This window comes from Haemaphysalis longicornis, unplaced genomic scaffold (assembly GCF_048455015.1).
Source record: "Haemaphysalis longicornis isolate Haplotype H1 unplaced genomic scaffold, Haemaphysalis longicornis Haplotype H1 scaffold_9, whole genome shotgun sequence".
NCBI lineage: Eukaryota > Metazoa > Arthropoda > Arachnida > Ixodida > Ixodidae > Haemaphysalis > Haemaphysalis longicornis.
The window spans coordinates 8,132,534-8,275,561 of NW_027526460.1; the positions used below are offsets into that span (position 1 = coordinate 8,132,534).

Below are 143,028 nucleotides of genomic sequence, written 5' to 3' on the forward strand. Positions count from 1 at the left end.
GTATTTTACAGAACAACACAACTGCACTGTGCTCAAAGGAAGGGCACTGTCCACACAAATAAATATTGCACATATTAAGGCATCAGCTTATTTTAACAAGCAAACAATGGTATAGCAGGCAACGCCTGGGAGCTGAGAGACTACAATTGCGGAACCAATCAGGTTAAATGGGTAGTATCAATCATTGATTTCGCTATTGTTGCACAGACCAAAGAATAAGCAGAATGCAAGAGCAAAAATTACTGAAGCACTGAAATCAATGTCAGCAGTAAGCTCCCATCTCAGCTTCAGCAGCAACAGGTCGCAAAAGCAAAAGTTGCATAAAAAAACAGCCCGACAGCAAAATATGCAACCTTTTATTCACTCAAAACACGAACACAGGAAGAGAACGCATGAAATGTATTTCAGGAATGCTGTCCTTGCCTAGAAACAAAAAAAAATGTGATGGAGCACTGACCAGTCTGAATGGGCCGAAGTACCCTGCCTTCGGGGCCCCCACACACAAACAGAGAACGTTTGATTAGGCTAATGGTGATCACATCAAGTCAGCGCCTTGCAACAGCTGTTTCCCTCAGTGCCTGCTGAAGAAACGGGCAGCGAACAAAGTGCTTGGCATCAGGGATCCACGCCTCCCCGGTCAATGGTGATGAATCCTTCCTCCACTAGCGGCGCATAGACGAGCTCCAGCGACGAGGTCATCAGGTCAATTTCGACAGGCGACGAGCCCTCGATCTGCAGCAAGGGAAAAAGGAGAAACAACCTCATGAGCATAGGGTTTCATACCAATATACACTTGAGGGAAATCTGGCACTGCAGTCGCATGCTGTTGTGGGGGCCACCATAGCAGCGAGCTACGTTCCTTGCCTACTTGGACTTGGGTGCCGCGAAATTCGTGTCCCTCCTTGGCTGTTGTTTCGCCGCTCGCCTTTTTGGGGGCGAGCCAAGGCATACCAGCAGAGTGAAAGTGTTTTCGCCTCCATTGCTGCACACAGGTCGTCTGGCCTCGTGTTTCCGGGAGAGCGGAAGGAGGGGCTGCCACGGCCCATGGAAGCCTCACCCACTCGATTCTGGGAAGACGTGTGGCCCGAAGGACTGTGCGCTCGGTGCAGCACGGTCACCTCCTCCTTGGGCTTGTAACAGCCACTCCCGGTTTTCTTTGCCTTCAATGTACTCTATGCCGGTCTGTAGTCAGCTGTGACCCCAATGGGGTTTCAACCGAGATGTGTTGCACGCAGCAAACGTGCTATGACCCGCGAGTATATTTCCTGTCTAATACCAGTGTCACCCGTATACGAAAAATGCCATTAAGTGTTTATTTGAGGCCTTAAAATACCAAATGACATTTGGGTAGGCCGTGTTACACGCGAAAACGCAAAGGCATTCAATGTGTTAGGCAGGATGGTGGTAATGGCCAGAAAGAGAAATTTACTCATATTTCAGAAGTTGTTTAACGTAGAGAATGTCTGCAATGGTTCATCTTTAAAATTAATCCTGTACAAAACGCTCGTCCGTTCCAAATTAGGAAACGCATGCGCCACATGGGATCCTCACCAAACCACGCTCACCCTCGCTCTTGAATCGGTCCAAAACTGTGCCGCTCGTAACATATCATCCTATTCACACCTTAGGAGTGTCTCATCCATGAAAAATACGCTTAATCTGACCAGCCTTTCTCACCGTCGCAAATGCTCTCGTTTGTTCCACAAAATTTATCGTCACAACCCAACCTTAAAGGATCCACAGACACGTCCCCCATTACGTTTCAGTTCGAATTGACCGTTTCAGCAAAATTGGTGTACCATATTGTCGTACTGATATATATAACGAATCATTTGTCCCAAAAACCAGCGTAGAATGGAACCACCTCCCTCCCACCATCGCTGCCATCGTTGATGCCACTCTCTTTAAAGGAGCCATGAAGAGAAAATACAACTTCGTTTAATTTGAAAGAACCAGGATACAGTATCTCACTCAGCTCCATTGCAGCCCCAAAAGATGTTTTTTTAACGAAAAAAAAAGCAAGAAGTATTTAATAACTTTCAAATTTTGCGCCACAGTGACGTGTTATGAGCGAGATTGACGTCATACGGGCCAACAATAAAACATAATTTTCAGTCCGTTAACTGCACGTTAGCATTCAAGTGATGCGGTAAAATGGAACTAGAGACCCCATTACAGACGTCCAGTCATGTGTCGTTGCGACAGGTCAGTTAGGGGGGCGCCAATTGCACAAACAAGGTTCCGTGACGTCATAGAAAAGTTGCGGGAAATTGGCTAGGGGGTCGCCACGGCTTCACACGTTTTCATTAATATCTTCGTTATTTTTTCGAAGATTGCGATGATATTGGTATCATTGTTATCGGGACTAAGCAGTCTTTCTAATAAACCCAACTTGTATTTTCTCTTCATGGCTCCTTTAAAGCAGCCATTCATAATACTCCTTGTTGAATCGCACTTTTGTGACTTGTTCTTGATTTCTGTTTGTGTGCTGTTTTTGTAAAACAACAGCACCTTGTGAGAACTGCAGAAGTCCGCCATCTTCCCTATCTCTCTCAGCTCGGCGTTTAGGCGAGAGGGGGAGGTCCCTCTCTCCCCGTGGCCCGCGCATTTTCCCCGCTGCGGGAAAATGACGGCGGGAGAATGACGGCTGCCGAACCCCTCACGCGACAGGTTTTGCCCGCAAGTTCCAGGCAGCCTGGTCTGGGGCCGACGACAAAGGATGCCAGCCATTTGGATGCCAGCCATCATCGGGAGCAGCCGCAAGTACGTCTCGCTCCTTTTTGGCCTTACTTTGTCCGCCCTCGCGCCTGTTTCTCCCGTCTTGGCTAAGGTGGTCTTGGCGGGGGAGAGCGACGCACCCGACATCCCTTATTGCAGCGGTTCCTTGCTGTTCGCTGCCGCTATGCCAAGTTGGCGATCCGTGGCGGTGTTCAGCAGAGCTAGCCTTGCGGCCGAATCTCGAGGATTGAGCTAGGCCGCCGTAAGAACCCTGGTCCCCACAACCTTATGTATGCATCTTATCACTCCTTTCTGTTATGCCCTATGGGCCTTGAAAGTATTTTCAATAAATAAATGGTTAAAAATGTTTTTTTGTGAAAGAAAACATTATGAGAAATAGTGTTTTCCAAAGTATGGTGCGAGCCGTTTCTAAAAGTGGCTTCAGCAGCTGCCATCGCCTGCCAGTGGTAGCCAAATCCGAAAAATTCAAAACGACGAATAACACGGCTTTATGCCTTTTTCTGTTGTTTTAACGAACTTCATCTTCTTCAGAACTTTGCCACGAAGAGGGCACAAAAAAATCGTCTTTTTTTGAAGTTCAGCTTTGTTTCCGTGTCAACACTCTGGTGCTGAAAGTTAATTGGTTTCATTAGGTGCTCATCACGTTCGAGAGTAGACAGATTTAAGGTGTTTGTGAAGGCAAATGAGTTGAGCAGAACTCCTTAAACCAAAAATGACATTAGAGCGAATGGCATTAGATTTTTGCGAGTAGCAGCAAATGAATGGCATTAAAACCTAAGAAATTAAGCATTTAATGTCATTTTTTGTGTACGTGTGGCATGGGTATGAGCTGTGAGAGTAAATGTGTTTCTTCATGTAACGGGCATCCCGTGTCACGACTCATTCCTCGCGCCAATGGCTGACTGGGCGTGGCCCCAGCGCCGGTTATCGAGTCCGGATCACATCTTCACATCCGCACGCAGAGAGGCAGCTGTTTGTCCCCCCTCCCATGGCTGCTGGCATAGTTCCTCATTAAGCTTCCCCCCATTCCATCGGCCACTAAACCAACCTCGAACTCGTGACACTTGGCTAGCCACACGGCTTCTTTTTGCTCTTGAAGCCAAAACCAACGAGTGCAACATTCTTTTCTTGTTCACTCAGCATGAACCTCATAAATAATCCTTGACAAATGAATCTTTTTGGAACTCCATTTTTATGATATTTTCACAGACTTAAATAATCTGTTACAATAAAAATGTTGCTTTTTATAAGGCTGCAGGCAACTTTCCAGCCTGTTCATGAGCCATGCCAAGGGAAAGTCGAACGTGCCTCCCCGGTACATGATGGAACGCTCGCCGACGCTCGGCTTGCCTAGACGGTGGCGCCTCCCTCTTCCCTCTAGTACATGTTGGTATGGAAGTCTGTGCTCACGAGGGCACTTACTGCGTTGGGTCGACATAACTACTAGAGCACTGCACGGGCCGGAATTTCTAGGCCCGGCCCGACCCGGCCCGGTAGAGACACGGCCCGGGCCCGGGCCCAGCCCGGGCCCGACAAGTTTTTAAAACGGGAGCCCGAGCCCGGCCCGAGCCCGACAAATTTTTAAAATGTGAGCCCGAGCCCGGCCCGAGCCCGACAAAAATTTCAAATATCAGCCCGAGCCCGACCCGAGTCCGGTAGAATTTAAATGAAATAAGTCCGTGCCCGCCAGACTTTCTAAGTATCAGCCCGAGTCCAAAAGGCTATAAACATGAGCCCGAAAACGTTTGCTGTTTTTAACCTAAAAGCGTAAGCAAAAGCGACTGCATAAAGCAATGAATGGGAAATACTGTGATCACAATAATATAATTAGGATTTTGTTAGTGTTGACTCAACAGACTAAGTTTACGTACATTTACTGCTGGAATATTTGACAGCATTTTGCTTTTACTATCTGTTGCTAAAGGAACTCGGATATTGCGCCACGGGTTCAATTCGGGTCCATACACGAACGCGCCTGAAATTTGAGCAGATGCATCGTGTCCGCTTTCATGACTTCATTTCTGTCTTTCCCTTCAGTGATGAAGGCAGCATTATTTTGTCTGCGTTTGTTTTCTTCTCTGCCTTGAATCATGGTTTTAAAACTTTTTATCGGAAACATTGGCTCTGCTTCAAAAATTGGTCCCCGAAACTATGCACGGTTGTGACTACCGCCCATACGAAAAAATGTGGGCGTCCGGCGTTCCTACTTTTGGCAAAAGAATGGGGATGTGCGGACCTTGAAGGCAGCAGCTGATGGCAACAAATCTTGTCTGCCTTGCCTCGGCATTTTTGGGTGACAGCTTGCTTTCCGAAGTGCAGGAACCGCTTCAGTAAGGTTTGGTTTCGTCCTCCACGGACCCATAGCATCCCGACGACGCTGCGGCCGCGCATGTGCGCTGTGACTGACCCATTTATTTTGTTCGATGACGACTTCGGGCCAGCCCACCACCACCGGGGGGGTTCCGGCAACCGTTCGAGACAAAGCGACGACGCGGGCCACACGACCCTTCGTGGAACTTCTGTGAGGCGGACCCCGGCGGAATCTTTACGACTCCCAGCCTCAGGGGATGTGTTTGTGCTGTTTTGTGACTGACTACTTCTCCCCGCGTCTCCTCTCTCGTGCCTATTCCACTAACCCCCATCCTGTACACAGCAGTGTATTCGACATGTGCACTCAAAATAAAGAGCTGTACTCCCATTCTTCAGTCTCCCGCTTCTTGTGGAGGCCCAGGCGCTTGGAATGCAGGGCCACTCGTCGTGGCCGAGGAGCCGCTTGCTACCACGGAGGTGGTAACAGTAGACAGTGCGAAGTCTATGTCGCCTTTGTTCTGTTTGTTTTACTTCAAAAAGCAGAAATAAAAGACAGTCATGTTGTATTGTGTGTCCGGTGCGCCCTTGTCTGGCCTGCTCTACCCGCCGCGGTGGCTCAGTGGCTAAGGCGTTGCGCTGCTGAGCACGAGGTCGCGGGTTCGATTCCCGGCCGCGGCAGCCGCTTTTCTGATGGAGGCGAAAAGCAAAAATGCCCGTGTGTACGAGATTTCGGCGCACGATAAAGATTCCCAGGTGGTCAAAATTAATCCTGAGCCCTCCACTACGGCGCGCCTCATCGCCTGCGTTGCGTCGGCGCGTTAAACCCTACAATCAATCAATCTGGCCTGCTCTCTCCCACTATGCTGATAAGGCCCAGACTGTTTGTTTTATAATTGATGTGAAGGCTTTCTGAGCGGAATCGTCTATTTATCATGTTTTTTAACGGCGCCATAGTGACATTGCACTTCGCTTTTTTTTCTTTTCACTTAACCTCAAATATCAATGGGAAAACGTCTTGCTATCAACAATTTAGAATTTGCTCGGGCCGGCTCAGGCCGGCAAGGCTCGAAACATTTTTCGTTCAAGCCCGAGCCCGGCCCGGGCCCGAGAAAATGTGTGCTACCCGGCCCGCGGGCCGGGCCCGGCTCGGATTTTCGGGCCAGCCTGGGCCCGTGCAGTGCACTAATAACTACACCAACACCGGCATTAAACGGCAGGAAGTGCACGACTAAGCTGCAGGACAACGAGTAGCACAAGCCAAACAGCGGCTCCGAAGGTTGGAGTGCTTAGGCTGACAGTGCAGAAACTCCACCATCCTGCTCCCGCTCAAGGAGTCACGCCCAGATGCCCCCTGAAGGCATAAACTTCGCTTTGGGCAGAAAAGCAGCAGCCCCACCCACAGAGCTAGACTGGCGTCTTCTACAGGAGTGGCGCTTTCTTGTGTACCAAGTGCCTGCTCAATACCATGGGCAAAGTAATTAGTAGAAATTTCGTTCTCCATTACTTGACTAAGCGCAATGTTATCGTGCAGCACTGCTTTTTTTTATGAAGACTGAGAGGTTGTGCTACAAGATCAATTGTGCAGGCAATAATGCGGGCTATTTGTTTGTTTTTCCCTGTGGGTACAACACTGGGGCACAGCCTGCTTGCAGGCACAAGGACTTACCTCGTTAAATGGAAGGGAGGGAGATGGTTTCCAATAAGGAAAAGATAGGGAAGTTAATGGCGCTTATATCTCGCAGTGTTCACAAATCATTTCCCTCCAAGCAGGGCTTTTAACGGGGCCATGCAGACAAAACACAAGTTTGGTTCATTCGAAGATTTCCTCATTAGAATCATACTGACACCACTTTTAACGCACACTTCACTCACTATAAAACACAAACTATTTCAAATAAAACCCACTTGAGCTTGCGTAGCACAAGTTGTGCGACTTCAGTTGCCACACTGACCTTGATCTCAGCCAGGAAGTCGGTGTTGTCCTTCTCAAAGAGGATCTGCGACAGCCTCAATGTGGCCTCCGATGGGTCCTTCTTGACCAGGACCCCGTAGAAGTGGCACTTGTGGGCTTGCACTGGGACAGCCCGCAGCTTTTCGGGCAGCACACGCAAACTGCAAAAACAAGGGTGGGGGCACCTTCTTGTACAACTGATGAAATTGGTGCTTTGGAGACAACAACCCCCCGCTTAATTCCAGTGCCAGCCGGTTCACCACATTCGTCGCATATGTTATTCGCATACACGGAACAGCGCACGCCTGGACAGGGGACTGGCCAAACCCTAATGGACCACTAACAATATAAATAGCATCCAGCAATTGGCAATTTCCTTCAATAATAATTTCAGCTGGTATTAAAATTTCCACCCCCCCCCTTCCCCCCTTCTCTGATGTCGTCCATTTTTTTTTTCATAAACGCATACAGAACTCAGAATAAAACTCGGCCATTGGTGATGAGCCCAGTGCAGTATGCATTAGGGCCACACAACCTTGCAACTACTATGGTCTCCATTACGACAAACATGCTACAAGAGGTGGCAGCAGGCTTGACTCTCCCGGAGCAGTTCAGGGAACAGGCATAATGCTGTTTTGAAGCAGCCCTGGAGCACCAAAGGCGAGTTTTGGAGCAATGCAAGACTGTTTGGGAGCAGACTTCTAGAGTGAAACATTTTTTATTTTGTTTCTTGTAAATACAAACAAAAATTCAAATGGCCAATTAACGTTTGTGTTATTACACCACCATCATGGACACAAGAAACCTGAGATGATAAGAGAGGCAAAATTGTCCCCTTTGCACAGAAGCTTAAAAGTTTACCTTTAATCTACATGTAAAAAAATACTAATAAAAATTGAAGGAAAATGAAACTACGAGGAAACCAGGGATAATTTGAACTAAACCAGACTACACGTCAGAAAAATTAAAAATAACACCTCATGTTCACAAAACACGAGAGAAAATATCCCAGAGTATAATCGGTTTATAACCAAGTAATGCACGACTGTACCTACGCAAAGAATACCGCGCAACTACGTCGTGTCGTATTTATCCAAATAATGAAGGTACCAGTGTTTATCAACATTTTGAGAGCTAATAGATTAACAGAAGCTCCTTTCTCACTTGTGCTAAGGCGGTAGCTTTTATCCCATTCTGTTCCACGTGGCAGAGTGGCATCTAAACTTTGGAACGGGAAGGGCACTTGCGATTAGACAATGGTGAGGGTCCGCTTGAACGGTAAAACAATTGGATATTTTGCTTTGGCAATAAGTGGGGAGATTGGAATGGCTGCTGGTGACAACACATTGATGACAGCACAGCATGGAGAAGCTGCATTCAGGGGCAAAGTCTACGCATTGCACGCACCCCAAAGTTTGCTCCCAGGTCCTACGAAACCACACCGACACTTGGATACCAAGAAATTGTGGCGAGTGAATGACAGTGTTAGTCCTTTAGGGAGTCCGCCGAAGTGCGCCACGTCGTGAATGACAGCTCCATGAATGAGTCTATCCTGCTCCCTGGGCAAAGCGCCGGGCATTGGACATCATCTCGATATTGCCTCACGTTTTGTGGCCCCGCCTGGGAGCAGTTTTGGCGCAAAACTGCCTTTTGAAGCAGGATGGCGCAGGAAAAGTGGATTGGCGCAGCATGGCGCAAATGAAACAGCACTGCCGCCTTTGGCCATGCAACTACAGTGGAACCCTGCTAATATGTCCCCCGGTCTTACGACGACCCGCTTCTTACGACAGATCACCGCGGTACCGGCGAACTTCCCACGGAAACAATGCATTAAAAACCCTGATTATACAACGCTGCAGTACCTGTGGTCCGCTTCATACGAAAGACCCTGGCGGGGATAAACCTGGGTTTTTCCCATTTACTACAACACTTCACCGCCTCATCCCGACTTCTTTACTCTTAACCCCCCATTGACGCTGCGTGATGTGCAAACATCCGCAGGCGGGCCAGACCAATTGCTGAACAGACGGGCGGGTGTTAAAGGGACACTGAAGTGATATGTAAACATTGCGGGATTACTAGCGCAATAGTAGTCCGGAGTCCCCAGGCCATGTTTTGACCACTCTGGCGCGTTTACGCGATTTTATTTAGTAGAAAAATTAATTCGAAAATGCTGTCCTCCTCTCTTTACGCTCGCCCATTTTCTGTGGCGTTTTCGTGTGACGTCGGGAGGAGCCGAGCTCGCAATTGGCTGCGCTACTGCACGGCTCCCCGGCCTTCAGACAGAGTCAGTCGGCCCAGCGTTTCGTCCGCCAGCCGCCGACGGGTCGTCGCAATTCGTTCGCTCAGTTGAAACCAAGCCAGGACACGTTTGTGAATGGAAGAATGTGCCTTTCTTTACTTTGTTTGTTTGTACACTGTATCTAGCTCCAAGTCAAGGTCGCTTCACACAAGCGCTGCACAGCACACAGGCAACGCTTCACTGACTGGTACGCCAGTATGAAAATATAAGGCCTCTTGAAGGCGGGATAAGAGTCAGCGAAGTCAATATAGGTACTAAGGAAATAAAATCAACTGATATTTTACCGTACAGTGTAAAACTAGGGTGTGGGAAGCACTTTTTTGCGCTGGGCGAACAAGGACAGCGGCCAGCAGCACGACTACGCATCTGCGAACGCTTTTCCGTCTAAGAAATGCAATTGCTAGACGTGAGATATTGTGGAAACTTGGGGGATCCTTACTGCACGAGCGCAAAACAACAAATAGCCACCTAAGCTGCTTGGAATGCTAAAACTAAATAAAAGTGTAAAGTGGTTACACATTATATATCTTATATTTCCAAGGTCGGCAGAGCTCCCCTGTGGCCGAGTCGTTTGGAGCGCTAGGTTTGTCATTCCAAGTATTTTGCAAGTCACAAGTTCGAATCCCCGCGGGTACGTGGTTTTTTTTTTTTTAAGTTAACTTTTTCGTTTTCCGCCGATGTTTTGTATACTGAGTTCACCTTTTTTTGGGCCACAACGTTTATTGCTCCATGAACTAGTTGACAGAACGCGTGCAGGCTGGCACTGGCGCGCTAGCGAGTTCTCGTTGGCGTGCTGTTGCCATAAGCACCGACTGCTTGCGGGCAGTGGGCACAGGCCAGAATCAACAGACCCTTGGCCTGGTGCGAACACGCTTTTTACGATACAGGCATGAGTGAGGCAAGCTCCAAATATGGGGGAAAAGCGCATGGCATTTGAGTGTCTGCGGGGACGCGGAGGGCGTTAATGCGCTGCGTAGGCCTTGGCTAGTGAATGCTACGATTCCAAGCCATCCTGAGAGGCTTATCTTATGCATTTTACAGCCGACAACATTGCAGAAGCGTGGTATGATGATTACTGAGATATTGAGAATGCCCATCCAACAACACCATCGGTTGTGTTTTACAGAACCGAAACCGAACCGAAACTTGTTTGATTGCTAACTTTGGGTATCGTCCAATCACGGTGCCCCCTCCTCCCAACGTCACAGCCTTAGTTGGTGCGGCCGCCGCAAACCACGCATGGTAGTTTTTATTCTTTCGCGCTTTGTAAAATAATTAGCGATTTGTCAACCGGATAAACGATGAAAAGTGGGCTAATTTGAGCCAGTCTACGCAGTGCAAGCAAAAACGAGAGCTTGACAAATTCACTTCAGTGTCCCTTTAAAGGAGCCACGAAGAGAAAATGCAACTTCGTGTAATTTGAAAGAACTAGGATTCAGTATCTCACTCAGCTCCATTACAGCCCCAAAAGATGTTTTTTTAACGAAAAAAAAAAAAAAAAGCAAGAAGTATTTAAAAACTTTCAAATTTTGCGCCAGAATGACGTCATACGAGCCAACAATAAAACATAATTTTCAGCGCGTTAACTGCACGTTAGCACTCAAGTGATGCGGTAAAATGGAACTAGAGGCCCCATTACACACGTCCAGTCATGTGTCGTCGCGACAGGTCAGTTAGGTGGCCGCCAATCGCACAAACAAGGTTCCGTGACGTCATAGAAAAGTTGAGGGAAATTGGCTAGGGGGTCGCGATTGCTTCACACGTTTTCTTTAATATCTCCGTTATTTGTTAGAAGATTTCGATGATATTAGTATCACTGTTATCGGGACTAAGCAGACTTTCTAATAAACCCAACTTGTATTTTGTCTTCATAGCTCCTTTAACCTTTGACTGCCCCAGGTGGCGGCAGAACACCAACGCACCAACCGTGAGAAGTCAAAGTCCAGGTGGCTGGCGGAACGCGAATTTGAAGCTTTCGTCGAGTGGACAAACGCGAAAACACATACGATGCAACCCCACGGCGATGGCCGAACACCCGCTCTCCTCACCCGCTAAATCGACGTTTCTCCCTTTCACGGCGTTCTCTCTCCCCTCTCTCTGCTCTTTGCTCATCAGTGTCTTTCAAAGCTGCATCATCGATCCGCTCCTTTCTTAGCCGCCTTTTCTCTATCACTGCCTTTTACTCTCGTCCGTTTTGCTTGGCCTTGGCAGTTTCACGCTCTCGCCATTACCCTTCTCAATTTTCTCAACCACATCGACCTTGCCGCGCGCGTGCGAGGCACAGGGCTGGCGGGCTAGCACAGATGCTATGGAGGGGAGGGTGGCCCAAAATAGCCGCTTTATTTTTAGAAACTTCAGATTTCAGTAAGGGGTTTGCAAATTGAGCGAGAATGTACTGGATATACACTCAAACCTCGTTATAACGAGGTTGAAAGGGACTCGTTAGTACTTCGTTATACCCATTATTTCGTTATATCAATTATAACAGTTTACCGCAGTGTATGCCCAGTTAGGTGCACAACGATAAGCATGCAAAGAAGGAAACCGCATTGCGGCCTTTTGTACCGTTCCGTGACCACGCATGCGACGGAAATCAAGCAGAACAGAAATATTTTGCTTTCTCAGTGCACACACTTCTTATTTTATTGTCCCCTAGACATAGCTGGTAAAAAGCATGCGATGCTCCTTCGTTTCAGACATCGCAAGTAAAAGACTTCCTTTTCAGCAGTGGCCACCGCGCTGATGCCGCTTTTGCCGTTGCTATGGGCACCGAAGAAATGACATAGGAAGTCAACCATATCGAGTTCCTAGACGACGTTGGCACGTTGAATGTGTGTGCATGGGAGACCATGGCGTCTTCATCATCACTTGCGCAGCTTTGTCCGGTGACATCAGCGACAATAGCATCATCGCTTGGCAGTGAGGTCGGCGTGGAAATTTTAAAACAGCCACGGTGAACGAGTGCCGAACTCCACAAAATACTTCACGCACAGTGGTCGGGGCTTTTTTTTTGCTGGAGGGATATTAATATTAGTTCATTATATCCATTTACAGGTCAATTTTACTTTGTTACAACGAGGTTTCAAATGCATGGTTCTCTATGAAGACTTCAAGGGGAATTTCATTGACTTCGTTAGATTCATTATTTCGTTATGTCCTGTCCCGTTACGTTATAACGAGCTTTGAATGAAGTCGTTTAAATAAGTTCCTAGCCCACCTGTCACACGAGACTGTCTACTAGGCCTGCATTTACCCTACCCTGGTCATACGACACCCCAGTCATAACGACGCTTTTGCGCGGACCCTTGAAAGTCGTCTTACTTTGTCATACAGGATCCACCCACACATTACTGCATGTAGCACGCACGCACAATTGCACACACTGCAGGCACAAAACTTTGGTGGGAAGGTGGGCAGCTCAGCAATGCCATCACTTGCGCAAGAAAAAAAGGAGAAGAGAAAAGGAAAGCCACGAAGAAGCCAGGTGAAGCCGTACCTGGACTTGGCCAGGTTCTCGCTGTTGCCGTAGTCCACGTAGAAGACGGTCACCTTCTTCTTGCTCTTGTGCTCAGTTATCAGGCCCCGGTACCAGAGCTGGTCGTAGCTGTACTTGCCAATGCACGGGGTGCCTGCAGCCAGGGGGAACGGCACCACTGGTCACCCCGCCTCAGAAGGCCCACTTCTGCACGCACACGCATTGTACATCGCAGAGTGAGAGAAACAGCAGGCTGCTCAGCGAGCCACAGAATTTCTTCTACCGCTCAGCTGCGTTGTAATCTTTCCATGGCTGGATTGAATCTGCACCAATACAGGTACACAAGCAGACGAAAAACTTCTGGCAGTGAAGCGGTATTGCTCCATGCAAATGAATAAAAAAAATGGAAGGGGGGGGGGGGGGGGGGGGGGAATGAACTACTGAGTGATGTGATTGGGTTGAATCATTTTGGAGCAACTTTCGAAACAGCCAGAACGAGCATTAAGATATGAGAAATATTGCTAGAAGGGGAGCAAAACAACCGAGAGGAGCCCCAAAAGCAGCATCCTGGGCACACAGAAATTTTTAAGCAAGTAAAATGCCTTGGGTGCAGATGAGTTTCTGTCACACAAGTGTCTTTTAGGAGTGACTATGAAATGACTCAAGACAAGCACCGAAAGGGTTCGTACGAGTGCGTACATGCATTCACTGCATGAGCCAACAGATCATGAAAGAATTTGAACTTTTATTTAAAAAATGACTATCGGGGTAGCATTCCAATTGGTAGGCTACAGAACAATTCATAAAACCATAATGAACAGAACACAGTGACATGCGACAGAATGTACTTTCGAAGCGCTCGAGACTGCCAGCTGGCTCAGACAGAGATGTTTAGGCTTACTACCCCGGCAAATATTGCATGGGCGCTTTCACTAGCGGCGCGGATGATGGTATATAGTACCGTTTTCGCCCCGATTATAAGCTCCTTTAACGCACAAGCAACTTCGTGTGTGCCTTGAGCAGCATTTTGGAGAGCTGTTAGATGCAGTCGCTCGAGATCCCTACACCACTTCGCAGCCGATGCCGCCACCATGTTGCCGCCACCGGCCGTGCCGCGTGCAGCATGCGGGTGTTCGCGGCAGCATCAGTGCGCGCGTTTTTGCGAGCAGAAAACACTCCAAGATTTCCTGAGCCCGCCACATCGAGAAAGCCCGGCAAAACGAAGCTTCGGCGCACGATTGGCGCAGATTGCTTGAAATCAGAGTCCCTGCAGCAGGATTTACCTCTCGGCGCAGTTAGGCGCAATTGGTGCAGCTATCACATCACTGACTGCCCCACTTGCCTTCTACATGGAACAGAAGTGCAATGCGCGGGTAAACAGCAGATTCTGCCACCTTGTGCTGGCCGTCACGTGAAAACAAGGGCAACGCACAGGGAGAAACAACACAGTGAAGCAATGGTGCCAACGTATGCTGCATGCAGGAAAGGAAGAAGGAACGTCCAGAAGCCGCTCCCCCTGGCTGCATGCAGGAGCAGTGCGAGCAGTGCAGGAGCAGTTTGCAAGCTGATCCCGCCGCCGCATGGGAAATCCCAATGCAAGGCCAGCTTTCCACTGCCTTAAAAGTCAGACCTACCTTGCGTGAACTCTGCTTCTGCTCCCTGCGACCACACTTTTTTCAATGCATGCTCTCAGAGCAACTTCACGGCGTTCAGAAAGTGTTCGATACAAACGGGTTCAACGCAGTTGGGTCGACCCCTGGCGGTGGCCACTCACCTACAGCGGCGTCCTGCAGGGGCGGGCACTGGTTGGCCACCTCTTGCAGCTCCTCGGTCATGGCGAAGAACTCGTCCAGGCGCCTGTTGGCAGCCTCCTCCTCCTGGGTGGAAGGCTCGGCATACTTGCAACGCTGCACAAAGGCCACGTCGGCTGTCTCCAGGTTGGTCACCAGCACGGGAAACACGCCCCGCTCGGGCAGGGGCACCTCCCGGTATGGGTCCGGGACCACGCCCGCTTGCTCCCGGGGCTCCTGGCGGCGAGGGCAGTGCAGTATGGTTTTTTTTATCGCCACACACAGTGCAATGTCCGCACGGATGCACTGTCGGGAGCAAAAGTCTGGATTCCACGTAGGTAGCCACCACGAGGAATAGCTGTGCCAGCACTCTTACAAAGGCCAACAGCACTAAAATCTTCGACTTCTCCAAAACCCTAATCCCACAAAACGTGCCTAAAAGGGCTGCAACATACAAAATATGACCGCTGAAATGTGCTCATGAATGGCGCAAACGAACAGCAAAAATCAGTGATTTTGAAAGTGAAATTGAGAAAAGCACACCCATTACAGCCCGGTCAAAGTGATGGTGCAGCCAGTGTGCGAGTGGCTGTCTGGCCAGAGAAAACCTGTGTGCAAGCTTTTCGCACACGCGGGAGCCATAGAAGAATCCCACCCAGCAGTTCTCTTGGCTGGCTGGCAGACCAAACACCTGGCTGGCCGGAGTGTCCCTCCCATTTCATGGCTGTTGGTGCAATCTGCTGGCAGTTGCAGCATTGTGTGCTACGAAGCTATTTTACACAGTTTTACCTTAGGGGGCTACCAGTCATGTGCCAGTTGGTCTCATGGCCCATACTGTACATTCAAAGTAAATTTGGCCGAGGTGAAATTTCAGCGCACTTGGCCTTTAAAAAAGAGCCTGCTGCAGAGACACTGGCTGTGACACTATGTTCTGGCACAAGTCGATGTGCTCTTGGTAAACATAAAAATCAAATGGTGCCGCTTTGGCTCTCATATGACACGCATTTTTGAAGCCATTCCAGTGAGCGGAAGAATTTGTGGTCACTGCAGCACAAGTTGCTATCTGCGGGCGCATTAACGTTCGGCCATCTTTTCATTTTTTTGCTTTTTCTGGCACGAACTCACCGAGGCGCATAAAGCCAGCCAAATGGAGCAACTCAAGCTTACCCCGACCAGCCGCGCTACCTTGTACTGCCTCGGTTACGAGCCAGGCGTGGGAGCTCAAAACCAAAAACGACGCATCCCCCATGCCTTGAGGGAATACATCATGGTTGAAAACGTCCCACGCAATATGCACCCGGTTCACCACAAGGGGCGAAGGGAAGCCAGGATCAAGGCCTTGCGAAAAGCCTACAGCAAGGACAGCTCAACAAGATACGTTGACGCTGCGAGGTACCCGGCACGAACCAAGTGGGCGTACCGTTTTATACGATTGTAAGTCGACTCGAATGTAGGTCGACCCCCAAAAATTGCATCTTTCAAAAAAAAAAAAAAAAAAAAAAAAAAAGAGGAGGCGAGTGCTGCCTAGAAAATTGTATCACAAAGAGAACATAAGCACCCCGAATAACCATGCGCTGTGGGTTGAGCGGGAAGAACACATTTGCTGCGAGATGACAGCCATCGAAGCAACCGGCAGCGGCCACTGCCGCGCGATACCAAAACAAACAACATGGCAGCTGACGGAAGCAGCAGTGCGCACGATTTACTTCTGAGCGACTAACCTCCCACCACTGCGTTCGGAAGTGTACTGAACAACGTGATACGATTTGGGCTACGTTAGCGCGGCGCATTGAATCAAGGGATTCACTAATACTCATTTTGTTTGTTAGAGACGAATAAAACGCTTCTTGACGCGTTTTTGCACGCGATTCGTGCGCATAGGCGTTGCGCGGGCGACATTTTCACGTCCGCGTCGATGATTCCGCATGCGGCAGCTTCTACTGATTTTAAGTTCTACCACGGGGCAGCGGGAAGAGCCTGACGACTTGCCCCAATGCCGGCTGGAGCGGCCGGAGATGTTTAGGCTTATCACGGTGGCGGATATTTGATTGGCGCTTTCCCTCGCGGCGCGGATAATGCTTTATATTGTCGTTTTCGACCACATTATCAGATCCCTTACTGCACAAACGTCTTCATTTGTGCCTTCAGTGATATCTTACGGAGCGGTTAGAAGTGGTCGCTGGAGCTACGCGCACCTCTTCGCGGCTGGTGACGCCGCCATGTTGCCACCGCCGTCGTAGCTCACAGCATGCGCGTGGTATTTGCGGCAGCATCAGCGTGGCGCATTTTCGCGAGCAGAAAACGCCTCATGCGGGGAACGAGGGTGCAAAGCTGTCCCCACCTCGTAACACCCCTGATTTCTCGTTTCTCTTGCCGTTACTAGCGGTAGACAGTTCGATTTCGATTCTAAGTCGACCCCCCGACATTGGATTGTCAAATTTGAAAGAAAGGGTCGACCTACAATCGTGTAAATACGGTACGCGGTTAGTGTGACAAGCAGTAAAGGAGCTGAGTTGTGCTCAGCAACGGTCAACACAAATGACACCGACTCTGCGGAAGAGACAGCTGTCGTGCTTGCCACCACCACAGTACCAGATACCCAAGGCCGGGTGACCGTCATCACCGACTCGCAAGCGGCCTGCCGTAATTTTCAAAAGGGCCGTATCTCAGCGATGGCACTTGATGTACTACATAAGGCTTCAAAAGCACGGAAAACTCCACTGGACATTTATGTCATTTGGACACCAGGTCACGAGTCCTTAGAAGGTAATGAAGCGGCAGATACCGCAGCCCGAGGCCACTCACACCGGGCTTCAACCCTCATAGGCACTCACCACTCTGCCGACAACCACCCGTCCATCCCCAAGCGCAGCAGAGACATATTAGAGCACTACAGGCTATCAAGAAGACGATACCCGCCACCCCACCCGAAGCTAACCAAAGAAGAAGCCACACAATTCCGGAGACTGCAGACAAATTCATTTCCGCACGCCACACAGCTGTCCAAAATACACCCCACACTCTTCAGCTATGACTGCAGCTTCTGCTCTGGGACGCCCAACACCCGTAACACATGGTGTGGGGATGTAAAGGCGTCACCGAACTACCTGAAGTCATCGCACCGACACAGGAGCAGTGGGAGGTCCTGCTGAGTAGCGATGTCCTGGAAAACCAGCGTGGACTGGTGACCAGGGCCATTCGAGCTGCAGCTGGCCATGGCATCCCGGACTAGGGACGCCACCCACCATGGATGACCGACAACCATCCCGTGCTCCTTTCTTCCCGTTCAATGGGAGCAATAAACGTTTTCTCCTCCTCCTCCTTATTATTGCTGCCCTTCACAAATAGTAGCAATCTGTGACTCAAGCACCGCTGAACCCAGCGATAGGGCCAAGGAGGCACAAAAAACACGTGGAACTGCCCATTTCCACCAGAAACAGAATTGTACTTTCATTCTCCCCTTACGACAAGCTTGAAGTTCTCACCATCAAATCGTCCTCACTCTCTCACCTTGCACGCTTTCTTACATGCGCCCATGGCACACGGCTGTTGGTGTGCGTGTGGACGAAATATGCAATTTGTTTTGTTGTTTTAAAAATTAGGGATGTACATTAGGCATTCACAAATCACGCAAGGATGCAAGTTACACGGTGATTATGGCAGTTAAGGGGGGACACTGGTCTTAAAACGATTTCTTTTAATTTTCAAGCAACCTTAGTGAAACTTGTCAGTCTTGCTGCTTTTCTCCCACTGATTTCAGATATGCCATTATTTTCTCAGTAGGTCAATTAGTTCCCAAGATAATTAGCACTAATTAGCCATTTTTAGTCAAGCAATAGACAAAACAGTGTTGGTCATAAAACTGTAATCTTTATATTTTCCAATACTATGAACCCTGGTGAGTGCAATAATCGAAGCAGTTTTTTGATGCATCGCTTGGAACTAATTTTACAGCTCGTTAAACTTTGGTGTTTGAAATGGGCACTCAAAATGGCTCCTTGCCACTGGTGCTACCAAAGTTTAATGAGCTGTAAAATTAGTTCCAAGCGATGCATCAAAAAACTGCTTCGATTATTGCACTCACCAGGGTTCATAGTATTGGAAAATATAAAGATTACAGTTTTATGACCAACACTGTTTTGTCTATTGCTTGACTAAAAATGGCTAATTAGTGCTAATTATCTTGGGAACTAATTGACCTACTGAGAAAATAATGGCATATCTGAAATCAGTGGGAGAAAAGCAGCAAGACTGACAAGTTCTACAAAGTTCACTAGAAAATTAAAAGAGGCTGTTTTAAGACCAGTGTCCCCCCTTAAACAAGTTCCTAGCCCACCCGTAGAGCAAGATTCCAATGGGAATTCCCGAGAAGGCCACGCAATTGGGCTTCCACTGCATTTCGCCAACACTCACTTCCCGGTGGTTCTCCTGCTGCTGTTGCTGCACTGGTGGTGCCTCAGGAAGCCTGTAGGCCAGGCCCATCTCAAGCAAAACGTCGTGCACTGCCACGCCGTCCGGCAAGAAGAGGTGCACTTGTGCTCGCGTGGTCTCAGTCGGTGGCTCCTGGAACAGCAAGACAACGCTCGGATGGCTGGAGGAGTGGCCAGGTCCGCAACCAAGGGCCCCACAGTGCTATGTAGTCAGGGCACCAATCGCCGAGACTAAGTTCTGTGCCCCAAAAGTGCCCTAAGGCATGCTCTTCTTGCTTGTAGGGACTACGTAGGTCCCCGTGGCTTCCGTATGGCGACGCTAGAATTAGCCGCCTGGTGTCACCAACAAGGAAGCCACGAGTACATGCACCCCCGTGCACGTGTAGCGCGCACTCCCCCTTCGGCGATCGCGGCGTGCGGAATGCCGGCCCCCTAGCAGCTGGCTCCTTCACCGGCACCCTCCTCCCCCTCTGGAGACCCTCCTCTCCCAACCGAGGTGCCGTCGGAATGTGGAGCTGCTCTGCTTAGGTCTTTTCGGTGGAGGCCCGGAACCGCGTGGGTCAGACGAGGGAACGGGTGTTCCTCGACCCCCAAGATGAGGCGAGTCCCCCACTAGGGGACGGGCCGAGTCATCGGCCACGGATGGCCTATCGAGCTCGTGGAGACTTCATCTCCAGCCCAAGCTCGGGACAGCCGGTCCTGTGCATATTCCATATTTTGACCGAGCAATAAGGAGTGGTTTGACAACATATACCTCTAGAACTTACATATGCAACAAGTTCATGACAACTCGAGAGTGTGTGATAGAGAGCGGCACTTTTTTTTTTTTTTTTTACAGATGTGCAACAATGGACCCTGTAACTCCGACAAAGCAAGTAAATTTTAAAAAATCACTGTTTAACCAACCAACCCCAAACAGAACAAAGGAGGGGTGGGAGTGGCCATCTTCAGCATTCAGTGCCTCAAGCTCAGGCTGAGAGATATTTGCACAGCAACTAGTAGATTATATAATACATATTGTTGGGAACATGTCTTGTTTATCTTTTGCTATCAGTGCCTGGCCACACCTGGCCATCTTATCCTTTTTGAGCTGAGCACAGGTTTGCACTTTTTGTGCCGGACGGCAAGCTTGAGAGAGAGAGACAGTTTCAGCTTGCCAAAACTAGCCTAGACTTTCCTTTCATCGACCATGTTTTCAGCCTAATTTGATGGTTCCGGAAATAGTTGGCAGTCAGCGCGACCACGAGCGGCGCTGTAAAGCGCTTCTCTGGGGCATCGGCTACTTGCACAGACTGGCTCTCGCTACAGTCTGCACACAAGTGTCCCATGCTTTGCACTTGCTTCACGATGACATGGTCTTGCGAGTGTTTAAGAAGTCCTGCACAAGCAATTCCCTGGATTGCACCGAGGACTTGCTGTGTGGGCGACAGCCAGCCAGAAGCAGTCGTCCGACGATATTTCAGACAGCCTTAACGAGTCATCTGAGATGAAACAAGTTAGAGTCCGATGTGCACCTAATTATTATATATATATATATAGAAATAAGAATTGGCAGTCAAGACAACCTCGGAAAGCAAAGGGGAGGATGTAGTACGTCAAGATAAAGAATTTGGAAAATAAGAAAGTGGAGAAAAAATGCCCGCCAGGTGGGATCCGAACCCACGACCTCCAGAATACCGGTCTGGTGCGATAACCACTACGCTACCGGCGGGGCTACCTTAGCCTCCACTTTCTGGGGTATTTATGTTCACGTGTTTTTTTTTTTTGTTTCCTGCGTTTGGGGGTCGTGGGTTCGGATCCCACCTGGCGGGCATTTTTTCTCCACTTTCTTATTTTCCAAATTCTTTATCTTGACGTACTACATCCTCCCCTTTGCTTTCCGAGGTTGTCTTGACTGCCAATTCTTATTTCTGTCTTATTTCAACGAGCCCCTCATTTCCTATTCTGATTATATATATATATATATATATATATATATATATATATATATATATATATATATATATATATATATATATATTTTTTTTTTTTTTTTTGCATTTTTCGGCTACAAGGTAAGGGGCTCGACCTATATTCCGGATCGACCGATATTCCGCATTATATGGTAGTTTTGGTTCCGAATAGCCTACTGTTTGTATAGGCACCTGCTGGATTTATACCAGTCTTCTAACCAGTATGGAAGTTTATTGAGCGAAGTGTTAGCAATTGAGATACCAATAACGTGGTTGGTACAAGCTCGGAGGCTGTGCTCATCATATACAGGGCACGGCGCCATAATCGCTTCATCCCGAAAGCAAACGTGGTTTCTACCTCGTATGATATTTGTAGGTGTAAACCAAATCAGAGACTGAGGAACAACACAGCCATTTCTCATTACTGCTCTTCTGTCATAAAAGGTCAGTACGGAGATAAGCGTCTGTTTCCATCACCTTTGCAGGTGTGTCAACATAACATGCTTCCTCAGCGTGGTCGTTTTTATTTTATTTTAAAGCGATCTTATTCGACACACACCCAAACGCACACGCTCATGCACACCGCTCTACGTATCGCGTATAGTAATTATTCCGAACGCTCTTTCGCAATACCGTATTTACTCGCGTAATCCTCGCACCCCTAATGTGAGCCACCAAAACTTGTATTTTTTGGTTCCTCGCATAATCCTCGCACCCCCAACTTTGCAGCGGCGAAAGTTGCCTGCCCACGAAACCCACATATGGTGCACGCGATCAAGGCGCTCTCCAACGCGTGCCCTCCCCCGCCGCCTCTCCGTTCGGCGGAGAGCGCTGTGTATCCAAGGCCATCCAGGTGCCCTAACAACCTGCATGGCTACTCCTTAACAGGCGCCCTAACACGCTACTCGCACTGTCCTTGAGCCGGTTTCGCGTGCGCGCAACTAGACGGTGTTCGCGCAGCCCGCTGTCGTGTCGTCGTGTCGCCGTCGTGGTCCCGTTGTTGAGCGGCAGCAGTCAGTGAGTCACTCGCGTCAGTGGTGGATAGCTCGCTGCCATTTTGAGAACTTTTTGATCTCGTGGTTTTGTGCTTGGTGCCGCTTCGCCATGGGGAAGAACGTCAGCTACACTGCCGCTTTCAAATTGAAAGCGATAGAGTACGCGATCCAACACGGCAAGCGTGCCGCAGGCAGGCACTTCGGTGTCACTGACTTCAACGTGCATTACTGGAGTAGGGCACACACATGACGACGACGAGATAGGGCCCGCACCAGAAAGCAAAGGCGGCAATTTCATGATCGCTGATCGACGAGAGACTGTTTACGTTGTAAATAATAAAATAAAAAGATATAGCTACTGTTGGCAACACTGAGCTTACATATACAAAAAACGACCGCTACATTTAGCGGGGTTGGCAGAAGGCAAATTGGCAACACTGTGCACCGGATTTTTTTCCCCCGCATAATTCTCGCACCCCTAACTTTGCATTGACTTTTCCGAAAAAAAAAAAAAGTGCGAGGATTATGCGAGTAAATACGGTACTTTTTTTTTTCTGCCCTTACTTGGCTCACAGTAAGACATGTGAAACCTTCCATTGACCGTTTCGGGGCATTCTTGCAAGCGGCGTCGTGTCAAACGCGGTGTTGCTTGCAAAAGCACCCCAGAGCAGCCCGAAACTGCCAAATGAAGATTTCAACAGCAACGGTGTGCGTGCCAGCGGTGACTCAGCGGGTGTTATTCAGAGGTATTCGTGGAGGTACTGCTGTTCAGGCAGCTCTCAGAGTGACCTGCCGCGGTGGCTCAGTGGCTCAGGCGTTGCGCTGCTGAGTACAAGGATGCGGGTTCAATTCCCGGCCGCAGCGGCCGCTTTTCTGATGGAGGGGAAAAGCGAAAACGGCTGTGTGTTCGAGATTTCGGCGCACATTAAAGATCCCCAGGTGGTAATTAATCCGGAGCCCTCCACTACAGCGCACCTCACAGCCTGTGAAGCGTTGGCGCGTTAAACCCCCACAATCAATCAATGATTTTGGTATAGTAGTGGAGCCGACTTTATTGAGGTCATCAGGACATTTCATTTCGACTTTTATGCAGCACAATTATTTGTTCTTTCCCTGAATGAGATTTGAACTCGAGGGAGTCCTTGCCCGTTTTAGTGCACGAATAAACAGTGTTTGCGCTGTACTGTGTCACTGGCCCAACACGGACACTGAAGCGGAACTTGTGGGGATCGGGACTTTCACGCAAACCCCTTTCTGGCCAGCTTCCCATCGCGGCCGGCATTGCACAATGCGCCTCGCTTGCGCGACGGGAACCATACGGGAGAGCGCCAGCGACCGGAGGGTTCGTTGTCGCCAGGGTGGAGGCATTGACCCTTTTCCCCTCTGCCTTACCCGAGAACCAGTTCTTCCTCTCCACTAGCGCCACCAAAAGGTGAGCTCTGGTGGGATGTAGCATGACGAGAGGACAGTCTCTTGCCTTGGGGATGTGTTAGTGCGCGGATGTTTCGGCGCGCTGGTCCGGACCTGGGGAACGCGCCACAAAGGGACGTGTCCGGGCGAGCTCAGAGACTGCACCCGCGCTCGCACATGCGGCGCCCCGCTGCTTCGGTATTCAATCGGTGAGTCGAACCATCTCGATCTCTAGTGTTGTTTAGTGCCTTGCTCCCTGTGTTACCGTTATGGCCTATGAATAATGCAGTGTATTTGATTTGCACGTTGCAATAAATGCTGCCATTGGTGTGTTGCCCTTGTCGCCCCTGCTATTGTCTGTCTCCGCAAACAACGGACCCATCCGCAGCCGGCGCTCGCAAGGCATGTTTGCTGAGCGCGGACTGCTGCGGGGTGGGAAATAACTAGTGTGTGAAATGTAGAATCCCACAAACTGGAGAACAGATTGTAAATAAATGAAATTCTCCTCAATGGAATCATAACCATCACAGTCAGCAACCACACACAAAACAGAATCAGAGTCGTTTCACGGCCGTCAGTGACCACAGTCCATACAGCAGCGACAACGCCAATTGAAGCCATGCGCATGCCACTAGAGCCCCTAAACGCTATCTAGTGGCTCTACATGGCACTATGTGCCACCTCTTTGGCCGACCACGGTGCAGCTTCCCCCCTTTCCCTGTTCAAGGTTGCGGAGAAGGCACAAAATGGCCCCCTCTTATACCACGACAGTACATTTGGAGCACTCTGGTGCGATTTTTATCAGATTGACACAAGAATTCTCGTTTGGTACAATTCGGCACATGAGTGGAATCATTGGACGTACTATCCATGTTGTCTAAAGGTGATAAGAACTGACATTAGCACGTTATAGTAACGTGGATTTATCTCCATGGAGGGACAGCGAGCATGTAGTAGACTGTTGACCATTAGAAGGGAAGTTGCACAGACAAAAATTTTGTGCATCTACTACATCTACAGTTAGCATACAAGGAATATAGGCGTATAGCCCAACAATAGGATCTCGAGGCAACTCGAGCCAGGCCCGCAAGCAAAAGCCCACCTTGACAACCAGGGAGCACCGTTTCTCCACCAACATGTAATGAAGGCCGTCCAGCGTTTTCAGGGGCCAAGTGTTGGTGCTCGAGAACTGGGGGAGAAAAAGAACATGTGGTCAGCTATGCATGCCCAACCAGCTGACAAGTCCCCCCCCCCTCTGCATTCCTGACACAAATCTTTCCTCTGTCCCAACTAGCTATAGTGAATTCACAAAGCAACTCGCATTCTGCTCCCATTCCTTGGCAAAATATAAAGCGATCTTTTCAATTTGTGATGAAAATAGAAGTGACAAGTGTAAAAGTGCACAATTATTGTGGCTGTTGTCAAAGAAAACCACTGCGCAGCATTACTAGGAAGGAATTTCGTTGTGTTACATGAAAAAGTACCAAAGGAGAGCGGCCCACCCCAGCAGCAGTGGTGAAACGAAACTTACCGGCTTCAAGCCATAGAGCTCAGCCTCAATGCATAGCACGGGCAGGTCCTCAAACATCAAGTCGGTGTAGATGTCGTCAGGATTCGCGTACTCTGATGTACCATAGTCGACAAACCGAACCTGCGGACGAAACAAGGGCACTGCTGGCTAAGACATCAGCAGCAAAACATACTTTCGGGCATAAGAAAAATTGCCCTCTGCAGATATCACTTATAGCACAAGCACACAGGCTTGCCGTAGCAAACATCTTCAACAGTAACACCGCATAAATCAGTGGAAAGCTTCTTTGCCTCAAAGCATCAGCAAAGAACATTTATACCAAAGAGCTTCTACATTTCGTTCATTTGTGTACACCTGCTAAGCGGGGGAGAAAGAGAAAAGGACAAATTTTCAGAGGCGTGCTAGTATATTCAAAAGTTCAAGTTCTTCATGAATAGCGCTTACTATTCGCTTTGATTCGCAGTGCACGCTTGCTACTCAAAGTATGTGACTTCTCTCAAACATTTAGTAATTACAAATAATAGAGCCCAATTGTAAATAAAGTAAAGGCATTAATAATACAGCATAAAATGGGAGAAATAAGAGTGACCACTTTTAGCATTCCTATTGTTGGCAGTCTCTGAGCTTGCTGCAGTTCCGCTTCTAAGTGACACCTGTGCGGTCAAACGGTTGCTCTATGCCACTCACACGGGCACGCTGCCTCTGGTGCACCCCCATGCAGCAGCTGCAAAACACAGCTGGCTCGCATTATGGCCTCTTCCCCTCCCTCTCTCCTCACTTCTTGGCCAATCCTGCTTTGATAGGGACAGCACATTGTGGTGATTAGTCGACCACAGGCGGCACGATGGCACCAAGTTCCTACCGACAACCCCTGCTGTAGAACCCCGAGACTTATTTCCCCTATGAGGACAGAGATTGACCACAGTGTCCAAAAAGGTACCTCGATGCCCTTCTCTGCGACACTTAGGATGACTGCTCGGTAGAACTTGAGATCTGCTGAGTAGCGGGCAATGCAGGCCTGTCCAATGTGCAGGGCGCGATGCACTGGCTTTGGCCGCTTGTCGTACGCCTCAAAGAGGGCCTCCTTGACAGTCTTGTACAGGTCGATATCTGCAATGGAGGGCAGGGATTGGCTCAGTGGCACGAGCCAATGCGAACAGACGCAAGGCATCGCAGGAAAGTCGGGCTGAATAAATTCTCTCAGTGCCCTGGCAGAGCTTTTCAAGACAAAGCAATACCCTTGTTACACATCAGCGCGCCACTACACTGTTCGCGCGTGCTGCAAATTTTGCATAGAGCTCCGGTGCCGTGTAAGAAAGCCTTCCTTCCTAAGACAGGCTACAACATGCTGGAGAATGGCCACCCGTGGGCGCCTTGCTGTCAGTGACTCAACCTCAGCAGGTCCTGCAACCATGATCTCCTCTTCCCCCTCTCTCACTCAATGAGCACCGCTTCTACTGGCCTTCACGAACTATGGAAAGAATGTTGGTGTGTGTCTGTATTGCGTTCAGGCCGCGTGCAAAAGCACCAAGAGAACTGTTTGACTGTTAGCGCTTTGGGGATAAATAGACAGTCCTTCTAAGTGGAGAACGCATTTTCTTGACAGCCTCATATCCAGCTGTTGCCCTGTTCGAGCCCTGCTGTAAGCTTGTCCGGAAGCATGCTGTTCCAGTATCATCATCGTTCCTCTCGCCATGCTAAGTTTGCCAGTTGAGTTTGCCTTCAGCCTTTTGTCGTCATCACCAAGGCAGCAGCTTCTGCTGGCCACTCAACCACCACACTACCACACGACGGAGGCAACGGAGCCCGTTTCAGGGATGCCTTCTCAAATGTAACACCTTGGATGCGCAATTGTATTTATGTTCTACCATGGACGATATTTTCATTTGCGTGTTTTGCAGCTTCAAAAATATTCCACCCATCCAAAAAAAAAAAAAAAAAGTTGTGCGAAAGAGCGTGTGCATGCGTGCGCGTGAACGCACAGATGCGTGCGTACAGTGAAACCTTGTTCATTCAGACTGCAAAAGGAAGCCATCTCAGTTCCTCAGTTCAATGAAAGTTTGATTATTATGAAAGAATAAAAACAACAGTACACAGGAACTGGGAAGCAGTTGGGCATGCCAACAATTTTATGCTTGAATTTGATCAAACCTTGAGGCGATTGCAGTCTGCTGTTGTCCTTGAAGGCGAAACGAGAGCTTGCACACACGCCACGGGGGTGTCAGATTGGCTCTACCCAATGTTACTTCCCCTCTCAGTTCCATTCTCAGTAGTTCTATTTATCCACGGTGGAATTTTCAAATAAATTCCACCATGGATAATTTGACTTCACATTTAGCTGTGTGTGACTGTGTATGAGCATGCGTGCACGTATGCAGGTGTGTAAAATTGGCAAGAGGTTCTGGTGGGCCAGGTGATTGTGTAGTGGAGCAGCACTACCTCCTAGCTGGTGTTGTAAACAATACCATTGTGGCACAATTCAAGTTGTCCCAGAACACAAAAAGGTTGCCAATGATGCTTACAAATGCTACCTTTTCAAACGAAGCTTGTACTGGGTGACCTGTACCACTGGCACTGGCGGCGGCATACGCTAAAATGCCTAGCAGCAAAGTAAAAAAACTTCATCCACATGCTCTAGTAGTGATAATGACGACGACGACGCCCAAGGTGCTTCTAATGTACCCACTTGAGAAGAATGGTGAGGAATAAAGTGTTAACACATGCCAAGGCAATTGCGAAGGTAGCGTTGCTTTTCGATTTCGGCACAACTGTTTTGGTTTAATTTTAGTTTAATTTAGTTTAGTTTAGTTTAGTTTAGTTTGGTTTAATAACAGTTTAATTTTGGTTATTTTCACTGAGGTCAAGCTCCGTGTGCACCCGTTTCCGGGGGAAGGGGTTGTAATTTTTATTAAGTTTACATTGCAAGCAGCTTCTTGGTTTCCAGCTAATGAGTTTGTTTTGCACAGTTATTCTGTTGTATCATAATATGTATTTCGTTCCTTACCATTTTAACTTAAAAATGCAGCTTTGCATTTCATTTCCTAGATGTTTTAATGTGTCTAAAAATTTGCCCCTCAAACCTGCATTACAAATATTTAGGTGACAAATCTCCACCAGCTTTACCAATGCATCCAGGATTGAAGCTCCGCAAGACATGAGTGCACTCTACGGACTATGGCCGATGTGCCATTCTTAATGCAGCCGGCTGGAATCAGTGCAGCTGGGACAGCACAGGTAATAAACTGCCAGTGCTCCGGAAGGATTGGTATGCAGCCACTGCTCAAGCCGTGAAACTGGGGAAACCCCTTGAGTGCTTTGTTTCTGAGATGACGGGCAGGCCTTTCGTCTGACACAAGCTTTACGGAACATCCTAGCATGCAGAAGATGCGAATGTAAATTGCCTTACCTTTCCCAAGTACCTGGGCATAGATCACAGCATCTTCGTCTATGTGCGATGGCATCACAAGCATCTGCTTCTCCTTGGGAAACGATCGGGGCTTCCACATAAAGCTCCCCTGGTCTTCTTGGATAACAAACAAATCAACTGGGTTCCTGTCACCATCTCCAGCTGGGAACTCACTACTAAATGAGTGTGTTCCATTCGCTACTTCTCTTTGCTCTCCATCCTCAGTCACTGCACTACTAGCGACCTGAAAATGGTCACCTTGCGGGTGCACTGGCTCTGCACAACCTCCATGCACCGCTACAGAATTCTCGGGCTCCACTGCCTCTGCACTTTCTGGCTGCTCTGCTCCTGCACATTTCGGCTGCACTTTTTCTGTGCCGTCTAACTGTACAGCCTCTGCGCTATGTGGCTGCACTGGCTCTGTGCATTGTGGCTGCACTGCCTCTGTGCATTGTGGCTGCGTTGCCTCACAGTCTGCCACCTTCCCGCCTCCAGGTGGAGAGGAGTTTGGTCCCTCTGACTTGTCATCCTCATCTCCCGTCTCGGTTGACGACCCCCCAGGAGCCCCTTCCTGAAGACTGACACGGCACTCTTCTTTGGCTGGCTCAGGTGCTGGCTCATCTGGCACGCTATCAGGGACCGTAGGCTTGGGGTCAGCTAAGCTCGGAATGCCACTGCCCCGTGCTGATGTCTCCATCTCGGGTGGTGCGCATTTCGACTTGAGGCTCGCTTCCTTGGTGCTTCTCTTCAAAACAAAGCCGTAGCCCATGTCCCTGAGCTTCGTCCTGGCGCTCCGGTACTCCTTACGCATGGGCTCCAAAGCGCCGGGCTCGATGACTTCTTCGATGACGACGTCGACGGGGAGGGATCCGTCCACCGCCTCCCCCATGTGCACCACAAAGACCCTGTTCTTGGTTGACAGGAGCTCCACAAAGCACTCCTCGGCCGTCTTGCACCACCGCTGGCTTCCCCCCGCAGGGATCATGTCGGCCAGGTGGCAGGGCCGCGCAAACGGCGGGGTCAGCGTCAGCTCCAGCGGAAGTGGGGACAGGTCGCCCACCGGAATGTCAGCGTGCTTGCCGCTGTCCACCAGCCACACCGTGATCGCCTCCTCCGCCACGGAGACCACTATGCCGCGCACCCGCTGGCGGCCGAGCTTGGCGGCACACCACTGGCCGCCCACCCAGGGCACCTGGCCGTCCCCTGCACCACGGGAGCCCCCCACATCGTCCCAGGCGCTCTGCAGCTGCTTGTGCAGCTTCTCGAAGCTCTTGCGCTCGTCCAGCATGCGCACGTAGAACTTGACCGGTGACTCCACGTGTGTCACCTGCACAGGCACGTACTCCTCCTTGGGCCGGTCCGGCTCGGGGGGCGGGGCGGCCTTGGGGGGCTCAGTCAAGTGCGCGTCCAGGGTGGCTAGCATGCCGCTCACCGAGCTCGGCTTGGGAGGGTTGCTCGACGGCAGCCGGCTCTGCACAGTGGCAGCAGCCAGGCGCTTGTGCTGCTTGCTGATCATGACGGTCTCCTCTATGGCCTCAACGAGTGAAGTCCTCTGGTGCGGTGGGAGCTGGGCCCTGAGGCTGGGCACATTCTCCATCAGTGACCTGCAAACAGGCTCAAGTTGAGGCTCAATGTTTGTGACTGCACCTGGGCTGTGAAACGTGCAGTGGAGGGACTGTGCGCCTTCAACTTCAATCGCAGGCTTAACGCACTATAGCTCCACCTGGGCTAGGAGATGCACAGTGGAGAGGAGATACAAGGTTAGAAACCTTGAGGACCTTTAAAGGAGCCACGAAGACAAAATACAAGTAGTTTTCAAAAGATTTAGCATTTTATACAGTCGAACCCAGAGATATCGAACTACAAGAGGATTGGGCCCACAAGCTGGTGCACCAGCTAGCTGCCACCCAGAGCAGGGGATGCATGAGCAAATGTCCACACACAACAAACGCACAAAAGGCACAGCGGGATAAGTGGGTAGAGGGGGCCCAAGACTCCAAGGCAGTACTAAGGGGTCCAGTGGACTGAGATGGCATGTGCCAGGAGTGCCAACTCAGTCCCATCTTGGGGAAGTGGGCTCCGTGGGGTCAGGGCGGCAGAAAGGAAACTCGATGCCAATACATCATCACCAAGTTTCGGTGACAGATTGATAGTTCGATATATTGATAATACGAAATACAGTAGAGCACTGACAGTACGACTTTCAAGAGACGGCGCGAAGGGATGCCGCCCTAGTAGATGGTCTTACACGACAGGTGGGCTAAGAACTTACCTATTTAAATTACTACATTTAGCCCCTTCTCATGTAATTCATGAGCCTCTAGCTGAAATCCCAAGCTTTTAAATAAAAAAGAAAGAAAGGTTCAGGAGGGTGCCTTCACTTCACCTCCTCTGGCGATCAAAGCCATCACATATTTTCTCTCGCGCGGCGCAAACCAAGTACGAAACAAACACTTTTCACGGCAGCCGTGTCCAATAGTAGTCACTGCCTCGCGCGCTCGCTCTGGCTCAAACTTAAAGGGACACTAAAGACAAAACCAAAGTTAGTTTAAGTATATAGGCTGGCGCTGGCATCCCCGGAAAACGAACATACCATTCTCTGGGGCAGTACCTTGAAAATAGTCGCTTAAATAATAAAGAAATGAAGCTATCAGCCGCCAAGCAGAGATGACGTAAACGGCAGCTGAGCGGATGTGTGAAGAGTCACGTGATTAACAAAAGTTGCCCGTCAGCCTTCCATTGTTGCACTCTACTGTAGACAAAAATTTGCATCTGATAGAACAAGTTTCTTGCTCCCTCACGTAGCACTCTCTGGCCAAACGAAGCTTTGCACCCAGGCCGGCGGCCAAAGCTGTGTGTGTGTGTGTGTGTGTGTGTGTGTGTGTGTGTGTGTGTGTGTGTGTGTGTGTGTGTGTGTGTGTGTGTGTGTGTGTGTGTGTGTGTGTGTGTGTGTGTGTGTGTGTGTGTGTGTGTGTGTGTGTGTGTGTGTGTGTGTGTGTGTGTGTGTGTGTGTGTGTGTGTGTGTGTGTGTGTGTGTGTGTGTGTGTGTGTGTGTGTGTGTGTGTGTGTGTGTGTGTGTGTGTGTGTGTGTGTGTGTGTGTGTGTGTGTGTGTGTGTGTGTGTGTGTGTGTGTGTGTGTGTGTGTGTGTGTGTGTGTGTGTGTGTGTGTGTGTGTGTGTGTGTGTGTGTGTGTGTGTGTGTGTGTGTGTGTGTGTGTGTGTGTGTGTGTGTGTGTGTGTGTGTGTGTGTGTGTGTGTGTGTGTGTGTGTGTGTGTGTGTGTGTGTGTGTGTGTGTGTGTGTGTGTGTGTGTGTGTGTGTGTGTGTGTGTGTGTGTGTGTGTGTGTGTGTGTGTGTGTGTGTGTGTGTGTGTGTGTGTGTGTGTGTGTGTGTGTGTGTGTGTGTGTGTGTGTGTGTGTGTGTGTGTGTGTGTGTGTGTGTGTGTGTGTGTGTGTGTGTGTGTGTGTGTGTGTGTGTGTGTGTGTGTGTGTGTGTGTGTGTGTGTGTGTGTGTGTGTGTGTGTGTGTGTGTGTGTGTGTGTGTGTGTGTGTGTGTGTGTGTGTGTGTGTGTGTGTGTGTGTGTGTGTGTGTGTGTGTGTGTGTGTGTGTGTGTGTGTGTGTGTGTGTGTGTGTGTGTGTGTGTGTGTGTGTGTGTGTGTGTGTGTGTGTGTGTGTGTGTGTGTGTGTGTGTGTGTGTGTGTGTGTGTGTGTGTGTGTGTGTTGTGGTTGCGTTTGCTTCGTGATGAAATGCGACAGCGAGCTCTAGCGATTGGAGTGTGCTTACTATGTGGAATCACCACTGGCAACGATTCAACCCACACCGGGTGCGTAAAGTGTGCGCGTTTTTTTTTTTTTAAAACCTTCTCGGCTTGCGTGAAAGTGAAATGACTTGCTCACCCCCGCAAATCACAAGAAGCGAGTGCTACTTTTACGATGAACAAGACACAATCGATAGCCTGTTAATTTTGCGCTTCGGCCTCAAACTGCTCTGTTTGTTCGAAACCATTTCTTGATTGTCTTGAAGTTGAATAAAATGTGTGGGTCAAACCGCGTCTTTCGATTCAGGGAATTGTGTGCTGCTATGCTTCCACTATGGTGCGTACTTAGGCAAAATGATTGATATTTGTATCTTCTTATGCACATTTTTCATTCCATACTGGCGCCAAGGCATTTGTTAGTATAGAGGTTTGGGCAGTTGTAAAATCTCTAGGCACACTTCTGGCGGACGGGCTATTAGGCAACTTGCTTTGCAAAACATTCAAAAGATGGCTGAATAAGCGTTACCATATCGCAACAGAAAATTGGCGAAACGTGCTACCAAAACTCACGTCGCGGTGCCGACGTAGCGGGCTGCAAAAATTTAGCATTGCATGCTGTTACAAGTTAAACTAAAAGATGGCACCACACCGTTATGCTGAGTGCTTCATAGTGACTAAAACACGATTATTCATAATGAGAATGAAAATCAAAAGAGCGCCCCTGTCGTCGTTCGTGCTGCAGTTGTGCTGTCCGATAGACGTTTTGTAGGTAAAGTAAAGGCCACGTGGCACATTCACATTGTTGAACTTCTACCTCATGTCCCATGAGGTACCAAGATCGACGCAGAGAGAGTGGCAATTAACAAAAGTATAGGCGGGCAAGTATGCGCTGAGTGCGTGACAAATGGCTACTGCGGCCGCGATGGTTCACTCGGTAAGTTTTAGCTTTCCTGCTAGACCACACCACTGTCTCACTCCCTTTCAGAAACCGATGACGTCGCGCGAAACGCCATGAAAGGGCGCGAGGAATGAAATGCGTTTTTCAACTGGTAATTTCTCGGCGATTATAGCATCTTTCGCCACCGAATAAACGCTGACAGGGCTTCGGGGCAGTTGAACTTTCGTCTGAGCCCAACGTGCTAATTGCCTTCAGTGTCCCTTTAACAAGGGCAAAGCGATGCACACTTTACGGATTATCAACAGCAGCTCAAGGCACACGAACGGATCGGTCAGCTAACCACTTGCAGTAAGTTCATTTCACAGGCGATTTTGTTCGAACCGGGTGCGCTTAGCGTCAGCAACATTTTAAATAAAGTGTTACTCCTCCTCCTACCCTTCCTCATCCGCACATGGAGAACGGTAGATTAGAAGGTCAGGCGGGTCCTCAGCCCCCTGCAGTGCAGCTTGTTCCTTCTGCTGCTTCTAACAAAGGGACTTTAGCTGCTTCCTGTTGGGTATATTGCTTGCAGAAGCTCGGACGCTCACTGTCGCAGGTTATTGACTTCGCTAATTGCGCACCAATGCTTTTCGAAAACGCAACTGAAAGCATGATGGCTGACAATAGTGAGGGAAGCAGCCAGCCTGGCAGTGTATACAAGCTGTAGTCTGTTTTTATATACGATCAGCTCACGGAAAGCTTTGATTTACATTTATTTCACATGCTTAAACACTTAGGAACTGTTTATTTCAGGAGAACATCTATAAATGCTTCTCCAATGCGCTCTCGTCGTTCACCACTTTTGTGACGCCACAAACCGTAGTACACAAAGGCATAAGGGGCGTCATCCCGTGTTTTTACGTTTATGGCGTTTTCTACCATACTAAACTGCTGGTTGCGAAACTGGTGTACTATTTATATTCCTGACACCATAATCCATCGATACAGGTAAACTTCTTTCCACCCTTCAGTGTCCCTTTAACGCACCTAAAACATGCAAGACAATGAATATTGCCCGACATCAGAAATGGCGTAGACAGGTGCCGAGCGCCTGAAAGTGATCTGCTGCACAGGACAAATCAGATTGCACAATTTATTTTGTGTGGTAACCAGTCGGTTGGCATAGAGTTACACTAACTGCTGCTATATTTCCACGTTCGTTCCATTGTTTACCCCAACATGCTTACTGCTATAAAAACAATATGGACCAAATTTAAGCGTAAGCAGCTAGTTCTGTAAGCTCCTAACCCCTGTTTAATCTGCGTTGGACTTTGTCAGCCTCAACCAATTGCAACCAGCGGTCCATAATACATCGTAAGCTCAGTGTGGAAAGGAAGCTGGTGAGTCGCATGCCTAATCTGTTTTCCTAATTATATAGCTTATTTTGAGCAAAGTATGCACTAAAAGTGGTGTCAGTTTGATTAAAACGAGGCAACCTTTTGAATGGAAAACACTTGCATTTTGTCTTCATGGCCATTTATACATATGCCGAAATCATGACGCCCGAGCGTTTTCGTTTTTCACCTTCATACGAAACAACTGTCTCAGCTGCAATGAAGCACAAGTATCATTCCTATTTCTCATGGGAAAAAAAAAAAAAAAAAGACTACGGTTAGCCCCCAAAGAAGGAAATACAAACTACGAGGTCTGAGAAAAAACAAATCATTTCTCTTGGGCATCAAATTTCAAATGACAGAAGTGACTTCCAAAACTCTTTGCTCTGTTGTTCCAAGTAGAGACGTTTCCCCTAACTAGAACGTTTTCTTGCGAATGATGCCCCAAGGAAAGAATTATTGTGAAAGACCTATAGATAGATGTGGATATTTACAGGCAAAGGAACAGCTGCAAACCACTTTCAGCCCTGTGAAACATGCGCAACATCATATCACGCATTTTTGGTGCTTGTTAGAAAGATTTAGACAAGTTGAATAAAGTTCGTGAGAAACCTTAGGAGAATATCAATATGCATCCCTAGACTAGCACCACTATTTTCCTTTGTGCCGTTTGCCTTTTCTTTCACGCTGCCAGTGACAAGCCCTGCTCAGAGAACTTGTGCAAGTGCAAGGCTCTGCTCTCACTCATGCCACCTTGAAAAGGTTCACGAAGGAAGATAAAGCAAATCTCTATAATTTTAACGTCGAGTGAGTACCGTCCCAGGGCACTACACGCATTCCCAGTGTTGTCCAATCTGGCTTTCTCACCTAGTGCTGCTTCTGGCCCAACTTCACTCTCCCCAACCTAACCTAACTAAAAAAGGAAATGATAACTTAAACCTTCAGAAACTGAAAACTAACCTGAAAAGCAAAATTCACTACAATGAAAACTATGAAAAAGATTGGATAAAGATGAGAAGTGGCGAACAGAGTACTCAGACTTGAGCCGTTCCTATCAGATGGCATTACAACCATGGCTGTAACATCGCTGGACGACACTTTAAAGCCTACGTAAATGTAAGCCCAATCCCAGCATGCTCTAGGCGGGTAATGTGCCCCGGTGAAGAGGTGAAGTGCCAAGGGCTCACAGAGGTCCGGTGCTGTTTGCGAGGCCTTCCTTGACTAGGAGCGCATTGATGCAGACGTCCACCTCGTTCTTTCCCGGCATGTACAGCGCCACCTTCGTGTATTCGCTGCCTCCGCTGCTACCTGCGGGTCAGGGCCAAAGGCAGGGGGAGGGAAAGGTGTTGGTTTTGGGAAGAACCAGCATTCACGGACAGCAGAAACAGGACTGGGCCCTCCTTACCGTGAACTTTCATTATCAGCCGGTGGGTCGAGGTCACTTCGACTAGTCGTTCCTTGGCCTTTCGAAAGGGAGAAAAATTTGCACAACATTAGCTGGACTGCCAGCGCTGCTATGGTGCAAGTGTCAATACGTTGGCCCTGTCCCGTTCATTAGTAACAACCTTGCTGTTTCTAAACAGTAGCAGGCTTTTTACTTGAGGCTGTGCGGTACTGCGTAAGGTTCACCTTGAACTGCTGGGATACCCGCCACTGCCACAAAATGCCGAGCGAATAGTTGGGGCTTTACATTAAAACCACGAAGACAAAATAAAGGTTTGGTTCATTAAAAAAGGCTGCTTCGTCCCAGTAAAAACGATGTCAACCTTGTCTCAAACCTTGAAGAAATGATGGAGATAGTAAGGGCAACATATGAGCCAGCGGAGACGCCCCAGCAACTTTCTAGCGATTTTTCTGCGGCATCACAGAATCTAGTTGGCGTGATTGGCAGCTGCAGAACTAAGCCCCCACACCAGAAAACATGACTGGGTGACTGTAGCGGGGCCTGTAGTTCCATTTCATTGTATCGCTTGGATGATAACGTACAGTTAACACACTGGTGGCTGTATTTTAGTGCTGGTTTATATTGCGTCACTCCAGCCCATGACACACCATTGCAGCGCGATATTTGGAAATTTTTCAATACAGTGTGCAACATTTATAACGTAACCACTTAGGGCTCATTCACACAGCTGTCACCTTCTCTGTCACGGCACCGTCATGTCAAAAAACCGCGACAGAGACGCAACAGAGTAGCGTTTGTACTGGAGCTCTCCGCCAGAGTACAGGGTCGTTTGCCTAGTGATCAGTTTAGCCTAGAATTGAGTGTGCTTAATCTTGAAGTTTTCTGATTGGCTGGTTTATGTGGGTTAGGTTAGGTTAGGTGGGTTAGAGAAATGTAGAGCTCGGTCAGCTTCCCGTCACCCGCACTGTCTTCGGTGAGAAATCGCCTGAGAAACCATCACCCATGACGGAAGACTGTGACGTGACGGTGACACGACGGGGTGAAAGACAGCTGTATGAATGATGCTTTATACTGTGGGACCGGACATAATGCGGGTTTTTCTGACTACTAGTAGGCCTCCCAAAGTCCCCAATGCAGCCTCCCGGTTGCCCAGAGCACAATGCCGCTTATAGTGCAGTTTTTTGGAGGTCCCACTGATCGACCGACGCAGCTGGGGCATCGTTTTAGGGTCACAAGAAAGAAAAAAAAAGGTAAGGAAGGGGGGGACGGAATTGGCCATTCGACGCAGCACACTTTCTGCTCTCCTCTAACTTCGACACACGAAGGCACCCTTTAGTTCGCGTGTTCCGTTTGTACCCACATGATAAACACAACTGCCCTTGCTTGCGAGAGACAGACGAGAGCAGGATGGAGGGGCTTTAGCTTGAGGCACTTCGGAAGACAGCCAGCCGGAAGGCAGCAATAACCCGCCAAAGAACAGCGAGTGCAAGCACAGCACCAGTAAGCGCAACTCAAGCAACCATTGACAAAAAAATTCCCGCGCCTTCCCGCGAGGGGAACACGAGTAAATGCAGAGCATTGGGGCCTCAGTTCGGCGGCGTATGCGCGCCGCTTCGCGGCCTTGTCTTCTGCTGTCGATGACGTTGCCTCTCGTGCACGAAGTGCGGTGTCGGCGGCACGCTTCAATCGCTTGCGTTCGGCGTCGTACACGTGCCGTTTCGCGGCCTTGTCTTCCGCATTTGACGACGACGACGGTTCCGATGTGGAGGAGGTAACGGGGTCTTCAACGTGTGCTGGGACGCTGATGTTGGCGCGCGCGTGCCTCAGTACTGGTTGAAGGCAGTGTTGCTTCCATCGCTTCTTCCGTGATGCTGGAGTAGCAGACGCGAGTAAACGTGGGAGCGGGCGTCAACCAAGGAAGGAAGGAGCAACGCAGTGACAAGCAGCGAGCGGCCTTCCACGCCCTACCGCGCTGCTATCACGCACCTGTTACGCCGAGACCGCGACGGAGCGAACGGGCTGACTACGACGCATGCGCGCGCCAGCTGCTGTTGAGAGAGAGGAGGGAAGGAGGAGAGGCGCACCTGCTGCGGACGCGGAGCTGTGGACGCCGTCCGACGCAGGAAGAGGCGAGGCTAAGAAATGCTCTGCATTTAAAATGATGATAGCACGGCCTTCCCATCCCTAATGCCTCCGGCTGTTTTCTCCGTTTCAGCAACACACCACCAGCTCGGGCAGCTCATCACACAGCCAAGTAAGGCCAATCCGCGTGCAAAGCCAGCATGGCCATCAGCGCTCGTCAGCCAGGCCAGATCTGAAGGATAGTCTTCGACGTTGCATGTGGGAATATTCCTGTGATTACAAGGTGACATTCTATGAGAGCGCTGCTGGAACTGATCGATGGCAACAAAGCAGCCAAGAAAAAGGCAGCACTTGGGAACGTAACAGTGGGCTTCTACTGCACAAGGTTGGTCAGAGTTAGAGGTTTTGATTGATTGATTGATTGATTGATTGATTGATTGTGGAGTTTAACGTGCCGAAGCAAAGCAGTCAATGAGGTGCGCCATAGTGGAGGGCTCCGGATCAATTTTCACCACCTGGGGATCTTTAATGTGTCCCCAAATCTCGTACACAAGGGCGTTTTTGCTTTTTGCCTCCATCAGAAAAGCGGCCGCTGCGGCCAAGAATCGAACCCGCGACCTTGTGCTCAGCAGCACAACGCCTTAGCCACCGAACCACCGGGGTAAGTTAAAACGGAGGAGGGCAATAATACATTCAGCAACGATGATGATGGAGAGTGAACCAAGCAGGCTCAAGGCTAATTAGTGCATCTTAGTTTTGTTGCTGCTCCTCTCCTTGCTTATTTTGGCCTGCTTACAATTCCAAGACATTTGCCCCTGGATTTTAGTGGTTAGCTTGTATAACTGGGAACAGCCTAGATTCTAGTAAGTATGGTAAAGTGGAATCTCGATGATATGATTATAGCTGACACGATTTTTGGGATGATAGGAATTTCTGAGATTTCCTGGTGAAATTGCACTGTTCGCAATGGGAAAAATTTCGGTTGTAATGAACGGACCTGCACAACCCGGCGGATGATACGAATGGGGGCACCCAACTGCCGCGCGAACAAGCGAAGGTGACAAACGGGCTCTCTCCCCCCTCTTTGTCGTTCTTTTTCCAGGAAAGGTCAGGCTGTTGCTTTCTGCTCACAAAAACAAGCCACGCACGCCACAGGTGCACTGACACTGCCGTGGAACCCCCCGTACGCTGCGCGAGGCATGGCCAACGGCGGCCGGCGGCAGCAACAGGGTGGTGGCTTCGGCTGCAAGGTGGTGTGGGGCGCTCGAGCGACCACTTCTAACCACTCTTTAAATTGCCACTCAAGCCACACACTAAATTGCTTGTGTAGTAAAGGAACTGGCAAGGTGGGCGAAAATGGTACTATAAAACATCATCCGTGCCGCTACTGAAAGTGCCCATGAAATTGTTGCGGGGTGGTAAACCTAGAGTTCCTGTATATAGCTCCCGCAGGGAGCTAAGAGTTGCACGACCCTTCTCCACGCGCCGCCGTGACGACGTCACTCCGGTTATCCATGCCGCGCAGAGAAGCCCCCACTACGGCTGCGCCGCAGCCGCCGACGCAAGCGGCCCCGCGCCCCGCCCAGGAACGGCAGCAGCACCAGCGTGAGCAACATCGCAGGAATCCAGCGTAGCCGCCGTAAGTTGCCGCCGACCGAAGCACGTCGGCCGTTGTTGAAAGCGTGGCGCCGAGGTTCCTACACTCGCGACGGGTGGCTTTCCCGCACTAATCCAGATAACAAGATGGCAGACGGTCGCGCAACTCTTAGCTCCCTGCGGGAGCTATATAGAGGAACTCTAGGTAAACCTAAACATCTCTGGTGGGGCCAGCCGACTGGAGCGCTTTGAAACTGCCTCCATAAGGCACGCACCTCCACATTGGTGCAAATTGTCAAGCTCCTCCCACTGCTGCACACGTCGCCCATCATTTTCTGCCGCAGGCGTGGAATCGTCGACACGGGCCACGGAGCAAGAATATATAGGAGGCGAAACGGCCCATCGTGATAAGCGCGGGCGAGCGACCCAATGTCGCAATGAAAACCTGCAAAGCTTCGTTGCTGCGACGATGAAGGAGAGGGTAGCAACACCTGATGGACGAAATGATAGTGGCCACACTTCTTTCCGTGGCTGGGCAGTGCTATGCCGAAAGTAGCAGCCCCACAGTTTCTTCACCCGCGGCAGATGCCACTAGCTTACACTATGAAAAGTGCTTGTGACATTATCTGGCCACGTTAGGAAGTCTCATTTCCCCTCCTATATTGTTCTTGTTCCGTGACACGAGCATGAAAAAAATCACACGTGTAACGCCTATGTGCACGAATTGCGTGCAAAAACGTGCCATGCGGTTCCGGCCTTTACTGTTCCACCGTGTAGTTGTCTTGGGCACTGCGACTGAGGTGACAAAAGTCCAGAAAGGACTGTTTGGCGACATGGAGATTAAAATAAGCAGAAAAACATCAGGGGTTTCTTCACGTGAAATTAAGATAAGAAATAAACGAAAACTTTTTTTAGTGATCACTTTTTTAATCTGTGCTGGTTCATATGAATTTCGAATGTGAATGTTTTTCATAGCCCCGCAAGATTCCTATCATCGAGATTCTACTGTACATGCCCCCACTGTGAAAGCTTGACTGCACCAGCCAACAGCAGCTCAAGAAAGCACACAACAGAGTGAGCACAACCTGCCACAGCTTGGCCAACCCTTACACAAAACTTACGCAGCACACTCTCTCGCCCACACCTTCGCAGTCACTGCCGATGCCAGCTACACCCTGCCCACACCCCCGACTGGGCACCCTCGCGACAGGGCCAGCGGGACCCACCGCATCAGACCACGCGCCGTCGTCGGAGGCGGCCACCACGTCAGCCAGCCGCACGGGCAGGGCCTGCACGGGCAGCTGCATGAACTGCTCGGGCATGCGGCGCAGCGACCGGGCAGGCACCATCTCCTCGTTGCCGTAGTCCACGTAGACCACCTGCACCCGCGACTCCGAGGGCACACCGACGATCCGGGCCCGATACCACATCCGATCCGATGGGAACAGCGACAGGCAGGGCAGGCCTGCAACAGGGGGGACATGCTGCTTCTGCGTGCACTCTCCCCTACCGAGTGGAGCTCACAGGGTGCGCAGACAGGCAGGAAATCATGAACGACACACGTAACGTTTAAATTCAAAACTTGGTCACACCATTTAGCAAATAATATACCCGGCCGCAAGTCCCCACACCATCACACCGTACACAAGTGCTGTAACATCTAAAAATGCATGCACCTCCACTAGGTTCCCAGCAAGTTCCGAAACGCACGACCCACTCTTCCTTTCCTGAACTTGATGCATGCAATCCTTTGTGCCCTTAGAAACCTTCAATGTCACAGTGTGGCTGCTTCACTCAAGCTCACACCTTTTATTCCAGCCGTAAAGGGACACTGAAGGCAAAAGGATTACATGTGAGGTAGCATTTGGTGACAGAGGCGGTGCGTACGTGCACGACGCATGGGTGGCATTCCTGGAGTCTCGTCGAGGTTCCGTGGGGCAGGCGTTGCACCAGCGGTGGCATTGTTGGTTGCCAGGCAATGCAAGGCATTCCTTAAGGTTTTTACCGGTTCTTTTTTTTTATTTTTTGCTAAAGCCACTAAGGCGAGGCATGCGCTCATTTTGCTAAAGTGAGGCATGCGCTCATGAGCGCTCGGCATTTTCTTGGTATTTTTAACCCATTTTGCAACACTCATTACAGCCAACTACAACAACTCCACTGTTAATTAAATGGAAATTTTTGTGGTGTCATGTCTGAACGTTTAAAAAGATAAAAGCTAGATGCAATAAGATACAGGTGAGCAACAAGGCATTGGCTGTGCCATTTACGCTAGCGATGCGCTTCTCTTGTGACAGATTGTCAATAGCGATAAGCAGACGCAGCGGTCATCACTTGTCGTGCCGGAACCAACAGGTTTGTCATCTGCCCTGTTGCCTTTTAGGTGGCAGCACGAGTAAGGCAGTTTGCGCGCGGAATGTTTGGGAGCAATAAAATCAAGACGTGCAAGCCAGCACGTCACGTGTTTTTTGCATTTCATGGGCACCTTCAATAAGCAAAGAACATTATTACTTAATGAATACATAGACAGACGCCCTGCAACTTCCTAATTGGGATTTCTTGCCTAGCTTCGTTGGTTCAAAAAATGGCTAAAAAAGAGACTGATCACCTAATTAAACAAAATACAAAAAATAGCGCGAGAAACTACATACAAAAGTGAGCAACGTGCATTTGGTTGTGTCGTTGTGGAATGCATAGACATATTTTTAAACTCTGGCTAAAGTTAGGTGAAACACCCTGCACAACGTGAGCAAGCCAGGTTCCCTTCCACCCATGCAAAGTGCTTTTTTCTTTCCCATCACCCACGATCATCAACACCGTCAAAGGAAGTTGGCTTTCCTGCAGTGCATTTTCGAAGCAACGCCATCGGTGAGACATAGAAAGCCTCGCATTAAAAATGCATGCAGCCCCCTCTCCACAGGAACAAAAGGACGGCAGGCCCACATTTAGAGGAACTCCCACAGAGCACAACTTGCGGTGAATTTCCAACGCCAGCACTGCGACGCCCAGACACGGCCGTGTGCGTGCGCACTCACCCTCTCGTGGAACGAAGACAAGGTCGAGCTCGTTGCTCTCCTTCTTGCAGTGCGCCTGCAACTCCGTGAGCAGGTTCCGCAAGGAGTGTGCGTGGGAGCCCAGCTGTGGAGAGCCAAACGAAAGAACAAAGGTCACAACCAGCTGGGCACCACCCAAAGGCATAATGCATCCGCAGACACCAGTGGGCCGGGCCTGTGCTCAATGCACCAATCCACAGCGGGGAAGTGGGTGCCCACTGCAGTGCTGCCTCAATACGTGTGGTGATGGTGTGAAGCAAAACTAGCTCCGGCACTCTCAACACCAGCTGGCACTAGAGGTGATGCACCCCACTGTCGCACTTTGTCTCCTTACACGACCATCTGAACAGAAAGTGAAAATGTGTGGGCATGTTGGCGATGCAATCGGACATTAGCACAAAAAGTAACCTGCACGTCAATGACACTAGAGGGTCAAAGTAGAGTAAGAACAAAAGCACACACCCACGCAAACAGACAGACAGACAGAAGTTGGATAAAGTAGTAGGAAAAAAAAACTATGAGAATGCCCCCCAACCCATAAAAACAGGCTGGCACGTGTTTTTCTCGTGTGCGGCCGGCAGGGTTGAGGCAGTGACACTGGCCGGAAGAAACCCACCTGCTGGACAAAGACCTTGTCCGGACTGTATATGCAGCTGATGATGACACTGGCCACCTGGCCGGCCAGGAGCTCCACCGGCGGGTAGTACCGGCGCCGCACCGCTCCGGCCGCGTCTGCCACTGCCAGCGGGGAAGAAGACAAGTGCCTGCTCAGTGAATGGATCCCCAACGAGGAAATGAAGGCATGCCCCGGCAAATTGTTGCACCTCACTGCCTGGCACGACCACAGAAAAGAATGGCAACCACACAGTCAAAGAGTGACAGAAGGCTGCAAAGAAAACCAAGCGACAAAGAAATGTGCTCGCACATAATGTGGTGGTGCAGCTTCATTCTCCTGCTTTGGAATTCAATAAAAGCACAATACTACTCTCTATAAACATTTCCGAGCAAAAATAAACACTTGCGGAATCGTGGAGCAAGGTTGTGTCCATTAGCAACATGTGATGACAGGTGACTCGAGGGGCGGCCAGATTACTCGCAAGCTGGCAGGTCCCTTCCATTCGGCCTGCACATCTCGAACCAGCCCATGACCGCTCAGTGCCGGTGCCACTCTTGTGGAGAACTGGGCCAGCACTTTCCCTCATCTGCTTCAAAATTTCAAGCTAACCACAAGTCAACTGCCCAATGTCCGCAAACACCAGGCAATAATGAGGTGGGGAGGGGAGCTACGGAAGCCCAGCATGACAACAAACAGCAGCAGCAAAAGCAAGAACTCACGAAAAAACGACGAAGGAATGTCAGGGCACCAGGGGGTTCAAGGAAGGTGACACGGTTCCTGAGAAACTTGTCCTCGCTTCTTAGTAAGCCCTTCAAGCTTCGGTTGTGCATGCATGCGTAAGTGCATCTGTGCACTGGTAGCAGAAGTAGGGTACTGTAGTGTTCTTCACGAGTTTTATAAGCCCATTGCACTGCACATTCTCTGTAGCGAGTCCGCCTTTTTGCACTACAGTGAGGGCTTGACCAAATAAAAAGAAGGCACCAGTATGGGAGAACTTCACCCCACAAGATGGACTTCACTGACCCGCTCAGATTCCTGCACATAACCCACCATTTGAGAACCGCTCATAAGGCTTTACCAAACAGCTGTTGCGGCTGTGAAACATGGGCAAGTGGCGCAGTACAGATGGGACAACAAAGAAGAGATCACACAGGACTAGCACTGGTCCTCCAGCGCAGGTCCTGTGTGGTCTCTTCTTTGTTGTCCTATCTACAGTAAAATCTCGATGATACGAATTTCGCGGGACCACGAAAAATATTCGTATCATCCGAAATTCGTATGAACCAATACAGACCAAAAAATGTAGCGCTGAAAAAAGTTTTCGTGTATTTCTTTTTTACTTTCGCCTGAAGAAATTCGTGATTTTCTTCTGCATTTTTTTTACCCCCACGTCGCAAAGCAGTCCTTTCTGGAGCGCATAACGCTTCACGCTCGTTCCCTCACTCGCGGTGCCCAAGCTCGCTACATGCCGCAAGTCAAGCGTGAACCGCATGGTGCGTTTTTGCACGCGATTCGCACACCTCGGCTTTGCGCGCACTGTATTTTCACGCCTGTATCAACGATTTCGCGCCCGCGGTAGCTCCTACCTCAACCAGAAAATGGCGCACGACGCGCGCGGCAGGATGGAGGAGCCTGACGACTTGCGAAACGCTCGAGACAGCCGGCTTAGCTCCGCCGGAGATGGTTAGGCTTAGCACCCCGGCAGATATTTCATGGGCGCTTACACTAGCACCGTGGATGATGTTTTATAGTACCGTTTTCGCATGCATAATCAGCTCCTTTACCGCACAAGCAACTTAGCGTCTGCCTTGAGCGGCATTTTAAAGAGCGGTTAGGAGCGGTCGCTCGAGCGGCCTCGCCACTTTGCGGCCGCAGCCGGCCACGCCGCGAGAAGCGTGCGGGGTTTCGCGGCGGTATCAGCAAGCAGAAAACAACGGCCCGGCCGTTTCTAGAGAAAGAGCGACAAAGAGGGGAGAGAGAGCCGTCACTTGCTCGTTCGGCAGTCAGGCCCCTCGCCGGCTCGTTCGTATCATCCGTCGGGCCGCGCAGGTCCGTTCGGAACAGCCGAAATTTTTCCCATTGCTAACAATGCAATTTCACCGGGACTTTTCAGAAATTCGTATCATCCCGAAATTCGTATCACCCAGAATTGTATGATCGAGATTACACTGTATACTGCGCTACTTAACCATGTTTCACAGTTCGAGCCAACTAGCCCACATTTATGCATTGGCGATGTTGCGGCTGGTTCAACGTGTTAGTGAGCTAGGCACATCAGTCCCCACCAATCAGGACAAGATCATTCCCCAGCACACCAACGCCCTGCCTACCTGGAGGAGTAAGAGGGGGCATGTGGTAGCTTGCCACGCCTAGGAAGACCAGCGCGTCTGAGATGGAGGTCTGGACCTCGCCACCTTCACTGTCGTCCACAAGGTCCACAACAAGGGTGTCGGGTGTTCGCTTTGCCTCCTGCGGGAATGGCACACAAAGACATGCTGCACACTAAAACAAAACACTCCACATAGAAGTTGTGGGCACAACATTGAAAAAGTAGGGAAAGTTGAAGAAGACAAACCCTTTCACCACCGCAATTCACGACGCTAAATGAAACGACTGGCAACAGTTTCTAAGCAACTGCATCAGCTGCTTAGTTTTCTATTTAGAGCGTTCCTTTTTTTCTTCCTCTAACGATGAAAACTTGGCAATTTTTTTGGGTTGGGCACATGTAGCATTACTCCTCGTTTGTTTGACTGCAATGTTCGTTACTTGGGTGAAACGTTATCTGGCAACAATATTGGCATCTGCATTTGCTTTGCCGTGCCTCAGGTATTGCCTGTACTTTCAATTGCAGTGTTCCCTCTTCCATTTTTATTTGTTTTTCTGAAAGCTAATGTCGGAGTGGACATTTGCACTTTCTGGACTTGAAAGAGGCAGCTCAAAATGACAATTAACACAACCAAGCTCAGGCTGCCTCACCCGACCGCTGCGCCCTCAGTGGTGGATAAAATGCCTGGTTTCAACATGAAATCCCACCTCTCAACTTTCTCCACTCAAACAGATTACATTGTAGGAAAAAGCAGTCCCATGAACCGTGGGAATAGTATAGGGTTAGCACATTGTCAAGTTGTTCCATAACAGAAGGCTCCAAAATATTCTACGCCACCTTGGCATTCCCCAACACAAAGATCCAGCATGTAGACCGACATGCAAGTCAGGTGCAAGCTCCTAAGCTGATGCGCAGCAGCGTGCATGCAACGCAAGCAGGACAAAAGCACACACCCTGAGAATCAACTTCTTGTCGTGGGTGAGCTTTCCAAACACGGTATTGCTCTCCCGTCTCCAGACAGGGCTCTGAAACAAAAACCATCCCTTCGGTTCATTACACACACACAAGGACACATCTTCCCAGCAAAGTTAACAAACCAAGGAAAACGCTTCTTCAGTACTGCATCCTTTCAACCAAGGGAAGCTCATGACTGCTTGACTCCTACAGAATACATCGAAGTCACTTCAAGTTGCTCACCATGCAATGTGCAAGTCTCACGTGAAACATTGCACACTCTAACAAGCACAGTGTGGAAGAAAGTAGTTGGACAGGACAACATTTTCGTGCGAAATAAAGTGAAAAAATCTGAGGGCCTTCCCCTATCACTTTCCACTCATACAGTCCTCATGCTAATTAATGCAGCTGCACTGTTTGAGTAGCCCCACGCATGTAAGGTGGCACTGGACTAAGATGCCAGCTACCTTAAAGGGTAATGCGAGGTACCATGCGCTAAAAAAAAAAAGCCACACATTACCACTACAAGAATGGCTACTCACACTTCCTACGGGCACCACGTTGTACAGAGAGCACTTTATTGCCACTGGGCCCAACTTGTCAAAACGGGAAGACATGCGGCGCATCCTGTAATCAGGGCAACGGTGATTCAATCCACTCTCAACTAATGAGATCCAAGGGAAATCAGCTCAGCAATTGCTGAAATGGCACACATCACGGGAAATACAAAAGCTGGTGCATTTTAAAGGGACATCGCTACACTTCCTGTGGTAGCAGCTGTTTAATAAACAGCACAGAAAATGCCAAAAGCGTGAAAGGCACTGCCACCCCCCAAAATATTTCTCCGCACCACGCATTCGTGACGCCACTGATCCCAAAACGTGCAAGGTAGAGCCTCTTTACAAACTTGCCTGAAGAGAACAGCACCATGCATTTGTAAAATAAATGTACCTGCCAGCTCTGATTGTACATCTTTTTAGGATGCCGTGAGCTTCAGCTTAGCAGACATTGCCAAAAGGCAGCTTCACTGTTTCATGCCACAGGATTTGTTTCAGTATGGCAAACACTATAAGGGGGAAAAAAATAAAATAAAATAAAATAAATAAAGACATTTGCAGAAGTGGTGAGGCGACGATGCTGGCTGTTGGCTACTTGTCTATCCTTTTACACCATCTCCGAAGTAGCGATAGCTCGAGTCATGGCTTGATCAGCATGTCGGCAGCGCTTGGCTTCCACCATTTGTATACGATTTTTCATACCACAGGCAAGGGGGGAGATAAAAACGTGGAGGGAAATGCCAGGTTTAATTATTTTATTTCTGATCAAATAGAGCACTGTTTGTCATCAAACAAAAGCTATAAGAGATGCAAAGAAAGCTGTGACCTTTGAGTTACTAGGCTACCATATTTACTCGAATCTAGGCCGACTGCCAAAATTCTGAAGGTCAGAAAATAAAAAAAAACTTGCCTCAAATGTAAACCGAATGGAAAACAGCATCGGAGTGGGACCAGAACATACACTTTATTACGCCTGCACCGCTCGTCATAGCATGTTCGACATCGCTGTCCTCTTCCCACAGCACACTGTCCTCACTTCCGTTCAGCACACTCGAGATGCTGCACTTACGGAAGGCCCGCACAATTAACCTGGCCGGAATTTCGTCCCGTGCCACGGTGACCCAGTTCGCCACTTGGCGTCGTGAAGCACGCTTGATGCGCCCGGTCAGTGTGAGTTGGTGATCTTGCAGCGTCAGCCAGTCACTGTAATGCTTCCGCAGCCTGTCCTTAAATGGCTTGATGATGGCCACTTCGAGCAGTTGTAGGTGGCTCGTCATACCGCGAAGTAATACCACAATGCCCGTACCGCCCTATGAAAGCACGGGATTTAACGGAATCTGTCAAGAGGCCGCGGTAGGAGTCTAGAACCAGGAGCGACTCCAAACAGTCTTAAGCCAATCTTCAACGAGGGCACCACTCATCCACCCATTATCGTGGGCTTGTACGACGTTTTATGGGAAACTCCCCTGGCTGGAAGCGCCTTCCTCTTAAAATTATGTACGGTGGCAGCTTTCACCCATCGGGCGTGCAACACAACACCACGACGGTGGTGCGCTGCTTATCATAGGTTGCAGTTTTGACTTTAAATTCTTTCATGCCCTTTCCATTCACAGTGCAGGCCGGCCACAGGCACGTCAAAACACACCCGTATCTGATGGCGTTACCCATCTGGACCAGCCTGCACTCCTCTTCCAGCCGCTTCTTGATCATGACTAGCTTCTCCTCCAAGTCAGGGGCACACAGAAGTCCGCTGTTGAAAGCTGAACCTGATCCACCTCATCTGCTGCCATCTCCCTTGCCTTTGCTTGTATTATCTCAGCCATCACAGGCATCCCACCCTCTTTTTGCTGCCAGATAAAGTCAGCGAATTCCTTCTCAATCTCATGATCTTGACCTTTCTTGGGTCCTGTGAAGGCCATTCGCTTAGCAGTGCAGCTGAAAAGTTTGTTTCGCTGCTTCCGACATCGGCACACGTTCTTCTCATCGACGCCGAAGCCGCGCTGTGCTTGGAGGTCTCAAGTTCTCTCAGCCTCCAACACCACCTTCCGCTTAAAAGTCGCGGTTTAGTGGCACCATTTGGTAGCCATTGTGCCACGAACACGGTGGTTCTCGAGGTCACGTGGCGACGTAAGCAAGCAAGCCCGCAACGCTGAGAGCTGGGTTCACAATGTTCAAGCGATCAGAATGCAGCCTGCAAACCTGCTAGTTGCAAGCCTGTGGCCGCAAGATGGTGTTGAGTGTCTCGTGGTGACAGGAAAACCACATCCTTAAATTTAAGCTGATGCCCGACTTTCGCTAACGACTTTGTAAAAAATCTATCCGTCTAGATTCGAGTAAATACGGTATTCGTCCTCACTCATCCGTTTCCCAGTCGCTCGCCCACAACATGCGAGAATGACGTCCTTGCCTTTTCAACAGCCCATCCCAAAGAAGCAGGCTTTCAGTGGCCAACACTGCCTTCCTTTCGTCCCTCTGGGGAACTGGCCCACACTCACCTTCCCAGAGGGACAACCTCAGAGTTGCCGTAGTCAATGTACAACACTTCCACGCAGAGGCGGCTCTGCCGGAAGTTTGTCCCGTCGACAATGGTCGTATCACTTGCAACGGTGCGCAGTGCCCGGCAGCGGTACCAAACCTTGTCCAGCTTGTACTGTGCCAGGTACAGCTCTCCTGCAGCGAAGAAGACAGAGGGAGAGCTTCCATGCGGCCACTGGTATAGAGACCGCTGCTGCACACTTGCTGTCTCAATTCCAAACCTTGCCCGTGCCTAGCGCTTGTACCATGCACCTCACTTGAAACTCGAGTTGTGGTTTCCCATGCTCAAGCTACATACTGGCTATGAAGCATATCATAGTAGTGGAGGGACTTGGGTTTAAAGCCCCGAGGATCTTTCAACATTCACCAAAACCCCAGACATTCAGGTGTCCGTTGTTTTGTTTTTTTGTCTCCACCACCATACAAACAGCTGCAGAAAATAAGAATAAAACCATAGCCAGTAGTGCCGAAGCCCAGCCTTTTATATGGGATCTCCCAAGGCATGCATGCACATGGCACGACCACGGTCACAATTCCCGCCATCCAGTCGTGATTGGAATGGGAGGCACAGACAACCAGTGACAAAGACAGCCCACTTGAGACATACATTACGTTTGTGCTCAAAGCCATTTTCAGCAGATCCCTCCAGGAGCCCCGCACACCTCCCCGAGATCTCCCTAACTCGATTGATTGATTGATTGATCGTAGGGTTTAACGCACTGACGCAATGCAGGCGATGAGGCGCGCCGTAGTGGAGGGCTCCAGATTAATTTCGACCACCTGGGGACCTTTAACGTGCGCCAAAATCTCGTACACACGGGCGTTTTTGCTTTTCGCCTCCACCTCGTGCTCAGCAGCACAACGCCCTGGCCACTGAGCCACTGTGGTGGGTAGATCTCCCTAACTCGTGCAAACACATGAAGCGTTTTGCCGGTGCTGCCATCGCACAAGGACCACCTCAACCCCGTGCCGCGGCAAAAGCCTCCTTGACGTACAGCAGCATGCACCTGACGCCCCGTGCTTGGCACATTGTCGGCTCTCCTCCTGATGCTGGACACCCAATGGGGGTCACACATCTCCACGATTCCCAACAGCACAAACACATCCCACAATAGAGTTAGTAGAGTTAAACGTGGATGTAACGAAGCTGAGAAAAGTTCGCGAATCTTCAATACATGCAGCCTTCTAGTTCAGGCTCGAGGGGACGAAGCAGAAATGAAACCAAAAGGCTAGGCATCAGTGAAGGTGCACTCACGCTTTGTGGATTTATTTCACAGCGAAAAACTGTGCGAGTTGAGCCTCCTGCTTTCGCACGAGCTTCGGCACTACACGGGGCTCCAAAGAAGCCAGGTCACTTGCCCCCTCACTAACAAACCCAACAATTGGGCACCACTTTTGCCTCTTGACACTTTTCAGCGCCTTGTCACATTTCAAGAGCCAAACTTGTGCTGAAATGGTGCCTTTAGGGGCGAAGCACCAAACGGGCTCGAGCTGTTGGCATCACCTGTCGTCACGTTAAATCAAGTTGCCAAATAATGGCTAAAAAACAAGTGTATGATGGATAAAACCGGTTTAAAATAGACTAACATGATGTATAAGACAGGAATAATCAGGATTTATTTGCATTATAACATAGATTTGTTAAATTCTGTCTCGAAATTGTTTTCATATGCCAGGTTTCTTCCTGTAAAGTATACATCTTAGCATGCTGCACGGCCAGTTTGCCTCTCATAAATCCAGTTCAATGCAAGAGAGGGCGCCATCACGTCAGCAAGTGCACGACTGCTCTTCCCACCGGCGTTTCTCTGGCGCCCAGTCAGCGCATGCCGTGTGGCAAGAGAGAGGCCTACAATCTTTGGATCTGCTTATACCCTGCATGCTTTGCTCCTCCTCAGGTTTCACAGTAGAGGAGATGGCCCGGGAATTTTTGCCAACTCGGTGCTCTTTACTGCACTAAAAATTATTGAGAGGGTGCCAGCTGGGATAATGTACCAGGCGGCGACAATCTTCTTTCTCGCCGGTGGAGACAGCATTGAAAATTGCGCGTTATCTTAAAAATAACAGAACCTTTTGTTTTCTGGCAGCAGAATTTATCTCCTGAACCATCCGATAGCATACATAGCAGTGGAGACATATGACAGGATGACTTAGCACCTCAAAACTTATTTCTCGAAATGAAACAGCACTCTCGTGGAAACACACAATAGTTTGTGGTGTGGGCAAAAAAAAAAAGTGAAGTGTAACTTTTAATCTTGCTACCTGGTGTGGTGTGACGCTACACAGACAAAACCAGAAGTGGATGCTATGTTAGCCACAAGATGGCACTAGCCGGTTCATCACAGTGATGTAATTGGGTCGAATAATTTTGGAGCAGTTTTTGGAGCAGCCAAAAAAGTAGGTTTTGGAGCAGCAAAATCTGCTTTTGGAGCAGCCAGAACGAGCATTAAGATTTGAAAAATATTGCTAGAAGGGGAGCAAAACAACCGTGAGGAGCCCCAAATGCAGCATCTTGGGCACACAGAAATGTTTAAACAAGTAAAATGCCTTCGGTGCAGACGAGTTTCTGCCACACAGATGTTTTTTAGCAGTGACTATGAAATGCCTCAAGACAAGCATCGAAAGAGTTTGTGCGAGTGTGTACACACATGCATTCATTGCATGAGCCAACAGATCATGAAAGAACTTGAAGTTTTATTTAAAAAATGACTATCGGGGTAGCATTCCAATTGGTAGGCTACAGAATGTTCCGTAAAGCCATAATGAATGGAACACAGTGATACGTGGCAGAATGTACTGAATACATTTTATGTAAAAGCCTAAATGCCTGTTTCTCTTCAGGTTCCCAACACGAAATCGCATGGTACATACCATCTTAGACTTCTACACTCGCTTTCCAATTTGCAGAGGACTAGGTTTGCAACGGCAACTCTCTGGCTTTTCTGAGCGGTAAAATTGTCTTTATTAAGCACCCACCCAGCTTGTGAAAGAGGGTCACCTATGATGACCATTGAGTAGGTGGACCAATGGCTAACTTATTTGAAACGAAGACAAAAAAAACCGGTGACGTCGACCACATTCTCCACGAAGAGTAGCTTTGCAAAGAAAGTTTTATCATAAAATGCTCTCCTGAAGCGCACCTGTAGCGTTCCTCCTGAATGACATGTTGAGTCAGGCAAGATCACTTTCTTCGAAGCTCAAAACTGTTCAATGAACCGGCTTACAGCCGGTTCCAAATTAAGCCATCTTGAACTTTCGTCGCTTTCTCCTCTCCCGCTAGCTACCCTTGCAATGCCCTCTCCATGTCGACCCCTCAGAGTTATTCACGTGAACTCCTGCCAAGCTTTCATCATCATCATCATTACCAGCCTATCTACACCCACTGCAGGGCAAAGGCCTCTCCCATTAATCTCCAATTATCCCGGTCCTGTGCTAACTCGCCAAGCTTTATTGCAAAGCAGATAGTAAAGCGTGAACCGCATGGCGCGTTTTTACACGCGGTTCGTGCGTGTCGGCGTTGCGAGCGCGATATTTTCACACCCGTATCGACAATATCGCGCCCTCGGCGCCTTCTACCTTGGTCAGAAACTGACGCGCGACGCGCGCGAAAGTGGGAGGAGCTTGCCGACTTGCCCCATTGGGGGGGCGCGCGCCTCATGGCGGCAGCTTCGAAGCGCTTGAGACAGTCGGCTGGCTCAGAGATGTTTAGGCTTATCACCCCGGCAGATATTGCATGGGCGCTTTCACTAGCGGCGTGGATGATGTTTTATAGTACCGTTTTCACCCCCATTATAAGCTCATTTACCGCAGAAGCAACTTTGTGTGTGCCTTGCGCAGCATTTTGAGAGCTGTTAGACGCAGTCGCTCGAGGTCCTCACACCACTTTGCAGCAGAAGCCGCCGCCATGTTGCCACTGCCACCGGCCGGGCCGCACGGAGCGTGCGGGTGTTCCGCGGCAGAGTCAGAGTGCCTGTGGCATGCACGGGGCGTTTTCGCGAGCAGAAAACACTCTAAAATTCTCTCCTCTTGAACGCTCGTGGCTACTCGTGGCGTAAAGAGCACGCCACATCGAGGAAGCCTGGTGAAACGAAGCTTCGGCGCAAGATTGGCGCAGATTGCTTGAAATCAGAGCCCTTGTAGCAGGATTTACCTCTCGGCGCAGTTAGGCGCAATTGGCGCAGCTATCACATCACTGTCATCATCAGCATCATGGCGAAGTTTGTTTTTAGGCAATTCCAGATGCTTTCGCTGCTTTTGGCAACTTACAGTACTGTTTGTATTTGCTAAATTAGTTCATTTCTGCAACTGATTTTTGAGTAAAAGGGAAAAATACAATGATTGATCTGCTTGCTGACTTTGTTACATCAAGGTTAACCGCCGCAATGTTTCATTACACAAAGGTTCGTTACATCCAGGTTTAACTGTAGAAAATACAGCAACCTTTTTAAAAGCAACCATTTCCGACAAGCCAAGTGAGGTGGGCTATTGTTTCACGGCCATTTTCCAGTTTCGACTGCCACGGCAGTCTGGGTGGCAACAGCAGTCCCCACACGATCCAGCCCGGGGAAACTCACCCGCAACGACCTCGTCCTCGTGCAAGGGCCGTGTGTCTGGCATCCTGCAATAGTCTCGGATCTCGGACTGCAGCTTCTTCAGCTTGGCGTCCAGGCAGGTGGGTTGCACGAAAAAGCAGCTCAGGTCGCGGATATGCGACACCTTGACCCGCTTGCTGTTGTCTGGGCCAAGGAGACGCAAGTCAGGCGGCCAGCAAAGGGACAGCAAAGCACAAAAATGAGTCGACCTGTACGGGTAGGTTAGAGCGTTGGCAGTATACGACTCACAGGAGCGGCACTTTGATAATGCATGGAATTCCAAAGGTGCACAAGCAGCTTTCACCCCCCCAGGCATTTTACCCACTACACACAGAGTCACAAATTCTGAATGGTGAATTGGCACTCATGAGGCTCGTTTAGGCTTTTCTAAAAAGAACAGCAAGTAATGTGACACAAGCATACTTTTGCTGATCAGAACTTCAGATAATAAAAATTACCAGGCCTGCGCCAATGGTAATTTTTCCTCTGAACAAAATGATGCCTTAACGATTTACGCAAAGTGCGAACAAACCCCATAGACACCACAGAGAGAGCAATAGAGATGCCAGAAGCAAAATGTACCCACCATAAGTGAAACAAGACTGCTGACCCCTAGAACCGGCCAAAAGGTGTCAATCACGCAGTGTACGAACACAAGGACAAGGTTAAAAAAAAAAATAGTTCACTTGATGTCAAGGTCCCAGTCACCATAGAGTTTTATACTAATATGTACTAAAGGGAAATCTCTTGCTGCAATTGCGGGCCGTTGTGGGCGTCGCCATTGCAGCTAGCGACGTTCCTCGCCTACTTGGCTTAGATAGCCACAAGGCTTCTTTTTTGTCTCGAAGCTAAAATCAATAAAAAAGGGTAGCATTTCTTTCTTGTTCATTTTGTAAGAAGCTTCTGAAAAATCCCCGACAAATGAATCTTTCTGGAGCTTTAATTATACAATTAAAAACAAATATGAATATTCTTTTGCAGTAATAATGTCGCTTTCTAGCAGCCAGGAGGCAACTTTTCAGCCTGTTCATGAGCCATGCCAAGGACAAGTGGAACATGCCACCCCAGCACATGACGGAACGCTCGCTGAAGCCTGGCTCACCTTGACAGTGGTGCCAGATTTCCCTCTAGCACATGTTAGTATGAAACTCTATGCCAGTCACAAAGCGTGCGGTCAAGCCTGATAAGCAAAATGCGAACCACATAGTTCACTCACATGGTTCTGGCCCCGATGTCTCATCACTGGCCACACTCGACGCTGCCCCAGGGGTCTCCACGGAGCACATTGAGTCTGCATCTGATCGCAGAGAGCTCATTCAGCCCCTCGGTTTCTGTTACTAACAGTAAACTCAACTAGCTCCATTACATCCGCCAAAAAACTTGGGAGAGATTGTAATTCCTTGTTTCACGGGTATTTTTAAATCCATCCAAATACTACAGCACAACTTTGATAATACAACTTTCAAGGAACCGCACGAAAACTTCGTGTGAACGGGGGCCCGTATGATCGGAATACAGGTAAATGCCGGCCTAGTAGGCAGTCTCATGCGACAGGTGGGCTAAGAACTTATTCTGTAATTTGCGAACCCCTAACTAAGATCTCCCCCCCCCCCCACCCCCTCCCCCTGCAGTGTCTGTGCTAGCCCGCCAGGCCTGCACCTTGCGGGCATGGGATAAGGTGGGAAGACTTGTACGTGGCCAAGCAATACGAGGGGGGAAAAGCGAGAGTGTGGCAAAGGTCGCAGGGCCTGGAGGGGGAGCGGCCAAATTGTGGGGTACTGCGCACCATGTTTGTCGGCTCAGCTCGATGGGAGCTTCAAATTGGCAGCCCGCTGGCTGCCTGGACGTTGACTTTTTTTCGCAGTTGGCGCTCTCCTGCCACGTGGGGCCATTGAAGGCTCCCGCCCACCAGTACCCACTTGCATGCTTGAGTCTGTTCGGCAGGCAGTCGAACCCGCCGTGGACTGTTTGCCTTTGCACATTAGCAGTGCCAAACGGGGGTTATGAAATGCAGGTTGGGATGAGACGGCGAAGTGGCAGAAAAGGTGGGGAAAATGCGGGCTTATCCTCCCCCAGCGTCCCATCAAATGAAACAGACTGCGTGCACCGGAGCATTGTAAAGTGGGGCTTTTAATGCATTGTTTCTACGGGGAGTTTGCCGGGAGCGCGGTGATCCGTCGCACGTAAGAAGCAGGTCTTTGTAGGACTAGGGGATGTATCAGCGCGGTTTCACCGTACTTTTGTGACAAGCCAAGGGGTGTAAATAAGCCTAATAATCACCCCACCTTCCTTGGAGGAAAAGCTGTGCCCCTATGAAAATAAGGATTAAAACAAGAAATTTCATCATTCTCGCTTTGCAAACCCAAATTTCAAACGGTCCTAGCTCCTGTCCCAAAGCAGAACAATAACATTATTAGTCTTGCCATCAATTTTTTAATGAAATTTTTCTATACATCTACACATTATCAATTTTGTGTTATTGGAGAATGAATGGTTTCCCACAAAAGCAAAATTCAATTTAAACTTGGCATTAGAAATCATACAAATCCCCCAACTCTCTTCACCACACCTGTTGATTGATTGATTGTAGGGTTTAACGCGCCGACGCAACGAAGGCGATGAGGCGCGCCGTAGTGGAGGGCTCCGGATTAATTTTGACCACCTGGGGATCTTTATCGTGCGCCGAAATCTCGTACACACGGGCGTTTTTGCTTTTCGCCTCCATCAGAAAAGCGGCTGCCGCAGCCGGGAATCGAACCCGCGACCTTGTGCTCAGCAGCGCAACGCCTTAGCCACTGAGCCACCGCGGCAGGGTTTCACCACACCTGTAATAATGAAGTTTAGGAACAGCGCCCCTCTTCCTCTCAGACAAGGGAATGAGCATCACAAAACACAAAAAAGGAAAAAATCAGCCTTATTAATGACGCAGAAAAACCAGGGCCACTAAAGTTGTCATCCCTGCAACCACGGAAAGATTGCTATATCTGCAGATACCACCCCATCCCCCTATTTTTGTTTTAATCAAATTGATTGATTGATTGCAGGGTTTAACGCAGCAATGCAACGAAGGTGATGAGGTGCGCCGTGGTGGAAGGCTCCGGATTAATTTTGACCACGTGGGGATCTTTAATGTGCACCGAAATCTCGTACACCCGGGCGTTTTGGCTTTTCGCCTCCATCATAAAAGTGGCAGCCGCCGCCAGGAATTAAACCCGCTTCCTCGTACTCAGCAGCACAATGCCTTAGCCTGTGAGCCACCGTGGCGGGCTTGTTCTAAGCAAAGCTGACATGCCCCGCACAAGGTGCCGCGTAATTAAGGAGGTAGCAATGTGCCAAGTAATAATGCAGCACAATTTCTTTAAAGCATGCCAGCGCAGGTGTTCTAAGCTGATGCCAACGGAGACGCCTTGGGTACCTGTGTTGTCCAGCTCTTCCTCCAAGTAGCCCTCGGGCAGGTCCTTCGCAGGCACAAGGGACAGCCTGGCATGCAAGAATTTGCACATGTAGCTAAGCAAAAACAAAACGCACAAAAAATATATCCAATCATGATTCATTTGCTATTAAAACATTTCCACATCCAGGCTAACACTCACAATCACTTGTTACACAACAAAAGTGTACTGGTAGCAATGTTCTCACATACACGAACCAGAAACTTTTTTAAAATAAGACATAGGAAGCTCACTTTAACACTGATAATCTGTTCCCAAGGAAGATTTGCCTACCTCCAATGCAAAGCACTTAGGCCGGCACTCCCACCAACTAGTTTTAGTATTGCTGTACCTTTGATGCTGGCATACATGCTTTACAGGTTCAAGAGTTCAAATAATAGCTGGGTGAAGCCCAATTCCTCACATCAGGCATAATCTCACTCGAGAATGTCTTCTGCGCTGTTACAAAATTAACTCGTGGTGCCCATGAGAGCTGACAGGTGGCCTGCAAGGTGCACATGGTACCGGGCACGTACTTGTCTGGCAGGGTGAACCGCAGCTTGCCGTAGCTTTTCAGCACTTCACTCAGGGGTGGCTCGTACTGGACACTGGCAAACACCGAAAGAGCACACCATCATCAATTACGGTACATTTCAAAAGTGTCAAAGGCACACCCAAACCGTCCACGCAATTTTTATAAACTCAAAGCTTCTGCAACTACAGCAGCTGTTATTTTATTTGGGAGACTGCGAGACTGCATTTCAACGGCAGAGCTGTTTAGGCCAGCACGAATCTGTCTGGCACAGACAGAAAACCCCGAGCGCACGTGAGCGTGCCTCGCAGCGACTGCCCGGCATCGTCCAGGCTTGCGCAGGGGCTGACGCCACTTGAGGAGCTCCCACCTTCGCCGCCGTCGTGTAGCGACCGGCGCACCACGGGTCCACCGCGCTGAAGACAACAACGACGAATCTGTCAAGCCATCCCTTCACAATCCACATGTGGAGACGGCCTCTGAACCAGCTGACGAAGAAGTGGGGGATTTGCCCTAAGTGGCTCTGCCGTCAAAGACGCCGATAAAAGGGATGACAATGATTGCTTCTGAATAAAACACTGTATATACTAGTCTTTGCAGTCCAAAACGGTTTCGCATTGCTGGGGTCCGGCTGCTCCCTCTGTCCTAGGATCTGCTGTCAGTGTGGGGAGGTGTTAGGTCAACCCCCAGTTCTGCTGTTTCTCCAGCCTTGCGCCACAAGTGCAAGCTGCGCCAATTTTTTTACAAGCCCTGTTAATTTATATGCAACTTTTTTTCAAGCCCCTTCAAATGCTTTGCCTCATGGTGGTGAGACGGTGGAAACCTGCTTGTCCCCGACTCGATGAACCACCACCCCGACTCGATGAACCACCACCTTCTAACCTCGCCCACCAACCGTCTGGCATCTTTGCAGCCCCCATGACGTCGCAGGCAAGGACCCCAGGCACTTAGGCAAGCAGGACTCCCAAGGCCAAGAACTAGCATGCTGGGCAAGTGAAGGCGGCACTCACTCAAGCACTGGCTTGTAGCTCTCAGTGTCGCTTGTGATGAAGCAAGGCATGTCGGAAAACGACTTCATCTGCTCCAGGAGAAAGGAGGTGTGCTCTGGGTTGGAGCTGGCGATTGCAGCAGAGGCATCTAGAGAGAGACCAATATCAGCCATGGTGCAGGTTTTTGTGCTCAGTGATTCCCACTGGCTAGTGGTGACACAGTGCGCTAACAACAAGAGCAGCTAGATGCAAGGTGCAGACTTCTTTTTTCCCTTCCATACCACACCAGCAATGTTCAGGGTAAGCCACCAAGTGCAGCCTTTGAGTGGTACCTCGATATTCCCAAAAGGAGCAACTACAGAATGCAAAAAGATGTGGATAGATGGCCTTACTATCTCTTGACACCCAATATGTAAGCTTAACAATCAATTTGGAGTTCACCAAAAGTCACATTTTGAGCCAGCAACTTTGGGTGGAGCTGGACACAGCCAAGGAACAACCCAGGTGGGCGGCTTGCAGTGACGGTAACACCAATGTAAAGTAGACACTACCTGAACACACTACCCAAACCTAATGCCTGAAAATCTATAACCATATGCAAACAACGTGACACAGCTAAATTATTGCATTTTGGCTCGTTTTGCTTGGAATGATTGCTATACTCAAGGAAAACGTAAGACTGACAACAAGCGTTGTCCCTGCGTTTTCCCCCTGCTCCTCATCACCGCAGCCGGCAGTTACTCCGTGTGGTGCAAAGAGTGCGTTACTGCAAGCATTTTGAACGTGGCATGAGTCGTTTCCATAATTCGTTGCACTTGATGAGCTTATGAATTCCTGCTGGGACGATGAAAAAACTAGGTGTGAAAAACAAGACAATGTCACACATTAAGCGCAATCTCGTTTCAAAACTTGCGCGCGCGTTGACATCCAGGTCCGTCGCTTCAGCAGAGTGATACACAATGTGAGCTATTGCTGTTCTTAATTTGTACCCGAGTAAAGTGCCATTTTCTGTACATTAAATTTAGAAAGGGCTTTATGTATTTCAGTTCAGCAGGTCTGGCATAAGCACTATATGGGTTACGATAAACCCTTGTAACGGGGCTAAAAAAAGAAAGAAAAAAAAGCAATCTATAACATGTCTAAGGGTAATTACAATTAATCCCTTACACACCCATTAGCTCACTCCAGCTCGTCTTTTCAAGCAGGGATTAACAGCACGCAGTGAAGAAAACTTCTGCTCACCTTTCTGTACATCCTTGAATTCTTCAATCTTGGATTCAACGGTTTTTAGCTGAAACGAGAAAATTTCCCCTTCACAGTCACAGTGCTCAAACAAAGCCCCAAAATATTCTCCTGCACAGTTTGTACCGATAACAAACATTGCCAGCCACTTACAAAAGCAAAGACAGTCACATCTGGCCTTTTCTCTCACCTGTTCCTGAATGCTCTGTACATTCTCAGCACCAACTTTCCTGATACCAGCCAGTAGATGATGCATGCTGCACAAAAAAATGCACAACAGGGCAATGCCAATGAAACAGAAGGCCACACAACCAGCTCATCGAAACACGGGCTCCGGAAAAGAAGATAACATGACCCCTCTCCGCTGATGACCCCTCTCCCCATTGTTTTTTTTTTTTTTTTCCAGAAGCGGAATATAGTGCTTTTAATGCTTAGGCCACATAGTCAACCACTGGTTAGTGATAAGTCGGGGCATAACTGCAACGACGGGACGTTGTGACCGTACGTGGAGACAAATTTTGTGCTTGGAGCCAGTTGTACACAATATTCTTTGATAAAAAGAGAGAACTACCCCACTAGTAACCTCGAGAAAAGGCAACACTGGAATGACACAGAGCAAGTTGGCACGTGCTCATTCTGGCGGCGCCTGTGGTCGGGTATTTCGAGCACAAGTGAGGCCAAAGACGGCTCTCCCTGCCCCCCACTCACCGAAGCTCAAGCAGGCAGTGCAGGTGCTGAAAGTGAGCGTGAACGGCATCGACCTGGCTCTTGACTTGGTTCTCGCAAGCCTTGGAAACGGCGACCAGTTTCTGCGCACAAACGCATAAACCACCAACATTTCAGAAACTGGAGAAGGGAAAGGCTTTCTCTGACAGATAACAGCATTTGCCATGAAGCTGTGAGAATGAACTGAAACGTTTGAAAAATGTACACGAGAAGTAGTTGACCTTTTTTCTTTCAAGTTATCAAAGCAAGTAATAGAAATATTGACATCCATAACTTCTTTGGCTCTACATTTATAACGTTCGGCCCTATTTTTTCCTGCAACTCTGATCTACATGTGACGATCTGCTTAAAACTCTTTTCCAATTTTTTTTTTTTCAAACAGACAGTCGGCCTTTTCCAACTCTTTTCTAAGAGACAGTTGGCCTCTTGTGCCACTTGACGAGTCCCTCACCAGAGGCCTTGAAGAAGAGTGAAGCTGCCACACGCAAAAGCTGCACGCACCAGTACTATCAAAACGGTACCTGCTCTACTAGCACGTTTTTAGAAAAGGGTTCCACATCAAAGGATGAGCCATTTTGTCATTGTAAAACTGCAACAGTAAAATGCCGCACCTCAAAAGTCTTTTTCAGTCCCTGGTACGACTTCTGCGCTTCATCCAATGCCGACTTCAGCTCCGGCAGGGCTTTGGCGTCCTAAACAGAAACAAATTCGAAACCTACGTCAGGGGCCTGTTTGAGGAGAGTGGCTACAAAATGGCACCATGTGTAACCATTCATGTAAAGCTTCTCTTGCTTCTACAGGCTGAAGAAGCTGGGCTCCTACCAGCCAGCATCAAGAAGATATCAATGACAACTCTCAGGGCTATGACCAGCACGTTGAAACATGCAACATTGTTGGGATGCCAACATGTTAGAAGCCTTTCGGCCCCCTGGAGGTTATGGGCAATATTACACGGCATAAAACAGCCCACCTTGTGTTTGCATACAGAACACCACCAGGCGGGAGCATCTGAGCACGATCTAATCGCAGGCGACACAGTGTCCAGGGATACGACAGGGCTCTCTGATAGTCGGTCTTGGACGCCTCCCTGCACCCGCCCCAGCACTACCTGGGAAGCTACCCGGCCTTTGTTTTTCCCATGTTTCTATGCTGTGGAAAATCCTTGGACTACCCAGCAACTATCTGCAACGAGTCAGACTTCAAATCGAAGAGCCATAATGCATTTCCGCGTGTCCTTTCAACTGACAGTTGCTTCCAGGCTTGTCGCAGTGAGTGGTTCCCATTGGCAGCTGCAAGCTAGATTGCACTGACTGGCCTAACACTTAAACACCAATGTGTAAAAGAGGGGCTTCGCAGGACCTGCGCCATGTCCCCCCACATGCTTCAATCATACAGAACTTAAAGAAAGCACAGCCAAAAGCTCACCACAATTTAAATTCACAGTGCCCTTAAAGGAGCCATGAAGAGAAAACACAAGTTTGGTTCATTCAAAAGATTGTCTTGTTAGAATCATACTGACACCACTTTTAACGTAAACTTCGCTCAAATAATCTACATAATTAGGAAAAACGGGAATGGTCATGCGACCCACCAGCTCATTTCCCACAACAGAACCTATGATGTCACATGAGCTAAGCTCTGCGATTGGCGGAGGCTGGCAGAAGCAGACGCAAATTAGGTAGAGCTTACAAACTAGACGAACGAGCGATTTGCGCTTAAATTTAGGGCACATTCTTTACAAAGCAATAAGAATGATGGGACAAACAGTGGAAGTTACGAAAGCACATGTAAACATAGAAGTACTGATGCGTTCTGCTGTTCGTACTGCGCACAGCATGCTTGGTTTAGCTGCACAGCACTACGGGGCTTGGGGTTGTCTCAGACGACACTGGCCGATTGACGCAAGCAACGGTGTCTTACGTGACCCCATTTGTCGAGCGAGCACTGTTTCAGGGAACGAATATTTTCTCCCAGAACAAAAACAAGCCAGGTTTAAATGCAGGCAAAAACAAACCAAACGCTTGCCACGGTATGGTGGCGCCATCTAGGTTACGGAACGTAAAGAAACGCGGGAACAAACTAACACTGCTGTACAGGGTGGAGACAACCTTTGAACTGTCCCATGCCGCCGCAATTGGGCCAACGGGCTCAACGCGTTATTCTTTTCGTTTCCCACGAGACCTAGCAACGCGAAACAGACAATATGATTCAAACTTCTTCAGTAAACTGCGTTGAGGCGATAATTTTAGCGCGGTTTTGACACAATGACTTGCTTCGGCGGCGAGCGAGCAACCAAAAATGGCGGCGCCAGCGTATACGTGTCTCTACCCTGTACGGCGGATGCGTGAATGAAGGTACTCTGGGCTGCAGAGCGGTCGGTTCCTGTGATGTCATTTGGGACCACGAAAACGCACGATTGAGCGGGAAAATCAAAATTTTAACCTAAATTGTTTAATTTCTCAGTGAATAAAGCACCGCTTGTATCCGGACAAACGCTGGGGGCACTATAAAACACGAAATCTTTCGAATAAAACCAACTTGCATTTTCTCTTCATGGCTCCTTTAAAGAAAAGGCAAAGAGGTTCTAGAACTAAAAGAAAAGTTGGCCAGCAGCTGTACACATTGAATAGTTCCTGTGCGCGAAATATTTTTGCAACACCTACGGCAGAAGCGGCACAATATGTAAACAAAAGTGGCCGAGATGCTCTTGCCTCATCTGGGCACGCAATGCCGGAAGAGAAAAAAGCGGAGGCGAAAACCAGCCAAGATACATCATAGCTGGACTTCCAGGCTGAGCCGCTGCCCGTGCCACGCTCCTTTAGCCAAGTTTCCTCTAGAAGCTTGCCACAGGAGGAATGCTGCTCTTTTTTGTTGTTGCTGTTGTTGACAGCCCTTTTTTGTACAATTTACATGTTCAAAAAGCATGCACAAACCCCAAACCAAACAAGTTTTTATGCCATGTTGCTAAGCAGATATTACCATACCAAGATGTTTTAATACAGAACATAGAAAAGCGACAGCTGAGGTAGCCGTTACTGATGACAGCGAATATGATGATGGATGCTCACATGATTTCATTTTTTTTACAGCAACAGACATGAATGTTTATATCTGACGTTAGAGATAGGAAGGATGGTGAATACTGCTGCATTTTGGTTCATGATGTTTCTTTAATGAACCAGAAAAAAAAAAAAAATGGTTACATCTGTTCACGAAATACCTATTTTTTCAAATGCACCGGTTTTCTTTTGCTGCAAAACTTCAAACTGTGTCCAAAAAACTCAACTTTTAACAAAACTAAAACAAGGTTCCAATCCTGATAGAACTTCTCTCCTACTCAATATGTAACTAGAATTCTTACAAAGTAAAAAAAAAACCATGACCACAACTATACTTTCAAAAATACATGCCACAAGAAGATAAAACTTGTCTGATATGACAAATAATGCTCTGAACCACCAAAATACCATACATTTGCGAGTTGCTAAGAGGGATTAATTCCTTTACCCAAGCCACACGAGCGTGTGTTTCCTAATCGGTGATCACGGCGCATGGAGCACCAGCCCCCTAGCGGCAGGCTTTCCCGCCGGCACCCTCCTTCCCCTCTTGAGACCCTCCTCTCCAACTGAGGTTGCGTCGGAAGCAGGATTGCTCTGAGAAGGGCTTTTCCTGCGAGGTCTGGAACCACATGGGTCAGACAAAGGAGCTCATGTTCCTCGACCCCGAGACGAGGCAAGTCTCCCCTCAGGAGACGAGTTGAGTCGCCAGCCACGGACAGCTTACTGAGAGCTCTTGGGGAGTCTGTCCCCCAAACAGTGCATGTTCCATATTATGACCGAGCAATAAAGCCTGGTTTCCGACACCACTTGACTCCGAGCACATCCTCTGCCAGCTCCCGATGAGTCGAACAAATCCTCGGGGATTGCGGCTTTGGTTCCCATGTTCCCATGCTAGCTGGGTAATATGGCCCATTTATAGCCACGAACTCCACAACCGTTTCCACAGATCTGAACAGGAACGATGCATGCGTGGGAATGATAAATGCTCAAATTCATTGAACCTGAGTTCTTTAATAAAAAAAAACTGACGAAGGCAGGCTCGACCCCCGGGTGCGCGAAAGCGCTGTTCTTCAATCTCACCAGAGTCGTGTTTATTTGGCAGCGCTTTTGCATTTGACGGCGAAGCGGACTGTCTGCTTAGACAGGCCTGTACTCCTGACGATGGTGACGTATTCTTCGCCATGTTCAGAGAGAGACAGAGACGTGGAGGAAGAGGTGGAGAGATAGACTACCAGCACTGATTTGGCTTGGCTGCACCAGTGACTAGTTTTACGCCGACAATTTTGTCAGACATAGTAGTTTTCTCGCCAACATAAGCAAACAAAAAGCATACTGGTGGCATGGTGGAAGTCCGCTATTCACATTCAGTCAAAACAATTTCAGCCCGAAATTTAGTCTGTTGCAACTGACAGTCTTCTATAGCCGGGTCTGTTATGAGCGGAGTGGATTCAACTCAAAATGCATGGGGACCAACCAAACCAACAGAAATGGTCTGTTGCAACCGGAAGTCCGCTGTTGCCAGATCCGCTGTAGACTGTATATTAACAAACTTTTGAGGCACTATTTAGTGTTAGAATAGTGCTGGCTGCCCAGTTTAGACACGCTTTCACAAACGCCCCCGGCCAACGAAGCACAAAGCTGCTGCTCTGGAGTTATTGGTTGTGTAAAGCAAATTCAAGCTAACCGGTCAAGAAGTTAGAAAATGATACTGCAGTCATGTGCAAACACTGAACTGCAAGCTAAAGTGTGTAAGAGGCAAGCACTACTACTGTGCAATCGCTTCCGATGCTTCCGACAGCCAGCGCGGCCAGAGTGTTTTCCTTCGACGTCACGAAGGGTGTGATCAATCAGAGACATCAGCGACGACGCACGTGCATCTTTCAAACGGGAGCACACGTTTTTCAAGATAACTGATGGTTGGACCCATGCATGATGCGTATCAATGTGACATTCCGAGTCAGAGTGCAAAAATCTACACAGACCCGCCACTAACTCAATTTTTTTGGAAAGCGCTTCAAGGCCAACTGCACTCAAATTTTCGAGAACGTAAAAATAATGTCACCAAGTAGTACATATAAAAAGCGTGCGAAATGCAAAATACTGCGCTTCAAACATCAACGCGCGCGACACAAACGTCTCGTGACATTGGCGTTTTCGGAACCGAAACTGAATAGAAAAGGCGGCCATTACCGGCGACCGGACGTGACGTACGTGGCGGAACGGAAGCGGCCGCGCCAGGACCGGCGGCCGCTGAGAGCCGCCTTCAAATGCGCTTGGTAGCGCCGCGTTTCGCTCTGTTATTTCCACCGAAGAACTTCCACTAACGTACGCCCATGATAATGGAGTTAGGCGCTATTCCGGCATCCCGTTGCTATCAGTCGAGATGAAGTAGACCGCCCGACAGTAATTTTTTACATCATATTAACTGCCGGAGTAGCAGTTTTTGGCATTGCAAGTAAAAGAGCGGACCCTGATTTACAAAGCTACTTGCCCGTACGATTTCGAAAAGCAGCTTCCGTTATAGCCGACGCCTCGGCTATCACGTCGCTCTCTTTGAAGGGAACAAACCGCACGCGGGCGGCGATCAATCACTATTTCTACTATATATACATTACGTACAAACAGTTTCGTGAATATCGGCCCAGTATTTTTCGCCGTGCTGCACAACGAGAATCGAATTATAAAAGTGGTCTGAAACTATAAGCTACTTCCACAGCCAAATGATGCACTAAAACACGAAAACATTTCCTATCTACCGCTGTTTTCTACTTTAACCACAGAGACAGGTGCTGGTGAAAGCATTTTACTTTCAAATAAACTAAATCCAACGCTTCACTTGGGAATTGAACAAAAATCTAGTCTATTATTTAGGAGAGGGGCAGTTTCGTTAGTTTTCGCACTTCGCAAAGACGACGGCCGTTATTTGTGCGGATGTATTTGTTACTACCAGAAAAGCTGATATTAATTGGTTCACTTAGCGAGTGAGGCAAAAGTCGCACAATTGTTTATAGCCGCGCGCACAACTCTATTTAGGTCGTCAAACTTTTGGAAAGGTCTAAACGATGGAGGTGGCATTGGCCAGCCCAAATATGGCCAATATCGGACGCGGAAGTGCAAGTGGTCAAGAACTTATAAAATATCTTTTGTTTTTCTGTGGTATAAATGCAATAGGAATGACAAATGTAAGGCAAGTGCTCGTTTCGAGCTTTTTTTTTTTAGTAAAAATAATATTGTCAAGTCAAAAGAGTTTTTCTGGCACCAAGACGTTCGCAAGCGCGTGAAAGTTTGAAGGCTTTTAATCTCTTTTTTTTTTTTCATTGAAAAAAAAAAATGGCGGATATTACTGCCTATGCGTTTAGTTTAAACATGTGATGGCGACGGCGGTACAGCGCCCCGGGCAAACGCATCCCTGCGCCCGACGGAGCGCCCTGCGAGTCGCCGGAGAAGCGCGATCTTCGCGGGACAGGTTCCCCAACCTCCGTCACAGGCCGCTCGGGACTTGTTTCGGCGACTCTCCGCCAGGTGCAAACGTCGTCTGCTCGGAGGTACTTCGAACGGCGGTACCTAGCGCTCTCTGTGATTACGAAGCTAGGAATTTCGCCATGGTGATTTTAAGAGCATAGACTACTTATTTCGACAAAGAAAAAATTTGAGTGCAGTTGGCCTTTCAGCTTCCCTTTGATGCAGCATCGCAAGCATTGCACCCTACTGCACAAATGAAAAACCCATCACAAGACACACTCACTTTGCCCCACCTTCGAGGGGAAAAGAAAGGAAGCCGATGGGTGCCAAGGGCTGGGGGATCACCTGTTCGGCCATGGGCACCACCGTGTGGTCCTTGTGCTGGTCCCCCGAAACGAGGCACAGGGGGCAGATGAGCACGCTGTCAGTCACACAGAAGAACTCCCGCACCCGCTTGTGGGCCTCGCACACGGCAGCCATCTCCGCAGCACTGCACGAGCCAAGCGGGCACACACTCGCAACGTCCACCCGGAGAGCACTACTAATGACGCAACAAGCCATGCCCCGGTGGTGGCACTTCCCCTTTTGAGAGTAAGACACTAAAATGGTTTACTAGGAATAATTCAGTTTTGAGGATTAAAAAAGCAAAGTTCGTAAGCTTAGTTCCTCTAAGTGGCAACAAGTTACACAAGACTGCACATTATACAAGGGAACTACAGCACTTCAGCATTGCTCACTCCGTCTTATTTATATAGAGAGTCTCGGGGATTCACATTCATGTCATGTAGTTTTATTATTGCCAAAGAAAAATAAAAAAAGGGGGGCAATCAGAATAGCGACATACATCCCAACTACTGCACCATCATCATTACTAATTACCGTATTTACTCGCATAATGAACCCACTTTTTTTTCCAGAAAATTCGGCATGAATTTGGTGGGAGGGTCCATTATGCAGAAAAAAATTGCAACAGTTTTAAAGGTTGAAATTTCATACAGCAGAGTTGCTAAGGGAAACACTGTCAGAGCCTTGCCATTTTCATAAAAACACATAGGTAACTATGTAATCAAATTTATTTTTTATTCGCAACATGCTAGTGGGCCCTTACTCGCCATGGAGCTATCCTCCTTAGTAAAGTCGCTTGTCGCCTCACATTTGTTGCCGGCCCACAGCGCACCGTCTTGCGTGCTATCAAGGCACTCCAAAGCTTCTTTTCCGACACCAGGAAACTTCCCTTCTTTGGACCCACGAAATACACAGCGACCCCTGTTCCCAGCCCAAAAACCTCATTTTCGCCCGTAACGTACACGAAGTGCCGCCCAGCCGCGTGGTTTCCATGTGCACCAACGCACACTCCACCAGCTTAATAAATCCGGCTGTAAAGCTCATGTACTGGCCCATCGTACGCGCCACTAGGAGCACAAAAAAACGTTGGAACACAGCTGAACAACAAAACCGCGAGCGCAATGGCAAAATCGCGGAACCTCAAGAGCAGAGCAGTGCGGAGTACGTTCAGTGCTTTGTTCGCACGCCGCCAGAACCAGACATAGCAACGAAGAGCAGGGAAGGAGTGCGGAGTACTTTTCTTGCTTTGTTCACATGGAGGAACGTTTTTACGGCGCAAGAAGGTTCGTTTTGCATTCAGAAGGTGGCGCTCCGCAAGCGCGCAATTTTTAAATTGTGAGCCACGGCATTCGCGCTCACGTCTCGCTACTGTTGAGATTTTTTTTTTGGTGGAATGCGTTTTTAGCATTTCTGCGCGTACTGTAGTGTGATATCAAGTTACTAGTCTAAGGGATCAGCAACCATGATGAGATAAAAACATATTGCTGCGGCATTTTTTATTCAAAGTAAATTCTCAGGAAGGCAAGTGGGCGGAGGGTTCATTACGCGAGTAAATACGGTATTCACAACTTAACACTTTGCCGTTAGTATAGCAAGAGACTACAAAACTACATTACTAAGTTTAAAAAATTTGGCCACCTTCGAAAGTGAGATGCAAAGACTGGGGAAACAGCGGCTCTGGTGGTCCTCCCTAGCTTCAACTTAGCTTTTCTCAGCTCTGCCCATCTTATCGGTAGATCGGACACTGATGCTACGCCACCAAGCGCACGCCGTCTCTCTCAACTGAGAGAACACCTGCACGCCAGCGCTTACGTCATCACTAGGCCGAACATCTGCAGCGCAACGTGCACTCCCCACACCTGCTCGTCGGCCCCTTGCCTCCTCACCCCTTACCCTAACACTTCTTGGTCTAGCACCTTCCTCCTGTCCATTTTGCAGTGTTGAGTTTTGGGTGACGCCCGGTATGGATAGAACTCAAGTTCAAGAGCTCTGCTGTTAAACGTCTAACAGATCATCCATTCCTTCTAATCCAGCCTAAACTACACCAGATGCACCAACCAATGTAATGTAACACACCAGTAAATATAACACCAAAGCCAAATAGCACTCATTCCCCAAGAGAATTTTTCATGCCTGAAGAGTATACTTCACCCTATTAACACACAGCACAATTTATTTTGCTCGCCCACACTGTATGTAATAGCCATAATTTGTTTGAATTTTTTTTTGTAGTTACCATGTTATGGAATCATTACTAGCTGTACTAAGGATCCAAATTATCTGTCCCTATTTTCTGCAACTATGTTTTTCACGAAAGAAATTTCTGATCTTTACAATACTGGCGGTGGAACATCGTAGTGCGCTTTTTTTGCACCAAAATATCATTAATGACTGGGTAGAAAAGATTGAATCGCACAAAGTGGCACAAACAGATACGAGATTTCTAGTTACTCGCTTTGTTTTTTGTGAAGGACTAATTGCTACCCATGTGTCTAACAGCAGAAAGATTAGGGTGCTAAACAGACAAGGATGAAGTTAGACACAAATGACATATACAAGCGCTTGTATATGTCATCGCCGTTCTTTTTACTGCAGAAATGAATCCCTAGCTCAGCAAGTTCTGTAAAATGTAACAGCAACTGTTGCAAAGTTTTGCAGAAAAACTGATCATAAACTGGGCCAGCAGATTTAATGGTGTACAACTGATACCTGAATGCACGCACAAAAAAAGTGTGGGTGAATGCCTTCCATCTGTTGAGCTCTTTGTGTACCCAAGAGTATCAAATGAGACCGAAATGACTCCAAAATTGACACCAAAGTGGTATTCTACGTCACCACTACAAAAAAACGAAAAAAGAAAACTCTCCAGATGTTGCAGATCTTATGTGTTACAGATATGTACCTTAGTTGTATTTTTTGCTGTTGCCTGTTCATCAACAAACAAAAGCTTTTTTCATATTTGTAGGCGCATTCTATTTGTATTCTTGAAATTGGAGATGCACTGCACTTCAATGTTCCGTCAATGCACATTTGCTATGCAGATGGTGGCAAATACTTCATCAACCACTTCATCAAGATAGCATTTTGCAGGACACAACAATCGTGCATTTTGGATGCATTAACAAGCAAAGCTGGTGTAAAGAAGCCACATTATGGTCAATTGATTGATTGTGGGTTTTAACGCGTCGACACTACACAGGCGATAGGCGCGTCGTAGTGGAGGGCTCTGGATTAATTGTGACCCCCTGGGGATCTTTAATGTGAGCCAAAATCTCAAACACCCCCTTCATGGTCATATAAGTGACAATGTCCAGGAGACCATCACGGGCACCCAACACACTTGCCACACACTTACACAGACACCGCGCGCAGGGTCTTGGGTTTGTGCTTTCGCATTGTTTTTGCTCTCCCGTGAATCTGGAGAGGAGGAAAAGAAAAGAGCACAAAATTAGGCTCACACCATTCATAGATACAGCTCGAAGGTTGGAAAAAAAAAAAAAAAAAAAAAAAACGTTTAAGCTTATAGTGCCATCTAAACCTACCACCTATGCACGCGAAATCATCCCTCTACAGGCATGCGCATCTAACCACAAAAAGTCGAATCAAAAAGCCGCTCAAGCCCAGGTCTGGTCAGCCAAGAAGCAAGTGTGTGATCACATGATTAAAAAATACAGTGACAAAGCTCTCACTAATCATGGTCGGTTGCCAATAATAACAAAAACACCAGATAAGGAAACAGAGAAGCCATCCCTAATGGGAAATAAGGGAAAGGGCATGCCCCTGATTGCCATGGCACATAGTGTGTGAGCTCCTGCACAGATAAAAAAAAGATATTAGCAATACATGCAATAGATGCATCCAGCAGCACGAGAGAAAAAGCACAAAACAAGAAAAAAATAAAAAATGGCATAGTGTAAGAAAGTCAACCAGGTGCATTGTGCAAGTTAAAGAACTCTGCCTAAAAAAGTGGCCTGTAATTTTTTTCTCTTTGATATAGAAGAGTCGTTTGACATTGCAGGGATGACAATATGAAACATGTAAACCTGGCAATCTTAGAGGCTCTGAAGTCACATGAAAGAAATGAAAATTAAAGTGAAAATCATGCAACAGAGCAAAGCAGAACCAGAAGAGATGTGTTTCAAATCCCTCTGTAGCTCCAACCAACCAAATAAGCCACTTGGAACCACTGCACAACAAATGAATGACTGAAGCATGGAGCAGAATTGTAAAGCACAGCTATACGATGAGAAATCCAGGCATCATTCCTCTTTGGAACGAATTGGTACGAGCATGGAACATGGTGACAGCTGACTGGGAATACTCTCTTTGCCCTCTCTCTCATGCATTCACTCACACGTACACATGCCATCTCCATAACACTGTGATCAGATGACGTCACCAACATCACTGCCCCACTAGGATGGGCTCATCCCTCCACCGTGCTTGAAGAAGTGCAGGATTACACGGAGAATTCTAGAAAAGGCTAGCCGGGTCTCACCAAAGAACTGCACGCTTTCATCGCATTCTGCGCGTTTGCCACTGAGACACTTACTTTATGAACTAGAATACTAACGTCAATGCTTTTTCCTTACTCTACTCCTTCTTTTCTGGCAATTTATTTGTGATGTGAACAAGTTTTTCTGGACATTTCAAAGGTTAGGAGAGTATTGCTGCTTGCTCAAGACGCCCCACACTGAGGCTGTGCCAGCCATGCTGAAGCCTGCTGGTCAGGCTCACGCATCAATACACTTGTCCTCTGTGCCCCGAATTGGCAACACAAATGCGCTGCACTGAACACGGTTTACTTAAATATCAAGGACTTTGACTTGGTTAACTGCCTGCCACTTGAATTTTGTCCGCCTGAGCAGACCAGTCACTGTAAACATCGTATAAATTTTTAAGGGGAGATGCTACTCGAAAGCACTTCCATATTTTTGTAATAAAAGCTTTTCAACTTTTGTCAGTTTTTCAGTGCCCGTCCCCCTCCCCCATAAGACATAATCAAGGGAATGAAACAGCACACTCGTGCCAAATTTCTCTTCACATCCCCTTCTTTGCCAACGCAAGGTCCAGGGTATCTCCCAATGTCTCGTATGAGAAGCAGGGTCGTGACCTCACTCATCATTTGCCATGATAACGATGGTGATGACGAAGTGTGGCAACGTTTGTACAAAAAAAAAATAAAATTTCCTGGAGCAAGGCTTACATCGTATTTTGTAATAACAATGATAAAAATTTTTGAACTGTGACTCAGCTTTCCTGGCAGGTGTCCAACTTAACCACGCCCTACACAAGCACGTTACCTCTTCGTAGCAGGGCTTGCAGAAATTCGAAGGGCACGTGTCGCACCCGCAACTGGCAGGACGGCGGCCGCACTCGTCGCATAGCACTGCAAGGATGAATGCAAGGCTGCATCAAAACATAGGTCACACCGTATGGCTTTCTGCGTATGTACCAGAACACAGGTCACACTACACTGTACGGCTTTCTGCAAATGTACCAGGCACACATAAGTGCACTCAGAACTTCACTCTGAAGAGAAGCCTCACTCAAACGAACACCGAAGAATGTTAAGAAAAAGTTGAAGCATAGAACCATGGCCTCCGAGATCTCCCCGTGCGCGTTTTGCCCCAGCCGTTCCTTCTCCGGCCGTTCCAATCAGCCAGAGAGACCGTAAGTTGAAAAGGGGGCGTGACTGCATCTTTCGCCGCACCGCAGCACTCGCCACCTATGCATCAACTAGTATTCCACTGCAGCTGGCGCAAGCAATAAAACGCGTTTTCGCACCTTGCACACAAATTAAATCGAGCAGCCAGTTTTAAAATGACACGTAGAAGAGAACAACCAGTAACTTTATAATGGTTAACTTAATAATATGAGGCGCGCGAGTACAAGGATTAAGCAGCAATCACCCGGTTCTGGTGCTCTTTGCTGTGGTTTCGAGTTTCTCTTTTCATTATGTTTTAACCTGTCGATGCACATTTACAAGCAGTGCCCCAGAAGAACTCCTTACGTCCTCACCCAACACATTATTTACAAGGGTGGTGACTTACAATTTTATACAAATACAATTTTATACAAATACAATCATGGTCATTATGTAATAACTAAATGACACGTCATAGCATGCAGATGCATAATTATCACGTAAGCTGCGACATAATTTGTATGTGTTTGTAATTAAGAATGCTTTTTGCTTATATACCTGTGGGCACAGATAGATTAATGGTTTCATACAAATTGCTATCGCAGTGAATAAATGTGCTAACTCCACTAGTTTATTTTGTATAAGATCACTCCTAACATTTGTTCTTTTTTTTTTATTTTTGTTCTTTGTATGTTTTTAAGTAATGCTCAATTTTTTCCATTTAGATATTAAACATCTTACCGTGATAATTATGCGCTTCCATGCAAAGACAGTGGATTGCACGGTTGGTCGTCTACACCGTAGTTTTATACGCATCTCTGTTGTTTTTTCAGTGCTTCTATATTTCGGTGTTCGTTTTTTAGAGGTGTTGTATAAATGCGCTTTTTTTTTGTAAGGTAACTTTTATAATTTATTTTCTATTTTTTTTTAGATTTTGTACGACCAGTTATCCTTACTCCTGTTATTAAACAATTAATGAAACGCAATAACTCTGCCAATTATGCATTTCTTTTGCAAATACGTGGCGTTACACGTTGGTCAGTTGTCACGGTTTTTATTGCTTTTAATTTTATTCATCATTGGCCTTTCCGTCTTAATTTTTTCAGGGCTTTTTATCCATTTTCGCTTTACCCAGGAGACGTACTCATATTTGTGATTTCATAAGTACATTTTTACTTCTTTCTAGATTTCGTCATTTTTGCTTTTAAGATTCCATTCGATCACATCTTTATTTGCGCTATTATAACAATGAAACCTGTCGGCTCTGACAATTATGCATTTCTGTGCAAATGCAGGGCGTTACAAAGTTAGTCCTCTTGCTCGACTTTTATTCACGTTTTTGTCATGGTTTTCGCGGTTCATTTATTTTTGTCTTCGTTTTGTGGAGGAGCTGTGTAAGATATTACTGTCAATTTTGTTTGTATCCCTTCTATATTTCTTATTTTTCTACTTTGTGTTTTTTTTTTCTAAATTACATTCGAACCAATTATCTTTATCTAAGCTATCGCAGCGATGAATTACGTTAACTCCACCAATCTGCATTTCTGTGGAAATGGAGGGCTACACATTTGGTGCCGTACGTGGGGCACTCGGCAGTTGAGTACATTCCCTCTAAAATCAGCCAAGAACGATTCGCTTCTTTTTTGTAACAGTGATTGCATCCCTCATAAATCGCAGCAGAACGCAAGCTAGCGGTTCTTATTATGTACGCTAGCACGATGAATTCCTCAGTATACAGTAACCAACTCGCCCAACTTAGCGCTTTCGTAGTCGTCATTATGCACCGTTGGAGATCAGGGGATCAACCTGCAAGGGTGGAGGCCTGTGCCTAGACGGTGTCTAGTCCCCGCCTCTTCTAATGAAGAACACGTCCATAACAGGTGTTCTGTGTCAGCACCTTTGGCAGGAGCTGTGCAGAAATGCAGCAAATACTCGCAAATACACCCGTCCCAAGACTAGAAAAACGGCAGCATTGATATGCCGCATACACAGCGGCGCAGCGGGCTGAAAGATGCACTCGATGCATAGGTGCCCACTGCTGCCTGGCCGAGCCTGGAGGAACCAGCGCGCCAATGCGTGTTAAGAATGATGGTAAAAGTTAACGCAAAACATGGAAGTTACAGTAGCCTATATTCAAGCCAAACGGATATTTTTATACTGTTGAGGGCCCCGTTTGGCGACATATAAATTTAGGGGCGTGGCTTTAATTAAGGGGCCCTGAAAAGCATTTGAGCATACTAAATGAACAAGCGCAGTCGTTAGGTTGAGTCGTCAACGTGACCTGTGCCAAGTATAACTTTTTTACATGCAGCAGAAGGCTCACACTTTCGCTGCTAAGTTTGTTGCCCCTTTCCCACCCTTTCCTGCATGTTTTTGGACTCTGCCACTTAAATGCACATACGTCATCGATACTCCCATGCGCGTCCCGAAGCAGAGATCCTTTTGTAGGATGGCTTTTTCCTCATACTCCCAGCGAAAAGAAGTGCCTTCTACTCAACATCAGCGGGCAGTGGCAGCACCTTTGGTTAATTAGTGCTTCCTGTCGCATGCTTAAATTTGTTCTCTGCCACCTTAAGATGTCTGTTTTTTTAGGCCTCAAGCAGGAATTGCCGCAACACCGCAAAATAAGGCCCCACAGCGCCTGGGCGATATGCAAGATGGCATTTTCGGTAAAACAGTGCAACTTGAATGAGAACAAGACATACGGCCCTCCCCGTGCGGCTGATAAAGCATTCCTAACCAGTGCATTTGTGATCACGAGTTCTCCACCACTGTAAACTGTGTTTTTGACGAGTCACCAATAGCAAACAGCCCAATGTGCAGTCAGCGGAGCGCAAAACAAATAATGTTTGGAGGCGTCCCCTTTGAGGAACGAAGCATCAAGGCAGGCAATGCTCGCACACCGTCAACAGTGAGGAGAATGGTGAAACAAGGAGAAAACGTGTTGCGACAACAATGTGTGGTTTTTTATTAGGGGCGAAGCCCCTTTGGGGCTGGGGCTGTTGGCGTCTCCTGTCGTCGTCGTAATTACCGTCTCATGTAGTCATGGTACTAAAACACCGGGACACTTGCTTACGCCTCGCGCTGGAGCGCTTCGTAATGCGTACTAAAAAAAACACCAGGACACTCGTTTACACTTTGCGCTAGAGAGCTTCATGCTCCAAAGACAAGAGACTTTTACAGCAAACCTGTATAGCTCTCTACCCCCCAATGGTTTCATCTCCATTGGCAAAAACACCAAGGCACTAAGAATACACTTATACACTGCATGCTTCACCCCTCACCAGGTTTAACGTTAGTGGAGATGTCCCGGAAGTTTTTTATTTACCATTTCTCAGCTAAAACTAGTCGCTTTAACAAAATTCTTAAAGGAGAAGATTACTAATACGTTGCTTTATTTGGTTATATGGACATCCGTGTGTCAATAAAGGGTGTTTCAGGACCCCTAAAGGGGCCCCCCAACTCCCTTCAATACGTTTCTTATATAAACTGAGGGCTCTATACCGAGTTACAGGCCAGGTTATGAAAAGGGGCCATGAAGACAAAATACGACCTTGTGCAACTAGAAAGAACTAGCCTTTGGTAACTTATCCAGCTCCTCCCATCAGAAATATTACATCAAATTTCGCACTACACAACATCATCTGCAACGCAATACCGCCAGCAGTGACGGAATAAATGAAACACTAAAAACATGCTGGTCAGTGTGTTAACCGGAGTTATTTAATATATGAAATCGCAAAGCTCCCCATAGGCCCCTTGTATCAAAAAGCTGTCAACAGTCGGCCTCTGGTCTGGGTCCAAACCGCTGGCAAATGGGCAACTGCAACTTCTGCCGTTAGCCACAGACCAACACCGGCTGCATAGCACTGCCTGTCGCGTCAGCTGAAAATGGTGAAACAGCCACTTTCCCATTCCCTCTCCTGCCCTTCCCCACTCACTAGTGTTGCCCGCCGTGCTGTGCTGCTTTCGGGGAACTATACGAAACCATTTACAGGGTTTGTACAGCAAAATGGCGGTGCTACGCCTCCATGTTTAGGGCTCCTAGGGGGCACAGATTCTTCGCTGATCCGTGGGGCCGGCGGACACGATGCAGGCGTCCCTACCGCCCCCTTTGGAAAGCGGCTGACGAGTTATGCCACTGCACAGATGAAGTACCCCCAAAAACGTTGCAAGCATAATTTTTTACCTAGTAAGTTTTCTTATTAAAAAATAAATATTTAGCAACGCTCACTTTGGGTCCCCCCCGATGCTACGCCATTGGCGCCCTGCACGTCTTACTTGGAGCGAGCCGGTTGTGTGTTCCCGCTGTGCAAGCTGCTTGGGTCAGACGCACAGATGGCCGCTTTTAATGTGATTTCCCGCACTGTTGATAAGCGCTTCTCCTATTTTGACAGTGCCAATATTGGCCGCAATGGCAGTGAGTTGCACTGCGAAGCCCCCCCCCCCCCCCCCCCCCACACACACACACACACACACAACAATTCATCTTACTAACAGTTGTGTGGTTTTTAGACTAAGCCGTTGAAAAGCATGCTTTGAGACTTTGAGAGCACTTGTCGACACCAATCACATAAACAAGATTCTGTTACACCATAAAGACCTCGTGAAAATGTGGCTGGGGAACCACCAGTGCTTCAATAGTTCTCCTTAATATCCAAATTATTTGTTTGAAGTTTGCTAGAGGATTGGTACCCTCGTTATCAGGACAAAGCCGTTTTTTCAACAACCAAACTTGAATTCTGTCTTCACGGCCTCTTTAAACTGGTGAATGTTCGCTTTTGAAGACTGAGAATGTCACTGGTACATGAAGACACGCTTTGTTCTATCAAAAAGTGCTTTCTTGGAGTATACTGCAAAGTGGAGCTTACCTACGGGTCCCTTTGACACTACCTCCTCGCTTCGAGGTGTACGCCTCAAGGTGCCAAACAAAGGATCCAAGTCTGGTCCCCTCACTCTAAGAAAAAAAAAAAAAAAGTTTCTTCTCACAAAAAGCACACAAAGTGACCAGCTAACACACTGCCCCTTCTCATGACAAGTTTCCCTCAGAACAAGGGTGGTTGCTTGGCATACCTCAAAGCTCACCCGTGAAGTTGTAGTGCGTGCAGTTCTTTCTATTCAAGATGTCCTTATTTGTGCTTATTACAGAGGAACTATGATAGTCAAGCATGTCAGGACACACAAAAGCCCTGACAACCGACCCCCCTTCCTCAGATCACAACAATCGGAACAACTTCAGTGGCTTTGCGCTAAATGTTAGCCCATCAGGACGGCCTTTTTACTTCCAAGGGAAAAAGTAAAAGTGACACCATTAACTTCACAATCTGGAAAAGCTACTCTGCTTATAGGGACACTACTCTTATGTTGACTTTTGTGCGTGATGAAATGTACATTTTGGGAATATGCCCCTGACATAAACAGCGATTATCAATGGACCTTTTTTCCAGTAACGCTCTGCACATGCGCTACTCTCGCTCCCAGCTACTGATTATTGGGGGAGCAAAATGAAAACAAAACGACGCCATATTGAATTAGCCTGTTGCAAATGCTGAGCCAGCTAAGTGCTGCTCCATTTTCTAAACCCTGAAAGCGGCCGACAGGTAGGTGCTACGGCTGCCATCGAAAAATTTCTCTCCCCCAAAAACCATACGTGGTGCCTGGGACGGCTTCCTCAACTGCGCAGGGCAGGTGGAAAAAAAAAAGGGGGTGGGGGAGGGGGCATGCTCTTCTATAATCCCCCCCAAGTGTAGTTCGGGCGGCCGCTGCAAGAGGGCTACACTACTGAAAAAAGGTCCATTAAAAGTTCCGAGGTACAGGGGGGATTAAAAGAAATACGAACAACGGAGTGCACAGCCTCCAACGCATGCTGCAACGTCTGGCTGCAAAGTCAGTAAACTGCGCGCATGCGCACTTTTCCGAGAGCGTGTGAGATTGTGGCCTACATTTATGGGAAATGCTTGATCAAGAAGCGACCCCGGTTGTTTATTTTGAGGCGCCTTTTCACACTGCGTCGCCACTGGGCGGGATGATCGTTGAACACCATCGTGCTAGCTGCAATCAGCCTGCTGTGCGCTTGGCTCCAGAATTTAGTAGATACGAGGATGCTCAGTGGCGACAGAGCATAGAAAGGCGCCTTAAAATAAATTACCGGCGTCGCTTCTTTATCAAGCATTTACCCTAACAGTAGGCCACACTCTCAAACGCTCTTAAAGAACTACGTGTTGGTGCAGTTTACTGACAGTGCAGCCAGACGGTGCAGCATGCATCTGAGGCTGTGTGCTCTGTTGTTCGCATTTCTTTTAATTCCCCCTGTAAGCAACCAACGCGAGTATACGACAACTACAGCTGCTACTGGTTAACGAGATGTGCACTGCCCTCATGATTCCCATCGTGTAACAAAATGTTCTGAGTAACACTTCAGCAAGCTCTCCAGCTTGAACATCTCACCAATAACCTCACTCACCTGCATAAAAATTACACACGCAAGCACTTCAGAATCCTTTCCGACGCCGTGACGACAAAAAGTGAACTTACGAGAGCTGGTGTGGTCTTAGGTTGGCAGTCCCAACGCCCAATGTATAAGAATCCAGGAGCAAAGCTTGGATGCTACTAATGGTGGCGAATTTCTGCTCATCCTGGAAAACAACCGCATCATAGCGAAATGAACAGGCGCCGACCAACGCTGTCACAAATTAACTTCAAGAAAATAGAAATGCTGTTCGACAAACCTCGCAAACCGGGCACGTGCAAACGAGCGTCTGTGAAGCTCGGCTCCTAATACAAGCCTCACAGCACGTGTGTCCGCATTTTAGGATTCGAGGCAGCATATGGCCTCGCATATCTGAAAGCCAGAAAGAGTTCGTTCGTATGCACATACTAACGTTTGTCGGAAGACTCAAAAATGGGACAAGCGTCATGTAACATGAAGTTTTCTATTTCATTCATTTTTATCAGCAAAGAGCTCTATTCTTGTACAGCAAGGTGCGTTCCTTAGAGTGGAATTTATTACTTCTCCTTCCTTACCACCGTTTTTGTGGTTAGTGAACACTGAAACACTATTCGGCACCTCTGCAAGAACTTTCAATGTTTTTTTTTAATGCGTGTCTTTGCTTCTCCAGCTCACAGCAACATAGGCGACACAAAAGGCGACACAAGAGCAGCACGTGCTTGTGCCCCACAACTGCGCTAGGCATAGGTGCATAGTTAGTTGTTCAATTCACTGCAGGAACTTCAACGAAACACACTTAGGAGTAGCGAAAGAACAGTACGGCTTTACCTCTTACGCTGTACGCCTGAGCACATGACGGACACTTCAAATTGTCCGTCGGAGACATGGCTGGATACATTTTGTTATTCAAAACGTTGACAAGAGTTTATGCTCAGCCGAAGGCACTGCCACAAAAACTGCACCAACTGTGCGCCTCGAACGCTGCTGTCACATTCGTGTACCATCAACAAACACCATTCGACTTTCATAAAGCGTCACAAACACTGGCCACAAATGAGTGAAATGTGAAATTTCCGCATCTGCCGCCAGTGGGCCCGAGGAACGGCCTTGAAACGGCTCGGATTCTGGCCCGCGACGACTTCGTAACTATCGTAACAGTAGCCAACAGGAGGCGTAGTTTTTGTTGGTTTTTGTGCGGGTTATTTCTGAATGAGTATTTATTCTATTTTTGATACAAAAATGTTTTTTCTTCAGCTTAAGTACTTTCAGTTGGCGCAATATAACCATTCGCTAACATATGTAGCTGCATTAGACACTCAAAATGCGTTTATCTTCCTTTGAAAGCTCGCTGTTTGTTTACAGCGCAGCAGCCACCATAGCGCAGCGGATGCAGCGGAAGCTGGCGGAAGTGTCAGCCTGCGTCCTGCGTCGTCGAGCTGCGCCAGGACAGTTCTGTGGCCAGGATCGGTCTCTGTGCGCTAGCAACTGCTGTGCGTCTGGAAGCTTCTCCGCGAATAAGTTGTGCCCAAGGCTCGGCGAGAAGCATGGATTTCATTTCCAATATCTGGAAGAACACAACGAAAGGATCGGAGCCACAAGCTAAAGCTCCTGAGCCGGCCGAAGGCGGCGATGCGCCCGACAACAAACCCAGCAACGAAGCTACCAGGGAGTCCCAGGCTACGGCGCCGTCCAAAGAGAGTGCTGGGGGCAGCGATTCGGGATCGACGTCTGGGCCAGACTCGGACGCGCCGCCGTCGCCTGAGACCCCGAATCCAGCGGCTGCAGTCCCGTCTTCGAACGACAAGGCCCCCTTGGGAACGGGCATAACCATTCCGCTAGAAAACGTGTCGCAAAAGGCCATGGAATCGGCCAAGTCTATTGGGAGTGAGTACTACATCGGAGCAAAGCTTGGCTTTTCTTTGGGAAAGTGTTCGACTGTACCGCGTGTTCCTGTCGGTTTGAAACTGGGCTGTCTACACATGCAAGCAAACCGATAGAGCCTTTGCTTGCGTAGAACTTGCTTCATAGCTGCGCAGTGTTCTTTTCCGTATCGCGACAGATGGCAGTTTTGTTTTTGTTTACCACTCTCTCGTGCGTCTGCGCTCGAGTTGTTTCGGGTTCTCAGCCTCCAAGTGCGCGTAGTGCAGCTTTCGCTTTTACGTATGCCACTATGGATGTAATAGCCCTGCGCGTATTTTGTTTTCATACAGGTTTTCTGTTTTCTGTTGCGAACAAGGCTGGAAAGACTGTTCAAGAGACGGCCAAACAACTGAAAACAACTGTTGAAGAGAATGTAAGGGTTCATAATTTGTGTTATCTACCTAAAGGTAAAAAAAAAAAAAGAGTACACCATGCATAGTGTTTAAATGTTGTCGTACATAATGCGTCTCCTCAAATAGCCCATCTCTTGATTAAATTGTTTTTTTTTTCAGAGCATCCTGGCAGATTTTAATCGCGAACAGGAGACATTTGTGAAGTCCAAGCAGAAATGTGATGTTGGCATTTTGCCCTGGGTTGGCTGTGAAGATGAAGAAAATGTTAAGCAGCAGATATTATCCCTATCAGCTGTAAGTATTAACTTTTGCATTCGACAAGCTATGTTGGTTGAGATATCGTGGCTGTATTTTTCTGTGACACTATAAGAAATACTGGCACTTTTTTTTTTTTTTTTTTGGGGGGGGGGGGGGGGCATTTATTTTTAAGGGGGTGATAACTACTTTGCCAGAATATACAGGAAATGTCCCAGCCACATTTGTTTTCATCCATAGTTTTTGATAGCAAAGTGCTCAAGCAGAATATGAGGTTATGTGGCTGTTTTGGAAGATATCTGAAGGGTTTGAATTTAGCTCAGTTTTAACCTTCATTTATCAAGACTAGTTACCAGCACTTGCTTATTGCAGCTGCTCCCACTCTGATTTGTTGTGCATGAGCTGATGCTTGTTTTTCTTTTTTCTGTTTTTTTTGCCACAGGATAAGAGAAATTTTGTACGAAGTCCTCCAAGCGGTGTTCAATTTGAGTTTGACATGGACACTATGTCTCCTGTTGCAATGGCACTGCTTCAAGAGGACTCTAACCTGGAGAAAATGAGATTTGAGATTGTTCCGAAATGGTAAGTGGCAGTTAAGAGCTCTCGGACGCTTTTTTATATATATATATATATATATATATATATATATATATATATATATATATATATATATATATATATATATATATACGTATTCATTTTCTGCGCTGGCTTATTGTATATAAGGCATTCTGCTGCTAAGCCAAAGTTCACGGGTTTGGGAAAACGGGCTGCTCTAGAAGCTTCAGAGAGGCTTTGTTGGTAATTCAATTAACCTGTACTGGTATACGATCATCAGTCCATGTGACTGTCACATTTGATAATAGTGGCATGGGAAAGCCAGCAGCTTGGCATTCTAACCTGGGATTCTGGCAGATAAAATGTGAGATGCACTCACTCGGAATCAAGCAAGCATGCTAGCTGTGTCCCAAGCGGCGGCGAAACTGGAGAGAGGTGTTTATGCCTGACATCACTGGTTACCCGACATGTGAGCAAATCTTAGTGGCGAATTATAGAACTGAGCTGAGATGCAGTGCTAACTGTATCGTTTGTTCGAGCTCAACTTAAAAAAATTTTATTTTCACACTAGGATTCCAGAGTTCGACTTCTGGAGGAACTATTTCTACCGTGTCTCACTTATCAAGCAGTCAACACAGCTGAGCGCCCTTAGTCATGGCAAGGGTGCAGGTATGTGGCACTCTGTGCTCCGCACTAGGTCTTCTTCATTGCCCTATGTAATCGCACTTGCCCTTTTTTCCTTTAGGAAGCAGCAGCAGTGGTGACACGTCCTCTGCCTCATCACAGCAGAGCCCGTCAGATGAGAGCACCAAGCGTATGTGAACAGCAGCACTCTTTTTCTGCACAGCAGTGCCCTGTCACGCCGGAGACCATTCTGCAGCCTGGGAAAGACCCGAGTTGCTGTAGAAAGCAGTCATGGGACATTGTACTGAAAAACAAATACAGGCCAGACTAAAACACTACATGCACTTTGCAGCATATGTATGTAAATGCAGTGAGCTTTCACAAATGTTAGCTTTGCTTTTAGATGTCTGAAATAGCTCTACCTGTCAAGCCATACTCAGTCATCATTAGGAGTTTATAGTAGCTGCTAGTAAACTGAAAACATTGGCAGTACTGTCGGTAGTCCACTCACAACCAAACTGTCAGATGGGGGAAAAAAACTATTCATAGTACCAACGATACTAGTTGGTCAGGTGACTATAGGTGGTACCCTACAATGAAACTCTGTAATGCTATTGATAGTCAACTATTGTAAAACTGTCAATATGGTTTATCGATCACTAGTGTCTTGACATCACCAACGTAATTCTGTCTATGGCTAGATCTAGTAGTGGAGTTACCAGCAATGCTTTTGGGAAGCTGCGGAGAACCTCCCATGAAGCGTCTCGTAGTAATGCTGGGGCAACAGACGTACCTAATTATTGGGCGCTATTCCAAGAAATGTTAAGCAGCTGGAGAAACAAAAGATTTTGTTGACGTAACAAGTTCAATATATCGCCACTGGTAAACTCTCAACCATGCTCAAGTCGAAATTTGTTAACAAACTGCTTTTAGACTTCCTGCATTTTCAAATACAACAGAGCAGTAAAAAAGTTATTAATTAATGTATTGCCAAGCTGTTGCTTCCAAAGCACATAAGCAGTTCAGTGCCTGAGGTATTTTTTTGTTATAAGTGGGCCTGCTCCTAAACGTCCAGTGTTGCGAGCGCGTGTGAAACATCAGTGCACACGTGCGTGCTTATACTTGTGATGTGTGCGCTCTTGGTGTGTCTGCCACAAATGCAGAGCACTTGGCAGCTGGCGACGATGAAGAGGCCCTGGACAGCCCCACCCACGAGTTTGTCTCGGACACTTTCCAAGGGAACAAAATCTCTGAGGAAGAAGTCAAGATGGGAATGAAGCAGCTCGGAATGGGTGACAAAGCAGGTGAGCTCCTTGTCTTTTTACATTTTATTCCAAATGGGTGACTATCAGCTTTGCCTTTTCAACTTGTATTGTGCACCGTTTTGTGGCCAGCTCTGGAACTATTAACCTTGTTCGACAGCAAACAGTTTCCAACTCGTAGTATAGCAGCTACCGAAGGTCATTCGGCAATGGTCTAAATAGTGTTGCATCATGGCGGCTACAGGAGCAGTCCATCCTTATTTTACCCAGTCGCCCAAAACGCTTCCGCTCACTGACTAGCCAGTCACTTTAATTATTAAAGGTGACTCTGGCTAGTCAGTGAGTGGAAGCGGTTTGGCCGGTAGGGTAGAAAATCGAGTCGGACTGCTCCCATCAGGTATGGCAATCCTCACTGGTGTCATTCCGCATCTGTCGTTCCACGTCTTTATTTTCCCAACCGGCCAAACCGCTGCGCTCACTGATTAGCCAGAGTCACAATTAATACAACAGTGGCTCTTGGCCAGTCACTGAGTGGAAGCAGTTTGGCCAGTTGGGTAAAATCGACACAGACTGCTCCAATAGCCGCCGCGATGCTGGTCATTCCACCCCAGTGCAGGTTTTGAAAGTAATTAATGGGGCTGTGCAAGGATCTTCATGCTATGTGGTCGCAAACATCTACTCCCGAACACACCTACATGCAACAGGTGTCTAGCAAAATCACTGTGGTGGATGCACGCCTTTCCTTTGCTCTTCTTTTTTAAACCATTGCATTGTATTTGCCAAACACTGCTATTGCATGAAGTTAAATTTCACTGTGCATTGAGTGTTGAGGGCCTTTGAGCACAGTTAATGAAGTTCCTGTAGGTGGAGCTGTGCTCTGTGACCATTGTGCTTTCCTGAGAGAGCACAGAGGAGAGGCACAGCACTCTTACCCAAAGAAGAGAAAAAAAGAGGGGCACATTTCGATTAACTGCATCTCCAGTGACACCGAGTAACCTGTAAAAAATTTTGTGGCAGGTAATTTCTGCAATGTTCTTTTGTATTGCAAGGCATTCCATAGCCTCCCTCAGTTCTGTTTTGGGTCCCTCTTTATTAAAGAACGCCTGGCCTTGTGTGATGTTGGAACTGCGGAAATGGGTTGCTAATCCCCCCCTTCCCGCATACCCAGAGAAGAAGCAACAACTCTCCCGCTCTCTGTGGTATTTTAAAATGCCACTCACAATGCAGCGTTGCATTCACTGTCCAGAATGACGTGAACAAGCGGCTGCCTGTTTTTATAGGTGCAAACTGTGGAGATTCTGTATGAACAGTGGGGCATGGCCGCAAGAGCTGCACATAGTCCCACTATTGCATGAAGTGCAGCGTGTGTGCCTTTCCTTTGTTGGCTCAGTTGCGGCGGACGACGAGTGGGAGAAAGAGCTCCAGCAGGAACTGCAAGACTACGAGGTGGTGGCCACCGACGCCGCTGCCCACGGCGACGATCCCGAGTGGGAGAACGAAATCCAGGAGATGCTGGCCGCTGAAAAGTAGGCGGAGTGGCGCGACTTTGTTGCCTCCTCCCCTTGCAGCTGCCACCTCGGCCACGTCGCCAGTTACTGCCGCTCTCGGCGCCCGCACCAGGCGGCACGAGGGAGCGGGTAGTCCTGGGGTGCCGGCCTGCTGCACTAGTCTGACTTGTTTGTTGTGCGTGTGTGTGTGTGTACCTCTGCGGTGTGTGCGTGTGCGGAGTTGCGTCACTCTGTTGTTTGAGAGCCTGGTTCATGTGATACGGCTGTTCACATGAACAAGGTTGAGGTTAGGGGGCCTACTGAGCCTCGTCTCTGGAACACCGCCTGAAAGTTGTTGCTCTGGAATGGCCAGGGCACATTGGGTGTTTGATGGCGGCACCTTTTTCTTTAGCTCTGTGCACGAGCGAGCCCTACAAGCTGCCATGTTCACGAGTGCCTCCCGGGTGAACAGCGTTGTTGGTGGACTGGGCTTGAGAGTTTCTACAGTGCCGCCATTGTTTTTTTTCCTCTCCCGTTTTCCTTTGTTGGAGAAGCGTGAACCTTGCTGTTGAGGCGCAAAAGCGGAGACTGTCTTCCAGTCGATCTTTAGGGGAAATGATACACTACCAGCAGGCTGCAATAGGCAGTTTAGAAAGAAGAGCAAAGCATCCTGTTGTTAGAGCCCTGTGTATTCGTGTAAAAATACCCACATTTAGGCCTTTGGGTTCATAGCAATCCTAGAATAATTAGCTGAGCGTATAAGTTGAGTTCTTTGCTTAGCCTCGGTTTGATGTAAGTGCAAGCCTCTACAACGTGTAACTACCAAGAGCTTCTGGTGTGCGTGTGTGTGCTGTGAAAGATATTATAAAGAGCCTGTGATGCACAGATATGATTGTATGTCGCCGATGGTAACATTGCCTGGTGATTACTCTTCCCCTTCCCTCCTTGTTTTGAATATGCCTTGTAGTCAGCTGTGATTGTCTAGAAGTGTGTAGCGCACATATTGAACCGAGCACTCGCCAAAAACCTGACTGTAAGGTCTACATACATGCAGCAAGAGGGGAGGTTGTGTTAGCCGATTGTGGGTGTAGTTCGAGAGCAAGACGTGCAGCACTATATTAGAAATGTGTTCTAGGACCACCACTGCTTATCCAGGATGATGCAGTTCTGTTCTAAAAGAAAGCCCCTACTGGCCCAGCCAAAAGCAAAAGCGTGTGAATGCTAACATTGCCCAACCATAAATGTGGAGAAACCAAGAACCGCGTGATAAGGTTTTGAGCTGCTTTGCAGTCTTTGCTGTCTTTCTTGGCATTGGTGGAGCACAGCTGCAGCAGATAACGCTACATCTATAATTTAGCCGTTTGCATGTCTGGAGGTTCTCCATAGGTTTTGCTGGCTATGCAAGGAGTCCATTCACCACCACGGTGTGGTCATAATTTGCTCTAATCTTGGCAAAGGTGGGAAGTACTTGCCAAGGTGGCCACTGTTGCATTTTTGTTCCTGGTTACTGGTTTTTGCAGCAGTCATTTGTGCACCATTAATTTATTGCAATGACGTTGCCTGAGAGGAAAGATATAGAGATAGGAAAAACACTGTGTTCGTTACCGGCTGCCCTTTCCTTGACTAAAACCAACGATTTTCAACAGCTGTAATCAACACCTTTGTAAAGACAAGCTGTTATGCAGGCTGTGCAAACTTTTTGCTCTGGTGGATAAGACAGTGCATAATAAAAGCGAGCAAGTTTCAACAGCGACCAAGTTCTTAACACGTTTTCTTTGTTCATTGCAGTGTCATTTGGCTGTAATCCTTTGTTGCTTTCCTTTCCTTAGTTTATCACGGCAGTAGATGTTTAGCATTGACATTTTATTATACATATGACTGACAGTCATGCTAACCACAGTAGTTGCCTCCTAGGTACACTTCTTTTTCCCCTCTCCCTTCAGCCCCCAGGACTCTTATCATGAGTGTGCATTGATGTTGTATACCATAATATATACATATATATTTACTCATAAGGAGGTTCAGGAACCCCTCTTTTTGCTGTTTTCTTTGTTGTTTACAGCATTGTGTATATACTAGACAGATGCTATACAAATACCTTGGCAGCCAGCGAGAGAAGTTAGCTGCTGTGTTCAAGAATGCCCTCCAATGTCTGCTCCTGAATTGGGACATCAGGCTGCAAAATATCTGATGATTAAAAGCTATGATTACGGATTTGCAGGAAAGTTTCCTTTTGGAAGACTCGAATATAAACTTTATTTAATACCTGCCCAATCTTATCTTTTGTTGCGGAATTATAAAATGACATTGTGAAATGTGAAGGCCCAGATGCCAGCCTAGCTTTCTGCGACACCATTGAAGTGCATGGAACTGTGTTAAAGAAATAAAAAACTTGGTTTTCCGCTGCATATATTAGCAAAGTATATTAGCTCGGAGGTAATGTTTTGGAGAAGGAGGTAGACATAGCTACCAGGTCGGTGCATCTCCACCCAGATGCCATTTCAGCTAAACCGGACACGTCCTTTAAATTCTGATTAGGGAAATATGCGACCTTGCGTCGGATTACACACAGCCCTAAAACACCTAGGTTGCATTGAGAGGTCCATTCAATGACAAAGACAAGACGCGACACAAAAAGTACTGCATCACATTCACTCTACTCATTCAACTAAAATGCCATTCAAATGCATTGCGCTCGACAGTGGCGTAACAATTTAATTTCCTGTGCTACATTATATTTAGCACACCCTTGCACTGAAACAGCCCATCTTTGCAACCAATTCTTCATACAAGGTCTACACGGCATCCTTGAAGCACTAAAACTTGCTGCGCATTTCATCCAGGAGCACATTGCATTTTGCTTGCTCTTGAATACAGCAGCTTTTTCTTGCAAACATGTACATCGCCTGTACATTTCAGTGTTCGAGAAATGTGCGTATGTTGTGTGAGCGAATGACGATTTTCTTGTTATCTCTCTCTCTCCCTCTGCCCCCTCCTCCTTTCTTTTTGAGCTTCAAGGCATTCTTCTTTTATTGTTGCAAGCTGCTTGCAAGCTCAACATTTCTCATTTCATTTCATGCAGAATACAGGCATGCAATAGGGGCCACTAATGCTCCCCTAGTTTTTAAAGCCACCTTTAAATAAACCATGTTGTGTAGCAAAAAAATATTTGTTTTTGTGGACCTTTCAGCACCTTTCCTTCATATAATCTGCCAAAAATGTAATGTAAAAAAAGGTGTGACGGGACAGCATCACCTCGGTTGGCCTTGACACTGCTATCTTTGTCGGTAGCAGAAAAGAATGACTACATCTCGCGTGATGCTGCCTATATGGCCCAAGTTGGCAAACACTTGCCCCATTTCTTGGAAGTGTTGTTTTCTTTTTGCCATGGCACTATGGTTGGTAACAGCTCGAAGCATTGAGAAGATGCATCATAGCGTGGTACCTGTGGCGGAGTTTATTCCCGTGGGGAAGGTATAATTTTGTGGCCACTACTGCGTGTGCTAATACAACGGTCTTTTCACTTGATACATTCCTGCCTTTGAAACAATTGCCGGAGCTTGACTGGATGTGTATGCTGCTGTTATAGACACGCCGTGCAATGGATGTACCAGTGTTTATAAATGGGATTATTACATCTACCTAGTGTGTGTGTATACTTTTTCTGCCTGTGTAACCTAGCCAATGTACAGCATGAGAGCGTGCGGTCTCAAAAGTCCTAATGTTCCATGCTTGAAGCCCCATTGTATTTCGTCACAACCCGTCCTCAAAATGTCCCTCAGCATAATTTCCGTGCTGATTAGTGCAGCAATTTAAGTCCTTCCAGGTGTTGGCCAGCTGGCTATGCATGTGCACCTTTAACACTCCGCTGTCAGGGAGACAAGGTGAAGGCTAAATTTAATCTGCTTCTGCCATTTTAGACCCCCTCCCTCCCTGGCTGACTGTAGCGGGGTGTTACTTGAGCTGTGACGGCTTACTAGAGTAGTAGTAGTAGTAGTAGTGGTAGCAGCAGCACCTTTATTGGTGAGGAGAAGAGGAAGGGGAGTAGGGGAGGGGAATGCCGCATTTTTTATGGGGATGTGGCAGCTTTGCAGGGACCCGAGTCGACCCCAGCTACACTGCCCGTGCTTGGCTCCTTTTGATGGAAAATAGCCCTGTCATTCAGTAGAGGTTTCTCCACAGTGTGACAGTCTGCTGGATGCTTGTGGGTGCATGGGAAGATGTAATGATGTGCGAGCGATGCGAGGAGGAGGAGCAATCCCAAAGGAAATGTTTGAGGTCGGCATATGCGAGTGTATTGCAGAACGTACATTTAAGAGGGAGGTTGAGTGAGAACCATTTTCAGATTATGTGCAGGGTGCAGGAGCTTGTTGAGAAATAGCTTGCCAGCTCAGGGCTGGGGAGACATGCCGGTCAAAGTGGTGACCCGGACGTGATGCCTCGCCAGCGGCACACTGACATGGTGACGTGGGGGGACTGTTGAGCATCCTTGAAAGGTGGCAGCAATGTAGCACTTATGCGTACTCTGAACAAGTGGAGGTGTAATGATACTGCTCTCCTGTGCCGCAGAATGGACAGCCTGGTTGCCCGCGCAAGCAGACTCGTGGCCGGGAACCCAATCGATCTATATACCCTGTTGCGACGGAGTAGGGCAACATGGGTCCGGATTTGTTGTGCAAAGGGGTCGAGAGAGGAGGAGTTCTTGACGTACGCCAAAGGAGTCTGTGAGGACGTGGAATGTGGGACGGGGGCATTATGCGGTTGAGGGCACCGATGATGGCGTGTGTGGGCACGGTTTGGAGTAGGAAGGAAGGAACGAAGAAAGACTTTGTTGAATGCCTGCAACAGACAGTGGGTGTGTACACTGCGCCCGGACGTAGCCACTTGTCGATCCCAACGTCACCCCTACTCGAACCACCCCTTCGCTACTCGCTACAGGGTTGGACGCCGCTGCCGGCCCCTAAGGGAGGGCGTCGCCCCGCAGCTTTCGCTCCAGTGCTGCTTTTCAAGGGCCGCCAGGACCTTCTGGACGGCTGATAGTTGGGTGTCCTTGTCACAACTGCGCACTGCTTCTTGGATCCACGGCAGTAGGTCTGTCCTGGTTGCCGCCTTGTTAGGTCACACTTCACAGTCCCACAGTAAGTGGGCGGTCGAGGCCCTAGCATTGTTGCACAACACGCACGTGTGGTCCGTATAGAGTTGGCTGTATGGGTTTCATGACGACCGGGGTCATCAGTGAATTCGTCTGCAGCTGTCTGAACGTGGACGCTTCCACCCTGGTTAGCTCGGGGTACTGTGCTGCTTAGATCTGGGTTCTCTCCGAACCATGCCTGGCTGGATTAACAATGTAGTTCCTGATTCTCGGCCTCTTTTGTTTGAAGAGTCTGAGGACTGACTTCAGATCAAAGGCCCCTTAGGAAGATATAGTAAAATCGAGCGCCGTATCGCGCCCCAGGCAGCCCACGCATTATCCGCAACTTACAATTGAGGAGGCCCACTGGCTTCTGACTTCCGTATAGATGTCAGTCTCACTGGGTAGGCAGGTCCAGTTTAGCTCTTGTATAAAGGTGCTGTCTACACAGTGCAAAGTGGCTGGTTTCCAAGGTGCAGTGGGGGCAACATCCGGAAGAGCGCATGGAGCTATTAGACTTAGCAGATTGTGTACCAAGGTGGGCTGTTGGTTGTCCCAGTCTGAGAGCGCCAGCCCTTGTAGGGTAAAAGTCTGCTTGAAGTCTGCTTCCGCTTGAGTTTCTCTCGTCATCATATCGAGCGGGGTACGTGGGGCGGCTTGTTCCAGTGCCATAATTTTAGTATGCCAAGGCAGGCCAGTGATGGTTCAGAGCGTGGCTTTAACCAGGGTGTGGAGGAACTTGAGATTAGTCTTGCTGAAGTCGTATACGGGGACGCCATGTGCGAGGGCACCTATGGCCACAGCACGAGTCGTAGCAATGCACGAACTTTGTTGTGCACCACTGTACTTGTTAGAGAGGCGTTATAAGGTGTAGCGTCGGTTTCCATTGCTTTTTTAATTGGTTAGCCAGATATTGGGCTGTTGTGGTGGCCCAGTGGGATGTGGCCACAAGTGGCAATGATAGTGCAATTTGCTATGTGGAGGGTGGCTGGTTCGGTATAAGGCGAGGACTTGGTACCGGGGACAAGAAGTTTGATTTTTTTCAGGCGCCATCTCAAGCACAAGTTGAGGCAAAAAGTTCTTAAGCGACAGCTGCCTGAAGTTCAGTAATCATACTGTCCGTGTTGTCAAAGTCATGGCCTTCTGTCTATATCGCGATATCAACCATGTAGGCAGTGAAACTGGCTGATGTTTCTTGCTCGATCTGACGAGCCGTACGGGTCATCGTCAGAATAAAGAGGACTGGTCCGAGGATAGGCCCTTGAGGCACCCCTCTCTCTAGAAAGTAGGTACAGCGCGACCACTGGATAGGTACCGTTAAGTTTTAGGAGAAACTGGCGCACCCAATCTCGAGTTTTTATGCTAGGATACGCTTGGGCTAATTCCTCTAGAATGGCGGTTCAACTGACTCAATCGAATGACTTGCGGATATCGACGGCTGAAACGCAGTCTGGCAGGCCACGACTCCTCGCCAAATTGTTGATAACATGCCGAAGAAGCTGCAGGCAGTCGTGTGTACATAAATGAGGGCAAAAGCCAGCTTGGGATTGGTGAAACCAGGGTTGAGCATATATAAGGTAGTATTGTAGTAGAGCATGGATGACACGTTCTATTGTTTTACACAGAATAGGAGTCGTTGAAATTGGCTGCAAGTTTGTGGCAACATTTGGGTCTTTGATTGGTTTGGGATTGGGATGGACGAGGGAGAGTTTCAGGTAATCGGGGACCTCGCTCATCTCCCATAGCTTGTTCACGTGGGCTTAGAGTCAGGGTAAAATCGTACGTTTCGAATTTGTTGCCACGTAATGCCTTCATGGCCAGGTGTAGAACATACTATTTGTCCCTACATTATGGCCGCCCGAAGCTCTGCCAGTGTGAACGCAGAGAGTCTACGTCCTCACATGAATCGAGGATCTGGATGACCGGTAGTGTGGGGGATCTGGGCGAGTAAATTGCGTGGGGAATAAGGTGGTGCTCTACTGGGGCTGGACAACCTTGGTGACAGAACACAATTGCCTGCTCTGCAATAACGTTTATGCTATTAGAATGTTTCTTGTTGATGCCATGCCCTATTTTTTTCATTCCCCCCCCTTTTGTAGATAAGGTGCGCATACGGAAACGCTGCTGAACAAGATGACTGTACCAGTGCTTTTGTTTAGGTACCCAATGCCACACAGGGATGTGTGCAATGCCATCCACTTCTTAATTTTGGAGACTGCATGCTCGTCTGCCCTGCTAAAGATATTCTGATTTAGGCTGACTGTTACCTGCTTTTCGTACTCTTCTCCCTGTTGTTTTTCCTTGTTTTTTTTTCTCTCTCTCTCTCTCTGGAACTTCGACTAAATTCTTTATTCTGCTGCACTATTTTGCGTCGTATGATTGATTAGAATCGAAAAAGAACTCTTCTTGGCCTATCCCCCTAAGTGGCCATTTTCCGTGCCACCACCCGCAGCGGTGGCTCAGTGGCAAAGGCGCGTTGCACGTGCTGTTGAGCACGAGGACGCGGGTTCGATTCCCGGCCGCGGCGGTCGCTTTTCTGATGGAGGCGAAAAGCAAAAACGCATGTGTGTACGAGATTTCGGGGCACGTTAAAGATCCCCAGGTGACCAAAATTAATCCGGAGCCCTCCCACTACGGCGCGCCTCATCGCCTGCGTTGCGTCGGCGCGTTAAACCCTACAAAATTAATGCTGAACAAGAATGAGAGTAAACGTGTTTATTGCGAAAATGTTGGACAAAATTAGCCTCTGGCATGTGGTCTCTGTGTGCGGGATCCGACCGCACATGGAACGAGGACGTAAGCCGGGGTCTCCGATACTCTCAGTCGGTGTACATAAGACCACGTGTATGACAAGTTTTCACTAATTTTCACATCAAGGTGCACTGAATGATGTGCTCTAGCGCAGGTATCTGTTTATACCGACGCGACGCGCGTCTTCTGCAACGTGTCGTTTGTAGCAGCCGCGTGTCCTCGCAACGGCCCGTTCCCATAACGACCGCAAAACAGGCGGCCCGCCAACAAGCGCCGTCCGCACGTGTGCTATGTGGGTGGTCGCCGCCGCGCACAAGAAGAGCACCGGCCCCATCGACTCGTACGACAGCCTGAATGATGTGCACCTGCGGAGCCACTACCACAAGTACCTCGTAAAGCAGCGCCTCGCCAGCGTGGGCCTGGTGCAGTGCCTCGGGCACCGCGACAAACCCGACGCGCGCCGATGCACCTGCAGCGCCAGCTCCGCCGCCTCCGGCTCCCGGGACAACGCGAGCAGCTCCGGCGACAGCGGAGTCTGCCTGCACAGGGATGCCGCCGCAACGTCCGGTTGCGCCGCCTGCGGCCGCGCCGCCCTGCCGGCGGCCCTCAGGGAGCCCGTCTCGCCGTACCTGCTTCCCGTGAACCCTTCGCGTAAGCAGCTGATGCCGCGCCCCAACCTGCAAGCAGTGTCCAGCACCGCCGGCCCCCGCGGCTTGAGAAGGACCAGCATAATGCCCGCCAGCAGCTCGAGCGCGCGGGAGGACGTGGCCCCGAAGAATCACTTCCCCAAAAAATCGGACTGCAAGGTGTCCCTTGCGTTCCACGGGTCGGGCCGGAGGGCCGTGTCTGAAGCCAGCCTCTCGGTCAGGGTGACTCAGCAACACTGCGGCGGCACTTCGCTCACCGTCTACGACAGCCGAGTGGCCCGGGGCGGCACATTCACGTTCGCCTCGCGCAGGCACTGCGGCTACCCGTTCAGCATCGTCATATTCGTCAACGACATCCGGGACGTCCAGCTGAGCAGTTGCTGCGAGTACCGCTACAAAGTGGGCGTCCGCCTGGGCGGCCCGCAGGGACATTTCTCGCTGGTTAGGCTCGAAGGCGGAGGGCCCTGCTACAGGTGCGTGCTCGAAGAGAGGCTCAGGTCGCTCCAGCCTCTGGAGCGGCGGCAACAGCGGTCAGCCGACTCTCTACTCGGCGACTCCAGCGGCCTCAGTAGTCCCACAACAAGCTCCGAGGCGACAAATCAACAAAGTATAGGTGACGACAGGTCGCCAGCATCCAGCACAGCGGAACAGGACAACATAGAGCACAGTACAACGGCCAGCGAAAGTGAGCAGTCGGATGGTGAAACTGAGCCACAGATAGTGGATGCTGCCGGAAACGGCCCTAGTTCAAACGGGACAAGCTTCAGCACGGAAGTGTCGAGCAGTCCATCTCAGCCTGGCACCTCGGTATCCGAGGCTGTTCAGGAACAAATTGAAGGCGGTAGTGAATCCAGCCATCTGTCAGCAGAGACAGTGGCCAGCGAGCTAGAAAATGCCCCTAACAGCTTTGAGGCCTCTAGCAACGGAGGAGAGAAGCTCAGTGAGAAGTCCGTTCACAGTGAAACTGGGTCGGATGCCAGCGATAAAAACCAGCACAAGGTACACCGCAGCGCAGTGCACTCATCTGCGTATTTTGTACAGGATAAAAAGAAGCAGTGGGGCTCCGACGAATGCCGTGGTGAAAGCTTTTCGTCAGACGATGACGCACAGACTGTTACAGTCACTGTCCATGCAGATGTACATTCTACACCATGAATATCTTTACCTGTTGCAATGCACAAGGCGGAAGGACCTTCGGGTCTTTAGATGCAATTGACTTGCCGGTCAACACTCGGCAGGCACGGCAGCGGAGGTTTTCCCCAGCAGGGTTTGTACAGGCGCCTTTAATTTTAGATAACGCTTGCCAAGATCTTTTTAAGCTCCTTGAACACACACACCTTCCGTCAGGTGTAGCTGGTTCAGGCAGCATGGCTAATAACAGTAGGAAGGTGCACACCATAAAGTGTAGATAGTTTGGGGTTTTGGATGCACTAATGCTCAAGGGTGGCAGTAAAGTGAGCTTCAGTTATACCTCTAGGTTATAGGCTTAGAGGCCAGTGTGCGAGCAGTCGCTACAAGTCAAGTTACCACGGTATCCGAAGGCTGTCAAGGGAAAAGTGCATGGTAAAGTTCTGCAGTACCTGACCGATGCTAAGAGAGCTGAAAAGATGCTTGTTGTATGCAACATGTTACAGTTGCGTAACTGCTGCACTGAAATGCATGCCCGTAAGAGTGGATATGATTGTCATTTAGTGCTGTACCTTGGATGTCAACCCAGGCTTTCTTATGTAAAGTTGTGGGAGAGATGTTAACGACTCATTATAGGGCCATGCAAACAAAACACAAGTTCGGTTCATTCGAAAGATTGCCTCGTTAGATTCCTACCGACACCACTTCTAATGTAAACTTTACTCAAATAAGCCATATAATTAGGAAAAAAAATGGCTGGCAAGTAAGGCACTCCCTAATGCGATATTTGGGCGCAGCATCAGTGCCCTGTGGCAGCACTCGCTCGTGGGTTCTCTCGACGGCAGCGCAAAGTGCGTCTCGGGAAGGGACCGCGACACGAGCCTTAGGCAGGGAACGCACACCATCGTCATGCACACGCCCCCTCACGTTTTAGCCAGTGTCGCACAGACAAGCATCTCGTGTGGGCACATCATACTGCCACCCCCTCCCCCACATTACAACTTCGCGACACTCTCCTCCTTTGCTTTCTTGCATCGTTTGCTTTTTCTTTCACTTGTCGGTCTTTCCATCGTTCACTTGGTTACGATGGAAAGGAGTAGCCATGCAACTCACTACCTCATTTTCCGCACTAAAATATGATTTAACTAAACGGTGCACTTGAATTTTGCTTGAAGACCTGTCCGTGTTATGTCACCACAGACTTCACGAAACAAGATTTGGAGGGAGAATCAAAATTTTAACGTAAATTGATTAATTTCTTGGTGAATAAAGCATTGTTTGCTGCTGGACAAGCGCTGAGGGCACTATAAAACACCAAATCTTTTGAATAAAACAAACTTGTATTTTGTCCGCATGGTACAGCTGCTAGTACTAGTTTTTCAGTGGTTTGCCTGCGATCCTGTGAAGACTCGGAAGGGTGGGTTTAAAATACTGGCGTCGTAAGGGGCCATGGTGTAACAAGAACAGTATGGTGCTTGCGCGCAACTAAAACAAGATACAAATAGAAGCTTGGTTGGCCCTAGAAAAACCAAGGAGAAAACAAGAGAATGAACGAGAAGATGCGCAGAAAACAAGATGCACTCTCTGAAAGAAGTATTGAAAATCTAAAATTAAGCAAAACTCCGGCTACAAAAGCAATTGTACTTAAAACACAATTGGTGACATGAGCAAACAAAATCCATTAAACCTGCCTTGTATTTTTTTTTTATTAAGTGCCTCCAAGTTCAAGTTAAACATTTCATTTCAAACTGTGACCCCCCACATAGAGGCTTCAAGCATGAAAGAAGCAGAATGTTTAATTCCAGGCTGGCGAGTGCAGGAGAGGCCCGGTGTATGCATGTGGGCGCGACGCTCTGCAACTCCGTTTACCCCATTTCTAGTACGAGGAAGGCCAGAGGTATAAAATAAACCATTTTCCAAAGTTACAGATGCTCGAAGTCCATTCATTTTTATTTGTCAAACAAGCTCATTCAGACAACAAATACATAAGACAAAAACACACAGTTCATTATACGCCACGGTCAATGAATGGAATGCGTGAACCCTCACACAAGAGTCTTGATCATTCTGAAATACTTAAGTTAACCTTCACAAAGACTTATCTTGTACTAAATAATTACGTTCTTATGGTATGTACAATAGCTGAACGGCTGTACAACACTGTGTGTGGCATGTATGAATACAAGGGAAGCAGCAAGGTGTTGTTTCTGCAAGTCTGCCACGGTGCTCTCTGCTGCTTGACAATGAACAGTACTGCGGGGTTGGCATCACCAGGCAGTCACATGTCTGCAAGAACGAAAAAAAAAAAAAAAAAAAATCGGCAAAGCTTGAAAACTCAAACCTTTTTGAGCAGCAATTGACGATGCTTTCCAGCAGACTGATAAGTTCTGCTCAAAGGGCCTTCCAACTACCAGAACGTGTGCACGTGCAGTTCTTGCACACTAAGAGTGCCGCAAGACCCAGCTGGCATTGCACTAGGACAGTGGGCACTCTCGCACGGTGCTGGTTCCATTCAACATGCTCTTAGATACAGGCACTACGCCATACACAAAAGAACACCTCCTACATTAGTAAGCATGCAAAATGTGCATATAGAAAAAAAACAAGCCTGGAAGGCACAGTCTTTATAAGGACACTCTGAAGGGACCATGGAGACAATGTACGTTGCTTTCAGTAATGTCAAACTTGACAATTTTCCACTACGAACGTCAGCAGTGACGTCTTTGGCAGGGTAACAGCAACGAGTAGTTGGCTCCGCCTCGGTGATTAGCTCTGCCACGGCATTTGAGGCCCAACCGAACCAAAGTCACCCGTGTCGTCGCACGACCACTTTCACTGGTGGTAGCTTTTATCAACAGCTGCCAAATGCGCAAACTGGTCCCTGTGGCATCATGGGTGCAGAGGAAGATGGAAGTGGCTGGACAGTCCCCACTCCTTCCTTGCGTTTTCATCATTGTACAGCTCAATTTTTTTAAGCTGCCTTCCAGATCACAAGAGTTATTTTGACAGGGCAGTTTTTTTTAGCTAACCAAACTGGTGTTTTGTCTTCATGGTCCTATTAAAATTTGAACAGTGCTAAGAAAATTCACCCATGTGCAGTTCTTCACAGGCATTATTACCCCCTCCTCTCTCTCTCTCTCAGGAGTAACAATAAATGTAACAACATCAAGGGTTTTCTCCTTCCCCATGCCACAAAGAGAATGTGTAAAAAAAAAAAAGCGCAGCATCACGAGAGCACTCACGGGCATGGACATTATCCATCGCATGATGGAGTCGTCAAGTGCAATAATGCACGTTCCCACCTTTTTTTTCTATAACCTAGGCCAAAGATTCTGAGGTGTCCTCCCCAACCGCCCTTTTAAAAGGGGGTTGTGCTAGCAAGGTTCAATTATTAAAACCAATAACACTGCATAGCAGTACTGCAATGAGTGGTTTACTTTACCTCAGAGTACATAACGGAGTCGAGGATGCTAACCCAATGTACCGCTTGCCATGAAGGGGCAGTGGAGATTTCACGAAACAGGCGCTATGGCACTCCCATCAGGCAACAAAAACAATGGGTGCCATAAGAGCATGCCGAGAAAAAAAAATGCAGCATGCTGTAGTTCATGCACATGCGAAGTGACGTCTTCAAAGATGCAGGGATGCAGGGCGAGGGACCCGAATGAGAAGTGTCCACGAACCCATTGATATCCCGAATACTCGAGCTGGAATGTTGGAGCACCACTTGATAACCTGATACAGTGCTGGTGGCACAAATAGACATTTTTCACGCATTTCAGGGACTGTGCAAAACTTCATGCTCCCTTATACCAGTTTCGCAAAAGTCATGCTCAGCTCAGATCAATTTTGCAATTTTTTCCCCCGTCTTTGCCCTAAGATTACTTAAGCCTCACACAGAGACCATGATCAAAAATAAAATTTCAGGCCTGGACATGGGAGGTTGACCACACCCACATTTGAAGCGATATAAATTTTTGATTCAACAGAAAACATTTGGTGCTCCATTATTGCGAGTTGAGGAGAAAAAAAAAAAAAATGGACTAAAGTACTGGCGGCAGCTGCAAAAAACAAGGGTTCTAAACCGTCCGATCACTACAGGCATTCAGGGCTAATCAGAGTCGCTTCAGTTTGCAATTAAAAGCGGTGGTGGGTCACTCGCATAAAGCAGTCGGCTAGTATCCTCGAGGTCTGCCGTATTTCAGTAATTCTTTTCAAGTCTGGTGGCCTGTAAGAACTTGCCTGGAGGCGAGTTTTGCCCGTGCAAAGTAGTGGATGCTTTTGCAATGACTAAACCATTCACTACAGTGTCTAGACTTGGAGACACGTCACTACACATGTCACTACACTACACTAAGCCTACACTACACTTTAAAGGGGCCATGTAGCCAAAATACAAGTTTGGTTCATTCAATAAATTGCCTCGTTAGAATCATGCTGACACCACTTGTAATGTAAACTTCGGTCAAAGAAGCTATATAATTAGGAAAAAAGGGAACAGAACCAATGATATCATACCAGCCAGCTCTGCGATTGGCGGAGGCCAGCAAAAGCAAACGCAAATTAGGCAGAGCTCTTAAGCTTGCCGAACGAGCTATTTGCGCTTAAATTTAGGGCACATTCTTTGTATATCAGTAAGAATGGTGGGACAAACAGTGGAAGTTGCGAAAGCACACGTAAACATAGAAGCACCAATGCGTACTGCTGGTGGTACTGCGTGCACTATGCTTGGTTTAGATGCACAGAACTGCAGGGCTTTGGGGTTGTCTCAGACGACAATGGCAGATTGACGCAAGCGACGACGCCTCACGTGACCATGTTTGTCGGGCGAGCACCATGTTTTACGAAACGATTATTTTCTCCATGAACAAAAATAAGCCAGGTTTAAATACGTTCACAAACCAAAGGCAGAAAACGGCTCGCCACAGTGTGGGGGCGCCATCTAGGTTGACTAACAGTAAAAAAGTCTCCGCTCCATGCCAAGTTTAGCTTGAAGACCGGTTCTTATGATGTCATAGCAAACGTCGCTCAAACACACGTTTTGGGCGAAAACCTAACTTTTAGCTTAAATTGATTAATTTAGCAGTGAATAAAGCATCATTTGCTTCCGGATAAGCACTGGGGGCACTATAGAACGCGAAATATTTCGAATAAAACTTGTATTTTGTCTTCATGGCCCCTTTAAGCGTGTGCCGACCTTGCCAGAAGGATTTCATTTTAGACTCTCGCTTCATGGTTGGGACAATATTTTTGTCTACGGCAAACTTTCGGGGAGAGGCTCGGCTTGGCTCTGATGAACTTTGTTCACTGGGGACAACAGGTTTTGGATGAAGATGAGAAACCCCAAACGTGACGACAGGTGATGGGCAATATGCACACATGCACGCCCACTATTTCCAGGGGCGAGGAGCCTATCCCCCTTGAGAACATGGCTGAAGAATCCACTGCCTACCATCCTCCCCAAGAGAGAGAGAGAGGATGGACCTCTATTTATCTGCCACTTACAGAGTGGGATCCCACTCATCAATCCAAGTGATGCTCAGACATGTCGGGATGCACATACGGAAGAATATTTTGAATGCATACAGCATTACATTCTACGATAAAAAAAAAAAAAAAAAAAAGGGAAGTGTGCCCTTTCAGAACCCTGAAGGTGTTGTCTGGTTACCGTCGTTCAGGTGAAAAGAAAGGAACATTTCCTTTGAGCAGCCTGGTGTGGAAGAGCAGCAACATTGTTTTAAAGCCAGGATGCACCTGAAGAGATCAGTGTGCACAAGCACATTCTGTGCGACATGCGACGAACAAGTTGCTGCAGATGCGAGCACAGTGCAAAATGAAATGAAAATCCTGGGGTTCATATATATGAAAAAATAATAATAATAATAATAATAATAAAGCACACTGAAGCTGGTTTCCTCAAGCCGTACCAGGAACAAATCCAGCCATTGTTGCAGAAAGTGCAAGGGCTTTTGGTGATGTGCCGCCGAAGCCTTCCAAAGTAAAACAACATTTCCTGTGTCTACTGTACAGAAAAAATGTTTTTGGCAACATAAAATGACAAACCGGTTGAACTGGAAGGTTTCCTCAACAATCAACCCAGGGTACAGTACGAGAACTGACAATTTGCTGACACGTCCATTTCACTTCCCGATGGACATCGCACAGCGGACCTGTTTTAGATTCCTTGTGTTGAAGCTGCCTGAATATACTGTAGCACCAAGATTAATTGGTTCAATGCCAATCACGCCCCGTCACTCTGTCGCTGCAAAAGCACTACGGCTACAAGTAATTGCCACTATCGACCCTGTAAGCATTACAGCAGGAACTAGCCACGAATTACAATACTTACACTTGCCGCCCATTTTGCTCAGCATGTGTGGATGGGAAAGAGTACACAATGGTACAGTTAGCGGTGAACACAGCGTCATGACCACAGTAACGACACTTGACAGGGTTATGGCCAATATGCAGCCAATACGTGTTAACACTGTGCAACAGCTCTCTTAACAGGTGGTATGTACAGTAACAATTTCCTTGCTGAGTTTGTAGAAAGGGAAAAAAAAAAAAAAATCCCTCACAGGGGCAACAATACATGCCCAGGCATTCAAAGAAGTGGGTTTTTGGAGCTGAAATACACTAACGAATATTGTTCTCGGTGCGCTACGGCAACCAATAATTAAACACCATTCACAAGAGCAATGACTAAGAAAAAAACCGAAATTAGGGACCAGGACAACCACACAATTTTGCCAACAGGATGAATGCAAGCATGCACCAATTTTGCTCGCTCTTCATTGTTTCTAGTGTAATGACTACATACCAGAGACTAGCCGTGCTTGCCGAGTAAAGGAACCTGTTTAAGGGGGGACGTGGCTTTCAAAATCAACTTTTTTATTTCTTTGTGGATTTTGATGAAAATTGGCACAGCAACTGGAAATGCTTCTGTGATAACACTATAAAAATTTCAAAGTAATATTTTGAAAACTTTTTTATGTATGAAATTTTCTTTTTGTTCCGCTTGTACCGAGCTTGAGCGGCTTATAAAACATGATAGAAAACTTGTTCGAAGTGCTTTGCATTCCCAAATGAATGGACGAGGTCGTGACAGTTTTAGAATTTTTTTTTTACAACACAATGTTTTTTAGTTTTCATTTTTTTAGAGGTTAATGTGCAACAGGCATGTCAACTGTGAAGGATTATTTGAATAAAAAATCACAAAAAAACAAATCTGGAAAACCAAAAGTGTCATGACCTGAACAGTTCATCAAGGAATGTAATGCAAGAAACGGAATCAAAATAGACCCAGCGGTCATGAAGAAATCCCTGGTACAAGCGACACAGGTGGCAAAAAAAACTGTTTTGAGAAAACGGCTTCCGAAGTTGCAACATGGGTTTCACATATCAGAAGTCGTCACGGTTGTAGCCTTTCATGTCCTTTTGAACATGGGGCTTCTGGAAGGCCTTGCCTTGAAATTGGAGTGCCTTTTACAGCCTTTCTCTTTCCAGAAAACATCATTTTCAGCTCCTCCGTGAAGAGTACATACCCCCCTTTGCAAACCAAACGGAGGGGAGATGGGTTTCAAGGGGCTTTCAATGCAAAGTAGGTTAGTTGGTTGGCTGTATCGCACTGGACAACCTCCTTTTGCAGTGTTGTCACCATGGCAACAAGTTAAGCATTTATTTTACTTAAATTTGAACATTTTTGGCTTTTTTTATGTTTTATCTTGCCTGGCACAGCAACTTAGTACTCATGTGCAGGTGTTCATTGCCAAAAGTTTGCATACCATAAAGATGAAAATGAGCTACTTTGAAGCTTGGTAGAGTATTCTGCATAACTCCCAACTTCAATGCAAGAGCATATTTTTTTACTACTTTTGACATTCAAGGCATCCAATATTTCTCGCAGCACAGCCAGTATGCCCTGAGCAATGGTATCAATAATTTCCCTAAAAAAATCACTGTTAAATGCTGCCACAGTAACGTACATTTTTAACGCAGAGAGCATATTTTTATTCCTATATTACTAACTCAAACCTGTTTGCATGAAAATTACATTACAAGTGCACGGGAAACGTTGCGCAAGAAAGGCGATATGGCTCGCGCGCATCGCAGCGCACGCTTACCGCGACATATCGAACTTTGATTATACCTGATATGGCTGGTCAGGTCGCTTTTAAGATTAAATCTAACGTCGCAGGCATTAATTACAACTACTGGCGTTCAATCGTAACCGGTTGCCCAGTCATGTGATGCTCCAATGCGCGTCGGCTATGCCGTGCGCGCCGCAGCGTTTGACGCGTCGACCGTTTCTTTCTCAAGGCTAGCGAGCCCACAGTCAAAACACAGCAATAACCAAGCGTGTAAACATCGCAAATCCGACTAAAAGTTCACTTCACGAACCGCTATCGCAAGCGCGCACACCGCGTCACCCTCCGGGGTCTGGCGACGGTAGAGTCACGCGCACCACGAAGCGTTCGATGACCTCCGCCTTTCGAGCCACACAACTTCCCGTAATCCGGCTCGTTATCTCTGGCATTCCCATCGCGATAACGTCCGTGTTGAATACCACAGATTGAACAGAAACTCGGCCGAGCGCAGCGGCGAAAATGAACTCAATCCGCTCGCTACGCAGCTCAGGCGGCCGCCATCTTGCGTTGCGGCCGCAACATCCAATCAGGAGGGTCGTTGGTCTGTGCCCCGACCGGGGACCAATAGCGCTTCAGCATCTATTCCTAGCTTCGTTTGTGCGTCGTTTCTTTTCTGCCGTTTGTGCGTTTGTGAATGAACGAAGATAAAAGAGACGAGCAGAACCGGAAAGACGATCGCTCGGCCGATCTAACCATATCAAAATGGCCGCGCCCGGTGGCACCGTTGCGGAGATAGAGCGCTCCGAAAATTGCCGTTTTTTCGCCCTTTTGCGCTGATAGTTTGTCACCGCGCCTGACAAAAGTATTTTTTTATGCCACTTTGCGACGCTTTTCAGCGTAAAAACTTTGCAGACGCACAGAATAGGAAACATAGAAGCCGAATATGTGGGTTTCAAAAAAACGATGTTTTGGTCATTTTTCCGAAGTTGAAAGCCGCGTCCCCCCTTAAGGACTTTACTAATGGGAAAAGGACAGCGGAACTTCTACAGGACGTTCTTCACAGCCAAATTAACATCTGCACGCACTGTTAGTATACGCACCAGAAAAACTGCCAACTATGCACTGCAGAAGAGTTAGGCAGAGACGACATAGCTTAATTATGTTTAACATGCTTGCACATGGCAAGCCCTGCCCATAACAAGTATTTATAATGCATGGTTAGCATTTGCATGTCGCTTGTTACGAGAAAGTTTGGCATGACCAAGCAGCAGCTGTAGGCCGACCAATGGAGATAACTGCCTGCTGCATCGCGCGCAAACTTTCACACAATTCCACTCCTCTGAATACCACACTGGCATGACAAGGTTTCTAGCTTCAATAACAACTACTAACATTCAACACTTTCTCAGTTGTACTTTGCTACAGGACACAGGTACCACACCAGGTTGTGCAAGGAAATTTCAGCACCATTCCTCTCATTAAAAACTGAGGACCTGATACCTTCGAATTGTACTTCATAAAGGGTCACACTTTGTAAACAGGTACCAGATTTTCTCAAGGGAGCACTAAGGTACATTTGTAGAACTGACCTCACACTGAACATGGATCAAACATGGTGTGCTATGTCCACATCCTGCTACAACTGAATCTGTGTTCACTAAACAGCTGCCGACGGAATCAGCACAAGAAATGGATACAACAAGGCGTGCCCAGGGAGTGCCCCCGCTATTTCAGGCATACGAAAAACTTGTGCGACAACGCTTCCTCTGTGAATTCAGGTTTTTTTAAACCTTAGTGCAGGGAAGATGAACCCTGTGACAAAGTGGTCTCTCTCGTGCAAAAAGGAGCGCAGTTTCTCCACTATATACAGTGCATCAACAACAAATGTACTGTAAAATAAAGCACCACTGGAACGTTTTTAGAGTGCTTTCTGCAATACCTACATGGCCAACTTGCATGTGGCAGCCAGTAACTAAACTACAAGGTCACCTGCTACAATTAGTGGAGAAAAAATAATGGTCGTTAGAGAATTGGTTGATAGTAATAAGAGCTGACAGTAATCTCGGTGAACTACAAAATGTTGAGGTCAGAGCAGACTTGGCACGCTCAGTAAAATTTGAGAGGTTTTATCACCTGTTCAAAAACTAGTCAACAAGATGCAACAGCTGTTTGAGCTAATCCTTGAGTGCTCATTTTGTTTTGCAAGGCATTTTTGCAGCAGACATCTCTTTGCTACAAAAGAATTGGCTGGTTACTTAGCCTTATCTAACAGCTAGTTAGGGACCACTTATTTGCTCAGGTGTGCTTAATAAGCGAGAAGCTCTGCTAGCCACAGTGGCACTGTAGAAAAAAAAAAAAAGTTTTGCTGAGCTAGCCCTGATTGTGCAGTCTCTAAAATAGACAGCATTTGCGTCTTCGTAGTATACCAGAAATGCGGCCAACTTTCAAGTCTAACTTCCAGTAAAGCTTGCTCTGAACCATTTTTCATCCTAGGCTCCCTCTGCAGTAGCCTACTGTAGATACAGCTACTATTATTTACAAATGGCAATACAGTCGACTCCCATTAATAGAAAGTCCAAGAGTACTGCAAAACATTTGAAATCAGTGCTCACACGCAACAAAGGTTGAAGACCTCAAAATAGAGAGACGCATACGCTGGCACGAGTCTCAGCCGGCCTCAGTCTCAGTACAGAGCACAGGGCAGTTTTTTGCGCTGAAAATTTCGAAATTTATCAAGAAATGACGGTCAACCTGGTACTTTTTATTCAAAATAACTTCCAAGTAAAAGATACGAGTTTTAGCTTCAAATTATAGGGCAATTTCAGCCATTGAAATGAATGTAAAATTGCTGGAACCAGCCCATTACTCAGCAATCAAAAATTCCAATTAAGAGACTTCAAATTATTGAGTGTCGACGGTATGCCACTAGTGTGCACCACAAGATTGCCAGTTTTTTTAATAAACTGGCCAGGTGGCCTTGCTGACACATCTTCACACTCGACTACAACATCCTTATAAAGGTAGCTTTGACTACAAGACAAATTTACACCGCCTCGATAATCGTGTGGTAGCCAAGTTGTTCAGATTACTACAGGAGATGCGCAAAAAAAAAACAGCCACATGGGACTGCAGCAATCTTCAGCTGTGCTCCTTTTTTTTTTTTTTGCAAGCCAGCAAAGTGGGAAGCTTAAAAACAAATGATGCAGGCTACTTCGCTGCCAAACTGGGAAGGATACCACTAACGATGGAGCTCTCTCTTCCCCCCCCCCCCCCCCTTTCCTCTCTCTCTTTAAGGCCTCTTTTTACTTGAAACTTTCTGTGCTTCTAGTTTAGTTATTGCCATTCCAGCTTTTGCAACTTAATCTGTTACTTGCAAAACTGCAGCTTGCACTCATTGACAAGCATGCTAAGGTTCTTCTGTCTGGAGTGGCAACCTCACAATTCTCACTGTTGCTGCTCATATGGCTGCCAAAAATGGACTGCTTCCAAAGCTGCCTGCAGACCTGAACAAACTCTTGACAACAGCTTTTAGGCCTCAGTCCGTACCACAAGTGCTCAGTGAATGGATGCGAGAGAGGCCTCGCTGCCTCTATGCCACCGCAACCCAATGCCGGTTCCCCAAGGAGGCCCTATGCGCGCCGCAGCTGCCCCGAGTGGCAGTAGCAGTGCTGCGCGGGCGGCGACAGCTTGAGGTGGTGCAGGTAGTGCCGGCGGTGGTTCCTACCTGGGCAGACGTTGGGCATCTCGCACACCTCGCACGCCTCCAGGGCCGGGTGGTTGAGGAAGGTGCACTTGGAGCACTTCCACCGGTTGTCTTCGTGGTTCTCCTCATCCTCCGACAGGCCCGGCCGCGGGGAGGACGACGACGCTGCGGCAGCCACAGTGATCGGGACACTGAGTCCCTCTCCCCTCGCACAGGCAAGGGGGGCAGGGGGAGCCACACCCCAAAGAAACAACAGGTACAATGCTGGCAAGCACCCTGTGCGCCCTTTCACCATTATTGACTCGAGGTGGACATCAGTGTCAAAGCTTGCGTTATATTTGGTATTGCTTACTACCAAAAATTGCTCCCAAATTTGATTGTTGCATTATTGTATGAAAAGAGAACTCGACAGCAGCAGCGCCACTGCAGCAGGGCAAGCAATTGCTTAAAGGGGCCCTGAAAGGCATTTTGAGCACACTAAATGAACTAGCGCAACCGTTAGATTGGGTCGTCAACGTCCTCTGTGCCAAGTATTACTCTTTTACGCGCAGCGGAAAGCTCACACTTTTGTTGCAAAGTTTGTCGTTTTTTTCTCACCCTTTCCTTCGTGTTTTTGGACGCCGCCATCTTCACATGTCTACATCGATTCCCAGATGTTCGTCATGAGCTAGACATCCTGCTATTTTTTTTTTTAACCAACTTCCGGCAAAGAGATCAGTCGTCTGCTCAGCGTCGGCTCGCCGGCTGATCTGCCAGCAGAGTGCCGGAGTGCTTGGGCATTTTACGACAAACGAAACAAGTGTAAAACAAACGCTTAACCGTTTGTATTGAATGCAACACGGCCATAACACGACATGGATATTCTCTTACTTGAGTACGTTCCATAAAGCGTTGAAGCCCCGTGGCACTTCTTTCGTGCAATCGCAGAGAACGCCCTGAGCCGAAGGCCCGGGTTTGACGCATACATTTTATTCACCTTCAAAACAATCCAAAGATGCGTTTCTAACGAACACAACGTCACAACATGCGTTGAAAGTCTGAACCACGATCGACAGAACATGGGTTGTCTCCTGCCCGTCGTAAATTCGGCACTCACCTCGCACGCGGTTTGCGGGGACGAACAGCAAGTCACTTAACTCTGGCGCCCAAGCCGAGATGGCTTTTAGCCACGCACACTGCACATACCCCATGCGAGGTTGAGTCGTACGTCGCTCGAGAAAGATAATCCAGACCATGGGAAGCACTATCCACCCGCAGAAGCACAACGTCGCATTTCATCGCGAAACAAAGGCGTCCACAACACACACACACCATCGCCTCCTGTAATGCCAAACGCATCTCGCACTTCCCAATGGGAGTGAGTGGTACGCCTGCAGTGCCCACATGTCGCGAGGTGGGGCCCCGAGCTGAACCGGAATCGCGGAACCGTAACTGACTTCTAGAGCGGTTTGTGCCTTGTTGCCAAGGCAACCGATGTTTGGGATTGTCAAAGAAATGGCGCTCGGTCCAGCGCTAGAAAGCTCAGAGCCGCAGAGAAGCATGTTTTGCCAACGTTGCCGCTCTCCACCACGCGTCGCCCCAAGCTGAACTGGTCACATGATTGAAGCGTTTTGTGCACGGGTTCTGTATCGGTTTAAAATGTCTTTTTCACATGCCGCCGGCAGGAATTACCACCACGGCAAAATAAGACCCGGCACCAGCGGTGCCACATCTGATACGGTGCTTTTTGGATAAACAGTGCGCGGTGCATCAAGGGAACGAGCGCACGACCCTCCCCGTGCGGCTTCGAGTTCGCCGCCGATAAAAAGTCATGTGCCGCCAGCAACGTACACCGCGAAAGGGCAAGGCCAGGCCGCCGCATACATGCAGCCAGATTTTTCGTTCGCTTTTCCAGCCTTGATCGGAGTGCGGGATTCATGGTGTCAACAAAGCTTGCCTGTAGCAGACGACAGTCTGGGCAGCGCAATAGCGGAAGTACGTCACCGCTGCGGAGCGCAGCATCATGGGAGGCAAGGCTCGCGCACCGTCAACAGCGGAGAGTAAGTCGAAATGAGGAGGAAACGCGGAGCGACGATAATGCGCGGTTTTTGATTTACGATTTCTCAACTAATACTCATCGCTTTAACAAAATTCTTGCGGGAGGAGATTGCAAATACATTGCTTTATTTGGGTACATGTACATCCATGCATCGGCGGAAGGTATTTCAGGACCCCTTTAAGCTTTCAACTGCCATCAAAATTGTAGTAGAGCACGTCAGATTCTGAATGACGATCGCAATCCCTCGTTTGAGTCGAATAGCATTCGGTTCAAAGGCATGCGAGACTCTTCTCGTAATCCTCGCACTTGTTTTGGGAAAAAAATGGTGTGTAACTGGGGGGTGCGATAATTATGCGGGGGAAAAAATTTCGACTGGTAAAAACAAGCTTAAATACGATTTGAATAGGTATTATACATAACCCACACACTTGTGAAGCAAGACTTGTCAACATAATACAGTCTAATCCCGCTACAATGAAGTCCGCTTCAACGAAATATTTCCATTTCCCCGTCAGCTAGCCATAGAAGTCAATGCAACAAAGTCCTCGCCACAACGAACCATTTGTCTGGCTTGTTTTCGCTTCAACGAAATTTTCGATGAATTAGGCTGGGTTTGAACAATTATTTTACAATAAAATAAGCATAGCGCCAGCTATCTGTAACTTTTTAAACATTAAGGACACTTAGTTTCACCGAAAACATGCGCGGTGCGTGCACACCGCCAACAAAAAAAAAAAAAAAAAAAAACTCGTAGGCGGACGCCATTGTTTGATGGTGATAACGATGTGGCTGGCCGTCTTTACATGAGGCACAGGCCCGGTTCGCCAAGCCGGAGCTACAGCCAATCTGTATCCAATTTAAATCGCACGAAACACCATAGCACGAATGTGCTCCGCTGCTGGCGCGGCGCCGTCATGTATGCGTTGTGAATCGTGAGCAGCTGTCCTTGCCGATTTCGTTCTACCATTCTTCATAGCCAAGAGCAAAAATCATGTTTGCGTGTTTGGTCTTGAAGCCAAGTCATCTTATCTTAGCCGCGAGCGGGCGGTCATGTTTAATGCAAGCGCGCGCGTCTTGCCTGCCAAGGTCAGTAGCTGCCGTGCCCGGTCAGAGGATAAGATAACAGCACTGCTCCTGCCACAAGCGAGAGGGAGGCTTCCGATGGCCTAGCAGCTATCTGCAAGTAATCAGCTCGGTGGGCACGCCTTGTTGTGCAGCAATATGTTTTGCGCCTGCATTTCTTCACCCCCCTCCGTAACGCGTTCTTTGCGTGCAGTGAACACAGATAACCATTGGTATGTTTGTTATCCGAATAAACATGACGTTATTGCGCATCACTCCTTTTTCTAAACATCGTTTTTTTGCTGCCAATGATGCGGAAACATACGGGGCTATTTTTCGGGCCTTTCCGTGGTGTGTTGGGGCGGATTTCGCCTCAACGAATTTTCGCTTCAACGAAATTTTTCGCGCGCCCCGTCAATTTCGTTATAGCGGGATTACACTGTAAAAGCACAAGGTCGACATAGGCACGAAGCACAGAACTTTAATCGTTGCGACAAGCCACCGCTTAATTTCACCATCCCGCGCTTGGTAGTAGGAGATGCAAGTGGGAACAGTCCTAGTCCGAGTCAGTGCTGCTAACATTGCTGGTCGGACTCGTTGCCTCGTCGTCGCCTCCAAATTCCACATCAGCTTCAGAGGCCTCGTCTCCATACCACACCAAGTGGTCTGCAGTCGCATCCAGGGCATTCAATACGGCTGTCTTCTTGAAGCTCTTGACGACGACGTCTGCGACAATCACTCCCCACACTTCAGATATCCAGCTGCACAGCAGCTCCACCGATGATCTCGTCTTGTCGGCTGGCATCAGGGCATGCTGGCCTTTGGTCACCCACTCCGTGTACAACCTTCGAACGTTGTCTTTGAACGGAGTGTTCAAAGACGCATGCAAAGCACACGCTGAACTCGCAAACGCCGAAGGGCCTGCTTATAGCGCATAGCACTCTATAGAGCATTGGATAGCTTCCATCTTAAAAGCGGCTGTGTAAACGCCCAACCGACGTGCTCGCTCGACGTGCTCGCTCAACGACGTACGCCCACGGTGACATCCACATAGGCGCCACAATGTGCGCGTAAACCCGGTGTACTCCAACGCACCGGGTTTATACAGGGCTTACTCGGGTTTGCCCGGTGCACAGTTGGCTCGACTACCCCGGCTTTGTGGCGACCAGTTTGACTACAGAAACAAATAATGCTTATTCTCACCAAAGTATATCTATTTAATACAGGAACAACTAAAACAGTTCTTGGGACATAGAAAAATGTTAAGAATTAGTACGCTTACTTGGTAGGCACAAAACCCTCCCCTACATTTTACATAAACTCCCTTGCTCGCACAGTTGCTCGATGCTTCGCGTGTTTTCTCCTGTTGTCTGCTCTCCGTATTTTATCACATATTCAATAGCAAGTGTGGGATATATGAGGGGTTCCTCGGGGGCCTTGCCAGCACTCTGGGGTAGGCCCCCACACTAGCTCCCGGCGTGTCAACCACGCGGGCTCCCACGCCTACGGCAGCCCAGTGAGGTTCGCCGATACGAGAACACAGTAGACAGTAGTGCCGAAACACAGCCGTTTATTAGGGGAATCCCAAAGCATGCAAGCACAAGGCTCGACGGCGTTCACGAATCACGCCATCCGGGTCGTGACCGCGAACGGGAGGTAGGCACTCGCGGCGTGCGACAAACAAAGCTCCCACCTGAGATGCATGTATCCGTCACCGCCGCGTTCCGCCGATCTCGCCCCGACCGGGTCTCCGACGAGACTCTCCCGACTCCCGTGCACACACGCTCGCGCCGCCCGCGCGCCTATCCCCACACACATTATTGGCACCATCTCTCCCCGCACACATCGGTGGCGCCATCTCTCGGGGGACGCCGACGAACCAGCGGAGCGCCGGACCGGTTTCAGCGCACAAGCGTCTCTCCCGAAGCGCGCGCTGGCTCGGGACCGCAGGTCGCGGTTCTCCACGATCCCCACATAAGGTTAGCTTATTTGTCAACTAGCTTTCTGGTTATGTGACCTGACCACCAGATAACATCACCGCCCAGGTCACGTCAGCACCATGTGCCCCAAAGTTTGCGTCTATGTCTGACTGGCTCCGACTTGGGTGTAGCAGGCCCATAGCAATGTATTCGGCATATGCCGGAGTACGCTAGTTCCTTACGCACTTATGTTGCTTTTACGCGTGCATGTGGTTGGGCCTTAAAGGGGGACGCGGCCTTTACAAACCGAAAAATAGCGAAAGAAGAGATTTTTGGAAAACCATGTATTTGGGTTGTATATGTCATAAACTAGCTTTTCTGAAATTATCAGCTTCTAATTCATCGTAAAAATGTCAAGAAACGAATATATAACCAGCCGCAGCATCTCCCGAGGAGCGAGCAAACGCGAAACGGACCCAAATTTCACGCGAACGCAGCCGCCATGCCGCTTTCCGTAGAGCCGCCATTTTTATCTTGTTTTGTTTGTGGATTCTCGCGCTTTTTTTTTCCCCCATTACTGCTGGCGGCCGAGGCGTGGCCAAGGCGCGATACGCTTGTGATTGGGGGGACTTGCAGTGCTTTCGAGTTTCCCGCATCCCGTGTGCGAAGCTACGATTGAACTGTGCGCGCGCTGCTCAGGCAGGCGAGCTGACGCGCGAAGGCTATTGGCTGCTGCGCGTGACGACGCGCGCTTCTTCCCGACCGGCGGCCTGCGTCGCTCGCCTACACCAGATTCCCCACGCCATCGTCTGCTTTTCGCCGCTCCTTTGTTGTTCTGCATCACTGTTTACTACCTTTTCGTTCGCTTGTCCGCTCATTCTACTTAGTTTTTTTGCCGTGCTCACAATCGCTGACATACTTCAATAGTTTGGAGTAGCCTGCCAGATCGTGTACGCGATCGGACACGATGCGCGGAGTGAAGTTCAGGATGCTACACGCATTCGGTGCGCGGTAGCGTTCCACGAAGCTCATTTGCATGGCCAAGAAGAAGGTGGCGCAGAGCATCGCTAACGAGGGTGTCCGCGCTTCCAACGACGAATCTCCTGTCCTGTCTGTGCAAGACTTCGATGCCGCGAGTGTGTCCGGCGTCTCGGGCGCATCGACCTCGACGACAGCAGCCTCCGCCTCCGGTCTCGCATCAACCTCGACAAGCGGGAACGTGTCGCGTACAGTTCACTTGGAGACACATTTCCTGACACGCGAGGAGGTCGAGGCAGCGAGCAGACAACGTGCTGCTGTTCAAAACTGATCTGATCTGATTGTAGGGTTTAAGGCGCCAACGCAACGCAGGCGATGAGGCGCGCCGTAGTGGAGGGCTCCGGATTAATTTTGACCACCTGGGGATCTTTAACGTGCGCCGAAATCTCGAACACACGGGCGTTTTTGCTTTTCGCCTCCATCAGAAAAGCGGCCGCCGCGGCCGGGAATCGAACCCGCGACCTTGTGCTCAGCAGCGCAACGCCTTAGCCACTGAGCCACCGCGGCGGGTTGCTGTTCAAAACGAACTTGGTGCTATTCCGGCTACCCAGAGGAAGTTCCAAGCCACGGAGCCCTACCCTGTGCCTGCCATCGTTACAGGTGAAGGTGGGAAGTTTCGTTTAGCGCAAATGCAAATAGTCCTGTGGTCCCTGATGCCCATGGAGCAGCATGTTTCATTGATTGCTGTCGCGACAGCACTGCATGAAGCTATGCTTAGGTACAATGCGGGCTGCTACAGGGCTACTCGAGAAATATCTGCGTCTGTGGGGCTCGTCACACCAGGCCACCATCTAGCCCTCCAGTGAGCTGCTGAAAAAGACGCCCTGCGCACGAACAAGGCCAGCAAACGAAAGTAGGAGAAGATGGAAAAGCAACAGAGGAGGAAGACAGTGCACCAAGACCCCTCTAGCTATGCTGCGGGGTCCTCTTAGAAGTGAAAATATGTACACAAACTCTGAAGGCCGTTTTTTGTGACTGCTTATCCCAGTGATATCTCAAGAAGTGCTTGTCAGATTTGCATCCAGTTTTCTTTATTATGTTCCTTAATAAATTTCCGAGGGCAAGACAAGCTCGTTTTCTGAAAATTTTTGTCTCTTGATTTTGTAAAAAATCAAAACAACATCATGTTTGCATGTTTGATCAGCAACACTAATTTTAAGTGCTGTGCTAAAATTTTTCTGATGAAAAATTTAGAAAAAGGGCTCTGTCTTGCCCTGAGGTACATATTCAGGAATAACCATAATGAATTTTATAGTCGCAGCACGCTTGGCTAATTCTCCAGGACTGGGATAAGAAGCCCATACAAACCACCGTGGTATACCCTCATAACTTGAGCACTAACCTCCGCAGCTCAATGAAACTTTGCACTTTTTTTAATGTTGATGCTACAACAATACCCTGAAAATTTCATTCAGATATCTCAAGAAACAAAAAACTTAGCCTTCAAGGGTAGCCTCCCCCCTTAACTGAACTGGCTTTGGTGCCGCTTCTCCATAAAGCGGTACCGAAACCAGCACAGAACAAAGCTATGAAGAACTTTTCGAAGTGGCCGACAGCAAGCTCTTGACAACGAAGCGACGACCATGGTAAGGCCCCAGTATTCTGTAATGCCACCTAGTAGGGCGCATGCGAAACTGGCCCAACGACAGTGCGAGTGGCGCTATGCTGCCATGTGTGATAAAGCTATGCGCGCGACTGGATACAAGACACCCTCTGCCGAACGGAGTGGTGACCAGCACATGCATCATGCACGCAGACGACTTTCGCCGTTGCAAGTTTGGGGGTGCGAGAATTATAAGAGGAAACAAACAATTAAAATTTTGGCAGCTCGCATTAGGTGTGTGAGCATTATGCGAGTGCGAGTATTATGCGAGTAAATATGGTAGATATTCTTACAGCGCCAACCTTAAAAACATGCCGCTAGTTATTTTGTGTAAATGCCCAGCTACTCTCCCCTGGCTGTGGCTTTAGGAAGTGTCGCACCTTTCTCTTCCACTGTCTTTTCCAAACAACAGATGTTCACAGAGCCAGCACTGTTGAATGAATGGTGCGTTGGGAGAGTGTGTCGGCAAGATGACCTGCTGACACCCATGCCGGTGCTGACCCGCATTTCTCACTTTGTCTCAAGACAATGTGCAGACCATGATGAGGAAAGAGCCTACGATTAATGCACTAACTGGCCCTGTTCAAGATGTATCCTTAACCACCCAGTCACGAATTCGCAACTAACACACAAAAAGATTCCATGCTAGAGTACACTGCTTACAAAAGAGACCTTTTCTCCCCTCTTTTGAGGAGTCTCTCAGCGTAGTGCTGTGCTCCACACGGGAGGGGGAGAGGGAGCGTACCGTTGGACTGCAGCACCCGCGGCGGGGACAGGACGGGCCGGGAGGGTGGCGGCGGGGCCGGCTGAGGCATGGCCTGTCCCGGGTTGAGCCTCTGGTAGAAGTGCTCGTCAGTGGTCCCCAGGGGCACCTCGCCCCTCTCGTAGAGGTCCACCTCGCTCACCAGGCAGTGGCACTCCACGTCCAGGGCCCGGTTCCTCCGACGCTGGGCCTGCAGCTGCTCCCTCTGCGAGAGGACCACGCAGTGCAGGGGCACCGTTCCAAGGCACCGCATACAGAGCTCGGCAACAGCCAGCGAGGAGGCTGTGGGCCACTGAGGGTTAAGCTATCACAACCTAGTCAGCCAAGAAAGGACAAAGGGAAAGCGGCTGAACAGCCTCAAAAGTTCCCGAATCAGCATGCTTGCAAGGAACACAACAGGAATGTAAGCATTTCATGCACTCACGAGATGCACTCACGAGATGTGTACACTTTTTAACTATGGCTCGAGTCCTGTTCGGTAACCCACTCAATATTTTTCAGCATTTTTTTTCTTGCTTTTTAGTGCGTCACATGATACTGACCAGGTGATGGGGTCAACACCCAACCAATTTCGGTTATACCATGCGTGCAACTCGCGTTTCCTTATGCAAAGTGTTAACAAAAAAAAAAAAAAGGGCCGCTGGCCACTCCGACACGTGTGAGCGAGCGAACGAGAGCGCCTGACGTGGAGCGCGTGCTCCGACGTTTCTGGAATAGAGGGAGTTCCATTCTTGCTGCTGAACGGGTCGGTCGTCTCTCTCGTGGGCTCCGAACATGGTGTCAGAAGTGTTCAGCCATGCCTAGCGACCCAGATGTTCCCGTCGTCCGTGTCGGCGCCTCCGTACTACAAGCGCCGGCCCCATTTGTGTTCACAAATCCGGGAGAATGGCCTACGTGGATCGCCACATTCGAAGATTATGTCTTCACGTCTGGCCTCGACTCTGCGGGCGACGAACGAAAGGTTCGAACGTTACTCTACGTCATGGGACCGCAGACGCGGACCTTGCTTACTTCGCTGGGACTATCGGCACCGGAGTCGCAACCCTTCGCCACAGTCAAGCAGACACTGACCCGTCATTTCGTTCATCCCGTCAACGAGATCTACGAGAGTAGACGCTTCCACCGCCGAACGCAGCAGCCTGGCGAGTCAGTAGATGCTTTCTACGCGGAGCTTCAGAACCTGGTCAAGCGGTGCAGCTACAGCAACTCAGAGGTGGAAAGCCGCTTAGTTCGAGACAGATTTGTTGTTGGCCTGTTAGACGAACAGCTTTCAGACCAGCTTTGCCGCAGCACGAAGCTGACAGCAGAAGAGGCGCTATATCAGGCTCGCTTGCACAAGGACGCCCAAAAGGAACGCGCTGCGCGGTCACTTGGCACGCCAGAAAACCTGAATGTCGACGCAGCTAAGAAGGGCAATCATCGCCGCTCGACACCCTCCTCCTCACTCGCTCAGCACGAGGAACGCCGGCTTTCTGGGAGCTGCGAATACTGCGGTCACCAGCCTCACCCTCGAGAAAAGTGCCCGGCACGGCGGGCCACGTGCAACTACTGCAAGAGGCAGGGTCACTTTGCCGATGTCTGCCGAGCAAAGAAAGGAAAAGCCAAGCTAGGCTCGGTGGAACTCCACGCGGTCGGCACGCGCTGTGCAAGGTACGCTGACGTGCGTGTGAATGGCATACCCGCCAAATTCAAAATAAACTCAGGCGCCGAAGTGACAGTTGTCCCTTCAACTTTTCCTGCCGTTCCCAAAGTTCTTGATCGAGCAGAAGCGGAGCTCACCGGCCCAAGCAACCAGCGTCTGCCAGTGCTCGGGACGTTTTCCGCGACCCTCAACTGGAAAGACAAGTCGACCACTCAACGACTTTACGTCATGCGAGGTCAGAACACCCCGCTACTTGGGCTTCCCGCCATAGAAGACCTGGGTGTCGTGAAGTTCGTCGACGCGACATCTTCTACAATGCCTCCTCCGCAACCTCGAATCTTTCAAGGGTTAGGTGTACTTCCAGAACCGTACAAGATCCGCCTTGTACCGGATGCACAGCCCTTCGCTTTGTGCACCCCACGGAGGATTCCAATTCCATTACTGCCAGTCGTCAAAACTCAACTCGACGAGATGGAGAGTCAAGGTGTCATCCACAAGGTACACAAACCAACGCCGTGGTGCGCCGGTCTCGTTGTACCTAAGTCGACAGGTGGCTACAGGATTTGTGTAGACCTCACCAAGCTAAACCAGTATGTCCAACGGGAACGCTACGTTCTTCCAACTGTGGACTCTGTGTTAGGTCAGCTGAAGGACGCACACGTCTTCTCCAAGTTAGACGTCACATCAGGATTCCATCAGGTGAAGCTTTGCCCTGGAAGTGAAGAGCCGACTACCTTCATCACACCCTTCGGTCGGTATTGGTATCGTCGCCTTCCTTTCGGTATCGCTTCCGCTCCGGAATTCTTCCAGCGCCTGATGTCTCAAATCCTGGAGGGTCTTCCGGGAGTTGTCAACATGATCGACGACATTTTGGTATTCGGGAAAGACCGTCAGGAACATGACAAAAGACTTCAAGCCACCATGAAACGCCTAGACGAGGCCGGGGTCACGCTCAACAGGAAGAAATGTGAGTTCGGAGTCAAGTCTCTCCGTTTCCTCGGGGTTGTCGTCAACGAGAACGGAGTGTCACCAGACCCAGAAAAAGTCAAGGCAATTCAAAGTCTTCCGCCACCAACGGATACCAGCGGAGTACGCAGGCTACTCGGTATGGTCAATCACGTTGGTCGCTTCCTTCCGCACCTCGCAAGCGTGACTGCGCCCATCCAAGTTTTACTTAATAAAAACAGTCACTGGACCTGGGGTGTGGATCAAGATACCGCATTTAAGAAGGTCAAGGAGCTGCTCAGCTCAGACTGTTGCATAGCTCTATATGACCCGTCGTTTCCAACCGTGGTCTCGGCGGATGCAAGTTCGTATGGTATCGGCACCGTGCTTCTCCAAAGTCAACCCTGTGGGGCTCGGCGCGCTGTCGCCTTCGCTTCGAGATCTTTGACTCCAACAGAAGCCCGCTACAGCCAGACGGAGATGGAGACACTGGCGATAACATGGGCTATAACGCGGTTCGACCAGTACCTGCATGGTCTCTTCTTCACGGTGGAGTCTGACCATCAACCCCTTGTCGCTCTTCTCGGACATAAAGACCTCAATCAGCTGTTACCAAGGATTCAGCGCATGCTCATAAAGTTGATGCGCTACCAATTTCAAGTAAAGTAAAGTAAACTTCAAAAAAATAAATAAAATAAGATAAACAGTGGTGCCACTGATGAACGGTGATTTGGAGCAATTTTTGTATCAGCAAATTATTAATTCTGGAGCAATTTGGAGCACTTAAATGCCAGTTTTGGAGCACCTTGGAGCAACTAAACATCAACTGCTAGATGTGTCCAAAGCATCTCTCAACACTAAAAATTGACCAGTATCGTCCAGTAATTGATGTGGAGGTCGTCATGGAATGCGCTTCAAGGTGCTTTTCCCACATGCGATCACAAATGGACGGCACAGCTCAAGAATAATGGTCTTCTTGTCCCTACTAGGGGAAGTCTTTTTTCAAGGAGTCACTGAAAACGTTTCATAGTTGGTAGGCTCGAACATGCATTAAAAATAGCTTTCACAGTCAGCCCTCCCAATAGCCCAAGAATAGCGAAACAGCCAATAAAGAAAAGTTCTACAACCACAAGAAAAGTAGCCATATTTGGCTCTTTATAGCCCAACCTGTCATTCCTGGGGCAATGGGATTTTTTTTCCACTTATTTCGAAACAGTCGCTAGAAGTCGCCAGAAGTTTAATGCAATTAAATCCCCTAAGTATCCACGCAATAGCAAAAATGCAACAAAACATAATTTGCAAGGTATTTAGTTTCTTTCTGGTGTGGATAAAAGACAACATGCAACACGATAATGACTATTGAAAGGCTTCGACAAACCTGCCTAGCAAAAAAACAACGCGCCTCTCGCGCCTCTTTTCTAGTTTATTAATTGTTGAGGCAAGCCCTCGTGTTTTACTTTTTCATTTTATTAGATGCAGGCGCTTGCTATCAGTCCTCGTGCGCATTTCCAAGCTAGCTGGAAATGTGCACGAGAAATGCGCATGGAGCACTTTTGCATGCGATTCGTGCGCGTTGGCGTTGCGCGTGCGATTTTTTCACGCCCGCACGCAGCAATTTCTACCACGCTCAGAAAATGACGCGCGTCGCGCGCGGCAGTGGGAGGAGCCTGGCGACTTGCGCCAATGGGGAGGCGCGTGCCTCATGGCGGCGGTTTTGAAGCGCTCGAGACAGCCCGGTCACGGCCGGCTAGCTCCGTCGGCGGTTTTTAGGCTTACCACCCCGGCAGGTATTGCATGGACGTTTTCACTAGCGACGCGGATGATGTTTTATAGTACCGATTTCGCCCACATTATAAGCTCCTTTACCACACAAGCAACTTCGTGCGCGCCTTGAGTGGTGTTTTAGAGAGCGCTTAAAAGTGGTCGCTCGAGCTCCCCACACCACTTCGCGGCCGAAGCCGCCGCCATGTTGCCGCGCCGCGCGCAGCGTGGGGGTGCTTACGCGGCGCGTTTTCGCAAGCAGAAAACGCTCCATGAGGTTCGTGCTTTAGAGAGACTGGCTGTTTTTCACGGCCCGCTTCACTTGCGGCGGTCCCCTCCGCGAGCCCAACAAGCGAAGCGAGAGCTTGCTGACGACCGCGTCATGCATGCCGCGAAACGGCGCTCCCGCTGGCTCTCGGAGCGGAGAGGGCCGGCAATAAACGCCACCTAAAACTACCTATTGTTTATAGCAGCAATTATTGGAAACTACAACAAGAAGGAAAGTTTCTACCCGCGGTACGCCAGCGCTGCAATGACTTGCTAGACGAAAACACTGTATCGGCGGTACAGTGACAGCGCCAACCAAACTCACCGCGGAAAACACGATTACGGGTGCGAGGGAGTTCAAGTTATCAAGGGAGTTCAAGTTACCCGATTTAGTTATACATGTCTAGAGACCACGGCGAAGTAGTGCTTCTAACAGGCTGCACGCGATTGGCGCGACACAAATTTTGGCGCACTTTTGGCGCACTTGCTTGCAAAATCGTGTTTTTTTATCAGGATGGCGCAGGATACCTCATTTGGCGCAAATTGGCGCATTTGGCACAGGAGTGGCAGCACTGGATAAACCAGGGGTTGAGGTAGCACCAGTAGTCCCGCCCCTTTTCTCTTGTGTGCTATTCATTCTGCACTAACTTCAATTGCATAAGATGTACTAGTTAACACTAGGCCAGCAACAAGTGTTATCTATGCAAAAGATGTTTCGTCCCTTCTTAGAAAAGGCCCAAGGGAACCATCACGTCACAAATGCAGCAACACCCATTAATCAATTGCAGCATTACGCTAGTTTTTCCAAAATGGAAAGGAAGAAAAAAAAAGTCCAGAACTACTTGAAGCCAACCTGCACAGCTTTACATCCTGATGGGACCTCTTGGTAATAATGAAATAAAACGGCTACACCGAATTAACTGAGGGCTAACAGAACCGACTGCCCCGAGTATTTCAAAGGGCAGCCAGTGTCGCCCACCGACCTGTGCGGGGTTGAGGTCGACCAGGCGCTTGCCGAGGAGTGCCGCCTCCTTGCACTCCACCTCCCTCCTGAGCTGCTGGAGGACCTCCATCTGCTGGGCGTACGTCTGCTGCAGCAGCTCTAGCCTCTGCCGCTGGTGGGTCAGCAGGGCTGCCGAAGGGTCACGGAAGAAAAGGGGGCGGTCACGTGTCGGTCAGCGACAGCCTCCCCCCCCAAACTCACCCTGTATCATGTCGTCCAGAACAGGCGGGGAGTGAGGCAGGCGGGACAGGGCCGTCGGGTCCAGCGGCGGGGTCCGGGGCCAGCCCGCACCATACATTGCCGCAGGGGACAGACTGTTAGCCGCCTGAATAAAAGGGCCACGCACACGTGTTCGAACCCCCCGACACTATCAAGATCATCACTGTTCAAGTCATTATACTAATTAGGCACACAAAAGCTTTGCCCATGTCTCTGGTTCAATTTTGTTTTATTTATGGGGAAAACCTTCAAAAATCATCCAATGACATCCATAAGTAATGCCCTGAAGGCTCCTAGTTTTCAGCTGTTACAACATTTATGCCTCGTGTTTATGAGCACACCTTAAGAATAAAAGCTTTACCCTCTATGCATGCCACAGACATGGTGCACCTTCACTGCCACGCTGAACTACAAACAATAAAAAGAAAAAAAAAAGAGAGAAAAGGAAGAGCATCACTGGTCATCACAAGAGCATCAAATAAATGCAATGATTGAGCCTGCCCTAATGACTAACAGGGCTTTGGGGCATGTGGGACCTGGTTCCTATATCATTCACAAAAATAGCAGTCATCTATCAACAGCAAAGTGGCGTAGAAACTAGCTTCCAGCACACAGGCAAGCACTCGTTTGTCCCATCACACCCACAACCTGTCTTACCACTCAACTAGGCTGATCCACCACAAGTGCATCCCAATCCTGCAGTCTCGGTCATCTCTCGAAAACGACACAGTGTATGCAGTAATACACGCCTCATCGTGTCCACAGCCTCTGCAGTACTGACACCAAATTCAGAATCCTAAAAAATTATATAATTCGCTTTAGTAGATTGTGAAGATCAACGGGACGCCATCAACGTGACGACAGACAGTCAGTGCCTCGGGAACCGGCCGGTTCTGGGCGGCGTCGGGCAGCCCTTTCAGGAACTGGAAACACTGCCTGTGCTGCTATTATCGGTGGTCTCGTTTACCCAGGCCGGATTTCTTTAACGGCATCATCAACTTTGCCAAAGTGGCAAGAAGTTAACACTACGTTTTAACAAAAAAACAATGGAAGGCCAACATCATAGACAGAAACGAACTCAAAAGTGTCCCGATTAAACCCAGCAAATAACGTCCAATTACATGAAATTTTGAAATTACTTTTGAAATTTCTCGCGATCCGGTTCCCACTGCAAGCTCAGGCAGTCCAATGCAGACCATGTAGGGCCACTGCAGATGGTGCGGCAAATGCGTATGATGGCACGGATTTTCAACGACGTCACAACCTCCAGTTTTGCGGCCACAACAGTGTGGCATATACTGTCAGGCATGGCCCAGAACTGCCATCTGCGCTGTTTCTTTTCCTTCTGAATTCTTTAAACTAAAGCTGACACTGGATGTAAACAAGCATGAACCACGGAGTTCCATTTTCAACTTCATGCATGTTTTTCTGCATTCATGTTTGTCCCAGATATTGTGCTGACTGTAAATGCAAAGTCAGTCATTGACAAGATGTTTTTACGTTATGTGGGGGCAAATTGGTGCCTCTGATAATGTGAAACTGCCAGATTTCTTCCAGGGAACCCCCCGAAATTGCACATTCTGAAATGGAGGTTGGGTTTCACTGCATGACACGGGCACCGCGTGCGATAACATTTTTTTCTATATGTCGACATTTTTTCTAGGGGGTGTTTTTTAAATGTTTTCCTACGAAATGTATCCTAATTTTTTTCTACTACCATTGGTTTGTTATACACAACTCCTTTTTTTATCATTTTTTTCGACACATTGACAAAAATTTTGATTTTAATATTTTTTCGCAACTATGATCTATGAAAACATTTAAAAAACTGGTGTTGTTGGAAAGGGCGTTAAATAATCTGCATTCTGTTCCTGTAATTAGTGCCTAACCAATTTTTTTAGCAGAAAAAAAAAATGTTTTCTTGGACCCCTAAAAATCGGTCAATTTTCCCGCGGTAACGAAAGGGTTAAAGGCTCGGCAACTTTTACGATTTTGATACAGCGCAGCCAACGTCCGAACAGCTTTCGATTTTCAAAAACCGGTCATAAGACTTCCGGCCTGCGATCTGCAGCTAGCTCCGGGCGCAGGAAGTGCCATTCCGCGCACAAGATTGGGTTGGCTTTGTTTGCCTACACGTTCGTAAAAATCTGTGCCGCACGGCCTGCAATGCCAGACTGTGCTCATTTCGTCTGGTTTATTCATAACGACCATACTGCCGCACTTAGCATTGTCATCGAAGCTGGAACCCTTTACCTATCACGCCGGTTCTTTTCTGCGACCGCCCACGGAAAACTCGCTACCAAATCACCACTTTTTTTGTCTCTATAAGGGCTAATACCTATTTGCTTGATGAACACTTTCCTGCCCATGCTTAATCAAATCAATAGTATACTACTGATGCTTTCAAGCATAAATTTTGACCTTTGTCCCATTCGAATTTGGCGCTTTCCGAGTACGCTCTATGAGCTGGCGCCATCTCCTGAGTAGTAAAGCACCGCCGGTATCATGCGACAGGCGCTCAAGTGATATGGAGATGGTGTCGACATCAAGAGCTACGGCTCTGCTGAAACGCCGCACTTTTCGTGATTTGGACGATTCAATGCATGACTTTATGGATGAAATTAGCAGCACTGACTCAGGGGACAACTTTCCATCATCGGATTTCAGCACCGAAAGCAATAGTGTAACAAATCTGTCCAGAACCCGATAACTCTGTTCAATACAAGCACCATAAAATGCAAAAGTATTGAAACTAAACTGTTCTATGAACAAAAAAAAAGTAGAGCAGAAAACCTATGTTTTCTGTGATGGAGCATGTGTGGCCAACCAATGTTTCGAGGAACTGCAGTTGCAAGAAACCCACTAGTGTAAGCACTTTTTTTTTTGCAAGTCAAAAAATTTTACAGTTAGGCAGTTGATATTTGCAGGAGTTTTGCACTGATATTATAGGTACAAAATGTACATCCAAAATTTTTTGTTTTTTCTGTAAAGAGCAACACAGACATTTTTGCGTATTATTTTGCATCAGTCCCAAAACGTTTCTGCAAGGCTTTTCTTTAACATTTTTTCAGATAAATATTTGTTTGAAACAATTACCACTGCAAACAAAATATTCTCTTCTACAATTCAACACCATACACTCATAGAAGTGTTAACTCTCGAGGTAACCGACCACTGTGATGCGTTTTCCCAATTTGGGCAGAACTTTTTAACGTGAACAGAAACCAACGCATGCTATGCTTGGCACTGGAGCTGAATTTTGGCATTCCTGTGCTTCGCACCAGTGCTCATCCGATGTGCTGTAGCAATCAGTGCATCCATCAGCAGAGCGAAGACATTCCCGATGTTTACTGGGGCACACAGCGGGAAAATAAAGGCACAAAACAGCACATTGTTGGGCTAGTTGATGCTGCATTTGTAATGAAAAAGTGCGCTGAACAGACGGAACAGTGAAGAAAACTGAACGGGTGCAGACTCGGAGCTAGGTTTGTTGGCATAAAGAACATTTTTGTGCAGGCACACAAATGCAGGCACTTTGGCCTGCCATGACCAAGGTGCCTGCCTTTGTTAATGCGCAAGGATACGCATGTTTCGTTTTTTTTTTTTTATGTCAAAAAATTAAGTTACATGCTTATGTCCATCCTGTCTTTTTTATTGTCCCCGTCAATCAAGCGCAGTTTTCCAGAAACTTTTTTTTGTATGTGTGCAATAAGGAAGAGGTGGAAACTCGGTTGGCATACACACACACAGTGCGATGAGATGTTTGGATGTGCAAGGACGCTGCAGATCCCAGCAGCCTACAAAATCCTTTCCCACAGGTGCGTGTACGGCCTTGAAACAACATGCACGTTAAGACACCTAAAAAATAGGGAGGGAGGGGGAATAAGGCAGACGAGTGCAACATAAAATAACAATGTGTTAGTGTTGACACAGAGCAGATGATGCAAGGATACCTGGCTTTACTGAAAGTGCATGAAAAAAGTGAACCACTACCCCAAATACTCCTTCCATGATGCAGAAACACGGCATAAAAAAAGCAGAGACCAAAATTACGCGTGGGGAAGGGGTGGCAAACTGTGCAGAGTAAGGTGTGCCAGCATCCTGTTGTCCAGTGCCCCTTTACACAGAAATGAGAGCGGCTGCCGCAAGCTCCTCCACCAACTGATGCAGCACGCCGATCCCACAGCCAACTAAACGCACCTGTGACCAGAAGTCTGTGCGAGGTGGCGGCTGGTCCAGTCTTGGAGAAGGAAGGTGTGGAGGGGTCTGTGGATCCACCCGGGAACGCTGATGCTGAACCATGGGTGGTGACTGTGGCGAGGCGGGCGCAAGAACGGGCGCCAGCACGCCGGGGTAAGGCGGGGGCAGGTCCTGGTCAGGCGGGAAGGGTGGCTCCAGGGGCTCGAACAGCCGGGGGGAAACGGCCGGCCGCAGGCCCTCCCGGTTCCCCGAGGCCTCCTCAGAGTCAAACTGACTGTACAGCTGCTCCTGGCTGGCACGGGTCAGGTGCTCTATGCACTGGCTCCTGTTGCGAGCATACTGCAGCAGGGACGAAAAGCAAAGTAAGAAGGCACGGGCATCTCCCTTTTCCACGTCCACTGCTCACTTCATCGTTCTACACAGAGACCACACCATGCATAAACAGCAGGCTCTTGTTCCTTGAATCAGTTCGAACATAGATATGATGAAGAACAGGGAATGCCTTAGTGCAAGGAAAGCCCTCACTGCCACAAGGAGATCAACCGGATTGCGCAAGGTATGTGGTAAGGGGCATATTTAGCACAAGCTAACACGGTGCAATTTTCTGATAAAAGTACCGCCACGAAAAAGAACTGTTCACTTTTTCAATGAGGCTGCAAAATGTTGGTGCCAATCGCAGACGAATGCAAGATGCCCTGGAGAGAACACGCATGAAACTTTTTCAGATCAGGCCAGAACATTTTGCACAGCTATTAGGAAGTTCGTGACCAGTACCAGCAGCCATGCTTTTGTCCAAACTGCTGCTTTAACAAGCACACAATTAGATGGCAGTTCTCTTCTAAACGGTCCAAATTTTGCAACAATGGCCCTACAACCACACTTTCCAACATCCGAGAACTACGCTCACTGAAGAAAAAAAAAAAATATATGGCTGTTCTCCACAACAATCTGTCAGCAGGCAGCGAGACAGCTGGAAAAGGGGCCGGATGAGCAGAGATGGCGTACGGCCAACTTACAAGTTGTACACACGACTGGATCAGTGCATCTGGAAGCTCAGGAAACTGTGCCCTCATGTCATTGTAGAGGTCTTGGTGCACGGGGGGCACTGAACACATTGCCATGCCTCTGGGGTAGACACTAGTGGGGTGTCTGCACAAGATCAAGTTTGTGTGCACTGTAGAGTAACAACAAAAGATCGCAAAAAAAAAAAAAAAAAAAACACCACTGCTTTCGCACAATGCTACTGGCAGTGAACATCAGTACTTCGGTTTTGCCAGAGACTTTTCTATGAGCTTCTATGCAAAACTTTTGACCTGTTGAGTAATTGAGATGATACCAGTGACATGCGAGCCAATTACAATGTCTTTTCAGCCACGAATGATGCCAAGAAAGTTGCTGAAGGGACCCAAAGTCGCCGTCTAACAAGCCCGGCAAAAAAAAGAAAGCTGTAGAGTTTTTTCGACATACCCTGACAAATACACCAGAACGCAATCGGCTTGCTTGGCTTTCGCGCCTAATTGGGAAAGTAATTATATTCGAAAACAAGCACGCGGCCACACGTGTCCAAGCGATATCACAACGAGAGCTGTGTTTAGACAGGCTCCGCAGCGTCGGAGGTGAGCGGGCTGAAAATAAGGACTCAACTTAACATATGCTAGTTTGGCTTTACCACGCTCAAAGCATCGCAATACTGGAGTGAACTGACTCGTGGGACAAAGCTGGCGTCACTGCAGTGACCACATCACGAACTGTCAGCTAAGAAATTCAAGCTAATGCAGCCATCGGCAACAATAACGCTATTTACCAAATTAATGAAACATTAGAACGCGCTCTAGTTCTCCCGCCTGCTTCATTGTATTTCGACTGAATAAAAACCTACGAAAAAAAAAAACGCAGTAATACGAAGGCTCTCAGAACAAGGGTTGAAAAAAAAAAAAAAAAAACGCAAATCACTTCTGCGATTGCTTCTTCATCCGGCAATACTCGGCGGTCCGGCAGGCTGCAATGCAAGTGACAGAACAGCACGATCTTTCGAGACACACTTTAAGAATTAGTTGGTTTTTTTGAACGAGACAGGTGTTTATAAAGGGCTTTTCTTTTTTCACCCCTAGCCTGACGCGATCACAGGGCACGAATCATGCAAGGACATGCCCCACTTGCGCTTGCATGATTAGCCATACGCGGCTTTGAAAGATACTCCCACGGCCTTATAAACTACCGGAAACGCCAAGCTAGCATTCAAACCCGCAAAAAAACCTTCTACAGGATTCAAAACACAACTTATACTGGTTCAAATAAGCCTAAACAGTAGCCAGTAGAAGAACTGAACTCGACGAGTGAAAGGAATGACAAGCGTATATAAAGGACTCACAACAAACGCAGTATGCATAGTAATGTCATTACAGCGTACAGAGAGTAAACAACGTTAAGAAAACGGACATTGGGACACTCACCATCTCAGCATTACTGACATTACGTCACATCAGCGCAGACTGACATCGGCCATCACAACTCTACGGCCATCACCTGTTCCCTGCGCAGCCTCTGTTACTTCTCTGATGCATGCTGCTTTGGCCACTTATTTACACGAGCCACCCGAGCCACCAGCCAATCATTGAAATTTAAGCCGGTCAGAAGGTAGCGCCACCATGCGGCTAAAAAGCGAAATAGCAAAAAGTTGTTCTTATTCTAAAATATAAAAATCAATTTTACGTTATTTCAAGTCTATCTAAACAATTAAAAATTATCCATTGCGTTATGCAAAAGGCAAGCTTAAATGTGCGTTTTTTTAGTTGTTCTTTGGAAAGGACGCCAGTTACCCCTTCGTCGAAGCAAAAAAAAAAAATTGGGTGAGAGTCCAATTGCTGATTTTGCCAACGTGGGGCAGGCACATGAAGTTAGAGAGGGTAAGTGTCGTGTTGCCAACGCCTTTTGCTTTCTGGGATGGTTCCGACATAGAGCTTCTTACAATATGGTTCCGAAGCTTTCGCGGTGAGCGCTTTTTCCCGTGGGAACTGTTTTTGTACGGAGTTCTCAAAACATTTTTTTAAAGTTATACGTAGCACTATTTCTATTTGCATCCCCCACCACCTTTTATTAATCGTTCCCTTTCTTCATTAGTTATTTACTGGCTTCATTAGACTCAGCCTGTACTAGATGCAACACTCTATGGATGCAACCACCTAACCTGGCCTTCCTTCATTTTGTTTTTGCATACCTTCATTTTTTAATTGTAGGTTTCCTCCGCGAAGTTATTGTTTATTTCATTACTACTACTTACCCTTTTTTCCCACTCCCGCGGGTATGCGTCATCCTAGGAGCCACGCTGCCTTCCCCATTACCACTTCCTTATGAATTCAACAGCAGACGGCACGCGTATATGTTAGCGGAAGTCAGCAGAGTACCCAAGCACCTTGACTCTGCATCAGCAGCACAGGAGCTTCTAGCCAAACTCAGGAGCGTCAACAGTTGGACTTGATTGTGCAGCATGTTCCGGATAAAGCGCAGGACGGGCTATGCCCAAAGTAATATAGAAGCACATTTACGTCACCCTGGCTCCATCTGGTGTAGCAAGCCTTGTCACTAGTTGGGTTGACCTCACCAATTCCCGTCAAGGAGCACTCTCTTTCTCTTCTTGCTCCACACCGGGTCTTTTCCTGTGCACCCCCATGGGTCCTTGCATAACGAAACCGCATTGGTCCCTGCTCTCTTCTCGTCACTTGTTTTTGCACTACAACTGTCCGATGCCTCTTGTAGGGCATCCTCTCGCAAGCAGTTCTCACTCAGTTACTAATTTTCAGGCACATTGGTAGGTTTCCACAATAACAAGTAAAGGTTTTTCTTAAAAAAAAAAAGTGACAACTTTTATTGAACAGGATCAAATGGAAGACCTCCCATAGTAGCTGTAGAGGCTGGGAAGCCGCCACCTGCTGGCATAATTATGGTTTTGTCCGCCGCCGATAGGGCGAGTTCGCCCAGGGCAGGCCCATTGTTGACAATGGTCACTCCCGTGGAGTGCTGGCCGACATTGCTGGCTTGGGTGCAGGTGGCCATGTGCTTTGGCCAGTGGGCTTGTTGGCAAGGGTAGTCGCAGTAGCTGGTGTTCCAACAGCAGTAGAACACGGCCTCTTTCCAGCAGTTGGCACACTGCAAAGCAAGGGCGACACAGGCGCTTCTTCAGAGAACTGCTCAGCTCCTCAGCCTGGCGTGCTAGATTGCGATGAAAATGACCACACGCAAGTAGGCAGCCGAACATACGGAGAGATGAACGTATACCCGCACACAGGCAGCATGGTCCACACGGCTGTACCTATGGAGAAGAACGCTTTTTTGCACAATATCATTGCTGGTAGCTGCTGCTGCTTGCTTTTACTCATTCCACAGGAAAACAGGCCCGCGGTGCCAGAACTGTGTATGCATGTAGGTAAATGCGCAAAAACAGCAGGACCTTGCATTGTTAATTACAAACTTTAAAGGCCTAAATGACAAACAGTGAGGAGGAAAAATGGCCAGTGCGCACAACCAAGAAGGTTTAATGGACAATTGCACTCAAATTTCACCTCGGCCAAATTAAATTTATTTTGAATGTACAGTACGCCCCGCTGAACAAACTGGAACATGACTTGTGGCCCCAGAAAATACACTGTTCAAATACATTTAAAACAGCTCCATTGCACACTATGACGCATCTGTTGGCAGATCACGCAAACAGCCATGAAGTGGAAACGACATGCTGGCTGGCTGCGTGCTGCTGGGTGGACATCTCCGAGGGCTGTCGCGCGAGTAAAGCTGTTGTGCACAGGTTTGCTCCAGCCAGCTGGCCGCTGCTGGCCGCATTGGCCACTGTTGGCGGCTCCAACACCACCACTTCAGCCGGCTATTCTCAGCTTTGGTTCCAAAATGGCCGATTGTTGCTGCTCCTTTGTGCTGTGCACGCACGTATTTCAACAGCCATATTTTGTATCTCGCAGTCAGACTACACGGAAATAAGGTTTTCGAGGTTGAAATTTTCAGTGCAGTTGGTCTTTAAGGGCACTACTTTCAAGCGCGTGTACACCTACGTGAGTGCTTTTGCTACCCCAGTCCATCCAGAGTCCCCGCTATGTGAAGCCCCCGCATGCTGCCCCGTCAGGCATTGGGACTGCTTTATGCAGCATGAGTCAGTCGGCTCACACGCTCTTATCAGAATGTGCCTTTAACCCTGCCATAGCTACTTCCATCTTCTGGGGCCTACAGGGCTGACACTGGCTCCTGGCTCAAACCAGTTGCCAGTTGGGTAGTGAGCAAACAGTTATCGTTTTCAAAACCAGAAAAGCGACAGTTCCCGTTTTTAACTTGTTGCATATGAGGAACCTGCTGCACAACTCGCCCTCCCTTCCCCGCAGGCTAGGCAACCTCCAAACCTTTTCTTCCTTAATTCACATCGCCTTTAATGGCGTTTTTCCTACTGTGGCAATTGACGGGCACGGTCCTATGCAACACTGGCGACGTACGCCGTGGCTAATTACCCCACTGCGCACTGGACAAAGAGAACGCTACAAAGGACATGATGCGTGGTACACAAGCAGAATGTGACGGGGATTCGGACAGTGGCATGAGACAGTCAGTCTGCTAGCCGGGTCTCTGGTGCACGGATGCTAAAAAACCTCATCCCTCAGACGGCGGGGGGTCCATCCTGGTAGCCACGGTCGGCTGCAAGAACCCACAACCACACTACAGACATATAAGACATACCGAAAAACCCAACATGCTGGGTACGCACACAGCAACACACACACAAAAAGAAAAGCTTCACTTGCCCACTGCTTCCTCTTGGTTTCTGCAATGGCCGCAGCCATTTCCACGTTGTGCTTTTCGAGCAGCGATGCCTTCGTCTTCTTTAGTTCGAGATCCATGCATATCCTCATCTCCTTCAGGGTCAGTGCTGGAGAAGAAAGAAAAAGGGAAGAAGAAAGCGTCCGCGCATTTTTAGTAATCCACTAATACCTGCGTTTGAAAGGACATTCGAGTCAAATGGCCCTCGAAATTTCGAATGCTATTCAAACTGGAAGGATTTCCACCGATCTACATGACAACTGTAAAAGGCAGTTGAAAGTTTCCGCGTTTGCCTGCCATGTTTTGGTGTCGCCACTGCTGCCACAAGCACAAAAACAATCATAAATTGATAACAATCTACAAGTACGCACAAAACATGCACTAACAGCCAGTTTTTAAAGATGGTAGTCTTCCTTGGGCTACTTAAGCGCAGAAATTTTGGTCTGTCTGTATGTCTGTGTCTGTGCCTGTCTATGACTCGATTCAGTCACCCGGCCAAAGTGAAACAGAAGCTACGCAATAGTCGTATATATACCCACAGCCAAATCAAAACGTCTAAGCCTGGTGTCAATGTTCACACTTGTCAACACTGTTGAACAAGAACAGGGCATTCCGCAAATATAAGGCAGAAAATCAATACATAAGTGATATTTGCAGTGTTCCTTCACTTAAATTTAGGGATGCTTGGTTTTTGCGATAGCAAATGAAATACTACACCAACTGCAGGAAACCGTTGCCTGTTGTTGCCCGCGCGCATGGCGACATTTAAGAAATCAAATGGCAACAGCAACGAAAGGGCCCTTTAGATAGGTTCCACGTTTCGCTTGAAACGCTCGTGGAGTAGGGCAACGTGGTTCTATAAACGTTGCAGTAGGGTGCCTCAATTCACACGCGTCTCCGCCGTACAACAGCGCTGGCACTGAGGCAACCAACTTGGAGCAGTGGAACGCGGTATTCTTTATCTTTTTTCGCACCACCGGTGTTGAGAGTACCAAGTTACCTTGGAATCATACAGCGAGTGATAAAAAACAAAAACAAGTGAAAAACTCTGAAGACCGTGCACTTTCGACACCAAGTTTTACTCGTAAATAATTGTTTTGTAATTACTGCATGCAGGAACGGTGCCTGAGAGTACGACCATTCGCATTTCAAAGGCCTTTGAGAACCTCAAGGGTCGTTGGTGGTGCTCTTTTGGCTCAGATGGCATTTCAACCAAAGGCTAAAAGACGTCGTGCAGCAGCTCAAAGGTGTCATTTGAGTCAAATGACATTCGACTCAAAGGCCTTCGAAACGCTCATGTAGTGCGGCTATCAGATGTGCTAATCCAAATAGCAAGCAGGAATGCCATGTGCGCTCCTGACAGTACAGAGAGTATAAGCTGCAAGTAAATTTCAGTTTGCGTTCACCTCTAGGAGAAGTCATCGACTGTGCTTGCTTCGTTCTCTCTGTCATTAGCTCCTGAACAAGTTATGCGCAATACATAACCAAGTGATGCCCGACAGGTAGCTTGTACCAAAGAAGACTCATATGAATGGCAAACCACCCTGTGGACAGGGGGAATAACAGAAACCTGCGAGCGGCCAGAGAGGAGGCCCTGTCCCCCTTGCTCAGCAGCCAGGTCACGTCATGGGTCACACGAAAACCTAGCCGTCCAATGGGATGGCGGGGCGACTGACATGACGTCGTTCTGACAGGTGATAACAGGCGTAGGAAGCCAGCGCTGGGGACTCTCGACAAGGCAACGGCCAGAGCAACAGGTGCAAAGGGAACCAGTCCCTTCTCAGCTAGCTTTGACCAACATCGTCCACCGGCAGCGCCAGAGTCGAACAACTCTGGCCGCTCAAGCAACACGGAGCCCGTCGACGACGCAGGAGACGAGAGCGCTAGGGTGGTTTGGATAATAAACCCCCTGAAAAATTCCGTCCACTGACCTTGCCTCTTACCTGCCTCCCATTTCGGCGCCATAGCCACAGCCGACAAGTGTCCAATCTCCGAGTGTGACCAACGCCACAACCTTTAGTTGCCTTACAACTCAACATATTTTAGCAGCTTTTTCTTGTGGATTTTTGGCTGTTGGGAGATCAACAGTTCCTTCACTCCAGAACCTTAAAACGGCATTGGGAGTTCAACAAAATTTTGATGACTAGTCTGACACATCAGCAACCCTGTCCACACTGTGTGAATGGCAAGGGTGCTGACTAGCGCAATTGGTGGAATGAAGGCTTTAGAACAGTCATGATTTTATGCTCACACTCTAGGCCAAAGACTTTTCTTTATGACCTGCAAAATTCTGATAATTCTTCCCCGGCCAATCAACTTTTTTCTCCTAATAAGTCTCGTCAGCGGCCACAAGAAGCTTCTAATACTGCACAAGACATTATACAGTAGGCTCCGGTTAAAGGGACGCTGAAGTGATTTTTAAACATTGCGGGATTACGAGTGCAAATTGTATTCTGGAGTCTTTAGTCCATGTTTCGACCCCCCTCGATGCGTTTACACGACTTTATTCACTAGAAAAATCCACTCGTCAATGCTGTCCTCCTCTCTGCATCCTCGCGCATTTTCTTTGGCGTTTTCGTGTGACGTCAGGAAAAATTGACTTGGCTTGAATGCGCTACTGCACAGCTCGCCGACCTTCCGATAGAGTCAGTAAGCCCAGCGTTTAGTCTGCCGGCGGGTCGTCGCAATTCGTTCACTCTGTTGAAACTAAGCCACAATGTTTGTGAATGGAAGAATGTGCCTTTCTTTAGTTAGTAAGTTTGTACACTGCATCAAGCTCCAAGTCCAGGTCGCTCCACACAAGCGCTGCACAAGCGCACATGCCATGCTTCCCTGACTGGTACGATAGTAAAAAAATCTCAGGGCAATTGAAGGTGGGAGAGGAGTCATTGAAGTTAATATAGGTACTAAGGAATAAAAATCAACCGAAACTTTTACTGTACGTGTAAGCACAAACGAGAGCTTGACAAGTTCACTGCAAAGTCCCTTTAAGGGCACAGGGTAGGCCCTATACTTCCCATGCATTTTTTGCCATTTTGAGGTACATTTTTCTCGGCATCTAATAAAGGTATCTACATAACGTATATATCATTTTCTTTCAAATTTTGTGCCCTTTTAACTGTAATAGAATTATAAACATCCTTAAAAAATTCAGTTTTTTATAATTTTTTGTCTGTTATTACCTACATTTTGGCATTATTTTAGTAATAAAAGTTGTGTAACAAAAAAACTGTTGTGTGCATATTTTCAATTCTAGTACAGCAGGTGTGACAAGTTATGTAGACAGGGAAAAAAAATCAGCTCGTTGTCGTGGAAGATATAGGAAATAATGGTACCCACGTAATAAAAAACATTGTTTTGAGATAATTGAGTTTAAAGTAAAAAAAGAGGTGAAAAACAATATTTTTTTGCCAAAAACGCCACTGGAGCCATTTAGTTAGAAAGCACCAGCTTTGTAATCACCGTCGAAGCCATTTTTTTGCTTTCCAGCCGGTTGTCTGTCCTTCCTTGACTATTATTGCGCACCATCGTACAGATCTGTTCACAAAGTATTTCGCTTGTGGTCAACCTCTTTAACCCACTTGATTGTGGTGTTGCGCCCTGGTTTTGGTCTGAATGATTTCAAAATGCTGGCTCATGCGTTGCTATCATCATTTAATGAAAGAAAAGCATCCAATGTTGCAATCATGAAACTGTGAAGCCCAAAAAAGATGTTTTTTTGTGCGCGGCTTCGAAGGACAAATGTGGAAAAAACGTGCAACAGGGTCTTTGGATTGCCCTCGCTGGAAAATCAGCTATGCAATGGTTGCTAAGCAATTTCTTAATACAGCTGGTTCCAGAAAAGCGTTTTGATCTGGAACTGGAAGTTTTTTGATGAGAAAAATTACAATAAGCACTGAGAACATTCTTAAAGAGGAGGTGGGCACTTACTACTTGCTTATGGGAAAACTGTTTTTAGTGAGAAATATGACTTTTTAAGGCAAGTGTGAATATGGGAAATGTGCACAAGGAACCGATCTTCCATAATTGCGAAGAAAAACAAAAAGTCATTTTTTCAAAATTTCGTCTTACCCTGTGCCCTTAAGATGAGCCCGATTAAGATGAACTCCATGGTTAAGACGAACAAAACTTTTGCTCTCTTGTAACGTCCACAATGAAAAAAACCTCCAAATTTCTGATAGTACGAACAAATTTTCACAGTCCCTTCGAGTTCGTCTCAGCCGAGTCCACTGTACTTGCCGCCCCTTGTGACGCTGTGTTTAACAGCTGGCTCATCAGAACTGTCTCTGTGGTAGTTTGCTGCATGGCCGTGAAGGGTGTTTGGTGTTATCTCATCTACTGGTAATCTAGGGTTACAGACTTCCAGTGAATAGCAAAGTAAAGTGCAGTCACAAGTAATGGCTCAACAAATTCCCTCGAGTGAGCCTTCTCAGGGTGCGTTTATCTGCTGCACACGGGCGTAGGCACACGCCTAAGTCTGTTCAAGGCCATGCGGTGGCAGGCCAAAATTGGGGCAGTCATGACCTGGCACGATGACACCAAATGCGATCAAGCACGAAAAAAATGAAAACGGAACACCATACACAGCAATAAGGTAAGGTATGTGGTAAATTGCTTCTTGTACGTACACTGAAAAAATATTTTCCACAGAAAGCACAGGCAGCTTCCGGCGCAGCATTAGTCTGTCGAAGAGCCTCACATCCCTTGGTGCATTCCTAGCAATACAGAGCACTTGGAAAACGAAATTCACTTCTCTAAAAATGTGGTTGATCATTCTTTCACAGGAATCAGTAAACCACGGAAGTGAAATGGGCCTTTACAGGAGCATTTGAATGTTTATTGTGCATCGATATGAACTTGCGCATCGCTATTTATATTTCGTCGGTATGGCACCGTTAGACGCATCAGCATTAGACACTGAATTACATGCGCCGGAGCATTGCGTAAATCCAATTGAAACCCCAGGTGCCCGCAAACCGTGCGAACGAAACCGAATGGGTTGTCAGCGAATCATTTGTGAATCACAGTCCGCTACAGCGAAAGGAGCATGATTTGCTGTTCGACAGCAGTCTTGTGGGTGTGCTTGGCAAGCTACGTCCTGTGGGCAGGTCACTTCGCAAAGGTGTGACCACATTGGTCCTGCTCCGTGGTGTGTACGCCAGACGCTTGCATTGCGACAAGCTCAGCTTGTGGAGCACGGCAGCGGCATTCCACAAGCTGAGCGGCATTCCACATAGGCGGCGGACAGATAAACACCGCAGCTTCCGCTGCTATACGCTGCCCTATCCAGGCGCCAACTATCGACGCTCATTAGCACCATGACACACTACTTCGCTTCACCTCTCCTAGATGGCAGCGCCATCTGAATGGAGCAGTTAAAGGGAAGGACATAAGGCGCGTTCGTACAGGTATCCCGGCATGATTTTATGGCTCACCTGGCAGAGTGTTTCACACCTCCCGTTGTGGCCATACTGACCGTGGGCTTGAATCCTAGCCCCGCCGAGCCAATGAAACTTTCTCCGGAGATGTCATTTTCGTGATGTATATGACGATGAGGTTTGTGTACCCCGGCATAAAACACTTTCGTGCTAAAACCAGCTAGTGCAGCAGTTTAAGAAATCTTTGCTACGGCGTTTAATAAGGCAGTACGCAACAGTGTGGTTGGATAAAGAAACCTTTGATGCATCAGGGCCACCTATGCATATACAGTCAAACCCGGTTATATCTAACTCGCAAAAAAACGCCCGCGAGTTCGATATATGGCATAATTCGATATATGCATGCTGAAGAATTGGACAGCATAAAAGCACCTACCGTTTATGAAAGCACTTTATTAATCAAACAAACTCACTTCCGCACGAAGTAGTCCTCAATTTCCAGCTTCACGGCGAAAGGCAGGTTCTGCCGCTTCGAGCTAGCCATCACGGCTACACAGTACAAGTCCAACTCACGCCGACAATTCAAACACTCCGAACGCAAAAACAGCAAAAAGAACAACGCGCGCCTCTCCAGCGACGAGAGAACTGGAGTGGCAACAGCCTGTCATTGGCTGTCTGAGCAAATGGGGCAGGAGGGCAAGGATCATTTTTATGTTGGGGGTCGACGACAGCTTTCCGACGCGGAAACAGCCCGAGAGAGAGAGAGGGAGAAAGAGCGAGGTGAAGGATCTGCACAGGAACCGCCAGGCTAAACCACTTTTTGAGGGTGTGTCGGCCGGTTTCTCTGCCACGAGGGAAAGCCAACTTGGGGGGGAACTTTTTGCGCCGCTGGCGTTCGATATAAGCGTAATTTTTGCTATACATTCTCATAGAATACATTCCGTGCGCAGAAATAGTTCGATATAGAGGATAATTCGATGTAAACGGGTTCGATATAGTCGGGTTTGACTGTACCTAATTAACTGGCATGACTAATAGAAGAGGCAATGAGCAAGTTGCCACATGGAGTTCACGTAGCCTTTCCTGTTTTTATCATGCATCTTACCCAGAATGTGATGGTACTCAATCATCTCCTCCTTGCATTCCTGCCGAATCTGTTCAATGCTTTCTTCAATCTTCCGCAGAGCAGCAAAGGGCCTCTCTGGGTCTGGGCCCTCCTAACACAAAAACAAGAAGAAAAATTCACATGAACATTTATTGTTGAGCTTCCTGGTGTTGAATTTCATTTATCCCAATGGTCTTTGCGGCGACATATCCGATAGTTAATTGTGCTTTCACGTGCCACCCACCACAGCGGAAAATATTCAAGACACTATAAAAGGAAGACGCATGTTTTATACATCTGCATTTGTTCTTTTTCCCAATGCTGTCCAAGCGGTTATCTCCTCACAACAGAACCAAAGTAAGCCCTTATGTTGCAAAAATGTTATTAAAAACATTGTAGCATCAGATTATAAGGGAGCTATCATACAGGACGAGTAAATAAATTTGCAGGGTGACCCACATTTTTTAGCTAAACCCTTGAAAAGTAAAATTTTACTTCCTACTTGGCTCAAATAGCACATCTAGCACAATCTCAATCCTTTGATGTATTGAACAGGCTGCCAGGGTTGACTACAAGGCAAACCAATGCTTTTTTTCTTCTTTTTCAAAGCATAAGCACGGAAACATTAAATGAAGTAATTACTGTGAAAAGTAAAGGAACTGATATTCGCATACACTGGCAGTTTCAATTTCAGCTTTTTTCCCCATTTCACCCAGCTCTCTCTAAAAACACTCGGAAGCCTTAGTTTTCACAAAACTGTCCAAAAAATGCCAGCATTTTGTATTTCTTCAGGTGCCTTAATACTGTGTAATTAAAAGTAAATAAATAAAAAAAGAACTGCCACCTCCCTTTTGCAAAAGGTTAGTCCACTGTAACTTGAATACCTTAAACCAGCACAAGAAATACACCATATGCTCCAAGCAGTTATGAATGATAATAAACCTTCAACTAAAAAAAAAATAATAATAAAAATCTCAACTCTCAGTTTTTCTTAAAGACCATGCACTGTGTTACCCCACTGAATTGTGGCAACAAGTCCACAGAGTTTCATACCCAAAAAGTGGCCTTAGTTATTTTTCTGTCTGGCAAGCTGTCGCTCCTTCCCCCATCCAGTTTCATGTTATCACACAAAATGGGAGGAAATCTGCTGCTGCAGCCGTGCACCATCATGGGAGCTGCCATGGCAGCTGGAAGCGTTCCTTGCTTACTTGGCCTGGCTTGCAACACGCCTTCTTGTGGCCCCTGACCACAAAAGCAACAGGCGGCAACTTTTTTTTTGCTGTTGTAATTCAGGTTGCACGAAGCTTTTAAAATTTTCAAGCAAGATGTTTCTTGTTAGCTACTCTTTTATATCGATTAAATCAGCTTTACATAGTCCTTTAACAACAATAATTACAGTTCTAGCAGCTACAGGCTTTTGAGCTCACTGACGAGCCATGCCCAGCAAAAATGGACAGCAGGCTCGTTGAAGCGCGGCAAGCCGAGGCAGTAATACTAGAGTTTGGTCTAGCGTGAGACCCCAGCCCGATTCCCAGCCACGTACCGAAGGAGTGGCAGGTCCACTGGAAGGTGGCCGGCTGGATGCAGAGTCCAGTTCATTCCGCTTGCTGGTGAACTTCATCTTGGCAAGCCCCGGAGTCTTGGACAACACTAGCGGAATCGAGGCCGAGAGATATGTCACACACCACCACCACCACAACAACAACAACAAGGGAGGGAGAGAGAGAGAGAGAGAGACAGAAAAAGCATCTGGTGTGTATTTTCTACCCTTTGATTTGTTGGCTAATCTGCTAGCATTCATTAAGGGGCAGGTTGAAAAGAAGCTTTTTCTAATGCAGAACCCCACAGCATATCTTCTCTAATGAAAGGAGCACTGCAGTTCAAAGATCTAAACTGGAAAATAAATGTGATGCTACTTTGGTGGCGCACACAATGCTGCTGCTGCACAGATGACGGACACTGAGAGCAGCAGTACGGCAGCTTGCACCAAGACAGTTCAGCTAAGAAAACAACAAAACGATCCCTATCCTCCAGTTACTTTTTTTTATTTTTCTTCACCTATTAACCTTCACATTTAGAGCCCATCATAATTATGCAAAAAAGGAGAAGTATGATGAAATATACTTTTTTTGGGCTGCCTGTAAACTCTATAAAAGTCGGTGTTTCCCCTCAGGTTGGTGGTAAAGGCCGCAAGGATAAAAAATACCATGGTGTTTCTCAAACCCTTCAGTGTTCTTGGTCCAAAGTTATACTCCACATTAAATCTTACCATATGTCAACAGCCTAAGTCGAACTCTGGAGATACGAAATATAAGAAATTACCTTCCTAGCTTGAATGTGTCATAGTAGCTACCCTTGTGACTTTTACACAGGCCATTCAAGGCTGTAATGCTACCTGTCACATTTTCCAATGGCTTTGATTAGAACACAACCTGGTAGCCACTAAAGCACATCAAGCAATAACATTCCCTATAAAGCCATGCCTGTCTCTTTGAACTCTATTGCTAATGGAGTCAGCATGTAGCGAACCTCTCAGTACATGACCTGCCTCTTCAACCAGCACAACTTAAGGATTCTGCCTCACATGTGCACTCCATTCCATTTAGAGCTACCCAAAGACTGCACCACTGCACAGTCAATATAAATAAAAAGTTCTAGCCAAGGCCATTTTCAATGATTGATTGATTGATTGTAGGGTTTAATGCACCGACGCAACACTGGCAATGAAGCGCGCTGTAGTGCAGGGCTCCGGATTAATTTTTGACCACCTGGGGACCTTTACCGTGCACCGAAATCTCGTACACACGGGTGTTTTCGCTTTTCGCCTCCATCAGAAAAGCGGCCGCCGTGGCCGGGAATCGAACCCGCGTTCTCGTGCTCAGCAGCACAGGCCACCTTTTCTTGTGATAATAAACTGAGTTGACTTCGCCCACTTGCCCTCTCCATTCTCCCCTCCTTTTTCAGTTGCTTCCACTACTTTCCTCGGTTACAGGTCAACATGATGGGAAGAGCAAGAAATGATGATCGCAACAATAAAAAGACAAAAACAAGCTCAAACAAACAAACAAACACACAAAAAAACGAAAGAGCCTGTTTCTGTACTTCTTCTCTTGGTTGAGATTTCCTGGGCATCGCATTGTGTTTTGTAAGCTACAACCAACAAGCACACAATTGAGTCTCGTTAAAAAAAAAGCACAAAAAATGTCACATCAGTGCCTACCTACCCTTGACAGGCTCTTTCTTCTCTTCACTGGCAGGAATGGGCGTTGTTGCACCTGCCACTCCCGTTTCATTATCTTTTGGCACTAAAGGTGAACCCGGCATCTGCAATGATGTTCCTCCCTTTGGAACGGTGGGACCCTCCTCTGGTGTTGGGACCACAGACGTGCCTTCCCCATGCTGCCGACCGCTTTTCTCCACCTCTTGCTTCGCTGCTGCTTCCTCCTTTCCATCCTCCTCTTCCTCCTCATCTTCTTCATCCTCATCCTCCTCGTCTTCCACTGGTTCTTCCAAAAAAGGAGCAGAGCCACCAATCTAGTGACACAAGCAGTATTCACGCAGTTAGTTATCCCTTCAACACGGTCTTTTCAAGGACGCGTTCCCCGTGAACAACTTGTGACCTCTAACCCTAGAAACTTGGCATTTAATAATAAGATAACTGGGGAATAAAAAAACAGACCCTGAGCGAAGTTTACAACGAACAGCCACTGTTACAGCGAGCTGGATAGCAGTATGGTAGAGAGATTTCATGGCATGTAGACAAACGAACATGCTTTTAGCTAGGACCTTTGAGCTATTTGAAACCTTTTTTACCATCATAACATAAGAAGTCTCTAGGTAATGGCACTGAGCTCCAAACGGCATCCAGATAATTTTCTATGGGCCGAGTTATTGGTAACTACATTTTATTAAAAAGGTATGCGACTTTTCTCGCAACTGAATGCGTCTTTCTGCATATACCAGCATCGCCTAGTTGATAATCTTTTTCCCAGGCAAAACAATGACAAGTACATAAACGGGACTTGATAATGCACTGACATATTTGATGGGCCTAGTCACACACAAGCGCTTTGCTATACCACCTTGTGCAATAAAAAAGTTACTTTTTGTAACGTTAATTACGCATACGTTAACACGTGCAAAAAAACGAGCGTGCAGACCCGATAGGACTAATGCCTGGTTCCCGCACCAAATTTTTTTTTCAGACGTATGCATCATGTGCCTTACACTTTAGTGATAGCCAACATGAACAAAACAAAGACAGAGGAAGGAACACAAGGACAGTCGCTGGTCTAACAACTAAATGTCAAAAAGAGCGAATATAAACACGGAACACAAGGCAATAAAAGGCACTGCGCATGTGTGAAAAATTGGGCTGACAAAAATCAAGTTGAGGAGGCAACTTGACAAAAATCCAGCTTACAACCAAGGACTTCGCATACAGGCAATCTTTTTG

General features: G+C 48.0%; 5 protein-coding genes across 10 annotated transcripts in view; 2 read left to right on the forward strand and 3 right to left on the reverse strand.

Annotated features, from left to right (window-relative positions):
• Positions 1-342: 342 nt before the first annotated feature.
• On the reverse strand, positions 343-81,017 carry LOC144152505 (RING finger protein 17-like). Of its 2 annotated transcripts, XM_077683790.1 has the most exons (34): positions 80,738-81,014; positions 80,190-80,302; positions 79,996-80,096; positions 78,333-78,418; positions 73,118-73,203; positions 71,170-71,231; positions 67,815-67,959; positions 61,560-61,640; positions 60,931-61,031; positions 60,413-60,479; positions 60,223-60,271; positions 59,002-59,128; positions 57,996-58,067; positions 57,444-57,508; positions 55,245-55,325; positions 54,011-54,172; positions 49,400-49,574; positions 46,890-46,974; positions 46,347-46,418; positions 45,398-45,536; positions 43,068-43,189; positions 42,434-42,536; positions 40,628-40,866; positions 35,724-35,781; positions 35,506-35,626; positions 28,292-29,895; positions 25,826-25,995; positions 24,886-25,005; positions 24,457-24,543; positions 18,981-19,130; positions 14,552-14,804; positions 12,799-12,931; positions 7,002-7,161; positions 343-732 (listed from the first exon to the last, which is right to left on the reverse strand). In XM_077683790.1, exons 1-34 carry the CDS (start codon positions 80,805-80,807, stop codon positions 616-618), a joined length of 5,376 nt encoding a protein of 1,791 aa, XP_077539916.1. In that variant the 5' UTR covers positions 80,808-81,014; the 3' UTR covers positions 343-615. The 2 variants fall into 2 exon arrangements, 1 of the variants encoding a protein (XP_077539916.1); XR_013319180.1 differs by lacking the exon at positions 343-732 and having other exon boundaries at positions 7,022-7,161; positions 12,799-12,984; positions 80,738-81,017.
• Positions 81,018-81,349: 332 nt separating this feature from the next.
• Sap47 (Synapse-associated protein 47kD) lies at positions 81,350-90,009 on the forward strand. The gene is made up of 8 exons (XM_077683795.1): positions 81,350-81,793; positions 82,120-82,202; positions 82,342-82,476; positions 82,880-83,019; positions 83,567-83,664; positions 83,741-83,809; positions 84,783-84,923; positions 86,272-90,009. Exons 1-8 carry the CDS (start codon positions 81,454-81,456, stop codon positions 86,409-86,411), a joined length of 1,146 nt encoding a protein of 381 aa, XP_077539921.1. The 5' UTR covers positions 81,350-81,453; the 3' UTR covers positions 86,412-90,009.
• Positions 90,010-94,446: 4,437 nt separating this feature from the next.
• Positions 94,447-98,022, forward strand: LOC144152506 (uncharacterized). Its single transcript, XM_077683792.1, has one exon. The coding sequence runs from the start codon at positions 94,541-94,543 to the stop codon at positions 96,050-96,052; it is 1,512 nt and encodes a 503-aa protein (XP_077539918.1). The 5' UTR covers positions 94,447-94,540; the 3' UTR covers positions 96,053-98,022.
• On the reverse strand, positions 97,760-128,881 carry LOC144152507 (uncharacterized). Of its 2 annotated transcripts, XM_077683793.1 has the most exons (9): positions 128,729-128,881; positions 127,292-127,424; positions 126,276-126,614; positions 122,058-122,181; positions 121,837-121,985; positions 116,221-116,443; positions 107,837-107,980; positions 99,709-99,771; positions 97,760-98,311 (listed from the first exon to the last, which is right to left on the reverse strand). In XM_077683793.1, the coding sequence occupies exons 2-9, from the start codon at positions 127,394-127,396 to the stop codon at positions 98,304-98,306; spliced, it is 1,155 nt and encodes a 384-aa protein (XP_077539919.1). In that variant the 5' UTR covers positions 127,397-127,424; positions 128,729-128,881; the 3' UTR covers positions 97,760-98,303. The 2 variants fall into 2 exon arrangements, with proteins under 2 accessions (XP_077539919.1, XP_077539920.1); XM_077683794.1 differs by lacking the exon at positions 99,709-99,771.
• A 1,244-nt stretch (positions 128,882-130,125) lies between these two features.
• Zmynd8 (Zinc finger MYND-type containing 8) overlaps positions 130,126-143,028 on the reverse strand; it is a 32,828-nt gene continuing 19,925 nt past the window's right edge. For all 4 annotated transcript variants that reach the window (XM_077684164.1, XM_077684163.1, XM_077684162.1 and 1 more), the window contains exons 14-18: positions 141,797-142,106; positions 140,116-140,222; positions 138,573-138,684; positions 132,074-132,198; positions 130,126-130,421 (exon numbers count right to left, since the gene is read on the reverse strand). In XM_077684164.1, the coding sequence (XP_077540290.1) occupies positions 130,140-130,421; positions 132,074-132,198; positions 138,573-138,684; positions 140,116-140,222; positions 141,797-142,106 (936 nt within the window). In that variant the 3' untranslated portion in view covers positions 130,126-130,139. The remainder of the gene's footprint in view (positions 130,422-132,073; positions 132,199-138,572; positions 138,685-140,115; positions 140,223-141,796; positions 142,107-143,028) is intronic.

Excerpts from the sequence above, each read along its gene's own strand:
- LOC144152505 (XM_077683790.1), bottom strand. The coding sequence starts at position 80,807 with ATGTATCCAGCCATGTCTCCGACGGACAATTTGAAGTGTCCGTCATGT. Across the intron at positions 55,326-57,443 it reads GGAAGAGCTGGACAACACAG|ATGCAGACTCAATGTGCTCC; the intron begins GTACCCAAGGCG and ends CTCTGCGATCAG. Across the intron at positions 733-7,001 it reads ACTTCCTGGCTGAGATCAAG|ATCGAGGGCTCGTCGCCTGT; the intron begins GTCAGTGTGGCA and ends CCCTTGCTGCAG.
- Sap47 (XM_077683795.1), top strand. The coding sequence starts at position 81,454 with ATGGATTTCATTTCCAATATCTGGAAGAACACAACGAAAGGATCGGAG. Across the intron at positions 82,203-82,341 it reads AAACAACTGTTGAAGAGAAT|AGCATCCTGGCAGATTTTAA; the intron begins GTAAGGGTTCAT and ends TTTTTTTTTCAG. Across the intron at positions 82,477-82,879 it reads AGATATTATCCCTATCAGCT|GATAAGAGAAATTTTGTACG; the intron begins GTAAGTATTAAC and ends TTTTTGCCACAG.
- LOC144152506 (XM_077683792.1), top strand. The coding sequence starts at position 94,541 with ATGTGGGTGGTCGCCGCCGCGCACAAGAAGAGCACCGGCCCCATCGAC.
- LOC144152507 (XM_077683793.1), bottom strand. The coding sequence starts at position 127,396 with ATGGCAATGTGTTCAGTGCCCCCCGTGCACCAAGACCTCTACAATGAC. Across the intron at positions 122,182-126,275 it reads GCACAGACTTCTGGTCACAG|GCGGCTAACAGTCTGTCCCC; the intron begins GTGCGTTTAGTT and ends CCTTTTATTCAG. Across the intron at positions 121,986-122,057 it reads TCTGGACGACATGATACAGG|CCCTGCTGACCCACCAGCGG; the intron begins GTGAGTTTGGGG and ends ACCCTTCGGCAG.